This window comes from Vicugna pacos, chromosome X (assembly GCF_048564905.1).
Source record: "Vicugna pacos chromosome X, VicPac4, whole genome shotgun sequence".
Classification (NCBI taxonomy): Eukaryota; Metazoa; Chordata; class Mammalia; order Artiodactyla; family Camelidae; genus Vicugna; species Vicugna pacos.
Genome location: NC_133023.1, coordinates 49,870,933 through 50,015,111, shown reverse-complemented (window position 1 = coordinate 50,015,111; position 144,179 = coordinate 49,870,933). Strand labels below are relative to the sequence as shown.

Below are 144,179 nucleotides of genomic sequence, written 5' to 3'. Positions count from 1 at the left end.
AAATCGTACCAGCTGCCACCCAAAATGGAACTGAACAGTGATGTGTGGAGAGATGTGTGGAGAGAATGTCTGACCCAGAGAATACATTCTAGCCCCATTTCTAGTAGTTGTGCTTCTTCCTTCAAAATAAAGTGATGGGAAGTGATATGACCCAGGTAAACAGAGGCACAGCTTTATAAAGGGTTCTGGCCCAACAGGCAGAAAGGCATCAATGGAAAAAGCCCTATGTGTTTCCATTGAGAACAACAGGCAGTAGCTAAAGGAGTATTGGAGGTAAGGTGTTAGCAGCCAGTGCTTGGCCCTGGTACCTCATGAAAGGTTCTCATTGCTGCCCATGGTTGGGGCATCTGGTACTGGGGGTAAGGCAGGTTAGGGAATTCATCTTCTCACATAGGCACACATTAAGGCAAGCACAGATATCACAGGATGGGGTGTATATGTATGTCCTGAACCACTAAATCCCATGACCACTTGACCCATGTCTAATAATAGGTTTGTAAACTTGCCTAACCCTGACCTTCTCCAGGAAGTAACCCATGATAAGTCTCTGGGGACATACACATAGGTGTCAGCACTCTTTGCCAGCATCTCCAAATGCTTCTCTAATGCCTCGGCTTCTTTGGCCTTAACTCCCTGGAGAGCACCTTTTCCCAGTGACCAGAGCTATCTTGCTTCATCCCTCTGGCTGTGCTGATCCTGCTCTCTGAGTTGTGCATGTCTACCAGGCTTTTTGCCTTATCCCTGTAATACTGCCAAGCATGTCATCTGAGAGGGATCAGTGGTCACTACCATCCCTAGGACCTACCTGCCTATGAAGCTGGAACTACTTCATGAGGAAATTGAAGATGGTAGCAATGGTGACAGGGAAAAGACTACAGCAGACTAGAGAATGGTAAGCACCCAAGAATCCACTAAATAGAGGCAATTAGGAAGCTAAAGGATAACCTAGAAGGAGCTTCTATAACTAGGTCTCCTGACCAGAGCTGATTAGCCACCCCTCAAGCAAAGAAGGTCCCCAGAAAGCAGAAGAAAACTCCACTTGGATATGTCTGAAAAATGAATCCAAACTGGACTACTTGAAATGGGTATCCAAGATAAGGAAGGGATTAACCACACTTATATCACATGCTCCCTGACCCCTGAGAAAGAGAAGTTCAGGATAAAGCCCCAGACTATCTGAAAAAACAAGTGCAAACACAGCCTTAGATTCCAGGGCCAGAGCCTCTCCCACTGTACCCATACTCCTTTCTCACACCCACAACCATACTCAAGGTGAGCTCTAGGCCTTTCCCTTGAAGGCTTTCTCACTTCTGCATCTTCAGAATTCTCTTTTCCTTCTGTGCTTTAACCCTGCCCCCTGGTTCCTAGAAAGCCCTCAGGCTTCACTAGTTCATCTTAAGGAGGCCAATATTAGCTAGTGAACAGAGTATCAGCAATATCCTTGACTTTCAATGTGTCCTTAAATCTCTTCCCTATATCTGCATTAAAGTTTGCTCATATAGAGCCTGAGATTAATCATCTCTGTCCTGCCCAGCACATATGAGTAGTGAGAGTTAAGTTCAAACCAAGAAAAATTTAAGACATCTATAATGTGTCAGTTATCAGAGATTCAGAAATGAAACAAACATTTCCCCTACCCTCAGGAAGATCACGATTTAGTTGGAGAATTAAATGAAAGAGAGTCATAAAGGTAGAACACTGTAGAGTTTGGGTTGGTAAGTATTCTGAAAACTTCCGAAGAGAGAACACTTCTGGAGAGAAAGAAAGGAATAGAAGCTGCCACTAGAAAGATTTATTCTCCATATTCTGCTTCCTAAGCAGCTTGAAAGTAGGTTCCCTTGCCCTCAAGTACTCTCACAGCTAGAGGGTTGGGAGGAGGCAGCAGATACAGGTAACACCTGGGGTCCATTATTTAAGTGTTCAAGCTTTGTCCTGTTACTGAGGATCTAGAAGTTCAGGTTGTTGATAGCCTTGGTCATTTCTAGTCGACAGCTGAAGAGTGATTTGTTGATTAAAAGCAGTAGGTTTGAAGGGAGAGACCACTGAACTGAGGATATGGACACATGGATACTAAAAAACTTAGCTCTATCCCTATTATGGTGCAACTATCTCTGGGCTTCAGGGATCCCCCTTGAGTCTGAGGTGCCAAAAAGCCTCCTTCTCCAACATGAGGTGGCAGATGGAACAGGCCAGGGAACCCTCACAGGTGTTTGTTCAAGGACCTAAACACAAGAGAGCCTGAGTGCAGGGTTGGCCTTGTTCCACCCTGCTCCCCAGTGATAACCTTCTAAGCAATTAAAAATCCCAAATTACCACAAAACCCTTAGGGAGGTTCATAGTGCATTATTCCCTCAAACGAATGGGGAGAGAGATAATCTCATTATAGTCCACCTCAATTGCCTAAGAAAATTAGAAGAGGTGTCACAACTGTCTTCACTCAACTCTTCCTTGGTTCTTACTTATATTCTTCCCTCCAGACTGTCTTCCCTCCACATTGCCCGATCTAAATTCCCACTCATATTCCTAATCCACCTACCTAATCACTCTTCACCTATCAAAAGAAGGAAACTTGAGGTTATGATTCATGATTATCTAAAGCAACTTCTGACCTTTGCTGGCTACCACTGTGATCCTTAAGTGGTCAATGAAGTTCACCTTCAATGATTTGGCCAAGTTGACCCAGGGAGTGAGACTAGGAAAGAAAAAGTGCAGTCTTTCCCTCTAGGCCCCCTTTAAAGAAAACCCATCATCACACAAAGACTATTTGTAAATCCCCAGAACACCCTCTCCAAATATACAGCTGGAATTTAAAGGGGCCCATTTTGACATACATATCATTTGTGTGAATATTATTTTTATTTATGTATAATTGACATTATGTTAGTTTCAGGGGTACATCATAATGATTCAACATCTATATATTGCAAAATGATAACAATAAGACTAGACAACAACCATTATCACCCATAGTTACATTTTTGATTTATTTTTTTCTTAACATTTTTATTGAGTTATAGTTATTTTACAATGTTGTGTCAAATTCCAGTGTACAGCACAATTTTTCAGTTATACATGAGCATACATATATTCATTGTCACATATATTTTTGCTGTGAGCTACCACAAGATCTTGTGTATAGTTCCCTGGGCTATACAGCATAATTTTTGTTTATTTATTCTGCATATCTCTGTCAGTATCTACAAATTTTGAACTCCCAGTCTATCCCTTCAAATCACCTCCCTCTTTGAAAATCACAAGTTTGCATTCTAAGTCTATGAGTCTGTTTCTGTTTTGTATTTATGTTCTTTTTTAAAAATTTTTTTAGATTCCACATATGAAGGATCTCGTATGGTATTTTTCTTTATCTTTCTGGCTTACTTCACTTAGAATGACATTCTCCAGAACATCCATGTTGCTGCAAACGGTGTTATGTTGTTGGTTTATATGGCTGAATAGTATTCCATTGTATAAATATATCAATTCTTTATCCAGTCATATGTCGATGGACATTTAGGCTATTTCCATGTCTTGTCTATTGTAAATAGTGCTGCTATGAACACTGGGGTGCAGGTGTCTTTTTTAACATTTTTTATTGATTTATAATGTGTCTTTTTGAAGTATGGTTACTTCTGTATATATGCCCAGGAGCGGGAATCCTGGGTCATATGGGAAGTCTATTCCTAGTCTTTTGAGGAATCTCCACACTGGTTTCCACAGTGGCTGCACCAAACTACATTCCCACCAGCAGTGTAGGAGGGTTCCCTTTTCTCCACAGCCTCTCCAGCACTTGTCATTTGTGAATTTTTGAATTATGACCATTCTGACTGCTATGAGGTGATACTGCATTGTAGTTTTCATTTGCATTTCTCTGATAATTAGTGATATTGAGCATTTTTTCATGTGCCTATTGATCATTTGTATGTCTTCTTTGGAGAATTGCTTGTTTAAGTCTTCTGCCCATTTTTGGATTGGGTTGTTTGTTTTTTTTCCCTCAAGTCATGAATTGCTTATATATTCTGGAGATCAAGCCTTTTCGGTTTCATTTGCAAAATTTTTTTCCCATTCCGTAGGTTGTCTTTTTGTTTTACTTATGGTTTCCTTTGCTGTGTAGAAGCTTGTAAGTTTCATTAAGTCCCATTTGTTTATTCTTGCTTTTATTTCTATTGCTTGGGTAGACTGCCCTAGGAGAACTTTTTGAGATGTATGTCAGATAATGTTTTGCCTATATTTTCTTTTAGGTTTATTGTATCTTGTCTTATGTTTAAGTCTTTGATCCATTTTGAGTTTCTTTTTGTGTATGGTGTAAGGGAGTGTTCTAGCTTCAATGATTTACATGCTGCTGTCCAGTTTTCCCAACACCATTTGCTGAAGAGACTGTCTTCAATCCATAGTGGATTCTTGCCTCCTTTCTCAAAGATTAGTTAACCAAAAGTTTGTAGGTTCATTTCTGGGTTCTCTATTCTGTTCCAATGGCCCATATGTCTGTTTTTGTACCAATACAATGCTGTATTGATTACTGTAGCTCTATAGTATTGTCTGAATTCTGGGAGAGTTATTCTTCCAGCCTCTTTCTTTTTCTTCAGTAATGCTTTGGCAATTCTACGTCATTTGTGTCTCCATATAAATTTTGTTATGATTTGTTTCTAGTTCTGTGCAATATGTCCTGGGTAATTTGATAGGGATTGCATTAAATCTGTAGATTACCATGGGCAGTATGACCATTTTAACAATATCGATCCTTCCAATCCAAGAGCATGGGATATCTTTCCATTTTTTAAAATCTTCTTTAATTTCCTTAATCAGTGTTTTATATTTTTTTCATGTATAAGTCTTTCACCTCCTTGGTTAGATTTATTCCTAGGTATTTTATTACTTTGGGTGCTATTTTAAAGGAGATTGTTTCTCTGCTTTCTTTTCCTGTTGATTCATCTTTAGTGTAAGGAAGTGCAACTGATTTTTGAACATTAATCTTGTAACCTGCTACCTTGCTGAATTCTTCGATCAGCTCTAGTAGTTTTTGTGTGGACCTTTTAGGGTTTTCTATATATAGTAACATGTCATTGGCATATAGTGACACTCTTATCTCTTCTTTTCCAATTTGGATCCCTTTTATTTCTCTCTCTTGCCTGCTTGCTGTGGCTAGGTCTTCCAAGACTATGTTGAACAGGAGTGGTGATACTGGGCAGCCTTGTCTTGTCCCAGATCTTAGTGGGAACCTTTTGAGTTTTTCACCATTGAATACTATACTGGCGCTGGTTTGTCATATATAGCTTTTATGATGTTGAGATATGTTCCCTCTATACCCACTTTGGTGAGAGTTTTTATCATAAATGGGTGTTGAATTTTATCAAGTGCTTTTTCTGCATCTATTGAGATGATCATGTGGTTTTTGTCCTTTCTCTTGTTGATGTGATGTATTACATTGATTGATTTGCATATGTTGAACCACATATGTGTCCCTGGGATGAATCCCACTTGATCAAGATGTATAAGCTTTTTCATGTGCTGTTGAATTCTATTCATTAATAATTTGGTAAGGATTTTTGCATCTATGTTCATCAGTGATATTGGCCTATAATTCTCTTTTTTGGTCATATCTTTGCCTGGTTTTGGTATCAGGGTGATGGTGACTTCATAGGATGAGTTTGAGAGTATCCCTTCCTTTTCAATTTTCTGGAAGAGTTTGAGAATGACTGGTATGAGTTCTTCTTTGTATGTTTGGTAGAATTCCCAGGTGAAGCCGTCCGGTCCTGGACTTTTATTTGTAGGGAGGTTTTTTATTTCTAATTCAATTTCATTTCTAGTGATCATTTTTTTCAAGTGGTCAGTTTCTTCTTGATTCAGTCTTGGTGGACTGTATGTTCCAGAAATTTGTCCATCTCCTCCAGGTTATCCATTTTGGTTCCATATAGTTTTTCATAATATTCTCGTATGATATTCCATATTTCTATTTAATTTGTTGTAATTTCCCCATTTTCTTTTCTTATTTTGCTTATTTGAGCTCTCTCATTTTTCTTCTTTGTGAGTTTTCCCAGAGGTTTGTTGATTTTATTTACTCTTTGACAAACACAGCTTTTGGTTTGATTGATTTTTTAATCTCTTTTTTATTTCCTCCATGATCTTTATTATTTCCTTCCTTCTGCTGAATTTTGGGATTTTTTGCTCTTCTTTTTCCAATTCTTTTAGCTGATGTGTTAGATAGTTTATTTGAGAGTGTTCTTCTTTTTTGAGGAAGGCCTGTATCTCTATAAACTTCCCTTTTAGCCCTGCCTTTACTGTGTCCCATAAACTTTGTGTGATTGTGTTTTCATTTTCATTTGTCTCAAGATATTTTTTTATTTCAACTTTGATTTCATCATTGACCTATGGGTTTTTTAATAGCATGTTTTTTATCTCCATGCTTTCATTTATTTCTTTTTTGTTTCTCTGTAGTTAATATCTAGTTTCATGACATTGCTTTCAGTAAACAAGCTAGAGATAATTTCTATCTTCTTAAAATTTTTGAGGCTTCTTTTGTGCCCAAGTACATGATCAATCCTGGAAAATGTTCCATGTGCACTTGAAAAGAATGTATATCCTAATTTGGGGGGTGTAATGGTCTGAAAATATCCACCAAATCTAATTTTTCTATTGTATCATTTAATTTCTCTTTTGCCTTATTTATTTTATGTCTGGAAGATCTGTCTAGTGATGTTAATGCAGTGTTAAAATCTATGGCAATGATTATTTTCACATCAATATCCCCCTTTATCTGTTTTAGTAATTGTTTTATGTACTTAGGTGCTCCTATATTAGTTGCATATATATTAATTAGTGTAATATCCTCATCTTGTATTACTCCTTTAATCATTATAAAATGTCCTTGTTTATCTTTCTTTATGGCCTTTGTTTTAAAGTCTATTTTGTCTGAAATCAGTACTGCTACACCTGCTTTTCTAGGTTTCCATTTGCATGGAATATACTTTTCCATCCTTTCACTCTCAATCTATATGTGTCCTTCTCCCTAAAGTGGATCTCTTGTATGCAGCATATTGAAGGTTCTTGCTTCATTATCCAGTCTGCCACTCTATGTCTTTTGACTGGAGCATTTGGTACATTAACATTTACAGTAATTAATGTGTTTATTGCCATTTTGAACTTATTTTTGCAGATGAATTGATATTTCCTCTTTGTTCCTTTCTTCTTCCTTTTCTGGTTTGGTAATTTTCCTTTGTATTATCTTGGATTGTATTTAGTTTTTGTGACTCAGTTGTAAGATTTTGTCTTGTGGTTACTCTTTTTTGTAAGTTTACTAACCCATTACTATAACTGTTTGTATTAAACAGATAATAATATTAGTTCAAACCCATCCTACTGAGAAGAAAAAAACTTAAAAGAGGAAAAAATATACTGTATATTTTCTTGCTTCCCTCTCCCACTCTTAAAGATTTAGGTGTCTTCTCTTACAGTTTTGTATTTATTTTATTTGTAATTCATGATAGTTATCACCTTTCCAATTATGAGTTTTTCATTTTTGTAGCATCTTGCTTCTTTACTATTTAGATTAGAACTTTCAATATTTCTTTTAGCATGGGTTTAGTGTTGCTAAACTCTTCGAGTTTTTGCTTGTCTGTGACATTCTGTATCTCTCCTTCTATTCTAAAGGATAATCTTGCTGGATAAAATATCCTAGGCTGTATCTTTTTTTCATTCAACTCTTTGAATACCTTACCACCTCACTTCTGGCCTGTAGTGTTTGTGTAGAGAAATCAGCTGAGATCCTTATGGGGGTTCCCTTGTAACTCACTCTTTGTTTTTTTCTTGCTGCCTTTAGGAGTATTTCTTTATCCTTGACTCTGGCAATCTTGATTATGATGTTTCTTGGTAGAAGGTTATAGAAAATAGAAAAGATTTTCAAAAGGAAAAAACAATAGAGAATTTTAAAAGAAAGGAGAAAAAAGATTTGAAAACAGTGGATAATCAATAATAGAAAAGCAAGTTGAAGCAGAATAGCAATCGAGTTAAGACGTCTTTCAAAAACCTTTCAAAAATTGAGAAAAGATCAAAAAACAATATTTGAAAGCTGTTTATAATCAATAACAGGAGATCAAAACCAAGAGAAATAAAAATGAAATGAGGTGGATTTTTAAAAATATTAATGATAAAAATATTTTTAAAGAAAATTTTTAAATGGATGAAAACTGTAGACATATATGATTGTTTTAAAAGTAAAGTTTTAAAAGGTAATAGACAATAGAACATATTAAAAAATATTAAAAAAGGGTTGTGTTCTCTTAGAGATTGTGTACTCTTAATGATTTTATCAAGAGATTTCTGTCTTTTCCCTGTTCTGTGTACTCAGCCTGCTGTTTCCAGAGGCCCTCCATTGGCACCCTCATCTTTGCTGCTCCCAATGCCTGTCGGCAAGGAGATCATGTCCCCTCCCAACACTGGGTCAGGTGCAGCACTCTTACAGGTTGGGCTGGCAGATCACTCCCCCTCCCAATGCCACAGTCAAATACTGAGCTCGGGTGAGGTAGGCGATTGGATTCCGTCCCCTCCCAGCACCGCAGTCAGGTGCTGTTCTCCTGCCAGGAAGGCAGGTGGCCACCTGCCCTCTCCTGGCGCTGGTCGCTCCCCTGCTCTGTGCAGTTGCCCGCTCCACCTCGGGTCTGAGCTCCATAGGCGGGCACATGGAAGATGGCAGAACAGCCCTGCCCCTGCTCTGTGACAAAACTCAGCTCCTTGTTTGTCTTGGCAGCACAAGTTCTCTGAGGTACAAGGGCAGAAAGATCCTATCTGCCTCAGGCTGTAAACAAATCTCAGTCCTGCCTACGAGGTTGAGGAGCCCCCAGGTATGGATTCAGGTCTCAGCCCTGTCCCCACCAGGGTCCTGCCTACAGGAGGATATGGCAGCTGTGTCTGTGCCCTGCCTCCCTTCTCCTGAGAAGCACCAGTAATGGCTCCGTGGGTCTGAGGAGACAAAAGGCTACAGCACCCCTCCCCCCAAGGCACATCAGCAGTGTTGCTTTGCTTTTTTGTTTTCATAATTTATGGGTGACCCAGGTTGCTCTACTCTGTATCCGCTCCCCAGCAACGGCATGCAACACCTTGCATTCCCCTGGGGTTGCCTCAGTGCAGCTGCCACAGTCATCTGCCTGGCTTGGGCAACCTGTCCCATCCCCCAGCTGCTGGCTGGCATCTTGGGCTGGGTATCACAGGGAACCTTTGTGCCCATTTAACTTAGTTCTGTCAGTCAAGGGGTGCTCCATACAGATCTGAGCCTTGGAGGCTCCCCCTCCATCCTGCTGACCTCTCTGTTGGAGGTGGGGAGAGTCAATGAATGAGAGCTATTCTTCCTTTGCTGCTCTCTCCCCATAGGACTGGTCCCACACTGTTTTGTTTTTCTTCTTTCTTTTTTCCTTTTCTCCTACCAGATTTGTGGCATCTTTGTCTTTTGAAGAGGGCGATATTCTGTTGGCATTCAGCAGGTGCTCTGGTTGGCTGGGTGGGTCCATGGATGTGAGTTTTGGTGTATTTGTGGGAGAAAGTGAGCTATAAGCATCCTTCTACTCTGTCATCTTTGCCCTGAGTCCCATTTTTGTTTTCTTATGATGAGAACTTTTAAGATTTATTGTCTTAGAAGCATTCAGATATACAATACAGAATTAACCATATTAACCATGCTATACATTCCATCCCCAGGGTTAATTTATTCCATAACTGAAAATTTGCACCTTTTGACTACTTTTACCCATTTAGCCCATCCCCTATCCCCCACCTCTTGGAACCATTAATTTTTCTTTATCTATGGGCTCCTTTTCCTTTTTTATTTTCCTTTTTATTTTTAAGATTCTACATGTGAGATCATATGGTATTTTTATTTCTCTGTCTGACTTATTTAGTGTAATGCCCTCAAGGTCCATCCATTTTGTCACAAATGGCAAGATTTTCTTCTTTGTATGACTAAATAATATTCCATTGGAGATTTTATACATTATATACATATATATGTATTTTATATATTATATATACATATATGTGTATATATATGTGTACTATATATATATATATATATATATATATATATATGTATATATATTTTTTATCCAACTATCCATCCATGGACACAAATTGTTTCCATATTTTGGCTACTGTAAATACTGCTGCAGTGAACTTGGGGGTGTATTTGTCTTTTTGCACAAGTATTTTTGTGTCTTTTCGTTAAATGACTAGAAGTGGGCTTGCTAGATCTCATGGTAGTTCTAATGTTAATTTTTTGAGGAACCTCTATACTGTTTTCATAGTGACTAAACCAGTTTATATTCCCACCAAGAGTTCACAACGGTTACCTTTTCTCAACATCCTCACCAATACTTGGTATTTCTTGTCTTTTTGATAACAGCCATTCTAACATATGTGAGGTCAAATCTCATTGTTTTTGAGTTGCATTTCCCTGATAATGAACATTGTTGAGCATCTTTTCATATACCTGTTGGCAATCTGTATTATTCTTTGGAAAGATATATATTTAGATCCTCTGCCAATTTTTTAATTGAATATTTTGGTTTTGTGCTATCCAGTTATATGAATTCTTTATATATTTTGAATATTAACCACTTATCAGATACATGATTTGCAAATATTTTCTCCCATTCAGTAGATTACCTTTTCATTTTGTTGGTGGTTTCCTTTGCTGTGCAAAAGTGTTTTAGTTTGATATAATCCCACTTATTTTTGCTTTCATTGTCTTTGCTTTTGGAGTCAAAACCAAAAAAATCAGTCCAATGTCAAGAAGCTTACTGCCTAAGTATTCTTCTTTGAATTTTAAGATTTGAGATCTTAGGTTCAATCTTCAAGACATTTTGAATTAATTCTTGAGTGTAGTGTAAGACAGTGGTCCAGTTTCATTCTTTTCCATGTGGCTGTCCAGTATTCCCAACGTCATTTATTTAAAAGACAGTCTTTTCCACTTTATGTGTTCTTGGCTCATTTGTTGTAAATTAACTGACATTATATGCATGGGATCATTTCTGGGCTGTCTATTCTGTTCTATTGATCTAAGTATCTGTTTTTATGCCAGTACCATACTATTTTGATTACTATATCTTTGTAATATAGTTTGATATCAGGTAAAATGATGTCTCCAGCTTTGTTCTTTCTTAAGATTGCTTTGGCTATTCAGGGTCTTTTGTTGGTCCATATAAATTTTAGTATTGTTCTATTTCTGTGGATTTTTACAGAGATTGCATTGAATATTTAGATTACTTTAGATAGCATAAAAATTTTAACAATATTAATTATTCCAATTCATGAATACAGAATACCTTTCCATTTATTTGTGTCTTCTTCAAGTTCTTTTATCAATATCTTGTAGTTTTCATTGCTTAGAACTTTCACTTCCTTGGTTAAATTTATTCCTAGTTTAAAACACCTAGGAATAGGTGTTTTTGATGCAATTTTAAATGAGATTTAAGTGAGATTCTTTCATTAATTTTTCTTTCTGAAAGTTTATCATTAGTGATCTTCACTCTAAAGATGAGAATATCAGGGATGATCTTCTAGACCCATTATAGAGATAAGGAAACTGAGGCACTAGGAAGTCAAATCATTATCCCAGGAACACAAAACTTGAAAGTGCAAAGAAGGGAAATTCAGTGAGCTCAAACCTAGTAGTGTTTTTTCCATGAAACTGGAGTTGAAATCTTCACTTGTACTTGGGGAATTTTGTTGTATTGATGAAGGTTTGAGGAGCAAACTACCATTTTGTTGTCTTAAGTTAGGTTTCCACAGAGCAGACCTTGAGACAAAAAATTGAATGCAAATAATTTATTTTGGAGTGGTGATTCTAAGAATTGCTAATAGAGAAGTGTGTAAAGTGAAACAAGGAAAGGAAGAAAGCCAATAAAATTTATACTGTTGAACATGTTACTGTTCTGTGCTCCACCTAGGATTCAATTCTTCTGAGTAACTCTGAGAGACAATGCATATCATGTCTCAGAGTTATACTACCATAGTTAAATTCTTACCTATCATTGGTTGAGACTGGCTTCCAGAATTTTTAACTCTTCAATATTGCCAGCTTGCCTTCCATGTAAACCAAGTGTGTTCTCATGGGAATATAAAAATACTCATAGGGAGATAGTTCCAAGAGCTTTCAGTAAACAGTCCTTGACATGCAGAGGAGAATGCCCACAGGATATGGTGAGGGCACTGACAAAATCTGGTACTATCATACATACAGAAGAATGTATAAAACATATATGTATACACACACACATATAAACAATAATTATAAAGCTAATACATGTAATCAAGCTAAGAAACATTTTTGAACTTTACATTAGTGAAATAACCCTCAGTGTATTCTGTATCTGCTTCCATCACTCAACATTTTGCTTATGAAAGTCATCCATGCTGTGTGTAGCTATAGTTTGTTCATTTTCAATAAAGCATAGTATTCCACTGTGTGAATATATAAATTTATTTACTTATGATATTGGAGTTGGAATCATTATTTTCCTAGTACATTCAAGCTGTGAAATTCTTATACATGTCTTCTGATCAGTACATGGAAGAGTTTCTCCAAGGTATAGTAATATCATAATCATGTCATTGCTGAGTTACAGAAAATGAGCAAGTTCAACTTAACTAGAAAATGGCAAACTTTTTCCACAAAGTGGTGTTTTCACTTATATTTCTACTAACCAGCAGTACATGAGAATTATCATTGCTCCACATACTTGTCAACACTAGGTTTTGTCCACTTTCTAAATTTTTACATTTCCTTGATGACTAATTGGGTCAAGAATGTTTAGTAACAATTTATGTTTCCTCTTCAGTGACATGCCCATTTTAATAAAACATTATTTGTCTTTTTCTGATTATTGTGTAGATGTCCTTAATATGTTATGGATACTGGCTTTTTGTTGCTTATTTGTGTTGAACATATTTTCTCCCAGTATGAAGCTTGTATTTCTACCCACTTATTGGATTAGTTGATGAGTTCTTAATTTATATGTAACTGAATTTAACAATTTTCCCCTATGTGGTTGAGTCTTATTTTATCCTGTTTTAAAAGACCTTCTCTACTCTGAAGTCACAAAATATTTTTCTATAAAATATTCCAAAAAATTACTATTTTACCTTTCACACTCAAGTATTTAATCTATGCAGAATTTACGTCTATAAATGGTTTAAGGTAAAGGTCCAATTTGGTTTTTCCATAAATATACTTAAGTGCTCCAACATCATTTATTTAAAAGTGCATATCCACAGACATGCCCCAAATGTAACAACATGTCCAAAGTATTAAAAAAAAAGTATCTATACCCAGTGACAATATAATTCAAAAATGAAGTCAAAATAAAGACTTTTTCAGATATAAAAAGGCTGAAAGAATTCAACACTAGGAGGCCTACAATACAAGAAATGTTACAGGAAATATTTAGGCAGAAGAAAAATTATGACAGATGGAAATCTTATTTACACAAAAGAATAAATAGCACTGTAATGGCAAATATATAAGTAATTTTTTTTTGTATTTTGAAAATCTCTTTAATTACCATTGCCAGAGTGACATTATACAAGTTGGCAAAATAGGAATCTATAAAGGTTGGTCCTCCCACTACAACAACAGATAAGCTGAAAAGAGAATTAGTCATCAACTAATTCAGAAATATGAAACCTAATTGGACTTTTATAAGAATTACAAGAATGCTGGGTGAAAGGAGAGGCTGCTACTCTTAGGTAAGAAACAAATGCAAAAACTGCCCACCATCCTTCATTCCTCATCTTTACTGAGGCTATGTGGAAAGTAGGTTGTATTCTGGAAGCAACTGGAAGGTGTCATGGCAGGCAATGAGGAAATCTAGTCCAAAACTTTGGAGTTGTGTACTATGTGTGTCTGCCAGTGCCCTGAGAGACAGGCACAATTCCTTGCCCTGGCTACAGTCCTCTCCTAGAAAGTTTTACTCTGCGACATCTACCAGAAAATTTAAAGGGCCAATGTGCCAATGTGACTCTATGTCCCCTATTTAAGAAAATCTTCATCAGGTCATCAGGTGACCAGAAAAATAATGAAATAGAAAATTCAGTGACTACACACAGCAAGGAATACATATTTTTCAAAAATAGTTTAGAATATCACAGTGGACAGCTCAAGCCCTCAACAAGTAGAATGAAGAATTCCTGAAGAGATGAAGAATCAGATTTCTAGAAATACCATGTTCTCAACAACAACAAATTTTAAAGCATACAAAGAAACAGGAAAATATGGTCCACTTTCAGAAAAGAACAATTTGACAAAAAAAAAATCTCTGAGGAAGCTCAAACACTTGAGCTTTGATGAGTAGAACTCATCAAAGATGCTAAGCCAACTATCTCAAATATACTCAAAGAGATAACAAAAAACAGGGAGAAAGAGCTAGAATAAAACAGGAAAATGGTGTATAAACAACACAAGAGTATCAACAAAGAGATATAAATTACAAAATGAAACCAAACTGAAAGTCCAGGAATTAAAACTAGTTACTGGAAGGAAAAATATTACTGGAGGTGGTCAAAAGCAGATCTGAGCAGGCAGAAGACAGAATCAGTGAGCTTGAGGAAAAAGAAATTGAAATCATTATGTCTGAGGAACATGAAGAAAAGGAATAAGGAAAACCAGACAGCACCTGAACGACATATAGAATACCATGAGTGTACCAACATGTACACCATAAATGTACAACACCATCATGAGAGTCCCAGAAGGGTGAGAGAAAGAAAGGGGTAGGAAAAATATTTGAAGAAATAATGGCCAAAAAGTTCCTAAATCTGATGAGAGACAAGAATACACATTCAGGAGATCAGCAAAAAACAAGTAAGCCCAAAGATAGTCATACCAGGACACTTTAAGTCAAATTGTCAAGCCCCTCCCCCGAAAACGGGAGAATTTTGATAGCAGAAAGACAAGCAATTGGAAGTTTAATAACATTAACAGCTGATTTATCATCAGAACCATGGAGTCCATAAGGCACTGTAATGACATTTAAAATCCTGAAATAAAGAACTCAACCAAGAATTCTACATCTGGCAAAAATGCCCTTCAAAAATGAAGGAGAAATTAAAATGTTTCCAGATGAGCAAAAGCTGAAAGATTTCATTATCAGTAAGCTTTCCATCCAAGAAATACTAAAGAAAGTCCTTCAGGTTAAAATGAAAGGACACCACACAGTAGCATGAAGCTATAAGAATAAATAAGGAACATTAGTAAAAGTAAATATATAGGTAAATATAAAAGTTGATACTATTGTGTTTTTGTTTGTAACTCTTCTTTTTATTCTGTATGACTTAAAAGGCAAAATCATAAAACAATAATTTAAAATTTTTGTGAAAGAGCATATAATGTATAAAGATGTAATCTGTGACCCTCTGAAAAATATGGGGGGGTATGTATATGAGGGGATTATATGTATATTATTGAAACTCGGTTGGTATTCAGACGAGGTTGTTATGCATTCAAAATATTAATTGTAATTCTCAAGATAACCACTAAGAAAATAACTTAAAAATTCAAGAGATAAAAAGGAATACAAATGTGTGCTATGAAAATTCAACTAAATATAAAAAGAAGTACTAATGGAAGAAATGAACAATCAAAACCATATCGCAGATACAGAAAAAATAGCTAAAGGCAGATGTAGATCCTCTCTCATAAGTAATTACTTTAAATATAAATTGAAAAAACACTTCTATTAAAAAGCAGTAATCAGCAGATTGGATGAAAATACATAATCCATCTATATGATATCTCTAAGAGACTCACTTTAGATAAAAAGACACAAGGATTTAAAAAATATTTTTTAAATGAGAAAAGGTATGCCATGCAAATAGTAATCAAAAAAAGAGCTGGAGTGGTTACATCATTGTCAGACAAAATAATCTTTAAGTTAAAAAAATTAAAAGAGTTACATAGTTACATTAAATATGAAAATGAAAACAATACAATCAACATTGTAGAAATAAAATGGATTATAAGAGAATATTATGGACAATTACAGCCAAACAAACTGTGTAACCTAGATTAGATAGAAGAAAATCTGGGAAACATAAAAATTACCAAAAGTTACTCAAGAAGAAATAGATCTATAACAAAAAATGGGATTAAAGCAGTTATCAAAAATTCTCGGAGATGAGGCCAAGATGGCAGAGTAGTAGGATACTCGTGGCTCACCCTCTCACACAGATACACCGAGACTCACATCCATGGACCCACTCAGCCAACCAGAGCACCTGCGGAACTCTGACAGAACATCGTCCTCTTCAAAAGACAAAGATGCCAAATATCTGGTAGGAGAAAGGAAAAAAAGAAAGACAAAAAAGTAAAACAGTGAGGGACCGGTCCTCTGGGGAGGGAGCAGCAAAGGAAGACTGGCACTCATTCGCTGGGTCTCCCCCCTCCAACGGAGAGGCCAGCAGGACAGAGGGGTAGCCTCTGAGTCTTGAATCTGCATAGAGCAGCCCTTGACCGACAGTACTAAGTTAAACGGGCACAGAGGGTCCCTGCGACACCCATCCCATGACCTGAGCTGGGAGCTGGGGGCTGGGACAGGTTGCCCAAGTAGGGCAGAGGACGGGGACCACCGCACTGAGGCAACCTCAGGGGACTGCAGGGTGCTGCGCAATGTGGATGAGCGGGTGCACAGGGCAGAACAAACTGGGACCTCCATAAAACAGCACAGCTGATGTGCCCTGGGGAGAAGAGTGCATACTCCCATCTCTGAAAACCCACAAAAGGTTTTTCGTGAGGAGAGGCGGGGCTCAGGCAAGGCCGCCATATCCTCCAATGCTTGGCACCTAGCTGGAGGTGGAGGCAAAACCTGAATCCGCACCTAGGGGCTTGCAGCCTCAAAGGCCAGACAGTGACTTGTTTGCAGCCCAAGTCAGATAGGATCCTTCCACCCTGGTGACTCACAAAATTCATGCCACCAGGACAAACAAGGAGCTGAGTTTGGACACAGAGCAGGGGTGGGGCTGTTCTGCGTTCTTGGGGCCCACCAGCGGAGCGCCGACCCGGGGCAGAGTATGCAGCGACGCATTGCTGCAAAGCGACCAGTGCCAAGGGACGGCAGGTGGCCCCTTGCCTTTCCGGCAGGAACACTGTGCTGAGAGGGGGCAAGATCTGCTTGTGGACAGGCACTGGGAGCAGCACAGACGAGGGCGCCAATGGAGGGCTTCTGGAAGCAGCAAGCTGAGTTCACAAAACAGGGAGAAGACAGAAAGACTTATTAAGAGCACACAGTCTTCAGGAGAACACCCAATCCCACCCTTTTTTTAAATCTGTTTTTACCTGTTGGATTTTCAATTACCTTAATAATTTTTACTTTTTAAACAATGGTATATCCTCCCAGTTATAATCCCTTTTAAATTTTTCTTTTAAAATAATATTATTATTATTTTAAAAAATCCACGTCATGTCATTTTTATCTCTCTTTGTTTTGATCCCTTGTTATTGGTTATACACAGGTTTCAAATATATTTTTTCCTCTTTTCTCCTTTTTTTAAAGATTTTTAAGAGACGTCTCAACCAGATTGCTATTCTGCTTCAAATTGCTCTTCAATTATTCATTATACACTGTTTTCAAAACTTTTTTTCTCCTCTTTTTCAAAATTCTCTCTTTTTAATATCTTTTTTATCTGTTCTATTTTTTATTACCTTTTAAATTTCTACTTTCTAAACAATTGTGCATGCTTCTAGATTTAATTCCTTTTTAAATTATCCTTTCTAAACAATTCTACATGCTTCTAGTTTTAATTCATTTTAAATTTTTCTTTTAAAGTAGTTATATTATTATTTTTTTAAAAAACCACCTGATTTCATGTTTATTTCTTTTGAGTTTGATCACCTGTTTTAATTATAAATAGATTTCAAATATCATTTTTTGATCTTTTTTTTCTTTTTTTTAACAGTTTTTAAAAAAGAAGTCTCAACTTGAATGCTAGTCTGTTTCAAACTGCACTTCTATAATTCATTATACACTGTTTTCAAAACTTTTTTTCTCCCTTTTAAAATTATCTTTCTCTCTCTCTCCTTTTTTATTTTAAGTTTTAATTCTACATAGGCATTAGATAGATAAATAAATAAATTCCTTTAAGGACCACAATAGATAACTGATACCCCATAAGCCACAGTGCCAGAGAGATATGAGCAAGATGAAGAAGCAGAGAAACCACTCCCAATTAAAATAACAAGAGAAATCCCCTGAAAGAATGATCAATGAAATAGACAACGATAGCCTACTATATCAAGATTTCAAAACAGGAGTGATCAAAGTACTGAAGGAACTATAAGAGATAGTGTTTAGAGATATAAAATATGTCAAAAGAGAAACCAAAGCTATAAAGAAGAGCCAAATAGAATAGGTAAACAAACTGGCTGAGATGAGAATGGATCTAAAGGCTGTGCAAAGCAGACAAAATCATGCAGAGGAAAGAATTAGTGACCTAGAAGACAGGACAACAGAAAGCACCCAATCAGAACAACTGCAACATAAACAAATAAAAACAAATGAAAGCAACATAAGGGATCTATGGGATAATATAAAGCATGCCAATCTTCGGATAATAGGGGTCCCAGAAGGGGAAGAAAGATGAAGGGGGGTTGAAAAGGTTTTTGAAGAAATCATGACTGAAAACTTCCCAAACTTAAAAAAGGAATCAGATACCCAAGTACAGGAAGTTCAAAGGGTCCCAAACAAGAAGAACCCAAATAGACCCACACCAAGACATATCATAATCAAGATGGCCAGAGTCAAGGATAAAGAAATGATATTAAACGCAGCAAGAGAAAAGCAAAGAATAAGTTACAAGGGAACCCCCATAAGGCTCTCAGCTGATTTCTCTACACAAACACTACAGGCCAGAAGGGAGTGGCAAGATATATTCAAAGTCCTGAATGAAAAAAAGATGCAGCCTAGGATACTTTATCCAGCAAGGCTATCCTTTAGGATAGAAGGAGACATAAAGGATTTCACAGACAAGCAAACACTAAAAGAGTTTAGCAACACTAAAGCCACGTTAAAAGAAACATTGAAAGGTATACTCTAAATAGAAAAGTAGCAGGATACTACAAAAATGAGAAACTCATAACTGGAAAGGAGATAATTTATAAATTATGAATAAAATAAACACGAAATTCTAAAAGAAGACATGTAAATCATTAAGAATGGAAGAGGGAAGCAAGAAAATATAGAGTATTTTTTCTTTCTTTTTTAAATCTTTTGTTTTCAGTAGCATGGGTTTGAGATATAGTAATGGGCTAATAGACTTAAAGAAAAGGGTAACTACAAGCCGAAAACTTACAAGGGAGTCACAAAAACTAAATAAAACCCATGATAATACAAAGGAAACTTACCAAATCAGAAAAGGAAGAAGAAAGGAACAAAGAGGAAATAACAAATCAAAGGCAAAGAGAAGTTCAAAATATCAATAAACACACATCTATCATTAATTACTGTAAATGTTAATGGACTAAATGCTCCAATCAAAAGACATAGAGTGGCAGACTGGATAATAAAGCAAGAACCTTCAATATGTTCCATACAAGAGACCCACTTTAGGGAGAAAGACACATATAGATTGAGAGTGAAAGGATGGAAAAGGATATTCCATGCAAATGGAAAAGCCAAAAAGGCAGGTGTAGCAGTACTGATTTCAGACAAAATAGACTTTAAAACAAAGGCCATAAAGATAAAGAAGGACATTTTATACTGATTAAAGGAATAATACAAGATAAGGATATTACACACATTAATATATATGCACGCAATATAGGAGCACTGAAGTACATAGAACAATTACTAACAGAGATAAAGGGGGATATTGCTGGGAATACAATCATAGTTGGAAATTTTAACACCACATTAACATCACTAGACAGATCTTCCAGACAGAAAACAAATAAGACAGCAAGAAACTAAATAATACAGTAGAATAATTAGACTTGGTGGATATTTTCAGAGCATTACAGCCCCCAAAGTTAGGATATACATTCTTTTCAAATGCAAAAGGAATATTTTCTAGTATTGACCATTTACTTGGGCACAAAAGAAGCCTCAACAATTTTAAGAAGATAGAAATTATCTCAAGCATATTTACTGAACACAATGCCATGAAACTTGAAATCAACAACAGAGAAACAAAGGAGAAAAAAAGGAAAGCATGGAGATTAAACAATATGCTATTTAAAAACCAATAGGTCAATGAGGAAATCAAAGCTTAAATTAAAAAATACCTTGAGACAAATGACAATGAAAGCACAACCACACAAAATTTATGGGACACAGTAAAGGCAGTGCTAAGAGGGAAGTTTATAGAAATGCAGGCCTTGCTCAAAAAAAGAAGAACAATCTCAAATACACAATTTAACCCAACAAATAAAAGAACTAGAAAAAGAAGAACAAAAAACCCAAAAGGCAGCAGAAGGAAGGTAATTATAAAGATCAGGGAGGAAATGAATATAATAGAGATTTTAAAAAAGATAGAAAAAATTAATCAAAATAAAAGCTTGTTTTTTGAAAAAGTAAATAAAATCTACAAACCTCTGTGCAAACTCACAAAGAAAAAAAGGAGAGACCACAAATTAACAAAATAAGAAAGGAAAATGGAGAAATTACAACAAATAAAATACAAATACAGAATATCATATGAAAATATTATGAAAAACTATATGGAACCAAACTGTATAACCTACAGGAGATGGATAAGTTACTGGAAACATACGGTCCACCAAAACTGAATCAAGAAGAAACTGACCACTTGAAAAACCCGATCACTAGAAATGAAATTGAAATAGCAATAAAAAACCTCCCTACAAGTAAAAGTCCAGGATCGGACGGCTTCACCTTGGAATTCTACCAAACATACAAAAAAGAATTCATACCAGTCCTTCTCAAACTCTTCCAGAAGTTTGGAAAGAAGGGACTACTCCCAAACTCATTCTATGAAGCCACCAACACCCTGATACAAAAAGTAGGGAAAGACACTATCAAAAAAGAGAATTATATGCCAATATCACTGATGAAAATAAATCCCAAAATCTTCACCAAAATATTAGCAAATAGAATCCAACAACACATAAAAAAGATTATACATCATGCCCAAGTAGAGTTCATCCCAGGGACACAACGGTGGTTCAAAATACACAAATCAATCAATGTAACACATCATATCAACAAGAGAAAGGACAAAAACCACATGATCATCTCAATACATGCAGAAAAAGCATTTGATAAAATTAAACACCCACTTGTGATAAAAACTCTCACTAAAGTGGGTATAGAGGGAACACATCTCAACATAAGAAAACCTATATGTGACCAACCTACAACCAGAATAGTACTCAACAGTGAAAAACTCAAAAGCTCCCCACTAAAATCTAGGACAAGACAAGGATGCCCACTATCACCACTCCTATCATCATAGTCTTGAAAGTCTTAGCCACAGCAATCAGACAAGAGAGAGAAATAAAAGGGACCCAAATTGGAAAAGAAGAGATAAAAATGTCACTATATACCAATAACATGTTACTATATATAGAAAAACCGAAAAGGTCCACACAAAAACTATTACAGCTGATCAAAGAATTCAGCAAGGTAGCAGGTTACAAGACTAATGTTCAAAAATCAGTTGCATTTCTTTATACTAACTATGAATCAACAGAAAAATAAAGTAAAGAAACAATCCCCTTTAAAATAACACCCAAAGTAATAAAAAACCTAGGAATGAATCTAACCAAGGAGGTGAAAGAATTACACACAAAAATCTATAAACCATTGATTAAGGAAATTAAGGAACACTTTAAAAATTGGGAAGATATCTCATGCTTTTGGATTGAAAGAATCAATATTGTTTAAATGGTCACACTTCCAAAGGCAATCTGCAGATTTAATGCAATCCCTATCAAATTACCCAGGACATATTGCACAGAACTAGAATAAATCATAACAAAATTTATATGGAACCACAAAAGGCCTAGAATTGCCAAAGAATCACTGAAGAAAAGGAAAGAGGCTGGAGGAATAACTCTCCCAGGCTTCAGACAATTCTATACAGCTACAGTCATCAAAACAGCATGGTACTGGTACAAAAACAGACATATAGACCAATGGAACAGATTAGAGAGCCCAGAAGTGAACCCACAAACTTTTGGTCAACTCACCTTCGACAAAGGAGGCAAGAATATACAATGGAATAAAGACAATCTCTTCAGAAAATGGTGTTGGGATAACTGGACAGCAGCATGTAAAGCAATGAAGCTAGAACAATCCCTTACACCATACACAAAAGAAACTCAAAATGGATCAAAGATTTAAGCATAAGACAAGATACATTAAACCTCCTGGAAGAAAATATAGGCAAAACATTATCTGACATAGACCTCAAAAATGTTCTCCTAGGGCAGCCTACCCAAGCAATAGAAATAAAAGCAAGAATAAACAATAGGACCTAATGAAACTTACAAGCTTCTGCACAGCAAAGAAAACCATAAGTAAAACAAATTGACAACCTACGGAATGGGAGAAAATTTTTGCAAATTATGAAACAAACAAAGGCTTGATCTCCAGAATATATAAGCAGCTCATATGACTTAATAAGAAAAAATTAAACAACCCAATCCAAAAATGGGCAGAAGATCTAAACAAGCAATTCTCCAAGGAAGACATACAAATGTTCAAGAGGCAAATGAAATAATGTTCAATATCACTATTTATCAGAGAAATGCAAATCAAAACTACAACGAGGTATCACCTCACACCAGCAAGAATGGCCATCATATGAAAATCCACAAATGACAAATGCTGCAGAGGCTGTGGAGAAAAGGGAACCCTCCTACACTGCTGGTGGGAATGCAGTTTGGTGCAGCCACTGTGGAAAACAGTATGGAGACTCCTCAAAAGACTAGGGATAGACTTACCATGTGATCCAGGAATCCCGCTTCTGGGCACATATCCAGAAGGAACCCTACTCCAAAATGATACCTGCACCCCAATGTTCATAGCAGCAGTATTTGCAATAGCCAAGACGTGGAAGCAGCCTAAATGTCCATCAATAGGTGACTGGATAAAGAAGTGGTGATATATTTATACAATGGAATACTACTCAGCCATAAAAATCGACAACATAATGCCATTTGCAGCAACATGGATGCTCCTGGAGAATGTCATTCTAAGTGAAGTAAGCCAGAAAGAGAAAGAAAAATACCATATGAGATCGCTCATATGTGGAATATAAAAAACAAAAACAAACAAACAAACAAAAACAAAGCATAAATACAGGACAGAAATAGACTCATGGACAGAGAATACAGACTTGTGGTTACCGGGGTGGGTAGAGGGTGGGAAGGGATAGACTGGGATTTCAAAATTATAGAATAGATAAACAAGATTACACTGTATAGCACAGGGAAATATACACAAAATGTTATGATAAATCACAGAGAAAAAAATGTGACAGTGAGTGTGTATATGTCCTCGAATGACTGAAAAATTGTGCTGAACACTGGAATTTGACACAGCACTGTAAATGATTATGAATCAATAAAAAATGTAAAAAAAAATAAAATCAGTCAGTTAATCAATCAAAAAAAATACCATGATATCACTTATATGTGGAATCAAAAAAAAAAAGGACACTAGGAACTCACCTACAATACAGAAACAAACTCTCAGACTTAGTTAACAATCTTATGGTTACTGGGAAAAGGGGCTGGAAGGGGATAAACTTGGGAGCTTGATATTTACAAATATTAGATTTTTAAAATATTTCCTTTGTATAGCACAGGGAACTATGCTCAATATTTTATAAGAACCTTTAATGGAAAAAATATGAAAATGAGTATATGCATGACTGGGACATTGTGCTGTGAACCAGAAATTGATACATTGTAATTGACTATACTTCAATTTAAAGAAAAGAGAAAGCAAAAAAAAATAGGTAAAGAATGTGAATACACACTTCTTTAAAGAAAATATTCAAATGGCCATTAAGCACTTGAATGATGCTCAATGTTATTTTTTATTAGAGTATTACAAATGAAAATCAAAACTAGGTACCATTTCACAGGTCTCAGTATTTAGTACATGTAGGTTCACTTAATCCCCTTTTCAGTAAAGCACACTCATCCTCAACTGGGTCAGTCATGCTTCAACACAGAGACTCTCTGTTTTGTCCTCTCTAAAGAATCACTCTCCACATTTCCTCTTGAATAGGTTTTGGACAGTTATCCCAGGCATATGGATTTGGGGCGAGGAATCTAAGGATCTGAGTGCTTCTTAGTTTTCCCTTAATGTTTCTCATTTTTGCCCCACCCCTACTTTTAAAGACATCTGTATTCTCCAATTCCTGTTTCAGCAGTGTAAATGGGGTTGATTTTTATCTTTCCTCACTGCAGGCTTGGAATTCCTCTCTCTCAGATATTTTAGTTGCCATTCATTCATCTGGTTTCCAGCCTACCAAATCTTTTGTTTTCTACTATCCTGTTCTCCTACTCCTGGTGAGAGTATGCCTTTAAAAATCTACTTATTGTAGATACAGTGGGTTTGAGGAGGGAGGAAAGAATAGATGTATTTGTTCAATATACTGTCTTTACTTGAAAGCTGCTTCCCACTTCATTCTCATTTCCTGACTCCTCCTACTTTAAATACTCTTTAAATGAAGTTATATGGAGGTAGGTGCTAGCCCCTTTTCTCTAAATGTGAATGTTTTCTATGTTACAGATATCTCACAGTCCTGTGGCTTTATATATCTTTATATATTGATAATACCTAAATTTCTATCTATAACTCAGACCTCAAACTCAGAAGCTTATCTAATATATTAATGGATAGTGGCAGATTGTGTAAATTATTTCAGGAAACATATGTATGTTAATAAGGGATCCTTTGGGGGTAATGCCTTAATTTAAAAGGAGAATTTAATGAAGGAATGTTCAAGCACCATGGTAGTGTAATAGGGGGATATTTAAGACATAGTGAAGTCCTCTTGTACCTCTTAAGATTGGAAATTCTAGGTCTCCAGATCAATTTCATGTCTACCTGATGCCAGCTTTTGTTTTCTTTCTCCCAGATATAGTTATCAGAGTTCACACATTTTCTCAATCTGCTGGCTCACTTTTAAAAAATGTATAACTTTATTGTGGTAAATTATATATAACATAGACTCACAACTGTCTACCCACCTTCCCAATCTGCTGTCCATTCTTTTCTTCTTCTTCCAGCTTGAGATATAATTGACAGACAATACTCTATAAGTTTAAGGTGTACAACATAATGACTTGGCTTACATGTATTATGAAATGATTACTACAATTAGTTTATTGAGTATCCATCATCTCATATACACATGGAATTAAAGAAATAGACAAAATGTTTTCCTGTGATGAGAACTCTAAGGATTTACTCTCTTAACTTCCATATATAACATACACCATTGTTAATTTATTTATCCTGTTATACATTACATTCTTAGTGCTTATTTATCTTGTAACTGGAAATTTATACCTTTGACCACCTTCAACCTATTCCTCTCACCCCCCACTCACCTCTGATAACCATGAATTTGATTTATTTTTCTATAAGCTTGTTTGTTTGTTTGTTTTTGAAATATAATTGACCTACAATATTATGTTATTTCTTGTTACACAACATAGTGATTTGGTATTTCTATACATTTCAAAATGATCACCATGATAAGTTTAGTTATGATATGTCACCATACCAAAGGATTACAAAGTTATTGACTATATTCCCCACACTATATAGTTATGTTTTATACACACACACACGATTATTTTAAGTTTCTGATCTCTTAAGATCAATAACATTTTAACAACCCTGCATTTTTACTCCCACTCACCCCACAGTTACTGTTTTTAACACAGTATTTTACATTTTTTGTTTTGTGTATCCCTTAAACTTTGCAGATAGAGATAATTTTATGATTTTTGTCTTTTAAACTTCCTACTAGTTTTATAAATGGCTGATTTACTACCTTTACTGTATATTTGCCTTGTCAATAAAAATTTAATTAACTATCAAGTTAAGAAGAAAAAAAGGGAATTTTATTCAAGCTAAACTGACCCAGGAAGCAGATTCTCAGAAACCTCTGAGAAGTATTCTGCTTGTTAAAAGTTGGAGGCACAGTCATATTCATTTTGGAGACAAATGATCATACATCAAAATGACATACTAAGAGTTTGCATAAAGTTCACCAAACTTTCTTAGTCCAGGTGAGCATGTACAAAGCAAGCAGAACATCATCATGACCCACTACAGAGCTGGGAAAGAACAGTAATCTTTTAAGAAGTTACATTGCTAGCCTCAGAAGGAAGAGAAAAAAAAATCTTCACAATTGAGCAGGCACTCCCATCTTTGAAAAGCTCTGGGTAATGCAGATGCATGCTGTACATTAGGGAGGAAGGGAGGTATCTCAAATAAACACACAGAGAAAATTTTATGTTTAACTTTTTCTTGCCCGCCCTTAAAATATAAATTTTATTTCATCGGCCTGTATCAATGAAAACTTTTTTCTTTCATAACTTTTTTGTTTTCTTTCATAATCTGTTGTGGCTTTTTTTTTTTTTTTGGCTTACAGAAGTCTCTGTAACACTACTCATAAAGCTGGCTCCAGGATGCTCAACTCTTAGCTTTTGCTTGTTTGTACATTTGATCTTCTCTCAAATCTAAATGAAAGCTTTGCCAAGTAGAGTATTCTTGGCTGTAGGTTTTTCCCTTTCATCACATTAAATATATCATGCCACTCCCTTCTGGCCTACAGAGTTTCTGATGAAAAGTCAACTGACAGACTTACAGGAGTTAAACTACTTCCCTTGATGTAACTTGTTGCTTTTCCCTTGCTGCTTTTAATATTGTCTCTTTATCTTTAATTTTGGCTATTTTAATTACATTGTGTCTTGTTGTGGTCCTCTATGAGTTGGTCCTGTTTGGGACTCTTTGTGCTTCCTGGACCTGGATGTGTGTTTCCTTTCCCAGGTTAAGGAAGTTTTCAGCAATTACAATTTCAAATACGTTATCTGAACATTTATTTCCCTCTCTTCTTCTGGGACCCTTTTAATGTGAACATTAGTATGCTTTATGTTGTCCCTAAGGCCTATCAAACTATTCTCATTTCTTTCTATTGCTTGGGTAGACTGCCCTAGAACATTTTTGAGATGTATGTTAGATAATGTTTTGCCTATATTTTCTTCTAGGAGGTTTATTGTATTTGTCTTATGTTTAAGTCTTTGATCCATTTTGAGATTATTTTCGTGTATGGTGTAAGGGAGTGTTCTAGCTTCATTGATTTACATGCTGCTATACAGTTTTCTCAACACCATTTGCTGAAGAGACTGTCTTTATACTATTGTATATTCTTGCTTCCTTTGTCGAAGATTAGTTGACCAAAAGTTTGTGGGTTCATTTCTGAGCTCTCTATTCTGTTCCACTGGTCCATATGTCAGTTTTTGTACCAATAGAATGCTCTCTTGATTTCTGTAGCTCTATAGATTGTCTGAAGTCTGGGAGGGTTATTCCTCCAGTCTCTTCCTTTCTTTTCAGTAATGCTTTCACAATTCTAGGACTTTTGTGGTTCCATATAAATTTTGTTATGATTTGTTCTAGTTCTGTACAATATGTCCTGGTTAATTTGATAGGGATTGCATTAATTCTGTAGATTGCCTTGGGCAGTATGAACATTTAAACAATACTGATTCTTCCAATCCAAGGGCATGCGATATCTTCCCATTTTTTAAAGTCTTCTTTAATTTCCTTAACCAGGGTTTTATAGTTTTCCATGTATAAGTCTTTCACCTCCTTGGTTAGATTTATTCCTAGGTATTTCATTATTTTAGGTGCTATTGTAAAGGGGATTATTTCTTTAATTTCCTTGTCTGTTGATTCATTGTTAGGGTAAAGAAATGCAACAGATTTTTGTACATTAATCTTGTACCTGCTACCTTGCTAATTTCTTCAATTATTTCTAGTACTTTTTGTGTGGAACTTCTAGGATTTTCTATATATAATATCATGTCATCTGCATATAGTGAATCTTTTGCCCATTATTTTCCAATCAGATCTCTTTTACTTCTCTCTCTTTCCTGATTGCTGTGGCTAGGACTTCCAAGACTATGTTGAATAGGAGTGGTGATAGTGGGCATTCTTGTCTTGTCCCAGATTTTAGTGGGAAGCTTTTGAATTTTTCACCATTGAGTAGTATGCTGGCTGTAGGTTTTTCATATATAGCTTTTATTATGTTGAGATATGTTCCCTCTATACCCACTTTGCTAAGAATTTTTATTATAAAAGGATGTTGAATTTTATCAAATGCTTTTCTGCATCATTGAGATGATCATGTGGTTTTTGTCCTTTCTCTTGTTGATGTGATGTATTACATTGACTGATTTGCCTATGTTGAACCACCCTTGTGTCACTGGGATGAATCCCATGTGATCGTGATGTATAATTTTTTTTTATATGCTGTTGGATTCTATTTGTTAATATTTTGGTAAGGATTTTTGCATCTATTTCCATCCATGATTTTAGTCTTGGTCTGTAATTCTCTTTTATGGTGGTGTTTTTGTCTGGTTTTGGTATCACAGTGATGGTGGCTTCATAGAATGAGTTTGGGAGTATTCCCTTCTTTTCAAACTTCTGGAAGAGTTTGAGAAGGACTGGTATGAGTTATTCCTTGTATGTTTGGTAGAATTCCCAGGTGAAGCCGTCTGATCCTGGACTTTTATTTGTAGGGAGGTTTTTTATTGCTAATTCGATTTCATTTCCAGTGATTGGCTTGTTCAAGTGGTCAGTTTCTTCTTGATTCAGTTTTGGTGTACTGTATGTTTCCAGAAATTTGTCCATCTCCTCTAGGTTATCTAGTTTGGTTCCATATTGTTTCACAATATTCTCATATGATATTCTGTATTTCTATATTATTTGTTGTAATTTCTCCATTTTCCTTTCTTATTTTGTTAATTTGTGCTCTCTTTTTTTTCTTCTTTGTGAGTTTGGCCAGAGGTTTGTTTATTTTATTTACCCTTTGAAAAATGCAGTGTTTGGTTTGATTGAAATTTTCTATTCTTTTTTTAATCTCTATTTTATTTATTTCCTTCCTTCTACTGACTTTCAGGAAATTTTGCTCTTCTTTTTCTAATTCTTTTAGCTGGTGGGTTAGATTGTTTGTTTCAGATTATTCTTCTTTTCTGAGGAAGGCCTGTATCACTATTATCTTCCCTCTTAGTACAGCCTTTGCTGCATCCCGTTAATTTTGTGTGGTTGAGTTTTCATTTTCATTTGTCTCAAGATATTCTTTAATTTGAACTTTGATTTCCTCATTGACCCATTGGATTTTCAGTAGTATGTTAATATCCATGCTTGCTTTATTTTCTTCTTTGTTTCTCTGTAGTTGATTTCTTGTTTCATGGCATTGTGGTCAGTAAAGATGCTTGAGATATTCTATCTTCTTAAAATTGTTGAGGCTCCCTCTGTTCTCAAGTACATGATCAATCCTAGAAAATGTTCCATGTGCACTTGAAAATAATGTATATCATATTTTAGGGTTGTAATGCTCTGAAAATATCCACGAAGTATAATTTTTCTATCATATCATTTAATTTCTCTATTGCCTCATTTATTTTCTGTCTGGAAGATCTGTCTAGTGATATTACTATGATGTTAAATATCTCCAACAGTGATTGTATTCCCATCAGTTTCCCCCTTTATCTCTGTTAGTAACTGTTTTATGTACTTAGGTGCTCCTGTATTGAGTGCATATATATCAACAAGTGTATTATCCTCATCTTGTGTTAGTCCTTTATTCATTATAAAATGTCCTTCTTTATCTTTCTTTATGGCCTTTGTTTTAAAGTCTATTTTGTCTGAAATCAGTACTGCTACACCTGCTTTTCTGGCTTTTCCACTTGCATGGAATATTCTTTTCCATCCTTTCACTCTCAATCTATATGTGTCCTTCTCCTTAAAGTGGGTCTCTTGTATGGAGCATATTGAAGGTTCTTGCTTTATTATCCAGTCTGCCACTCTATGTCTTTTGATTGGAGCATTTAGTCCATTAGCATTTACAGTATTATAGATAGATGTGTGTTTATTGCCGTTTTTAAGTTATTTTTGCAGTTGATTTGGTATTTCCTCTTTGTTTCTTTCTTCTTCCTTTTGTGATTTGGTAAGTTTCCTTTGTATTATCTTTGACTTTATTTAGTTTTTGTGACTCACTTGTAAGTTTTTGGCTTGTGGTTAGTCTTTTTTGTAAGTCTATTAACCCATTACTATAACTGTTTGTATTAAACAGAGAGAAATATAAGCTCAAACCCATCACCAAGAACAAAAAATATTTAAAAAAAAAGAAAATACTCCAAATTTTCTTGCCTCCCTCTCCCACTCTTAATGATTTAGATGTCCTTTTTTACAATTTCATGTTTATTCTATTTGTAATTCATGATAGTTATCACCTTTCCAGTTATGAGTTTCTCATTTCTATAGCATCCTACTACTTTTCTATTTAGAGTAGATCATTTAATATTTCTTTTAGCATGGGTTTAGTGTTGCTTAACTCTTCGAGTTTTTGATCGTGAAGTTATTTATCTCTCCTTCTATTCTAAAGGATAGCCTTGCTTGATAAAGTATCCTAGGCTGCATCCTTTTTTCATTCAGGACTTTGAATATGTCTTGCCACTCCCTTGTGGCCTGAAGTGTTTGTGTAGATAAATCATCTGAGAGCCTTATGGGGATTCCCTTGTAACTCACTCTTTGCTTTTCTCTTGCTGCCTTTAGGGTCATTTCTTTATCCTTGACTCTGGCCATCTTGATTATGATATGTCTTGGTGTGGGTCTATTTGGGTTCTTCCTGTTTGGGACCCTCTGAACTTCCTGTACTTGGATATTCCTTCTTTAGTTTTGGGAAGTTTTCAGTTATGATTTTTTCAAATAACTTTTCAGTCCCCTTTGTTCTTTCTTCCCCTTCTGGAACCCTTATTATGCAGAGATTGGCATGCTTTATATTAATCCCATAAGTCCCTTATATTGTTTTCATTTTTTAATTTGTTTTTCTCTCAGGTGTTCTGATTGGGTTCTTTCTGTTGTCCTGTCTTCTAGGTCACTTATTCATTCATCTGCATTATCTAATCTGCTTTGTATAGCCTTTAGGTCATCTCTCATATCAGCAAATGAGTTTACCAGTTGTACTTGGCTCTTCTTTATAGCTTCAATTTCTTTGTTGACATATTTTATATCTCTAAACACTATCTCATTTAGTTCCTTCAGTACTTTGATCACTCCTTTTTTGAAATCTTTATCTAGTAGGCCATCAATGTCTATTTCATTGATTATTCTTTCAGGTGATTTCCCTTGCTCTTCTAATTGGTAGTGGTTCCTCTTCATTTTGCTCATATTTCTCTGGCACTGTGGCTTATGAAGTATCAGTTATTTATTATGGCCCTTAAGAAGTTTATCTATCTAAAGCCTCTTCAGGAATAAATTTTTTTTAAAAAAAATAGAGAGAATTGTAAAAGAAGGGAGAAAAAAGTTTGAAAACACTGTAGAATCAATACTAGAAGAGCAAGTTAAAGCAGAATAACAATCGAGTCGATATGTCTTTTAAAAACCTTAAAAAAAGAAGAAAAGTGCAAAAAACAATATTTGAAACCTGTGTATAATCAATAACAGGAGATAAAAACCAAGAGAAATTGTAATGAAATGAGGTGGATTTTTAATATAATAGTAATAAAAATATTTTAAAAGAAAAATTTTAAAGGGGTTAAAACTGAAGACATATACATTTGTTTAAAAAGTAAAAATTAAAAATGTAATAGAAAGTAGAACAGATAAAAAAGCATTTTTTTTAAAAGGGAAATGTGTTCTCGTGGAGACTATGTGCTCTTTTTTTTTTTTCCTTCAAGGAAACTTTGAGCCGGGGAAGGCCCCAAACGTATCTACTTACATACTTAACTTACTTACTTACTTGCTTACTTTATTTATTTATTTATTTATTTATTTATTTATTTATTTATTTATTTATGTTTGTATGTATGTTAACATTTTTATTGATTTATAGTCGTTTTACAATGTTGTGTCAAATTCTAATGTAGAGCAGAATTATTCAGTTATACATCAACATATATATTCATTGTCTCATTTTTTTTTCTCTGTGAGCTGCCGCAAGAACTTGTATATATTTCCCTGTGCTATACAGTATAATCTTGTTTATCTATTCCTCATATGCCTCTCAGTACCTACAAATTTTGACTTCCCAGTCTGTCCTTTCCCACCCCCACCCTTGGGAACCACAAGTTTGTATTCTATTCTATGTCTATGAGTCTGTTTCTGTTTTGTATTTATGTTCTTTTTTTTTTAATTTCACATATGAGCGATCTCATATGGTATTTTTCTTTCTCTTTCTGGCTTATTTCACTTAGAATGACATTCTCTAGGGACATCCATGTTGCTGTAAATGGTGTCTTTTTTATGGCTGAATAGTATTCCATTGTATAAATATACCACTTCTTCTTTATCCAGTCATTTGTTGATGGACATTTAGGCTGTTTCCATGTGTTGGCTATTGTGAATAGTGTTCTTATGAACATTGGGGTGCAGGTGTCATTTTGGAGTAGGGTTCCTTCTGGGTATATACCCAGGAGTGGGATACCTGGGCCATATGGTAAGTCTATTCCTAGTCTTTTGAGGAATCTCCATACTGTTTTCCACAGTGGCTGAATCAATCTGCTTACCCACCAGCAGTGTAGGAGTGTTCCCTTTTCTCCACAGCCTCTCCAGCATTTGTCATTTGTGGATTTTTGAATGATAGCCATTCTAACTATCATTCAAGAAAGAAAGAAGTGGAGGTGATATCTCATTGTAGTTTTGATTTGCATTTCTCTGATAATTAGTGATATTTTGCATTTTTTTATGTGCTTATTGATCATTTGTATTTCTTCCTCGGAGAATTTCTTGTATAGATCTTCTACCCATTTTTGGGTTGGGTTGTTTGTTTTTTTCTTATTAAGTCATATGAGCTGCTTATATATTCTGGAGATCAAGCCTTTGTCAGTTCCATCTTTTGCAAAAATTTTCTCCCATTCCATAGGTTGTTCTTTTGTTTTACTTATGGTTTCCTTTGCTGTGCAGAAGCTTGTACATTTCATTAGGTCACATTTGTTTATTCTTGCTTTTATTTCTATTGCTTGGGTAGACTACCCTGTAAGAACATTTTTGAGATGTATGTCAGATAATGTTTTGCCTATATTTTCTTCTAGTAGGTTTATTCTATCTTTTCTTATGTTTAGTTCTTTGATCCATTTTGAGTTTCTTTTTGTGTATAGTGTAAAGGATTATTCTAGCTTCATTGCTTACATGCTGCTGTCCAGTTTTCCCAACACCATTTTCTGAAGAGATTGTCTTTATTCCATTGTTTATTCTTCCCTCCTTTATCGAAGATGAGTTGACCTAAATTTTGTGGGTTCATTTCTGGACTCTCTAATCTGTTCCATTGGTCTATATGTCTGTTTTTGTACCAATACCATGCTGTCTTGATGACTGTAGCTCTATAATATTGTCTGAATTCTGGGAGTTATTCCTCCAGCCTCTTTCTTTTTCTTCAGTAATGCTTTGGCAATTCTGGGTCTTTTGTGATTCCATATACATTTTTTTATGATTTGTATAAAATCTTTTTGGCTCCTCCGTCTGTTTTTTTTTTTTCATCATTAGTTGCTTTGTAAACTGTTGTGATTTTGATGTACTCATGGGATGAGGTGAGCTCAGCATTTTCCTACTCCACCATCTTGGCTACTGTCTCATTCTTCTTTTAAAAAGCATTTTTTACTGTGGTAAATTATGCATCATATAAAATTTACATTGTGACCATTTTTAAGTGTTCAATTCAGTGACACTAAGTACATTCACAGTGTGTATAACCATCACTGCTCTCCATCACACTAAATAGAAACTCTGTAACAATTAAGCAATAACTCTCCATTCTCCCCTACCACCAGCCTCTAATAATCTCTATTCTAGTTTTATCAGTATAAATTTACAAATTCTATATATTTCATATAAGTGGAAACATGCAATGTGCTCCCTTTTGTGTCTAGTTTATACTGCCATATTTTCAAGATTCATCCATGTTTTAGCACCTATGAGAACTTCATTCCTTTTTGTCACTGAATAATATTCCATTATATGTATATACTACATTTTACTTATCCATTCATCTGTTGGATTCTGGCCTGTTTTCACCTTTTGAATATTGTGAATGATGTTGCTATGAACATTGGTGTACTCATCCCATTCTTAAACAAATTCCCAACCTGAACTGAAGGTGGTGGATCAATGACCTCGGATATTAGGACTATGACTTAGCATGTTATTATAGTAAATTCTGAGCAGTTTTGAAGTGTCTGAATCACAGCTATCTTCCCTCCATTTGCCCACACTGGTTTCCTATCTTATTGTCCCTGCTTGACGTGTTCAAGTTTAGGGGGTTGATGTTACAAATAATTAGAAATTGTAAACACCAAAGGCACTGATGTATCAGAAAGAAAGATGATCATCGGACTGTAGCAGGGTCTTGAAAGCCCTCCTGCTAGGCCAGATGTAGATCTTCTAGTTGCTAGGCGGTGGAAAAAGTCTAAGGAGTCCTGAAAGAGGGGCTAGAGTGGCCAGGACAATGGTAGGAAGAAAGACTAAGGACCATGGCCATTTACCTACGGACATTGAACTGTTTTAAAACTTAAATAGCTGATACGGCTGTACTAGTAAATTGTGCCTAAATATAGGTCCTGGGATTGTCCATCTGAGCCCTCAGATCGCCAGCTTGGTACCATTCACAAGTTCTTCCAAAAAGTAGAGGAGAGCACAGTCTCCAGCTATGAGGTCAGCATTACCATGAAAACAAAATGTGATAAAGACATCATGAGAAAAAAATGCTATGGATCAATGTCTTTTCTGAGCATAGATGCAAAATTTCTGAAAAAAATACCGACAAACTGAAGCATCAACATATAAAGAGAACTTATATACCACGAACAAGTGACATTTATTTCAAAAATGCGAGATTGATTCATCACATGAAAATCAATCAATATAATGCACAATATTAATAGAACAAAGAAACAAACCACATGATAATCTCAATAGACTCAGACGAAACATTTGCCAGAATCAAACACCCTTTCATGATTAAAAACATGCAACAAAGTAAGAATAGAAGGGGACTTCTTCAGGCATTTACAAAAAAAAAAAAACCACAGCTAACATCATATTTCATGGTGAAACTGAAAGCCTTCACCCTAAAATTAGTAACAAAACAAGGAAGTCAGATTTTGCTACTTCAGTTTAACATTGTGCTGGAGGTTCTAGCCAGGGAAATTATACAAGTAAAATTGATAAAGGTTATCCAGGTTAAATAGTAAAAACTAAAACTCTATCTGCAAATGACCTGTTTCTGAGGAATCCCCCTCAAAACTTAAACATAGAATTACCATATGATACAGCAATCCTTCTACAAGAAAAATAAAAACATATGTCCATACAAAACTCTGTACACACATAATGATAATAGCATTATTTATAACAGCCATCAAAACAGAAACAACAACTCAAATTTCCATCAACTAATGATTGGATAAATAAATTGTGGTATATTAATAAAATGGATTATTCAGTCAGAAAATAGTGAAATGTGGGTGGGTATAGCTCAGTGGTAGAGTGTGTGCTTAGCATGCATGAGGTCCTGGGTTTAATCCCCAGTGCCTCCATTTATAAATAAATAAATAAATAAATAAATAAATAAATAAATAAATAAGCAAACTTAATTACTCCCCCCTTCTAAAAAGAATGAAATACCAGTTATACTAAATATTAAATATGTATAATACTAAATATGTATGAGCCTTAAAAAGATTCTCCTAAGTGCATGAAACCAGATACAAAAGATCACATATTATATGATTTCATTTATGTGAAATTTCCAGGCTAGGCAAATCAATAAAGACAGAAAATAGATTAGTGGTCACAGGGAGTTGTGGGAGCAGGAGGAAAGAAGTGGAGAGTGATTGCTAATGGGCCTGAGGTTCCTTTCAGAGATGATGAAAATGTTCTGGAATTAGATAGTGATGGTGTCTGTACAACCTTGTGAATATAATAAAATCCATTGAATTATTCACTTTAAAAGGGTGAAGTTAGTAATATGTGAATTTTATTTCAATATGAAAAAGCTACAATAAAATGTAGTAAAAAAGATAATGATGACAGTCTCAACAGATAGAGAATATCAGTAAAGAGGTATAAATTATTTTTAAAATGGCAATTCTAAGTTTAAAAAATAGTAACTTGCAGCTTCTGCGAAAACTTTTGTGAAGTGATTCTTCCAGTTTCATTTCTGGGTGTGTACTCGAGTTGAAAGCAGAGACTTGAACAGATATTTATACACCTGTTTTCACAGCAACATTATTCACAATAGCCAAAAGGTGGAAATAATACAAATGTTTATCAACATGTAAATGTATAAACAAAATGTGCTGTATACATACACTGGAATATTATTCAACCTTAAGAGGAATGAAATTCTGATACATGGTACAACATGGATGAACCTTGAAGACATTGTGTTAAGAGAAATAAGCCAACACAAAGACATATTATATGATTCCACTTGTACAAGGTACCTAGAATAGTCAAACTCATAGAAATATAGAGTAGAATACTGATTACTAGGGTTGAGAGGAGGTTATAATGTATAGTTATTATTTAATGGGTACAGGGTTTCAGTTTGAGATGATGAAAAGGTTCTGAAGATAGATAGCAGTAATGGCTTTACCACAATGTGAATGTATTTAGTACAACTGTACTATATGCTTAAAAAGTCTTAAAATAGTTAAGTTTTATGTTATGCACATTTTACCAAAATTTAAAAGGTATATAACTGAAATGAAAATTTCACTAGAGATACATAACACTGGATGCAAGCTAGTAATGAAAGAGTAAGTAAACTTGAAAATAGACTGATAGATATTATGCAGTCCAAAGAACAAAGAGAAATAAAGAATGAAGAAAAACAGAGTCTGGGAAAAATTGGGGACACCATTAAGCTACCAAACTATGCATAATGAGAGGAGCAAAATGAAAGGAGAGAAAAGAGAAAGAAATGAATTTGAAGAAATATTATTGTAACTTGCCAAATTTGGTGATAAAGCATTAATCTATAAATCCAACAATCTCAACCAACTCCAGGTAGGATAAATGAAGACACACACACACACACACACACAGCACAGCACTGTACAAATGCTGAAAGGAAAAGAAAATCTTTAAAGCAGCAAAGAGAAAACTACTTGTAACATACAAGGGAAACAATACAATTAACAGCTGACTTTTCATCAGAAATAATGGATGATAGAAGGTAATAGGATGATATATTTAAAGTGTTGGAAGAAATTTAAAAACAATCTGTCAACCAAGAATCCTATATTCTGATAAGAATGTGAAGCAACAAGAACTCTCACACACTGTAGTTGGGAATGCAAAATGATACAGCCACTTTGGAAGACAGTTTGGCAGTTTCTTATAAAACTAAACATAATCTCACCATATTACACTCTTTGATATTTACCCAAAGGAGTTGAAAACTTATGTCTACATAAAAACCTGCACACAGATGTTTATAGCAGTTTTATTCATAATTGCCAAATCTTGGACATAAGCAAGATGTCCTTCAGTAAGTTAATGGGTAAACTGTGGTACATCCAGACAATGAAATATTATTCAGCACTAAAAATAAATGAGCTATCAAGCCATGAAAAGACATGGAAGAAACTTAAATGTATATTACTAAGTGAAATAAGCCAATCTGAAAAGGCTAGATATTGTATAATTCCAATTATATGACATTCTCAAAAAGGCAAAACTGTGGAGACAATAAAGAGATCAGTGGTTGCCAGAAGTGGGATATGGAAGAGACAAATAAGCACAGCACAGAGAATTTTGGAGGCAGGGAAAATACTGTATATGATATTATAAGGATGGATATAAGTTATTATACTTTACTTTTGTCCAAAACCATACAGCATACAGCACCAAGAGGAAACTTTAAGGCAAACTATGGACTTTGGGTGATTGTGCCAATGTAGTTCATCCTTGGTAAAAAAAAATGTACTATTCTGGTGACTGATGTTTATAAAGGGAAAGGCTATACATTTGTAGGGGCAGGGAGATATATGAGAAACCTTTACATATTCCTGTCAATTTTGTCATAAACCTAAAACTGCTCTAAAAATATAAGGCTTTTAGAAAAGGGAAATAAAGATATTCCCATATAAACAAAAAGAGAATTTTTGCTAGATGGGCTCATCTTACAAGACATACTAAAGAAATTTCTTCATGCTGAAAACACAGCTACTCTAGACACTAATTTGAATCCACACATAGAAAAAGAGCACTAGTAAAGTTAATTATGTAATTAAAGATAGTATAAATGCATATTTCTTCTCCTTTCTCCTCTTAATTGATTTAAAATGCATGTGTATAAAACAATATGTATAAAATTTTATTCTTGGGCCTATAATATGTAGAAATGTAATATAGTTGACAATATATTGTCAACCCAAAGGAAGTGGATAGAAGCAAAGTTGTATTAAAAAAAACAACCAAATGGTAACTTGAATGCATATAAATAAATGAACAATTTATGGAGCTGTCTAAATTTTAGATAATTTGTCACAAGCCTATTTCTATTTGGGAGAGACTGAATTCTGTCATTGTTAGCGGGTCTTCTAGCCTCCCTGCCCAACAGGAATATAGGCCTACTTTGAACAGCTTTCACTTGCCTAAGAACATCAAGTTAAGTGGCAGCTTAACCAGATTTCTGCCAGGTTTTTCTACTTACACAGACCCCCAACCCACCAAAGATACCCTTAGACCAAAGAGGGTAAGAATCTTGGGCTGACAGAAAGAGACAAGACAAGGGGTTCAAGTTAAGCTACAAGTTTCCCTGGAGTGGTCAACAGACAAGGAAAAAGAATGGGTAGAACTGACACTTTCTTAACACCTCTGACCAAACCAAGGGCTGTAAGAAAAATTAAGTTATCCTGAGATTAGAAAACTTTCTGCTATGGATGAGTAAACAACTAGGTGGGAGACAGAAAACAAAAGGTCAGAATAATGTTTCTTGACAGTAAATGCTACTGGTTTAATTTTACATGGTTATAAATGCTCTGAAGAAGTAGGTAATATATTTAGTGAAAATGAGTTGCTAATTCATACAGCAAGTGTTTATATAGAACCTATATACCAAGCTTAGTCTGGCAATGGGAGATTCCAGGATGTGAAAGACATGGCCTTCGCCTGGACGTATTATACAGTCAGGCTGAGGAGACACAACACAGATGCACATATGAACGAGGGCCACTCAGGGTAAAATCAGTCATGTCCTGGAGTCAGGGGAGGAGCAGACAATATGGTATAGAAGTTAAGAGAGGAGGGCAGGCCAGAGGCTTCTGAGTGAAAGTGAGACTGAAGCTGGTTCTTGAAGATTAGATGTTAGAATTGATGGAGTTCAAAACTTGCTACCCCAAATTATGGCACCTTGGCATGTTAAATACCTTAAACTGAAGGAACTTTTTAAAATGGCAGATAGAGAAAGGTCACTCTAAACTCTCTCTCACCCCGCTCTTTCCCCATGAAACAAGTAATAAAATTCCTATGTGAAACATACCCTCCTAGTACCAGGAGGAAAGAAGACATTCTTATTACCAGAGACAGAGAATTAGGGGCCCAGAAATCTATATAAATAAACCTTGTTAAACCATCCCTATGTTCCTGGTTAATTCTTCACCATTTACTACCCCTAGCCCAAAGCCCTTTATCTGGTCAGTTCTTCACAAATATATTGTTTCTTTAAAAGACAAAAGTTTCCTGCCTGGTCACCTCTTCAGGTCTTTGTTCTCTTGTGAAGTCTCCCTTGTACATGTAAAAATTTAATAAAGTTGGTATGCTTTTCTCCTGTCAATCTTTCAGTTTAATTTTCAGAACCAGTCAGGAAACCTAAGAGGATCAAAGAAAACTTTTTCTTCTCCTACAATATTCAGAAAGCAAAGGGGACGATCATTCCAAGTAGAGAAATCCACAAGGTCCCAGGGAGTAACCATCCACTCATTCAACAAACATCGAGTATGTATCACAGGATACAGCAGGTGAACAAGATATACTGTATAGCACAGGGAAATATACACAAGATCTCATGGTAGCTCACAGAGAAAAATGTGTGATAATGAATATATATATGTTCATGTATAACTGAAAAATTGTGCTCTACACTGGAATTTGACACAACATTGTAAAATGATTATAAAACAATAAAAAATGTAAAAAAAAGATTCTCTGCCTTAACTATATTTAATAATGTATAATGGAAAAGAATCTGAAAAGAAAAATATATATATGTGTGTGTGTGTGTGTGTGTGTGTGTAAATGTATAACTGTATAACTGAATCACTTTGCTGTACACCTGAAACTAATATTATAAATCAACTACACTTCAATAAATTTTTTCTAAGAGTCTCTGCCTTTGTGAAGCTTACATTTCAGTTAGGCAATACAAGTAATAAACTAGACATCAATAAATAGATTAGGCCATTTCAACTAGTAAGAAATGTTATGAAAAAAATTTAAAACAGGATAATGAGATAGAGAATGGATTCAAATCATGGCTCAACTTCTTATTAGCAGTGCAACTTTAGGAAAGTCATTAAACTTTTTTAATTGAAATACAGTTGGTGTACAGTATTATGTTAGTTTTAATTGTAAAACAGTAATTCAATACCTAAATACCTTCAAAATGATCACCACAATAAGTCTAGCAACCATCACCATACAAAATCAATCCAGTATTAATGACCATATTCCTTATGCTGTATATTATATCCCCTTGGCTTATTTATTTTATAACTGTAAGTTTGAACCTATTAATCCCATTCACCTATTTCACCTAAACCCTCACCCACCCCCGACCCTGGGAACCACCAGTTTGCTCTCTATAAGTCTGTTTTTGATTTGTTATGTTCATTCTTCTGTCTTGTTTTTTAGATGCCATGTATAACTGAGATCATATCGTATTTGCCTTTCTATCTTTGTTATTTCACATAGCATGATACCCTCTAGGTCTATTCATGTTGTCCCAAACAGCAAGATTTTCTTTTTATATAGTTGAGTAATATTCCATTGTATATGTATGTGTATGTGTACACACATCTTTATCCATTTGTCTATTTATGAACACTTGAAGTGTTTCCATTTCTTGGATATTGTAAATAATGTGCAACGAACATAGGGGTGCATATATCTTTCTGAATGGATGTTTTTGTGGTCTTTGGATAAATACCCAGAGTGGAGTTGCTGGATCAAATGGTAGTTCATCTTAATTTTTTTGAGGAACCTCTGTACTGTTTTCCATAGTGGTTGTACAATTCACATTCACACCAACAGTGCACGAGGGTTTCCTTATCTCCACCTCCTTGCCAGCAATTGTTATTTATTGTCTTTTTGATGATAGCCATTCTTACAGATGTGAAGTGGTATCACAACATGGTTTTAATTCGCATTTCCCTAATGGTTAGTGAAGTTGAGCATCTTTTCATATGTCTGTTGGCCATTTCTATGTCTTCTTTGGAAAAATGTCTGTTCAAGTCCTCTGCCTATTTTTCAAACAGATTGGAGTTTTTTTGTTACTGAGTTGTATGAGTTCTTTATATATTTTGAATATTAAGCCCTTATCCTACATATCATTTGAAAATATCTTCTACCATTCCATAGGTTGCCTTTTCATTTTCTTGATAGTTTCCTTAGCTGTGCAAAAGCTTTATAGCTTGATGTCGTCCCATTTTCAAATTTTTGCTTTTGTTTCCCTTGCCTGATGAGACATATCCAAAAAAAATTACTTAGACTGATGTCAAAGAGATACTGTCTATGTTTTCTTCAAGAAGTTTTGAGCTTTAAGGGCTTACATTTAAGTCTTTAATCAATTTTGAATTTATTTTTGTGTATAGTATGAGAGAGTAATGCAGACTGATTCTTTTGCATGTAGTTGTGTTCAGTTTTCCCAAAACTGTTTATTGAAGAGCCTGTCTTTTCTCCACTTACATTCTTGCTTCCTTTGTTGTACATTAACTGCCTATATAATTGTGGTCTCATTTCTGAGTTCTCTATTCATTAGTGTAGCTTTGTTAACATAGTTTGAAATCAGGGGTCTTGATACCTCCAGCTTTCTTCTTCTTTCTCAAGATCATTTTGCCTATTCAGGGCCTTTTGTGTTTCCATACAAATTTGAGATTATTTTGTTCTAGTTCTGCGAAGAATGGCATTAGTACTTTGACAGAGAATGCATTGAATCTGTTGATTGCCTTAGATAATAAGTTCGTTTTAACAATATTAAACCTTCCAATCCATAAACACAGTATATCTTTCCATCTGTTTGTGTCATCTTCAATTACTTTCATTCAGTATCTTACTGTTTTCTGAGTATTAGCCTTTTACCTCCTCAGATTTATTCCTTTTTGATGTGATTGCAGATGGAATTGTTTTCTTAATTTCTCTTTCTGAGAGTTTATTGTTAGTGCATAGAAATGCAACAGATTTCTGTATATTAATTTCATATCCTGAAACTTTACTGAATTCAGTGATGAGCTCTAGTTGTTTTTTGGTGATGCCTTTGGGGTTTTAAATGTATATTATCATGTCATCTGCAAACAGTGACAGTTTTACTTCTTCCTTTCCTACTTGGATTCCTTTTATTTCTTTTTATTGTCTGATTGCTGTGGCTAGGACTTCTAATACTATCTTTAGTAAAAGTGGTGAGAGTGAGTGAGCTTCCTTGTCTTGTTCCTGACCTTAGAGAAAAGGATTTCAGCTTTTCATCATTGAGTATGATGTTAGCTATGGGCTTGTCATATGTGGCCGTTATTATGTTGAAATATGTTCTCTCTATACGTATTTTGTTGAGTTTTTTATCAGCATGGATGTTGAATTTTGTTAAAAAATTTTTCTGCATCTGTTAGGATAATAACATGATTTTTATTTTTCAGCTTATTTGTGTGGTATATCATATTGATTGATTTGCAGATATAGAACCATCCTTGCATCCCTGGGATAAATCCCACTTAATCGTGGTGAATGATCCCTCTAATGTATTATTGAATTAATTTGGTAATATTTTGATGAGGTTTTTTATATCTATGTTCATCTTGATATTGGCCTGTAATTTTCTTTTTTTTAATAATATCTTTGTCTGGTTTTGGTATCAAGATGATACGGGCCTCCTAGAATGAGTTCAGAAGCTCTCCTTCCTTTGTAATTTTTGGAATATTTTGAGGATAGGTGTTAATTCTTCTTTAAATGTTAGATCAAATTCACCAGTGAAGCCCTCTAGTCCTAGACTGTCATTTTTGGGATTTTCTACTATGTCTAGATTGTAAAATGTTGAGGGGAAATAGGTAATGATGAATAGTGAAAGATAAGACAAGTCAAGTTGTGAAGAGCCATGAATGCTCCTTAAGCTAAGGAAGGGAATTGATGTTCTCAGAGAGAAATAGGTTCAAAGCCCTCCATTTTAACTCTAGAAAGTGATGTAGAAGTAGCATGGACTCTTTAAGATCTTGACCAAAAACTTTAAGAAACATCACCTGTGTACAGATATGTAAATGTGGGAGGAGGAGCTTTCTTTAGGAAGAGGATTGGAAGCAAAGTAGCCAAGATGGCAAGGGTGCCCCATGGTAGATATTTGTCCAGGTCTGGGGCAGATACAGGAGATAGTTCAAGGCTAAGTCCTACCATTGTGACTGTGGACAAGTGCCTTTGATTCTTGGGCCTCAGTTTCCTACTCTATACAAAGAGTAATCAAATTCAGGAATCTCTCTGGCCCCTTCCTGCTCAGACATTTTAATTAAGAGATACAGGAAGACAGGCAATAGTGCACTACTCTTGGATGGCAGAGAAGGCCTGATCCAGGTCTTGAAGTCCCATCAAAAAGGGTCAGAAAGCAAGTTCCAGACCCATATCTGCTGGACTGCTTGTGGGACCTTAGACAAGCCTCATCTCCTCATCTCTCAGAAAAGTATTGGTCTACTTTAGATTCTAGAGCAGTGGCTCTCCAGAAGTCTGGCCCCTGGAATAGCAGCATCAGCACCTGCTGAGAACTTGTTAGAAATGCAAACTCTCAGGCTCTGCTTCAGACCCACTGAACTGGAGACGTTGTGGGTAGAGTCTAGTAATCTGTTTTAAGAAGCCCACAAAGTGATTATGATATACAGTAAAATTTGAGAAACATTGTTCTAGATATGTTCAAACTTTTACAGCGATGGAGGGCCCCCTCTTTCTTTTCTTTTTTTATTGAGTTGTAATTTACATACACCTTGATGAATTTTTACATGTTTGTACCCTGTAACCACCACCCAAACCAATAATATTTCCATGATCCCAGATGGTTTTCTTGTGCCTATTTCCAGTCAGTTTTTCCTACCCCAGCTCCAGACAACCATGACTGCCCTAGAGCCTGATATAAATAGAATTATGTATGTTCTCTTTTGAGTCTTCTTTTTTTGTACAATATAACGTCTGTGAGATTCATCCATATTTTTGTATGCATCAGTAGTTTTTTTTAATTTCTATTGCTGAGTATTACATGAATATACTATAGTTTTGTCCATTCTCTAGTTGATGGATATTTGTGTTGTTTTCAGATTTGCAGCTATTGCAAATAGTACTGCTATGTCTTTTGGTGAACAAAAGCACCATTGCTATTGTATATATACACATTAGCAACACTGCCCCCTTTTTAAAAATTAATTCTTTTGAAATCCTTTGTAGATTCAAATGCAGTTATAAGAATAATACAAAGAGATCTCATGTACTGTTTACTTGATTTCTCCAATAGTAATATCTTGCAAACAACCAAAATATTGACATTGATACAGTCAAGACAGAGTATCACTGCAAGAATCCCTCATGTTGCTTTCTTATAGCCAGATCTATTTCTCACATGGCTTCCCCCTACTTCCTTAATCATTGACAACCTGTCTGTTCTCCATTTCTACAACATTGTCATTTCAAGAATGGAGGATGTTGAGAAATGGGTAACAATGTTATAATGGCTTAAAACAACGCAAATTTATTATGTTACACTTTTTGGAGGTCATACAGAAGTCCTAAATGGGTTTCACTGAGCTTAAACCAAAGTGTTAGCAGGGCTGTGTTCTGGGAAATAATATGTTTCCTTGCCTTTCCCAGTTTTTAGCAACCACCTGCATTCCTTGACTTGTGGCCTCTTTCTCCATCTTCAAAGCAGTAACACAGCATCTTCAACTCTCTGACTCTGATCTTCTTCCATCTTTTAATGACCATTGTAATTATATTGGGCTCACCTGGATTATCCAGCATCACCTCCGTATCTTAAACTCTTTAACTTAATCACATGCCCAAGTCTCTTTTGCCACATAAGGTAATATATTCACAAATTTCATGGATTAGAATATGGACATCTTTAGGGGCAGGGAGGCACCATTACCCTGTCTACCATATTCATCTTCCTAGACGCATAAGTTCACTTGTCTCCCACTTTAAAAAAAATAGTTATTTACACATATTCAGCCCAACATACAAAGCAGAGAAAAGCAAACATCCTCTGGTTGAAAGTGGAAGGGACCTAGGACTTCTTCACTTTCTAAGGCAACAACAATTGGGATTATCATTAGCAGATATTCCTAAGGCTCCTTCCTACACTGATGTTCTGAAGTCCTAGAATTCTATTTGTTACCTTAGAATTGAAGCTGTGCAAGTAGTCATCACTCGGTATCCACAGGGGATTGGTTTCAGGAACCTTGCAGATAACAAAATCCGCAAATGCTCAAGTCCCTTTTATAAAATGGTATAATATTTGCATATAATCTATGCATATCCTCCCATATATTTTAAGTCATCTCTAGATTATTTATAATACTTAATATGATGTAAATGCTATGTAAATAGTAACTGGCATGCAGAAAATTCACGTTTTGCTTTTTGGAAATTTCTGGAATTTTTTTTTACAAATATTTTCAATCCACAGTTGATTGACTCTGTGAATGTGGAATCCATGGATACAGAAGGCTGACTGCATCTTCTGTTCCCAGTACATATCTGTTTTCCCCTAGACCCCTGGTGGGAATGGTAGGGAAAAGATCTAGTGTAGTGGTTAAGAGCACAGGCTCATGAACTAGATTGCCTGTGTTCATGTCCTGGCTTTACTACTTCTAATCTCTGTGACCTTAGACAAATTAATTCATCTTGTTGGGCCTCAGTTTCTTTATCTGCAAAATGAGGTAACATAGTAAGTCCTCAGAGCAGTGGTTCCCAAGTTTGTCTACACATTGGAATCAACAAATATGCTGTGATGCTTGTGTCCCCCTGCTAGAGATTATAATTTTATCTGAGGATGTGGTCTAGGTTTTGGAATCTTTAAGATTTTAATATGCAGACAAGTTTGGGAGCCACTGCCTGCAAGGGCTATTATAAGGATTCAGAGTTCACAGAACACGCAACTTACTTTTCCTTGCAAGTATTGGCTCACCAAGAAGGAAGCTTAAATGAGAGAGTATGCCATGTCCAAGACAGCCTGGAAGGCTTATCTAGGTCTCAGTTTCCTCAACAGTAAAATCGGGATAACCAATGTAGGCTATAAAATTGACAGGAAGTACTGCCCAACAGCTTTTGTACAGATATACAATCTCTATTCTTACTTGACACTCCACTCCCCAACACCTTTTGCAACAAAGCTCAAGATAATTTCTCTGACGTTCATTTGCACTGCAATAAATGAGGGTAGTAGGAGGTGAACAAGCCTGGAGGCCTTCCTGACAAGGAGGCAGGAAAGGGTCTGACCACCCCAGGAGAAGTCCAGAGATATAAATCACCCCTCACAAGCAGCCCCAAAGCCCCAATGCCAAGCAAGCCCATAAGCACCACATGGTCAATGCAGGGCCCACCTACACTGGAAAAGTTGGCCTGGGGCTATGAAAGGGCATAGGCTATTAAGTCATACAGTCCTGTGCCCTTGGGCAGTTATTCTTTTTCAAGTCCATTCCTTCCTCTATAAAATGAAGAGAGTCAGATCTATGCCCCATACGACTGAAGTGAGAATGGAATGAGACCAGGGATGGGTAGGTGGTCCAGAGAGTGGAAATTACAGTGAAGTATCTTGCAGCCACTTGCTCATTCCACAAAGAAAGATCAAGTCACAGTGATGTCTTCCTAAATTTTATTGGCACTGAGATAGAACATGGGTTAAGCATAAACCCCTCCAAAAACAAATTTTAAACCCCCAAAAAATACACACAAAAAACCTGAATACAAAATCTAACCTTTCTCCCCAGCTTTCCTGGGAGGGATGTGGGAGGAGGGGAACTGCCCTAAAGGTAGCTAGATTGCCCCACAATTCCAGGTTTGAATTTAGCCAATGTAGGTTGTATCACCAAGAAAGTGTTAATATAATTCACAGCAATGCACATAAGACTTCCCAAGGTCAAGCAGGAGGCAAGGGGAGGGAGGGATCAAAACCATGGGCTCTGGGCTCAGGGCACTGCATGGAAGGACAGTATCGCCCTTGGGGACCAAACTCTGGGGAGATGGCAAAAAAAAGAACAATAAAACCAAATACCAAGTACTTTAAAAATTGATTGCATGACCTATAGTGACAGGTGATATCACTAATACTGAAAGCTTCTTACATTAATGTTTCTGGCAAAATATTCTCTTATAATGTAGTATAAGCTTCCCAAGTGAAGGGGTGGTAAGGGAATGAGGCCAAAATGATCCTGTCCCAAGACTAATATCTTCTTAGGGTGCATTAGCAAGAAATGCAGAAATCAATATTGAGTTAGATGCCACTAAAATATATAATACTGGTAGAAAGAAAAAGAGCACACATGAGACAGAGATGAAGAGGAGGAGAAGGCTGCTCCTGGGTTGAGAAAAAGGGGTGGGGGTGTGAAAGGGACCAGGCCAGAGCCCCTAACAGCTCTCTGGTTTACAGCTCCAAGTGACAGCTCAGCTGGTGGCAAGACCTGGGTTAGAGGTTTGTCTAACAGAAGCAGGACCCAATTACCACCTTGGAGAGAGGTGATAGGAAGGGGCTATTAGGCACCTGAAGGGGGTCAAGTAAACTGCAGGATCTGGGCCACGGGCTTCTCTCATCACACTCAGCTTCTTCCACCCTCTCATCAATTGAGCCTACTGGCATCAAGATCCAGGGCTCACCACACCAAGGCCTTGATGGCCCTGAAGCAGGAGCTATGGCCCAAGTAGCTCTGAAGGGAGAGGTGGTCTGGGATACCTAGCAGGGAAAGTACTGAAGCCAGGTGTGAATATTTTCTCCCTTCAGTAAGAGTCCTGGATGGTACTGGCTGGATTTTGGTGTCACCATTCCTACTCTTCTACCTGGAGGGGATTTGGGGATTGGAGTGATGAGGGGCAGATCCCAAAAAGGGAAGAGGAAGCCAGAATAAGTAAGAGATATCTCTGCCCATAGAGCTCACTTTTAACAAGCCTATGATCCCTTAAGGCTTTGGGACAGAACTTCTACCCAGTCTTGCCTGAACAGAAGGGCCAATGGTCTTTGAGGATGTTGGTGAAGCCTCTTGAAGGCACTGTCTCCCCCATCTCACCCTGAGGAGAACCTGAGTCCCTGAACTCAGGGACCAAGTTTATTGGGACCAAGTTTGTAACAGGCTCAATCTGGGAGGTAGAGAGTAGAATGATTGAACATCTTTTTAGCCTCCAATCATTACAAAGCCTAAATGACTTGAGAAGGAATAGACTTTGGGAGGCCTAATTCTTGGGCAGTTGACATTCTAGAGCATATAGCCAGGGTCCTGCCTCTTTTCCTAAACCCTGTGATATTCCAATTCTGCAAATCAAAGAACCATGAAGAGGAAGGCAGTGGTGGGGCAAGGGTAGGGGCTAGTTTTCAACCTACTCCACACTTGTCTTCTGCAGAACAACAGTCAATGTGGGTGTATTTCTCAAATCAAGCAGGAAGTGCCTCTGAACTGGGAAAGTGATTTCTTCTAGCAAGCTAGATCAAATGGGCCAGAGGAAAAAGAAGGTCCCATTGGCACCATAGTGGGCCATCTCTCTACCTAGGAATGTGAGTAAGGGGTGAGGGGCTAGGTTTGGTCCCATGGCTGCACCAAACGCTTGACATGACTCCAGGGCTGCTCTAGTTAGTGGCTCCAGCACAGTGTGTGTTAGGCAAGAGTGTAGGAGTGTCTGGGCAAGGAAGAAGGGAGGAGGGGTCCCTAGAGGCTGTGTGCCCATTACATGGACTCAAATTCATCAATGCGCTGCTTGGTATTGCCCTGCCGGATCTGGCGCAGGGTCTTGTATTTGTCTCGACCCAGTCGCATGTTCTCAGCATGGATCATGTCATTAGCAGTCTTCTTGGACTCATCGCGGGCATTGGCCAGCTCTGAAGTGAGAGCCTGTGAGGGGACAAGGGGATGAGGGGTTAATGGCTTTCTCTTATTTTACTCCCCTTATTAACTAGATTTATTTCCTTTCTTCCTGCCTTCCTTCTTTCCTTCGTCCCTCCCTCCCTCCCCCCACCTCTCTCTCTCTCCCTCCACCCCCTCTTTATACACACACACACACACACATTTTTAAGAGCCATTTCCAGCCCTGTTAGAACTGCAGTGAGGCAAGAATAAAATAAAAACATCACAAACTTAGCAGATCAACTGATGACAGGTATTCCCTGAGAGCAGAACAATGTACCAAAGATTCAGGTACGGATTTAGTCAACCAAGTATAAATGGAGTATGGATGGAGGATGGAGTTTAAAAAAAAGGCAAGGGAAGAGGTGGTCCATGATCTGATTAAGAAGTGAGAGGTGCCTTCCCCTAAAACACTCACTTAAGAAAGGCTCAAGCTTCCATATAGCACTGAGACAGGCTCCTCTACCTATCCCCTCATGATGATCTAGGAAGGTCATGCCCCACCGATGACCTAGTGAAGGTCATAGGCTACACACGGTCTCCATGACCCATTGCTTCTGCTTGGCTACCTTCAGGTGCTTCTGCACACGCTCATTCTTCTCTGCCTCGGTGGTACGTTCTTCCTCACTGCGGTCCTTGGCCATGGCATCAGCCCGCAGGTCGGCGCTGGCCTCTGCCCCATTCTCATCCTGCTCATCCTGCTCATTCTCAGCAGGCTCTGCCACATGAGGAGTGCTCATGGCAGTCTTCAGCTCTGCACGGGTCTTCTCCAGGTCTTCTTGTACCATCTGAGCCTGTCCAGTAACAGAAGAGCTGGCAGTCAGACCAGGCCAACTTGTGCAATCCCAACTTATGCCTAGAATAGCCTAGCAGGAAGCAGGCACCAGGTAGGCCAAGTCTCTTTGTCTGCCTGATCCTTAGTTTCCTCAGCTGTATAATAGGATTAATTGTACCAATTTCCTTGGGGTATTGGAGAATTCTGGGAAGTATTTGAGAAAGACTTGAGGCCCTTCTGCCATATTGCTCACTATCAAGAGAGGATGTAAGGGTGAAGGAAACCAAACCTAAGGAATCTAAGGAACTGGAACCTATGCATGTAGAACCCCATCCCACACTGCTTTGCCCTGGACACTGTGTCTTACCTTCTGCTGCCATTCTGCAGCCTCACTCTCCTTCTTCTTTCGGGCCATCTCCAGCTGGGAGATCCGAGCTGTCAGCTCTGCCATTTCCAAGGCCTATGGATAAATCGGAAGCTTATGAGTCTTCAGGGCCCAGGTGTCCTCAACTCCAGATTTTCTGGGAACTAACAAGGAACCTGCTGCTCCACTTGCTTGATGTTCTAGAGGCTCTTTTTACCATAACTCCTCTAGGAAGTCCAGAGGAACACTCCTATTCTCAGATTTACTACAGCACCCTATTAACTCCATTTCCTTATAAGTCAGAGTTCCCCACTTACACTATAGGCCTGAAGACAAACATGTTATATCTGTCTCTTTTTCCTCCTTTTCCTCCTCCTCCTCCACCTTCTCCCTCTTCTCTCTCTCCCCGTCTCTCACTCTCTCTCTACTTACCTCCCTCTCTCTCTCTTTTTGGCATTGCCCACCTCACAATTAGGGAAGACAAGAGAAAACTCAGGTCACATAATCTCAGCCCATTTTTTAGCTTTACCAGCTGTTCCTGGGTCTTCTTCTGGTCCCGGGAGGCCTGCAACAGGGCCTCCTTGGCCTCTTCAGCTTCTTGACGCTCTTTGGCCAGTTTTTCAGCCTCACTCTGGGCGCGCTTCCGCTCCTGTTCAAGTTCCAGAGCCCTGCGGGTCTGTTCTTCCAGTTCTGGGAAGAGAAAGGGTTAGAAAGGTGGTGAAGAGTGCAGAGATAAAGAAGGGACACTTAGCTTCCTTCCTGGAAATGCTTCACCCCAGGGCACAGCTGGCAGAAAGCTCTAGGCTCTCTTCCTCTTGCCCCATCCCACATCTATCCTATAGCCACAACTGGAACATATGGCCTGAGTCTGCAGCTCAGATAGAAGGGTTTCCAGCCCAAAGAGTCAGTCTCCAAGATGACTCCAAGCCTCACCTTGCTGAGCCTTCTTAGTCTGTTCCTCAATCTGCTTCAGCCTCTCCATCAGTTCCTCCTTTTCCCGTTCAATCTTCTCCTTCTCCTTTTCTGCCATCTCACGTTTCTTCTTCTCATTTTCCAGCAGAGCACTAGGGAAGAAAAAAGAAGGGATGGAACAGGATAGAAAGACCGCATGGAAGCCTTGGGTCCCCCAGGGCTCCCTAGCCCTGGATCTTCAGTCCCCACCTTATCTCTACACCCTTGTCTTCACATCATAGCCCCACATAGGCTGGTATGCTCAGGGCCCTGTCAGCTTGCCCCAGAATCAGGAGATCCAACCTAGACTTTCTGCTCTGCCACTAATCGGTTGGTAAGCAGTGGGTGACCTTAGCTATGTCACTTCTTTGCTCTTGTTCCCAGTACACCTATCTGTAAAATGGCCTAGTAAGTCCTTCCCTGTCTACCTCATGGAGTTATAGGGAGATAAGCTTCAGCTCTGTGCTGGTATACTGTGCTTCAAGTCTGCTGATCTCTATGGCTAGGGCATCAGCCCTCTGCCTGCCCTCTGAAGCCCAGTTCTAAGAGCCTCTTTCCCAGAATTTATTGCAAATCTAGAATAAGTATTTGCTTTTTCTTGGCCCAACACTTCCAGGAGGCCTTCTTTTCTCCCTTGACTAGATGTCCTTTATCTTTCTGAGCTCTCAGAATACTTGGCCTATCCTTTTCCACATTCCTCCTCCCTGTTATTTTTCTCTATAGTGCTTCTTATCATGTCACATACTGCATAATATGCTTATTTGTTCTGTCTCTTCCCACTAGAATGACAGTTTCATGAGTGTAGATATTTTTGTCTGGTTTTTTTTCACTGCTCAATAAATGTATATTGAGTGAATGAATGACACAATATTTGTACCCTGAACAGTTGTGTAAATACTGTTGCTCCTTTTACTCCTTCCAGACTATGAGGTCCCTCAGGGCAGGTTCCCACCAGATCCAGGTCTGTAATCTGCCCTCAATCTCATTTTTTTCGAACAAATGTGAAACTTGGGTGTCTAACCTCTCATATGTGGAGTCATTTTCCAGCCTACTAGAAGTTTCCTGAAGTTCCAAACTTTTAATGACAAAGTACCTACTAGAACAGTCCTCTCAGACCTTACCATGCACAGGAATCACCTAGGATCTTATTTTTTAATAACTTATTGAGGTGAAATTCACATAATATAAATTAAACCATTTTAAAGTGAACAATTCTGTGGCACTTAATATAGTCATAATGTTGTGCTACCACTACCTCTATTAGTTCCAAAACATTTTCATCACTCCAAAGTAAAACCCCATACCCATTATAAGTTTCTCCACATCTCCCCTCTCCACAGCCCCTGAATCAACAATCTGCCTTCTATCTCTATAGATTTATCTATTTCGGATATCTCATATAAATAGACTCATATAGGATTTGACCTGTGACCTTTTGTGTCTAGTTTATTTAACTTAGCATAATGTTTTAGAGATTCATCCACATTGAAGTATGTATCAATACCTCATGTTTTTAATGCCTGTATAATATTCCATTGTATGGCTACACAATTTGTTTATGCATTCATTCACTGATAGACATTTGGGCTATTTTCAACTTTTGGCTTTTGTAAGTTGCACCACTATGAACATGTGTGTACTGTTTTTAATTCTTTTCAGTATACACCTAGGAGTGGAATTGTAGATTTATATGGTAATTCTATGTTTAACTTTTTGATGAACCACCAAATTGTTTTCTACAGCAGCTGAACCATTTTACATTCCCACTAGCAATGAACATGAGTTTCAACTGCTCCATACTCTTGCCAAGACTGTTATTTTCTGTTTTCATTTATTATATCCATATTAGTAAGTATGAAGTAGTACCTTACTGTGGTTTTGATTTGCATTCCCCTGATGACTAAGGGTGTTTTCATGTGCCTGCTGTCCATTTGCATATCTTCTTTGGAGAAATGGTCAACTAGGATCTTAACATGCAGATTTTGATTCAGGAGGTTTGGGTAAGTCTCAGGTACTGCCTTTCTAAAAAGTTCCAAAGTTGATGCTGATGCTGCTAATCCTTGATGCACTTTGAGTAACAAGGGGCTACAGTTGCATAAAGGCTTTGTAGGGAAAATTCTGGTGGCTCTGTCCAGAAAATGTCTGGAGAACGACATTCTCCAGAACAGACCCGCAGGGCTCTGGAACTTGAACAGGAGTGGAAGCGCGCCTAGAGTGAGGCTGAAAAACTGGCCAAAGAGCATTTAAATGTCCCTTCATTTAAAACAGAGTCCAGATTTAAATGAAGGGAACCTCCTGCCACTGCTACTCTACTGCTCAGGCAGCCCACAGCAACCCAGAGTTCACCTGAAAGAGCAGCAGCATGAGGGTCATAGATAATGAGGAACTATGAAATGTCCCTCCCTCCTATAAGCCTCTGAAATCCGAGAGTACTTTTTTTAGTTGAGTTATAGTCAGTTTACAATGTTGTGTCAATCTCCAGTGTAGGGCACAATTTTTCAGTTATACATGAACATATTTTTATTCATTGCCACATTCTTTTCCCTGTGAGCTACCATAAGATCTTGTATATATTTCCCTGTGCTATATAGTAGTATAATCCTGTTTACCTATTCTGCATGTACCTGTCACTGTCTACAAATTTTGAACTCCCAGTCTGTCCCTTCCCACCCCCCTTTCTCCTTGGCAAACACAAGTTTGTATTCTATGTCTATGAGTCTGTTTCTGTTTTGTATTTATGTTCAGTTTTTTTTATATTCCACATATGAGCAATCTCATGTGGTATTTTTCTTTCTCTTTCTGGCTTACTTCACTTAGAATGACATTCTCCAGAAGCATCCATTTTGCTGCAAATGGCATTATGTTGTTGTTTTTTATGGCTGAATAGTATTCCATTGTATAAATATACCACTTCTTCTTTATCCAGTCATCTGTCAATGGACATTTAGGCTGTTTCCATGTCTTGGCTATTGTAAATAGTGCTGCTATGAACACTGGGGTGAAGGTGTCATTTTGAAGTAGGGTTCCTTCTGGATATATGCCCAGGAGCGGGATTCCTGGATCATATGGTAAGTCTATTCCTAGTCTTTTGAGGAATCTCCATACTGTTTTCCACAGTGGCTGCACCAACATTCATTCCCACCAGCAATGCAGGAGGGTTCCCTTTTCTCCACAGCCTCTCCAGCATTTATCATTTGTGGATTTTTGAATGATGGCTATTCTTGCTGGTGTGAGGTGATACCTCATTGTAGTTTCAATTTGCATTTCTCTAATAATTAGTGATATTGAGAATTCTTTCATGTGCCTATTGATCATTTGTATGTCTTCCTTGGAGAATTGCTTGTTTAGGTCTAAACAATCCCCTTTAAAATAGCACCCAAAGTAATAAAATACCTAGGAATAAATCTAACCAAGGAGGTGAAAGACTTATACATGGAGAACTACAAAGCATTCATTAAGAAAATTAAAGAAGACTTATAAAAATGGAAAGATATCCCATGCTCCTGGACTGGAAGAATCAATGTTGTTAAAATGGTCATACTGCCCAAGGCAATCTACACATTTAATGCAATCCCTATCAAATTACCCAGGACATATTGCACAGAACTAGAAAAAATCATAACAAAATTTATATGGAACCACAAAAGGCCCAGAATTACCAAAGCATTACTGAAGAAAAAGAAAGAGGCTGGAGGAATAACCCTCCCAGACTTCAGACAATACTATAGAGCTACAGTAATCAAAACAGCATGGTATTGGTACAAAAACAGACATATAGACCAATGGAACAGAATACAAAGCCTAGAAATGAACCCACAAACTTTTGGTCAATTAATCTTCAACAAAGGAGGCAAGAATATACAATGGAATAAAGACAGTCTCTTCAGCAAATGGTGTTCAGAAAACTGTATAGCAGCATGTAAATCAATGAAGCTAGAACACTCCCTTACACCATACACAAAAGAAACTCAAAATGGATCAAAGACTTAAACATAAGACAAGATACAATAAATCTCCTAGAAGAAAATATAGACAAAACATTACCTGACATATATCTCAAAAATGTTCTCCTAGGGCAGTCTACCCAAGCAATAGAAATAAAAGCAAGAGTAAACAAACGGGACTTAATTAAACTTACAAGCATCTGCACAGCAAAGAAAACCATAAGTAAAGCAAAATGACAACCTACAGAATGGGAGAAAATTTTCACAAAAGATGAAACCGACAAAGGCTTGATCTCCAGAATACATAAGCAGCTCATATGACTTAATAAGAAAAAAACAAACAACCTAATCCTGAAATCCGACAGTTCTAATGCCTGCTTCCTGGGGATAGGGATGCCTGAGACTTAGTGGAGGGAGTGTCATCCCTGTACAGCAATCTCTCTCCCCAGTGAAGGATGGTTTCACGCTCAGCCTCTAGCAGGCTTGGCACCATCGAGAAGCTTCCTTGCCCCAGCCCTCGACCCCACTTCAGTTCTCCCGCACCTACCGCTCCATCTGCTTCTGGTGCTTTTCCTCCCGGGCCTGTGCCTTCATCTGCTGCACCTCAATGGTGTCGGGCTTGCGGCGGCGCATGTATAGCTCATGGTTCCCCATGCACAGGGCCAAGATCCGCTTGTTAATCCGTAGCCGGGGAGCATAGAAGACAAAGTCCTGGTGGAAAACCAGCAATCAGAAAGTGTTTAGAGGGACAGATGAAGGTGGGCTTCTGCCTTCTGAAAAGCTAAGTCCAAAAACATGGACAGATCATGCTCCAGATGTGAAGACTATGTATCAGAGTAGTGAAGTGACTTGCCCAGTCAGACGGCAGGCTAGTGGCAGACCCAGGACTAGAACCCAGGCTTCTTGATTCTGAAACCAGTGCTCTTTCCACCAAGCCACAGTTTCTTTCAACCTTTGCTTATGAAAAGCATCCTAAAATACCCTCAATCCAATTGAAAGATAGAAACTGACTTTATCCGCTAACTAGGTATCCTGCTGGTTCTCAGGGGCTTCTCATAGAGGCCCAATAATCCCTGCATAATATCCTGGTGAGTACAGTATGGGTGGCCTGGACTGTTTCTATAATCTCCTAAAAGCATATCCTAGACTCAATTCCTTAAATCCTTTTTGGAATGAGACAGGTTGTAAATACATACATAAATATATAAATCTCCTGAACATCAATTATCCTGGTTGTTGTCTTTTAAATAAGCCCTTGATTTAGCTGGCTTTGTTACTTACCTTTTTCTGATGAAAGTTGAGCATAGCAGCAGTAAAAAAAAAAAACACACACACACACACAAGAAAATCCAGTGAGTTTGAGTTTGTTACTACAAATACCACTGGACCAAGGTCACCAGCTGATGGGCTAACCACCAGCTCCTCTGCCACTGAACCCAAACTGCTATCATCTCATATATCTTGGGGTACAGTGGAAGAAGCACAAGCTCTAGAGGTCAAATGTCCTTGGTATAAATCCCAGCTCTACTATTTTTGGCTGTGTGATCTTGGGCAAATCACTCCATCCCTCTGAAACTCAGTTTTATCACTCATAAAATGGGTATTCTACTGCTAACCTTGACAATGTCATTGAGGGTTTAAGGAGACAACATATACAAAGTCCCTAGTAGGGGATGTTCAGAGACCTCAGAGCTGGAGAAGAATAGTTGAGGCCTCATGAGAAGGGTCTGGCTCAGCATGGCCATTAGACCTTGTTGGATACAAGGTACACCAAAAGAGGAGACCCTCCTCTCAGTTTTCTACCCTATTCCCAATCACCAGTTTTCCAGTCTTGCCAGTCTCAGGCAGCTGAGTAGGTGAGAGGTGTGACTGGACCTAAGGCACTTTTTAGTTCTTGGATGGCTCTGGAAAAAAGTCTTGAGAGCACAGCAGCAAAGTTATAACAAAAAGCAAGTTTGGAGGATCATCTTTGGATCTGGACATCTTCTCACTCTGTCCTTTCTCCACAATTAAAGATAAATCAAGTATATGAACAGTTTTCACTTTCTGGGGCCTAGAGGCTTTAATAGATAAGATGTACTCTCTTTGTACCCCAGAGCCTCAGGGCAGTAAAAGACAGTGGCTAAGAGGCAGTACTTAGACTGCCTAGGCTCTCCCTCATCCATGGTTCTCCTGAGACACAGGTAACAGGATGGCACCAGTTACAGGATGCCTCCTGACCATTTCTTGGCATCAACATCCTCTTTCATCACCAATCACCTTTTGTGCTTCCTATTCCCACCCACATACACAAAAAAAGATAGAAAAGGAAGAGAAAACAGAATGACATGATTGCTCCTAGCATCTTCCAGGACTTTGGCAAGCACCTGCCTTGGCCAGTGGGAGGAGTCACTTACCGGGGCTTTTTTGTCAATGGGCTTGATGACAAATTTCTTGTCATTGAAAGAGATGTTCCTGATTTCACTCCAGGGGAAGCCTATCTTAGGAGTCAGTCTGTAGAAATGGAGACCAAGAACATCAGGTCAAAGATAAGATAAGAAGGGACAAGACATAGCAGCTTGGTGTCTTGCCCTCCCTACCACCAACTTCTCCCTTAAGGAGGTAGCTTCATTGCCAATCATCCAGTGTCATCACATGCCACCAGATCAGTTGCCAGCATTGAGGGTACTACAATCAACATATCCCTTGCCCCAAAATTTGAGATTTGTTTTACTGTATTTCTTGTTGAGGCATGGACCTTGTAACAATGTCTCATGAGAATCCCCAGCCCTACTTAACTGGAATTCTCCAACTTGAAGTTGTAAAAGTTGGGGAAAATGTAAATAATGAGTTCCAAGATTCAGAAGTTATGTGGAACAATAATCTAGTGATCCCCGTTCCCACTTATAGAAGACCAAGGGGAAAAAATAAGCAAGTGAGATAAAGTATAGTGAGAGGGATTATAGGCCAAAAAGCACTTAATCATCATATGGAAATGAGATTAATTGTAAACTCTATGAGGGGATTAATTAAGGATAATTAAGTTTCTTCATTGATTTCTGCTTGGAGGAGGTACTGGGGATTGAACCCCTGACCTCTTGGGAGCTGAACACGCGCTCTACCACTTGAGTTATACTCTTCCCCCAAGATTAACTGTAAACTCTAACAAGGTAGGTTTTAGGCCAGTGTTACTCAACAGAAATATAATGACAGCCACACATGTAATTTAAAATTTTCTAGTAGCCACATGAAAATAAGTAAAAAGAAATAGGTGGAATTAACTACAATTCCAGTTCATATAACCCAGTATATCCAAAATACTATCATTTGAACATGCAAATCAATATTTTTAAAAATATGAATGAGACATTTTACATTCTGTTTTTCACATCGTCTTCAAAGTCCAGTGTGCAGTTTACAGTTATAGCACAACTCAGTTTGGAGCAACCACATTTCAAGTGCTCAGTAGCCACATATGGCCAGAAGCCAACTTAGTGGACAGTGCAAGCCTAGTCAATGCAAGATTTAGAGGCCTGAGGGAGGTTATGCAATCATCTGGGCTGGCCTAAACTAGGTAAAAAAAAAGAAATATACAGGGTACAATCCTACTCTGTGGTGAGCCCTAGGTGTCAATGTGGCCCAAAAAAACTAAGAGAGCTCTGAACTATACCTGTCATTCTGCTCATAGATGTTGAGACCCAGGGCATCCACCCCTAGCCACAACTCTGAGCCTTTCTTGTTCTTGATGTTGAAGTAGTTCACACCATACATCTCCAGATCCTGGGCAATCTTCAGATACTCCAAGACAGCATCCTCCCTAAACAACAGAGTTGGGGGTGGTTATAAAGGGAAGCCTATGAATCAGACCCAGGGAGGTAGAAAGCCTACTAGCTCTACACTTCTGACAAGAATCTTGCCATTAGGGATGAAAAGGTGAGCAGATGATGGTGAACAAAGCACAGCATGACTTTTGCCAAAACATGCTGACAGGAGCCTGAGGTCTGAGGTTCCCAAGGGGAGTAAGGGTGGACTGACTCTTGCTGGCCTCTAGCATGTTAGCTATCATAGAAGTTTCTTTATACAGGCATGTTCTTAACAGAGCCTAGGTGAGGTGGTGATGGTGAAATGGTAAGATTTGTTCCTCAACTAGACAACGCCCAAATGATTTGCCATGGTTATAGAATTCCTTCCTCATTTCATTCTTGAGGAGGAGCCCCTGGTGGCCCAGAAGATCCCTAGGGATCCTGAGGTCCCTTCCATTTCATTATGGTCAAAACTGTCTGGGCTATCAGTTGCCATCATTCACAAAAAGTACAGCTTTATAATGGTCCTGATTTGCCTTCCATCTTTAATTTCCCCTATAAACTGCATTCCTGTCTCTCCCTCTCCAACATCCTCCAGTGTTCCTAGCTCTATGCCTCTTCTCCCCCCTAGAACCAACTCTTATTCTCCCTGTCAGGGCAGCAGACCCCACAGTTGTTAAAGCGGGCTTACCTGAGCATGCCCCGGTGCTCCTCATGCCACACCTGGATCCGCTCCTCCCACTGGTCCTTGTTAAGTTTGTGCTGCTCCAGGACCCTGGAAAGACAAATTGGTGGTGATTAGTTTAAAGCACAAAGTCCAAATGCAGTGGTAAAAAGAGGTCTACTTAGCTCTCTAGGGGGTTGATGCAAAAAGGGTGTGGGGTCATTACAGTGGAAGTGGACTGAAATTACAGCAGGAGGTATTAATTAGACATAGGGAACTGCCTGAGAGGTAGAAGAGATACAGAATGTGTGACCAAGAAGACAGTGGGAACACCTTCCTTTGTACCTTTAACCAGAAAATCCAATAATGTGCCATGGTCCCCAAGCAGAACAATAATGCATCAGGAGTCTGTGCTGACTTGTGGGGCTAAGAGTATAAATGGGCCTCACAAAGGCATGTACACTCTCTCCTACATCTTTGTGGGGCCAAGTTTGCATTTGTGACACTATTGGTCAGGGATGAGATTACAGCCTGTGACTACAGAATAAAGAACTGAACCCAAATGGCTTTGGGAGAAACTAACAGGCTCAGCTTCCCAGATCTAATAGATTGTAAGCAAGGCTTACTTTAAATATGCTATCATAGACATCATGGCAGTGACTCAGATAGAGTCCCAGGGCACAACCACTATCCCTAATTCCTTCAGGTGAGTTGTACATTTGCACAGCTCCACTGGGACTGAGGTTACCAAAATGAAGCAGAACTCTTCCTCCCAATCCAAAAGCTTATGAAGACAGCCATTGGATGCAGTAGAGGGGTGGGAATCCATGGTTAAAAAAATCAAGAGACTAGGGTTCCAGGTCTAGCTGTGCCTCAAATGAGCTGTGGGAGATGAGCAAGTCAGAGTGAGCACCTCTGTACCTCTATTTCCTTAGCCAGCAAATAAGGATAATGCCTGCCTTAATCATTTTGTGTGTTGTGATGCTAAAACAAAAATAATGAGTGTTTGAGAAAGTTCAACTTTGAAGTTTATATAAGAAGAAAGCTCTGTACACTGGTTGTTAATATTAAAAGACTGAGCTCCCCATATTCGTGGCTTGAGTATTTCTCTCTTACTCCTACAAGCCTCTGATATAAGAGGTCTAAATCAGTGAAAAGGATCTATCAAACGGAATCAGAACAAGGAGAATCAGTCCATCTCTCATTCTCTATATAAGCACCAGTTTTCAGGGTAATGAAGTTCTGTAATCAAGTAAACAGAAGAGGGAGAAAAAAAGCTTTTTATTTTATGAACCAGAGTAATAACAACAGGGTATGGTGTCATATGCAAATATGTCTCTCTGAGCAGCATAACATGGTCTTCAGACAGACTCTAGTGGAAAGGGATAGGTCTGGCAGCCACTGTGTAATAGGGATCAATCAGCTTTGGGCTGCAGCCCACTCTGGCCAGAGTAAATGGCCAGGACACCACCTCACCTCTGTGGCAGCAACTTGTCCCCAGCCAAGTAGCCAGATTTGTGGACTTCCTTATTGAAGTCACCATACTTGGACTGGACAGCATAGGAGGCCAGCAACACGGCAGTCTCAGGTGGGCAGTAAATATCATCATTGAGAATGCCTTCCTTCACTTGCAGGAAGAACAGGCGCTGTGTGATGTCCTGGATCAATTCCTCAGATACATCCTCAGGGTAGAACTTGGCCCGGAACTTGAAAAGCAAGGGGCTTTCCTTCCGCACATCCTGAGCAGTCACCTAGGAGCAACAAGGGGTTACGGACTCTTAAAAACTAGACTTTGAAAACAAAATAAGACTTTGGAGGGTAGGGGAGTGGCTGTAGGGTGGGGAGAAGACACTGAAAAGTCATCAATTTGGCTAATCCCAAAGAGTCAGGTGGCAATTCTCCTGTTAATTCAGAAAAGAGACATATTACTTTTATTGGGAACCCAATCCCACATCCATAACTGCTTTCTGTTGGGAATTTCTTCCTGAAATAACCTAACACCCACTGAAAGTTATAAGCCCTTAAACCATCATCATCTGACAATATATTCAACTGCCACCACATTCTGAGGGTAAGCTTAAGAACCTCCTCTTTTAAGACTCTCTCAACTCCGTAAATTAGCAAAGTAAAGACTGGGATATATGACTGAGGCTTGGGAATTGGCTAGGCAAGAGCACAAATCACATTGTCTTTTAAAGCCTGAAATTGGCTCCTAATGGCTCCATATTTTCCCAGCAAAAGTCACCTCCACTCTTTGGGAAAACAAGACTGCCAGCAGAAGGTGGGGCACCCATCCCCTAGACACAATCAGGAAAATAAGCCCCAGGACAGTATGGAGACTTCCAAGGACAAAGTCAGCCAGTTTGAGGATAATGAGATGGAGAATTGCCGTGCTTTTACAGAGATGCTGCTTGGAGGTGGAGAGCTTGAATGAACCTATACTTAAATCATCCCATCTGTATTTGTCATTAAAGAGGAAAGTAGTGTTTTTCTTTTTGATACTGATTTCTGTCCTTCGTTTTTTTATCAGTTTTTCACTGTACTCATTGCAATGATCCTGAAGCTCAATGAAACAAATACTGAATTTGAAGTACAATTCAGTTTCTATAAGGAGCAGCACTTTAAATCTGTTGGAGCCAAACAAAGTATGTTATAATCAGTAAACATCTTTCTGGGTAGCATTCTACAAATGCCAATATACAAATGAAATTTTAAATCCTGTGACGTACGAATTGAAAAAGCAATTTTGTGAAGAGTATAGAACCAATAAAGTGCAAAAAACAAACAAACAAACAAAAAACCAAAAACACAGAATCATCCCATTTGGAGTTCTACTGAAATAGAATATCCAGAAAGGGGGAAACATCTGTATGGGGTTCAGGTATCAGTTGACAGGCAGGGAAAGGGACAAGATAAGATTATGAGACTTTCAAGATTCTTTCCAGTTCAAGAGTCTATGACTCTGTTTAACAAATTTCATAAAGCCCTTGAGTTTTGAAAGAAAAAAAGGATACCAATCCCCTCTTGAAGAACTACTAATGGCTGTGGTCTATTAATGGGTACTCTCCTCTGTGGACACTGGCCATTCTCACTGTTAGAAATCCAAGTGGAGACAGAGCAAGAGCTCTGCCCTTATTCTAATCCAGTGGTCGAGAGACCACCCAGAGTGAAAAATACAGCCCCAGATGCCCTGGATTTACCAGCTAGCACATGTTATACCCCTGAGCAAGATCTTGTGGAGGAGCGAATTTCAAACCCAACAGTGGGGTAAGCAATTACCTTTTTTGTTCTTGTTGTTGTTTTTGACTTTTTTTTTGTTTTTTGGGGGGAGTTGTTTGTTTTTTAAACCACTTTATTGAGATATCACTGTAAATATTTAACATAATCAACTTGATGCATTTGGAAATAAGTATATATCCATGAAATCACCATCACAATCTATGCATAAATATATCCATCACTTCCAAAAGTTTCCTTCCAACCTCATTATTATTATTACTACTATTATTATTATTATTAGTGTATGAGCAATTACCTTCTTATTGAGTTTCAGCCAGGTAGAGAAACCCTTAGTGTCCTGGTACTGCAGACCAAAAAACCAAACTTCCCTCAGGCCAATAGTTTTCACCACCTAGAAGAAAAAACACAAAACCATCACTGATTGAATGACAACCCTGTGCCAGGCACAGAGGACACAAACATGGAGCCCACATGGTCTCTGACCTGAAAGGATATAAGGCACCCAGGGTCTGGCAAGAAAATACACTTGGGCAGCAGTTAAGAAGTGATGTCAACATCTCTCTGCCCAAGGTACTTCTGCTGAGGTAGGGACTGGATCTATTATTTATGAGCACTACCACACACCAATAACTTAATATTTATTATTTCCTTGACTTTTCACAATAGCCCTATTGTACAATTACAATTAGGCTCATTGTACAGATGGTAAAGTAAGGTTCAGAGAAATGAAGGTTCAGTTAGTGAGTAACAAACAGAGTCAGGTCTATTTGATTCCTAAACCATTCAAACCCAGGGTTTTCTGCCACCTCCTTCTCTCTCTTATACCATGCAGCTTCACACTCCCAGGATGGATTAAAGTCTAAAGGTAGAGACTGTTGGCTTAACTCCTGCATCTTGTTCTCCTGGATTGCTCCTTTATCTTTAGAAACTAGGAATAATGCCTATGCCCTTCAGACTGAGTCCCATTTACAATGCCCCAAGAAGGAATGTTTGAGGAGGTAAATCATGGACTGTGGTACCTACACATCCTAAAGCTGTGCTGTGCCTAGGGGCTGAGATGCTTCTTTCTAGCCCTGATTACAGGTTAGTCATGATTCCCCTTTACCACTCACACAGGTTGACAGTGGGAATGAGAGTGGAAACATGGTGAGTATCTCAGTGTAGTAACTGAGGGGCCCTCTGGTGTTCTGGGCATCTTGGCTGAGCAGTGGGCAGGAAAATGAGACAGCCAGGAGAAGACAGATGGGGTCTGTTTTCCAGTCCCTGACATTAGCATGTAAATAGTTCTGGCTGGTGGCTTAACCCCAGTATGCCCACCACTGCAGATGGTGGCAGTGAAGCTGAGCCACATCCTAATGAGGTCATCCTGGCATCTGGGAGTCTTCTTTATCTTTTCTCTTATTGAGTGGAGGGTGGTAATATATTGAGGTGGGAGAGGGGCAGTGAGGTGAAGAAATTTACCTAGAGTTAGAAACAGGTAACAAGGACCCAGTGTTGCTTATGTCCTTCCTTGTGAATAAATCGTTATCTCTTCTCAAGACACACACGCTCACATATTGCACTTTATCCACAAAGTTTCTACTATGCATCTAAAGCCAGGCCCCATGGTCACTCCCAGAGCTTACACTCTAGAGCTTCAGAGAGGCCCCGAGGAAAAAGTAGATCATGTTTATTAAGTACCTATTATGTACCAAGTACCAAATGCTGAACAACCATGAGATAGCTATTATGTCCATTTCATAAATGAGGAAAATAAGTCTTAAGGGAGGCAATCTGTCTAAAACCGTAGAGCCTAGGCTAGAATCCTAATATGTATGACTCCAAAGCCTGTACCCTTTTTTTCTCTAGTATGCTATTTCCTAATGCCAGTGGCTCATAGGATTTTAGAAGCCCTGGGGTTCTCAAGTGACTAACCAGCTTGTCTCTCTTTTGGCCCAGGTACCCCATCCAGACAATGGACTTTGACCACCTCTGCATTGAGATATAGTTCCTGGCTTTCCCACTAGGCTCAGTCGACAACAACTTTGGAGAGAAGCCATATCCCCAAGTCACTCACCTTCATTGCTCACCAGGGTATGCATGGTGGTCACCCTTCCCTTTCATAGCTTGAATCAGGTATTAGTAAACCTGACTGAAAGTCTCACTTCTGGCTTCAACTTGCTGTGTGATCTTAAGGCAGCACATTTCCCTCTCTGGGCCTCAGCTTTCTCATCTATCCAGCTTCCCCATCTACCACAGGTGGTGTGGCTTAGATGGCCTCTTTCTTCTCTCAAGTTCTATCATTTTACTAATTAGGTTATTTATAAATGACTAAGAAATATAACCCCATTTCCCACCTAAACCTTGTCAACTTGGGTAATTAGGAACATGTTTAGAAAAGGTAAATGAGGGAAGGTGTGAGGTATGAGGAAAGATCAAGAGATTTCCAGGATTCAATGGCAAGGTGTGTCCTTGATTCTAAGTTAATAGGCAGTAGGGATTGCCAGCAGGTTTTAAATGGGGCATACAAAGTAGTCATGTTAAAAAATGATACTGGCTTTTTTTGTAGAGGATAGAGGGAGAGGATGGACAGGTAAGATCTTTAAAGCACCTCTTACTCATCCTACATTTAAGATAGGGCCTAATTAATAGTTCTAATGGTTTTTCACAGGGCTGCAGAAGAACAGTGTCCAGGTACAATCGGTGGGAAGAAATAAGTTCCAAGAAGCAATTCATCCCCAAGAGAGAAAGGGACCCACTGAAGATGCTGAAAATGGACCACTGGGGCCAGGACGCTAGGTCATAGCAGGCAGACTGGGAATAGAACTTGTAGAGCAGCAACTGACTTTTGCCTGTACCAAGAGCCCAGCTGCAGAGGCCCAGAGACCACAAAACTAAAAGGGAGTAAGGCAGGTATGGACTACACAGCCAGTCCCAGAGGCCCTAGGAGTGAGATCATTGGCCTCTTTTTGCACGATGTTGTCTGTTTCACTAGTGGGATGAGTAGGAGTGTGATGAGAAGAGGATCATGGGAGCCAAAATAGTTCTAGGATCTGGAGTATCTCTGAGGAGAAGCTGGATAAAGTAATAGCTAAAATGATATAAAAAAAAAGATTTCAGGATCAGTAGGGCATTTAAATTTCTCTGACCACTGCCTCCCCTTATGAATACAGAGCCCTCAGATGCATGTAAATTTTCCACTTCCTTAGGCTGTAGAGCTTAGAGAGATGATCAATGTCTCTCAGCCTCCACTGAAGTCCCAAAGTGAGGAAGTGAGGGTATGGGGGGAAGGAAATATGGTCTGAAGTCAGAATTGAGACAGAAAAAGAACAAAGGATAAAACAGATGACTCCTGGAACCCAGGCTATAAGGAAATCTCCAATTAAGGTCCACAGGGTGCTGGGAATCATTTGATCAGGCAAGTCTTGGCCCCACTTCCAAGTCCTGAAATGTGGAAATGAGGCCAAGCTTTGCTCACTTCCAGTTGAGAAATCACTCCAGAGGAAAGAGAAATCTCATTTTCTAGTGGGAAAGAGTATCTAAGTCCTGGTTCCAGGAACAACATCTGTGGCTCCAATGACTAGGGTCCTTACCATTCCCCTCTGAGATATGGCTACATCCCTGAGAAAAAAATTCTTTCTTTTCTCCCTTTGATCCCAAACAGCCAGATCACCTGGCCTGAACTAGTATTTCTCAAAGCTGCCATAGAAGAAATTCTTAAGCAGCAGAAAATAATGAATGCAGATACCCAGGGGATAGGGGGTCAGGTGGGGGGGTGGCGGCGTGAGACACAAGGAGATGGCTCCAAGCGGAATTTCTTTGAAGCCTCCGGTCTATTTTAATCTTAATCATTTGTGTAAATTTTATTTTCTACTCCTTAAATATCTATGTTCTAATAATAAAATAATTAACATCTACAAGTAAAACTGAAGTTCCAATCCCACAGCTCTGTGTACCTCCTAGAGGGACTAGGACTTTAGTTTGTAAGACACTTGCTGTAGATTCTATTCAGCCACACAATACAAACCCCCAAAACAGACTGTGGAGCATTATAGGGTTGAAGCAGCATAAACTAGAAAACTGGGGTCCAGTAAGGGAAAGAGACTGGCCTCTGAGAAAATCCCCACTAATTATCAAGAGCATCTGGATGTAAGAAAGAACTTCCATTTGCCTCTCTTTTGCGTGTAAAGCTTGCTTATGTCTGATTTCTAGGGAGAGGAGGGGAGATTAGGTCAATTCCACAGCCCAGAGCCCTCCTCCCTGTATCCCCTATGCATTTATCTGAGTAAATAAACTAGTGACATAATCAGTCACTTCAGAAGCCCAGAGCAAGACTGGGAAGCAAGGCTTGAGCCTCAAGAGGAAAACTGCATGAGAAATTATGTGCAAAACTGCATCAATGCCCAAACACCTGAGGCCCATTGAGATCCCACTACAGGCTTGGCAGCAACTGCTTCAGCCACCCACCTGAAAGCAAATCAATGCACAACTGGAATGTTCCAGGAGGGGCTGCCACCATCGAGGCTTCTGATAACCCATAATGCCTGTGGCCACCTGCTCTGTAGCACAGAACACATTCAGCTAGGGTTCTAAGCTTAGGGACCAAACTTTGCTCTTCGAATGGAAATAGGAAAAGAAAGGGGAGGTCACAAAGGACACAGCTGACAAAAGGAACTGGGAAAATTGGAAATGCTATATGCCTTGGTTCAAGCCACTATACTACTTCCTAACTATCTGACCTTAATCAGGGCTTTTCCCCTCTCCACAGCTGAGTTCCTCATGTGTAAGATGGGGATACTATTATTATAATAATAGATGTTAGTTATTTTATAAAATAAAAATGGAAAAAAAAGAAAGGATTATTGCCTTTAATGCAGAGTCCACAAATCTAAGGCCTTCACTGAGCCAGAAAAGCTTCCTGATTTCATGGCTCCCTTATCTGAACTCCCAGAGGAATTTTCACCCACTTATTTAGCCCTTAACAAGAACAAGCAACATTAGAACGCCTGCTATGCACCAGGCACTTCACTTATTTGAGGATTAAATAAGACCACAAAATCTCTAAGATTAGTGTGATTACCATTTTACTGAGGAAAGTGAAGTCCTAAGAGGCTAAACGAGCCATCCAAGGTCACACAGCTAAATAGCAGGACATAGTTTGAACCCAAGGCTGACACTGAATCCCATGCTCTATATACCACCTCTATACACAACCCGAGCCTCAAGGGTGTTTGTTTCATTCTGTGTGAGAGGAGAGTTGTACTTTTCTCTGCTTCCACAGGTAAGTAACTCCAAGTTCCTTAAGGATAGAGATGGTATTTGAGAGATTAAGAGACTATCCTTGAGATACAGTAGAACTTCAGTCAATATTGAATCAGTCAATAAATAGAAGAATGAATGGATGCATGCTCTGAAATTTCACCTCTTTTCTAGAGCCCAAAACGTTAAGCGGAGGGGGCAGGTAGAGCTAGACTGAGAGCTAGAGCTAGAGCTCCTGGCTGAGGAGGAGCCAGGCAAAGAATTCTTAAACTGGAACTTAGAATGGTAGCACTGCCCCCTAGTGGGACCTAGGTAATCAAGAGTGCTGAGAAGAACCTCAGGCTATAGAAGTGGGGCTAAGTGACAGAATCACAGTAGCAAAATCTGTTCTCTCTCCTCCATAGCTAGCTACAAGGACACTCACAAGGAGAAACAAAGGTAGAAGGGAAGAACTATGGGCTTCACTTCCCTTTCCTACCAGATCTTGGGCCTCCTCAAGCTATGGCTTCACATTGTTGCCTGTTATTTACCGCTGGTGCCAAGGAGGGTGCTTCCTCTCCAGTCAGCTTCCTCTCTGGTCATTAGCCAGACAACTGCTGGATTCCAGGATGGCCCCAGAGCTTTGTCAATTCTTCCCAAGGAGTCCAGCTCCTTCCTTCTAGGCCCCCAATCTCCTTGAATGATGGGTCTCAAAGGCCAGACAGAATGGACTTCCTCCCTTATGCCTCACTGAGTTAGAGAGAGGGAAGAGATCAAATCCCCAAGTGGCCTGCAAACACAGACCTCTGAAGATTCCCATCCATACCTGCCTTGGCCCTGAGAGTGCCAGATGCTCAATTGTGTAAGAGTTCAAATCTTTTTTTCCTGTAGTTTTCACCTATGAGGTTTCAGTTCTGCTCCTCTGACCTCAAAGAACATAATTGCCCCCTCCTTCGTACAGCAGCCCCTCAGTGATCTCAAGACAGAGAATACATCTTCTCTTGAGTCTTCTCCAAGCCAAGCAGGCTCATTCACCCCAAATAAGGGTAGTGCGGTGGGGAAAAGTATAGTTTTATACTCTGAGTTATATCTGAAATTCCATTTTGCAATTTACTAACTACATAATCTAGAACACACTTTCATCTCTAAAAGATGGGATCACTGAGGATTAAAGTACCAGGCTAAGGCTAGTCCATAGTAGGTGCTCACTAAGTGCTATTTTTTCAAAACAACCCTGATCTCCCAGAAGGGAAATCATGAATTTCCTGGTTTTCTCCCTTTCTTCTCCCCAACCAGTATGAAAGATTCAAGTCTCTCAAGGGCTTTTTTTTAGGGAAGCAGTAGCTTTCAGAACCAGCATACCAATCTGGCCAGGGCTCCTGATCCATCATCTGGGTTTCCCTCAGAACCACACCCACAGTACGCAAAGCAAACCAACACTAACAAAGAATTATCAGGCCTTGTGGCTTTTCAAAGTTAATAAACCTCTTTGTTCAAGGATTTTTCTGCCCTAGGCTCTAAATTATGCCTTCCTCACCCTCCACAGCTACCCCCTCCAATGTAAGCGGACAAAGCCCCCAGTGTTGAAGGCAGGGAATGGTGTCATTTGGCTTGAGAGAGGTGGGGTATAGAACTAGGGCTCTGGGAAAAGGCTGAGGGAGCCTCTGGTTCCCAGCTGGACTATAAAATCCACATTGGCTAATACTCTCTCCTCTATCGTTGTTGCCCTGAATGATATTGTCTGAAGCAAAGGGCCCAACAGCCTACCTATCATACAGACACCTTCTTCCTTTTGTCCCAGAGACAGTAAGAAGCCTGTTCCTCCTGCCAGGTAGCTTTTCCCTCCCCACTTCCTGGCATATGCCAACTGCAAATCATACTCAAGTGAAGCATTTCCCTCCTTTTTACAGAAAGGGGTCATTGAAATTCAAATAGTGGGGCTAGAAATGGGAAAGAAAAAGATACGGAATACAGAAATAAATGCCACAGATAATTTTTGAGAGATAACCAGATTTGAGAGATCAGTTAGACACTGTACAGATAGGGAAATGGAGGTCCAAAGACAAGAAGGTTTGTGTAAGGTATCAGGAAACTTAATGGTAGAGCCAGCCCTAAGGCCCAAGATTTCTAACTTTCTATTCAGTGCCCTTTCAACTTCACCAGGCTGTCCCTTTAAAAGATTTCCAATATAAAACCTGCATGCAAACAGAGAATGCAAAACCTTAATGTAATCAAAATGCATTCAGTCATTCCAGATTAGCATTGTAATCACTTGTGAACTATGTGAATGTCAGCACATTACTTTAATTGTAGTAAATGTGTGTTTAAATGTTCCCCTGGTTAATTTGTACTGTTACAAATTAAACATCAATGACTACCTTTCACCATTCAATACAAAACAAACTTCAGAGAAGAAGTAAGTTCTAACTAAATCCAAACTTAGGTACTCTGAGGATCTTCAAGTTTATCTCCCAACTCAAGCTGACTTATGAGACAAGAACTATCATGACATTTGGGAGCTATCACTTATGATATTTCTACTACATGCCACATGCTTCACAAAACATTCACTTCTGTATTTGTATTTTCATATTGTCTTTCTCACCTATTTCTAATTTATATTTTTGGATTTTGTGTATCCTTATAAGGCACCACAACAAGTTTTCTGGGCAGCAAGTGAGATATAAATAGTGTACTCTTTCATAATCTCACAAAAAGTCTGTGAGGTAGGTACTAGACCCACTATTTTTTTTTTTTTGGATTAGACTACCAACTCAGAAAGGTTCAATAATTTTCCCAAAGCCTAGATGAGAAAAATGAAGATTTTGTTTTCATCTGTAAAATGAGGCCATTCATAGGACCTTGTGATAATCAAATGAAATGGTACACAAAATGCCTGCCACAGTACCTGGCATATAGTAAGCCCTGGCCAAATGTTGACTTTTATTTGTATTAGCCACCGAAAACAATTTTCCCACTCTACCACGTGACATCAGGGACTCGGAGGCAAGCCCAAGCTGTCTTCACATTTCTAGCCCTACCTTTCTTCCTTTTACATAAACAGCTGAATGGAAAACAGCCCTGTACCATCCCCATTCTCTCCCCTCACCAGTCAGGCATATTTACAGGAATAGAATGATCTTATTTGAATATAACTTCTTTCTTCCTTCCTCTTCCCATTTCTAGGGAAGTTCTCAGACAGTAGAGGTACTCTACTCAGAGGGCAAAGGAGAAAGGGAAGCAAGAAGGCCTATAAAATCTATTAAGGAGACATGTGGTCCTAACCTCCTGGACAATGTCAGACCCTGACCTCAACAGAGGCTGGTGGGGAAATGGGATAATGGCCCATTTGGAGAGATCCCAGTCTCTGGAAATGGGAGCCCCATTTTTACTCCTGGAAGTCTGGTCACAGATGGCACAATTCTTTGGCCCCTGAAGAGGTTTTGAATTCTGAAAGATTCTGTGGCCCTGACCTGGCTATTATATTACAGAGCACACCCCTTCTGATAATGGTAATTCACAGTGAAGGGATACCCCTTGGATTAGAGATGGAAATGACCACTTCATCATTATTTCCATGGCATGGTTGCAGGACATGCAGTACCCTCCTATTGCATTCATCCCCCACAATGGTGTCCTAAGTCTCAATATTCCTTTCAGGGAAATGTACAGAGATCACACTACCTCAGGGAGAATATGTTGATTTCCTTCTACTAAGAAGAAAAAAATGTGACAGAGGCCATGTTGTTCAGTGACAAGAATATGGCGTTCAAATCCCAGCCAGATACCAGTGAGTGCAATTAAGTTATTTAATTTCTGAGCCTCATCATTAAAATGGAGACAAGATCATTTACATCTTTCAGAGTTGACAGAAAAACTCTGTGTGCTGACATTTTTAAAGCATCTAGCACAGTCATATTCCACTTGCTTCTTTTTTCTTCAATGTTCAGCACCAAGGATAGGATTAATTGGGGCCATCCAAGGTGCAGGCTGCCAAACTTAAACTTTGTCTCCTTCGTTATTAAGGCTGAAAGTCAGCCTTTGTTTTGACCTAAACTGGAGAAGTGAGTCGGGGAGATTCCCAAGAAGTGGGCATTATGGTGGAAATCATTGGGAGAAGTGAAAGAGGCTAAGGAGCAACAGGTCCCTCCCTTACCTGGTCAAACAGCTGCTTGCCAGTGGTGTTGGGCTGTATGGCAAATTCCAGCTCTGCATCCATGGTGGTCACACGCACATTGATCTAGGATAAGATCAAAGGAGAAAAGTTAATTGTCTGGCTCTGTGCTCAGCAGAGCCTGGGACAAGTCTCTCTTCAATCACAGAAGAGAGAACTAAGATGCAAGAACCTAAGCAATTTAGATATTGGTAGGAAGGAAGGGAGACTATTGAAGCAAACAGTAACCCAGCCCCTGCTTCCAACTAGTTTACTGAAGAAAACAACAACAACAACAATAACAACAAAAATAACACAGCTGCAGGGCAATGCTTACCAAGGGGCAAACAAATGAATGCAAATCAATATACTATCAGGAGGGAACAAGTGTTGACTGTACTTCTTCCAAGCCTTCCCCACCTACACTAGTCAGCTCTAAGCCCACAGTTTTCTTACCCCAATTCTGATATATAGCCTGGGTTTCCTATAGCACTTGCTTTGCAGAAGCAAGTTAAGGGCAGGATAAAGAACACTGGGTTCCAAGCCTAGCACAGTAACTGGCTCAATCTATAACATTGGATAAGTTTTATCCCCTCCCTGGGCCTTAGTTCCTCTCATCTGTGCAACGGCAGGAAAGCAGGGGATGGGGGTTGTCAATTACAACACTAGGTGATCTCCAATGGCCATTTCAGTGCTGACGTCTATGGTTCTATATGCTGACTTGCATTGTTAACACATTCTGTATTCATGTCTCATTGGCCACCCTAAGAACAAGAGAGGAAAGGGGCTTCAGCAGAGGTAGATGTAGGCAGCACAGAGGTGCTACCAAAGCCAAATCAGCAGAGGGAAAAGGGACAGGGACAGGCCCAGATAAAAATAACAGGTAGCCACACACAGGATTTCATAGGCACTAAAAAAGTACCCTCTACCTTTAAGAAGATATCTCCTAGCCAAGGTCAATGATAGCTGAAATTTCATCAGTAGAGATTTGTTCCTTTGGCTGAAAATTTGGTAGTCATGGTAGTAGTATTAATAGCAACAATAAGCACCAGCTTTCATATATGAACAATTATTACTCACTAGGCACTTCATACACACTACTTCATTTAGTAAGAATCACCCTGTGAAGTAGAGAGTATTATCTCCACATTGGAGATGAAGAAATAGATATTTGTCTAAAGTCACATCATTAGTAAGTCGCGAAGACAGGGTTTGAATTCAGATCTAAGACCAAATCTCACAATTTAAACCAATATTCTAGAGCCTTCTTACATAAAAGTGCAAAATGTCTCCATTAAGAGAAGTGAAATATTAATTTTTTAGTTGTTGGACACTTTGCTTAAGTAACCTATATGGTACACTCAGAGGATGACTTGTTATATGGTCATATAAAATATTCATAAAGACTATTTCATGCCCATGGAAAATATTTCAGTAATGTTAAGGAAGAGTAACTAACAAGATTTCAAGAGCTCAATTTTGTAAAATGTATACATAGAGAGGTTACTGAAACCATACTCGAGTGTTAGTCTTGGTAGTGATCTTGTGAGTGCATTTTTTCTTCTTTAAATTAAAAAGAACTAATCTACATTTTCTAGGGTGCTCACATATTACTTATACTATTGGGAGGGACTAAAAATAGAATTATCAAAGATGAAAATCCCCATGGAGTAGGTGAGACATTAAACCTTATCAGTCTTTTGACACCTCTGGGTCTTTCCTGAGCACAGGGGTCAGCTAGCGGGGAAGAGGGAGCCAGACAGCAATTTTGCCAGCTAAACAATTCTGATGAGGACCAGGCCTGGGGAACAATTTTGTAAATAAATCTCACCAGGGAGCCAAGGAGGAAATCTATTTCAGGATTGACAATGGGACAGGAAAGGCCCGGAAGGCAGGAACAAGTAAGGCAAGTACCCCAGTGGGAGACAGTGGGCAAGGTTAGTCCAGCTGACTCAGTGTTACCTAGGCTTCCTGGCAATCCACTGACCTCCATAGAATGGGCTCTTATAAGGTAGGGAGAATGAGGTCCAATGGGCTGGAATTTGGCCTCAACCTCAGCCTTAAATCACCCTTGAGCTGAGTCAGGGGAGACCTCAAAAACACCAGTGACTTGACAGGATAGGAAAGAGTAGAAAAGGGATAGTGAACTTTTTAGTACATTGAGAGATTTCATTCTCACCTTAATTAGAGTCTTAATTAGAGTCTTAATTAGTCTTAATTAGAGTTACCTCTCTAGTATCTAAGACTCAATGGGTATTCACAAGATATTGGCTAAATGAACAGTACTAACCTAAGCAAGTCAATATAAGAGATAGATATAGCATAATATACAGACTCAGAGGTGGGAACATCTAACACCATGACTTTTTTTGTTCCATGGACCCTTCTGGGAAGTTGGATGAAGTCTATGGACCCCCTTCTCAGAATATTTGAAAATGCATGAAATAAAGTAGATACAAAGAGACAAATTATATTGAAATAGTTATCAAAATTTAATATGTACTTCTTTGTTATCATATTACATAATTACCTAACACTGGGTCTTACTAGTTATTACTACTCTAATTTCATCTTCAGCATAAATGATATTTTGAGAAATCTATAACAACTAAACCATAGTATAAAAGTATCCTAGATTTCTACTGTTTACAAAGTCACAGGCACTGCCATTACTATTGCCTTTTTTGGGGAGGGGGGCTACATTCATAATTGAAAGAGGGGCTAATTTTCAGTGAGAGGCTAGTGAAAACGAATATGTAATTTTCCTCCATCCAAATCCATAGATCCTTCCCAATTCAAATGATACCCATGGACTTCATGGAGGCCCAAGGACTCCAGGTTAAGGAGCTTCCTATGAATTTATTTCAGTTTACTCAACATTAATGGAATTCTATGTTTAAGGAACTATGGCTGCAGTACAGCTGTAGGACCAGTCTGTGACTCCAAGGTACTTACTGAATAACAGGAAAAGTATAATAGACAAGGGGGACCCTGAGAAGTACCATAGCAGAACAGAAGAAACCTTTTGTGGAAATACAGAGCCACAGTTCAAAGTGGTATTTGCACTGGTCTCTAAGGATAACCTGGATTTTGAAAAAGGGAGAATATGTGAGTCGGGGGAAGAGCACCTGACTTTCCCAGGTAGAGAAAGCAATATGTGTGATGGCCCAAAGGAGACAGAGATGTAAGCATGTAGGCCTACTACAAGGTAAATGAGGCCTGCAGACTGAATGAAGAGTCAGCAGAGTGGCCCAGACAGTAGGTGGAGAGCCTTGAAGAATATGCTACAAAGCTGGGCCCTAATCCTGTTGACACTGGCCAGCCAGCCTGAAGGTTCCAAGCAGGGTGGGGCAGAATCAGAATACGGCTTTTGGGAAGAAAGCACCCAGGGAGGAAACTGAAGAAAGGGGTGGGACTTGAGGGAAACATTCCACAGCCCAGGAGTTCTTTTTAATTCACCCTACTGGGAATCATTTTCAAAGGAAATTCAGTGTCTCTTGCAGATTGTGTTAATCATAGGTCATGTCAATCTAGCATCTTCAGGCGCTGGCCTGTGAGTCCAAATATTTAACTCAAACATTTGCTAAATAAATGTTTCTTGAATAAATAAATCAGTAGACAAGGACTCAGCTTGGTTAGGAATAAGCATGTCAGAGAGGCTAGTGCTGTCCATGCTTCCTCCCTCCTATAGATAGAGCATCATCCCAGAACAAGGGCTCCCCTAAAGGCTGAAGATGTCCAGCTGAAACCAAACTGAAACCTACTTCTTCAGAATCCCTGTTCAGGGTTTCTGCCCTTGAAGCACTGTGGCTGCTTCTCTAGGGAAAGCAGCCTGTGGTTTCCTGAACTTCACTGTTGAGACAAATAATCTTAGGTTTAAAAAAATTAGAAAAGCAAATACAAAGGTACTTCTATTCTTGCCACCACTTAACTCAGAAGAAAATGTGAGTCATGAAGACAGAGTCATGGGTCTGTGTTCTCCTTTTTTCTGTGTCGGAGGTAGGGGAGAGTAAGGGTAATGGCATAACTGGGGCTGAAAGTTATAGGTAGAGGCAGGAGTTTTGATCAAAGAAGATCCCTTGTTTTCCTTAAGAGTAATCTGGGACCCAAATGTGTGAGATGAGCTGCAGGCCCAGGCCCACTGCCACATAGGGCCCACTGCCTTCCTTTTGGGCCTGGTCTCTTTAATCTCAATGAGGAGAAGAAGGCAATGTAGGTTGGGAGGCAAGAACATAAAACTAAAGCCTCCAGAGTTAGCAGAAAGTTCCTAGGCAGCCCCTCAGCTTGGCAGGAGTGGAGGAGCTGGCCTGGGTGGGAAAGCATTTCAAGATGTGGTCCCCATCAGAGAACTAAATCCCTGTCTGAGCCTGTCCCTGAAGACTGTATCACTGAAGAATATTTAGGGTTTAAAGAACAAAAAATGTCTGGGTGTGGTGGTGGGGGGAGGGAGGCAGTATCAACCTCTCATACACACTAGCTCTCCCACCCCTAGGCCAAGAACAATAAGTCCACTGTTATTTATTGAACAAGTGAACACAGACACTTCCCACACCAAGCCCTTCACTGGACACTAATAAGCCCATCTCAGTGGTCTGCTGTGCAAAGCCCTCAACAAACTGGGATCTCTCCTGTGTCCCCAGTCGGCTTGCCCAAGAAACAAAAATAACCAGGTTAGATGCTACTTCTGCCTTGGATGCAACAGCTGGGGTGCTTTGGTCCCTGGACCTGACCAGCTTCAAATAAGGGACCTTCTCTTTCCTTAGGGCCAGGAGCTCCCAAATGAGCAGTGGCCGGGCCACAGTGAGATCAGGGCAATGTTTCCTCTCACTTGCCCTGTGTCACTGAATTACAAGATGGCTCTTTCCTGGAGAGAAATTTGGGGAAGACAAAGGAGAAAGCAGAGAGAGAGTCATAATCACAAGTAACTTGCTTGAAGCACAGAACTGTAAGCTGGAAGGAACTGGCATTACTAGCCCAACATAATGGTTGAGGAAACTGAAGAGCATAAAGGCAGGTAACAGAATGATGGAAATGAACTCTTACTTAATAGCAACTATGTGCCAAGCCCCACCACCTGCAGTCTCATTTAACATCATTGAAGCCACATTTACTCAGCCAGCAAGTGGTGAAGACGAGTCTTCTGGACATTCCCGGAGCATCACCCATGACTCCACCTACTTCTTCAGTCATCTAGTCACACTGTTTTCACTACTGACTTCAGAAACTGCCTTGGCAACTATTTTGGCCCAAACACTCTGGCATAGGAAGCCTGGGCACATCTGGGAAGCACTGCTTGGGAAGGACTCCTCGCCAGGGCAGAGCTTGTGAGTCAGCCTAGTTGAGTCTAAGCTCAATGACCTCACCCCTCACCTGCCACCTCCCCATTCTCTTCAAGGGCCCAACTCCTCTGGGCTATCAGTGGCACGGCTGGTATGGAGAAGGCAACGGTAAGCATTGGAGGGTGGCCAGAGGCAGGACAAGCCCTACCAGGGCAACCTCAGAACTTCATTCTCTTCCCTGAACAGAGAGCAGTGACCACAGTGTCACTGAAACTGCCTAGCCCCATTATTTAGGCTCTAGCACCCACCATTTCCTGCTGCCAGAAGTAGGGTGAGGGAAGGGCAGTGCAGGGTAGGGCCTGGTTTGTCCTGCCTCTTGGGATGACAGCACTGCCTCAAGCAGCTGTTTTCCATAAGGGGAAAAACAAGGGTTGCTTTGAAACTTTAGCCTAGGAGGCATTCTTCCCCTCCCCCTGCCTCCCTTCCTCCTCCACTGACTCACTCACTTCCCAGCAACTCAGCCTCTTCCCTGTTGACTTAGAAGTGGTACCTGGTACAGCTATCCATTCTGAGCTCTTCCTGACCATTTCCAGACCCTTAACACTGCTGGCAAGACCTGCTGAGGGTTAACCCTTCCTCTGCCTGTGCTTTTTCCCAGCAGTTTCTAGAAATGACAACCACACCCAATGCCACATGACCCATACCTTTAGTGAGTCAGTAGTAATTCTTCAATCACTCCAACCACTGCAAAAGGCATGGGGGATAAGGCAGGATCCCCTTTCACTTGCTTTGGCTCAATCCTGCCTTCCAAAAACTCCCTGAGAAGCATTTCAACTGGGAGACAAGGGCATATTGGAAACTGGATGTTACTCCCCCAGTTATATATTTCAGGGAGTAATCCCAAACAAAACTAACCCCTCTTAGCAATGAGAATGTAACTATATTGTCACTATGGGAGGAGAGCTCAGGACAGAGACCGAAGTTGAAAAGGTTAGAAACAGTGAGGTTACCTTAGAAAACTACAGCTTCCCCATTAATCCAGCCTTAATTGCACAGCCTTTTGCTAAACCTCAGGCTGAGACAGAGTCCCCCTCTTCCTCGCAATACATGAAGGTCAGGAAGGAAAGTAGCTCCTCACCATTTACACTTAATTCCAGGACTTATTTTCAAAATCAGCTCAACCAAACCATATTCCAGAAGCAAACAACACCCACTCCCCTACCCACCACCCAGCTCATCTCTCATTCCTAGGCACAGGGCCTCCCCCACAAGCTCCTTATCATGGCCACTCCTCCTCTTTAAATTTCCTAAAGATTTCAATCCACCCGTCCTAGGATCTCATCTGGCTACTCCAGAATAACACCCTTCTAGGACTTCCCATCCTCGTTCTCCAAGAGAATTAACAATCCAGAATCCCAAACTATCAACCTTAAAGGGACCTCAGAGATCACTTGATTCAAACTCTGCAATATACAGCTAGGGAAACTGAGATCCAGAGAAGGGGAGGCACTGGCCCAGGGTCACAGAGCTGCTGGACAGTGTAAGAGTAAGGATTAAAAACCTGTCTCTTGGGATAGAGAGATAGCTTAAGTGGTAGAGCACATGCCTAGCACACACAAGGTCCTGGGTTCAATCCCTGGTACCTCCATTAAAATAAATAAATAAGTAAAAGAAACTAATTGCCCCCCAAAAAAATAAATTAATTAAATTAAATTAAAATTAAAAAAAAAACTAGCTCTTGATCCACTGGCCCTAATAAGCCAGAGAAATACCCTAGCACTTAGAAAACAGTAGACACTTCAGGTGAACTACTATTGATCTGGAATAACTATGGAACGACTATGTGGAGGAGGTAGGACCAGTTTTGCTTCCACAAAAAACTCCAGGCTGGCACTGCTTGGGAGTCTAGCTTATGACAGAGGGCAAGTCTAACTTTCAGGCTCTGATACATTCATCACCACCTATTCTACGGAGACTAAACCTCTTATAACAACATGGAAGGAAATGCAAAGATCTCTTGTTTCTAGGATAGCATCTTTTGCAAAAACTTGGATAGCAACTGATTGGCAGCAGGCAAAGCCAAGACCCAAGCTGGAGGTTGGGATGGGGCAGGATGGGGGACTGGTGACAACACAGCAGGGAAAGAGGTAGAATTTGAGGAATGGATTTATATCTAGGTAGCCAAGAACAACAGATTTTCAATTCTTATAAAACTCTGAAGTTGCTGAAATAAAAGGAGAGGGCTCATCAGTAATAAAATAAGTCTCGCAAATGAGAGAAGCCCCCTTTCTGGGGCCACACCCAGCTAGGTTTCAGTCTCTAGCATCAGTTTCCTGCTTGACCCAGCTTCCTGCCTACAAGTTTCACAGGAAGTATTTGTAGGGTGGAAACACAGACCACTTGCAGCTGCCTGGAGATGCCAGTTCTACCCAGAGCACCAGAAGAGGGCTCTACTCTCTGCTTAGGAACACACCACAGCAACCTCCAGCATCACAGCTCTGAAGCACACTGAAGCTGACCTTAGCCTCAGCTTGGGTTCCATCCATTTTTCATGGGATTTCTGCCCTGTCTTGTGCTCCTGGGTGTTAAAATCGCTGAAGCTAGGACCAGTCAACTATGCAAGGGAAGGGGGAGGCTTTGAGGCTAAATCAAAAAGCTCTCTTTTCAACCCCACAGCTAAGCTAAGGCTGACTTCCTGCCAACCTTGCTGGTAAGCTAACAGCCAAACCTGGTGTCTGGGGAACTCACAAAATTGGAGCCATCCGCCAGAAATAATGGTCTCAGTTATTTGAGGAACGAATCATGGTATAGGAGAAAGAGGCTCTGGAGTCTCTCTGACCTTATGAAACTCAGTTTTCTAATCTGTAAAATGGGTCTAATAATATCACCCTCACAACAGGGTTATTGGGAGATTTAAGGTAAAATAACAGACATGAAAGAATCTGGCACATCAAAGTACAATGTGATGATTACTAACCCCCCCTTTTTTAGCCATATTATTACAAATATTCCACCTCTCAGGAATAATTTAAAATACAAATTTATTCAACTGCACCTGAGGGCTAGGGGCTTCCCAAGAAGACCTCCAGAGAGCCCTTCTAGCATAAAGGACTCTTTGGCATTGGGTGCAAACTCTAAAATGTAATTAGATTTCTATTTGGTTAGACAATTTGAAGCCATGCACATCAGGTAGACACACACATACCCTTGCATTATTTTAAATGTTTTCTCTCTTGGGAGGGATGGGAACTTCCCCCAAGAAGCAGAGCCCTGAGGGGAGACAGAACACAACAGAGTGCTTATGTGACCTTGTCCTTTCAAAGGCTGTCTGATCTTCTTTCCTTGTTCTGGGGTCTACCTTGCCACTTTCTCCAATCATGTCCCATCAGTATACACAAGTCTCCACCCCCTTAACACAACCCACCAAGATGGCCAAACTCTTTCAGTTGGTATCCAGAGAAATCACAAACTGGGTCTTCAAACTGGTTCATCATCATCAACTGGGAAAATTTTTAAAATACAGACTCCCTGGCCTCACCCATAGAGATCATGGTTTATTACATAAGAAGCAGGGCCTAGGTATCAGAAATTAAGAGCTTCAGGTAATTCTATGGCCCAGTCAAATTTGGGAATTTCTGGCATAGATTACAGCTCCCTGAACCAACCAGTTTCTCATGGACTGGTATTAATATAGCCAGAGGGATGTTTGATGGAAGGGAAACACAAGTTAAGCAAGTAAAGAACAGTAACTTCGGGGACATCTAGGCCACTGGCCTAGTGAAAGGCTCTCCAGAGTTGAATGCAGCCCACCTCCATGAAAGAGCAAGGATTCAATCCGTCTGGCTACTGGCCCCAAAGCCCTCTGTGACCTGGTCTCCTTATTTGTAAAGTAGGGCAGGGATTATTCTTGCTCCTCCCTACCTAGTATCATCACTTCCCACTACCACAGACACTATCGTGCACTAAAGGAATTTCTCTATTGTAGAAGGAACATAGCTTTGTACTCTAACAACCTGAGTGCAGGTTCCAGCTCTACCAATAACAAGCCATGGCTTCTTAATCTTCCCACCTGTAAAATGGGCATAATGACACTCACTTGGCAGAATGTTGTGCAGTGTTAATGCAGTGTTTCCCAAACTTAACTGTTTAGGAATAATTTGGGGCACTAGTTTAAAAATCCAGATTCCTGGACCCCACTCCAAGTTTACTGAAACAAACTCTCCAGAGGTGGTGCTTGGGAATTAGTAGTTTTGTCCCAGGTGATTCATATCCTCTGGGACATTTAAAGAAAAGTCACCTGGCACAGATGCTGTTGAGATAAGATAAGAGATTGGACCAGAGCTCCAGTTCTCCAAAATGCTTTCTGGCTCAGAGATCCTCATGGCAGGGACCTTGAGATTAGGACCCAGCAGAGCAGGCTTTGCAGGCAAGAGAGGGAGGAGAAGACTTTGGAATTCCAATTGGAAAGCTAAGTGCTTTCTAGAATGACCAAACCCTCAGGCCATTGTCCAGGGCCTTCCACTATTCTCCCATCTAGTTAAGAATTAGGCAGTGGGAGGAAACAACTGGTGCAAATACCTCAGCAGCTAAAACACATTGATCAAAATGATCTAATTAGGACCCCGGTCAAAATCTTCTTGAGTTCTCTGTCCCTTAAACAATCTCTCTTAGAATTTTCAGGCAAGGAGCAGACTTTAAATGACTCTCCCTTTCCTGGATGCTTTGGGAACTTGTGAAACAGAAAACATCGTGAGAGGATCTTGTATTTGCATACAGATGTGAACAGATTGGGGGTGGGAGGTTAAGAAAAGTGATTAATAATGGTGCACTGAAACCAGCTTGCACTAGAGCTGATGGTGAGCCTCTCTGCTCAACTCCTCCTTCAAGGACCTCATGTGGTAGTTTGAAATTAGCAATGGTGAGAGTATTTACACCATAGGGATTGGTAAACAGTACAAATCACGGCTTAACTAGAGAGTCTGTTGTTAAACACTTACCAGAACATGAAACACATATGAGGTAAGCATCCTTAGGCCCATTTTACAAATGAGGAAACTGAGACTCAGTGAAGAGAAGCAACTGCCATTTTTTAGTTGCATGACCCTGGCCAACAGCCAGGTCTGTCTAACTAGCAACAAATCCCTGGCTCTCCCTACCAGCACTCTAGGGGAGTAGGAAGCCCCTCATCAACAAAAAGGTAGCTGACCCAAAGGACTCTTCTATCAACTAATGGCCAAACAAGGGCACCTAAATGTGTCCAGTGTACCACCAAGGAAAGCAAGGGGTAAAGAGCCCAAGACTGAGTCATGAAGGCAACAAAAGATAGTCTCATTCCCACCAGAGGAAAGAGACTGGAGTAGGGCAGAGAATGGGTTGGAAAGCCCCAATGGAAACCACAGCAATTTCTTAAGGTCTCTTCACAAATATATGACAGCGTGTGGGCTCTGGAGGGCAGCCCTAGGCATCTTGAAGCATCAGTTTCCCTAGAAGTAAAATGGGAGAAATAATGTCTACCTCACAGGAATGTCATAAGGACATTATCTCCTTTACTTATAGGAAAGGACCTGGCTTGGCACCTAGCATGTATTAGATGTTTGACACATTTTAGTTCCTTTCTCCTGCAACCTCATTATCCAATCCAGGACCTCTGGCTCACCCTTATACAATAATAATCCGAACCCCATGTGCACAGTGCTTTACAATGTAAGATACTTGTCCAGATGCACCCTCTTACTGAATTCAACTCTAGGAAAGGCAGGGAGGGCAGAGACAAGCACCATTTTATAGATGGGAGAAACAGAGGTTCAGTGAGGCGAACAGTAATTTGCTCAAATGTGAAGGAGACAGTACTAGAACCTAGGTCTCCCCAACTACTAGTAGGACACTGTTCTTTGCCCTTCCAAGTTTCTCATATTTAAGGTTGCAAAAAGGTCTTTCCAAAGGCTTACTTATTATTTATTTCATCCAAGAAATCTAGTGGCCTCTGGCCTCTAGCTCTGTCTCAGGATGCTACAAGAGGGTCTCTCCTTGGAATGGGAGAAGATCAAGGTAGCATGTGGTGGGAACAGTCTTTCTTGTCATAGAGGGAGCCACACCTTTAGCTGGGAGCAACCAGCCAGGAACAGTGGGCCAGTAACCTTGAGATAGTCCCTTCTACCTCTAGATTTGAGTGTCCCCAACTGTACTGGGTAGGTCTTGTTCAGTGGTTTTCAATTTTATTATTATTTTTTAGCAGCTTTCTTCCTCTTCACTCTCCCAAACAGAAAATCATATGAAACTTCCGAGATATAAAGTATCTAAAAGTAGAACTGTTCTGGTTGAAGGAGAGCTACAGTTCCCCAGGCAGCTCAGCCAAACACAGTTTGCAAACCAGTGGACTAGCAGCTTGGGGGAAGGGAGAGAGCAGCAGTTCTAACCTTGTAAAATCCAACTCCTCTTAACTCTGCCACTAATTCCTCATAGGACTCAAAGACTCTCTAGGCCTCAGTTTCCCCATCTATACTATGAGGTGGTTGGACCAGCTGGCCTCTAATGACCCTTTTTTGCATTGTGATTCTAGGAAAAGGGAGCCTGACAATCCTTATGGTAGAGAAGTGTGAAGAGAGACCAACAAGAGCAAAGCCTCATCCCTATGACCCACAGAGCCCCTCAGTCTCTAGGTACTCTGAACTCAACTCTTCAGGCAGTTCTTCAAGCACTGGGTAAACGGCAGCTGGGCGGGTGGGCAGACAGGCAGGAAGGCGGGGCCCCACCCTCCCTTGCACAGGAAGCTAGCTACATCCTCTTTTCCCCACCCCAAGCAGCACATCTCCAAAGGTCCCCAGCAGTAGTGGGGGCAGGGAAAAGAAGAGGATGGGGCCTGAAAGGAAACTGAACATGCAAATCACCTCAGTGTGCTAGGGAGCTATCTGTGGGGAGGGGAGTAACTAGGGCCTGGGAACAAGCAACAGAGCAACCCTAGTCTCTACCTGGGCCCAGCTGCCCTGACAGAGCCTTGACAAAATGGACTATGGCTACAAGAGTCACAAGGAATGGGCTGGTACAGTGAGCCCACCCACTTCTTGCCACTGAGTTTCTCCAGCCTGAAGAGCTGGCCTCATTCACAGGTGTTTACAGTTCTTTCTTAGAGTAAAAGCACAGACATGCCGTGGGTAAGTGGGTGCACACAGGAGTTAACACTCGAGAATAGAGGGGCTTTATATGCATCTCAAAGCCAAGGAGGCAGGCATCAACCCTCATGGCCACACTACCAGCCTACTTTCCCGTGCCCACCCCCATACCCTGTGACTGGGGCCCAGCCTTCCCCACATCCTGTTCTCAGAGAACACGTGGTTGCCTGGGGAAAGATAATGTCATTACCACACTTCCCCTCTCTGGAGGAGGCGTTGGTTGAGTGGGGAAGGAGTTGGGGTTCCCTGCTTGATCAAGCCGAAAATTCTGCAGTAATCTTCTAGTTTCACAGGCAGAGACAAGAAGGGTGACCAGCTACCAATGGGAGCACCTTCCACACTTGGAGGATTCATGCCTAGAGAATGATGGTAATGGTCCAAAGTCCTTCTAGAAAATTGAATTTTCTGGGAAAACACAAACTGACAACTACTCCAACATTTGGAAACTGAAAGACAACATGCCAGTGCTCTTCCTTCCTTGATTAATGAAGCAGGAGATGCAAAAACCCAATAAACACATTTTTATAAAGGCTCCCAAACATCACTAAGTCTCACTACACATAGATTTTAGATGTCAGTATCAGCATTTCCACTAAAGCAACATGATTTGCACACAGGCTTAGTGGGCCTAGAGTAGCTTTGGCTACTGGGTAAAAGAAAACAACTTCAGACCAAAAGGAACAGCTCCCCAAAAAAGCTCAGAGGAATGGGTGGCAATGGGGTACCACAGTCTGAACCCACTCATTGTTCAATTTCCCTTCACTCCTCTTTGACCAGCTGACTCCCTGGCTCACCCTTGTCTTTCTTTCCCAGACTATAAGTAGCAAAGAATGTGGCTGAACATTCCACGTGAACATTCAGGGAGAGCCTCCTCATTTATCTAGGGTGAGAAATCAGAAGGCAGATGCCATTCCACAGCACTGCCTCACTAATTGCAGACCTTTAGTGCAGCATAATCCAGGGCTAGGCTTGTATAGGAGACCTTGGCCAACTGAACAAGATGTCCCCAGTCCCACCCAGCCTGCTGTTCTCCCACACCTAATCTTGCAGCCCAATCTAACTCTTGCTCCCATCAAGGCTTATCACATAGGACTTAAGAAAATACTGATTCTCAGCACCTGCTTCCAGTGGATATGCTGAAGGCTGAAGAGAGGCATCACACCTGCCCTAGGTATCACTGTTTGTAGCCACTAGCTCACAGTCTTCATTTTTGTCATGATTACCTTCCTGGGAGAAGAGGTTTAGAGAGCCCAAATAATGCCCTGGAGCTCTGTAGATCTGTGATTATTTTGGAAAAGTCCTGGGGCGCAGCAAGGGAGGTGGTCACTAAAACAGGGACATGATATCCAGTTTATTACTTTTGGTCCCTATGTAGATTGACCTAACTTCTCTAAAAACGCTTTGTAAAAGTTTTTTGAGTTGATAAAGCCACATCTTGCCATCCAAACCACAAGCTCAGCTACTATTTTACTGAGACTAGTAAAAACTGTTTAACCTATCCAACCAAAAATGCCAGGGTTTATAGCACCCCTACCACCAGAAACATACAGTCTTTGTCCCCCTAATGCTAAGGTGAACATGCATGAGACAACTCACCCCCAACACATACACACATCAGAGTTCTTAGGGTAGAGCAAGAAGCACCTCTACCCTAACTCTGGTCCAGTTTCTTTAGATGGCAGCAGGAAAGAGGCTCACCAGAATCTCTACAGAAATTAGGCAGCAGCCTTTCTAATGGTCCAGGCAATAGGCATTGTTCCATAATCCAAAAATGAGCCCTAAAATTTTACATACAGTCTAAGACCTAGAAAAGTAAGTATGGCCACCTTTTACCTACCTCAGGGGTTTTAGAAAAGGACCTCCACACCTGACACAGTAACATATACACACATGCTGGTTCCATATACCACCAAGTTAGACACCCAATATGGATCAGGCCTTGAGACGATTCTAATGTTTGCACATGTGTATGTGTGAAAGCGAGTGAGCAAGGGTGTGAGAGTATTTTTTTGTTGGAGAGGGGATGCAAGTAAATGGGGAATTACCTGTTGTACAGTGAGGGCAGCGGTAGAGGGAATTAGAATTGTGGAAACCTAGAGGGCCACCCAAACCATAATGAAGACAGGAGGGTAGGTTTCTAGAGAAAAAGCAGACCTGTCCTGAATGATAAATATTATTTTTGCAGAAAAAAGATGTTAAAGTAAAAGGGATGATCATGGTATTCCAGGTAGACAAATAGCTTGTTTAAGGACACAGAGGAAAGAAACACAGTGTATACCCTCCAAATGCCACAGGAATATACACAATATGTGAAAACGCTCCCAAAAGTATGAAGTTAAGGATCAAGGCCTCCTTTCCCAGCTCCCTGACCGTCTTCCGAAACTGTCAGAAGAGAATACATTAGAGATCTTTCCACCACCACAGGATTAAACATCAGCTCATCAGATCTGGGGGAGAAGTGTGCCACAGGCAGAGACAGAAGTCCCTGATGACAAAGCCAGACAAGGTAGCCTAATATACAAGATACGGTTAGGAAGCTGGCTCTGTTCCGCACAGCCCCACCAAGGTACCAGCTTAGATTGATGAGCATTCCTTACCCTAGCTCCCACAAACTTCAGGGGAATCACTCTACAGATCTTGAGGTCCAGATCTTGAGGGACCAAAGATCCCCACTGCACCCTACCACACACACACACACACACACACACACACACACACAAAGAGGAAGTGAAAGCTACCAGCACAGCAAGAGCCTGGGGTGAGCCTCAGCTGCCTGGCTTTTGCAAAGGGGCGGGGACCCACTGATTTCACAAACTGTTTTGCCCTCTTGAGTAAGGGTTCCTCTAACCATTTTCTCTTCTGCACATTCTCTATTCTTGCCATCCCATAACCCTCCTGTCTAACCTAGGTCTCATGATATCTCTTCTCCTTTACCTCACTCCTTGGGACTTTTGAGGCTCCCCAGAGCTGGGGTTCCTCTTCACAAAGCAACAGACACATCCACACAAATCCTCAGACTTTTGTGGGGGAGGTGGTAATTAGGTTTATTTATTTATTCATTTACTTTTAATGGAGGTAGTGTGGATTGAACCCAGGACCTTGTGCATACTAAGCAGGCCCTCTACTACTTGAACTATACCCTTCCCCTACTAATCCTCAGACTATTTTCCGCCAACAGGCTGCAATGGAAAGTAGCGCAGTACAGGGAGCACATTCACAAATTAGAGGCAAAGCTTAACTAGGATCCTAAAATTCTTTGACCTCAACTACTTAAAGAGGGAACAATACAATGAAAGAAATTACAAGAAATAGGGCATTTATCAAGCACCTTCAATATGCCAGGCACCCTTCTAGGTGTACCTTCACCCTTATGAGCTCTTTTCTCTCTCATAAATCCCAAGGAAGTGGGTATCATTTTTATCTCCATTTAAAAGATGGAAAACTAAGTTTCAGAAAGGTTAAATACCTTGCCCAAGGTCATGCAGCTATAAATGATGGTTGAAAATAATTCTACATAATTGGGCCACTTCACTTATCTTATGGCTACCATCCTTCTTTCTCTAAAGTCACCTTGAACAATGCTGACCAGACACCCGCCCAAAGAAGTCACAAGAAAACCTGAGGCAACTCTACTTGGAATGCTCACCATTAACTGTCACCTTAAAACCATACAAACTACCCTCACTCACTGACTATCCACATATATGCTTCAGTCCCTAAGGGTCAGAAACATCTTTGCACATTCCATAGGTCTTCTATGCTGTTGTGGGTAGAGATGCAGGGCTTTGGGGGCAGTAGGGAAGGGAACAGGAGGACCAGCCCTGGTGAGTGTTGTCCACTCCCTTGTGCCCTGGTTACCCCTGGTCAGGAAGCTCAGTAGTTGAGTCTCCCAGGCCTAGTAGCCTAGAGTTGGGTGGACAACTGCCACCCTAGGTGTGCTGGGGAAGGGTAGGCACAGCTGAGGAGAGAAGAGAAAGCATTCCAGAGAAGATCCAGTGCAACTCCTCTTAGAACCCTGGCTTTTCGAAAATGACTCAGCCTTGGCAACATACTCTATCCATTCCAGGATTCCCAGAGCCTTGGCAAGAATGGGTATGGGTGCCCAAATATGTGTGTCCCCACATAAACACAAAACAGCTAACAAAGTGCAAACCCCCAGAACACTGGGTATAAGGGCTACAGATGGAGCTGGGAAGGTCTCCATGTCTGGGTATGAGCTACACTCTAATATCACCCTCCACAACAAATGATCTCAGTGTCTTACTCCAAAAGTACCCATGATTCCTTCTGTCCAGGCATGCTATCAAAAGAACACAAAGGAGGTACCTTCTCAAAAAGCCAGGCTTGATTGCAGGACGCTCAGCAAAGCCAGGGATAAAGTATGAGAAGAAGAGCAGGAAGAGTTAACCCCAGCTCCAGAATCCCCTGTTGAATACAGCTTTGGATTTTTGTATTTTTGTTTTCAAATCTCCTTAATTACCATCAACAGGAGCTATTTACTTATCAGATTGTGGTCCATCTGGGATGAAAAGCTAAGTCTTACACAGTAACAGTGAGCTGGAGGAAAGCATCATCTACTGGGTTCGTTTCACTCCAAGAAGGATACAATTCTAACTCTCCCAGTGACTGTGACCCCAGACGTATACCAGAAGGAGACAGAGTAGTTTGATTATTTAGTAACCAACAGGGAAGGGACTGGTTATAAGCAGCCCAATCATAAACTAGGATTCAAAGGCCTACCATATGCTTGGCTCAGGAAAGAAGTGACTATTAAGGAATCATGAGTTTATAAGAAACTGGTGTATAATAAATTGGTAGTGCAAACCATAGACAACCAGGGGTTGACAAACTGTTTTTGTGGGCCATGTATGGTCTCTGTTGCACATTCCTCTTTTCTCTTTTTAACAATGCTTTTTAAAATGTGAAACTTATTCTTACAATACATACAAAATCAGTATTCATGGGCAAGTTTGCTAATTGCTAAACTAGACCAAATATTGGCTGGCTAGTAACTCCTCTCACTATTTGCAAGGCCTCAAACCTGCACTAACAGCTCTCTTCACATTCTGTCCATAGAAGATGGGCAACAAGAATCTATCTGAGAGTTAATCAAAGAAAACTGGACCAGACAATCATATACAGTAGCCTACTCCCTTCTTAAGTAAAGGCACTGGGGAAGAAAAAGGTAATAAGCTTAGACCACTAACCATCTTCCCCAAAGGCTCATTCATATACTAGAAAGGCCCTGGACCACGCTAATCCCCCTCAAGAGCAGGCCCCAGACCAGGTGCTGAGTCATGGAGTGCCTGGCCCCTAGGCCTCTGGCTCAAACTTCTGGCCTTGAAGAGAAAGAGGCATGCATGGAGAAGAAAGAAGAAGGGGACCTTCCCAGCCAGCCTATTAAGGGCTCAAGAAACAAAGGGACATATGTGGCTTGCTTCCCTCCCTATCCTCTTAGAAAACATTTGGAGAATAAAAGGACATCAAGTTGGAGACGCCAAACTCAGTGGGAGGGAGAGCTAAGAATGAAGCTAACACCAACCTCAAAGCTCCAAGGCTATAACCTCCCTTAGTAGCCAACACTGCACACAAGCCTTTCTCCTCTGGACTAGGTCTAGGATCTTCAGGGTCCAGTTAGCACTTCTCTCACCAGGAAGTGGTGAGTAGAAACAAGCATTAAGGAATGGCCACCTTCCAACCTCCCACTCCATGCCTTGGCTCCTCACACTTTCCCCTCCTGTAGGAAAAAAAAAAGAGAGAGAGGGAGAGAGGAAGAGAGAGAGAGAGGAAAGAAAGGAAAGAAAGAAAGGAAAGAAAGAAAGGAAAGAAAGAAAGGAAAGAAAGAAAGAAAGGAAAGAAAGAAAGGAAAGAAAGAAAGGAAAGAAAGAAAGGAAAGAAAGAAAGAAAGGAAAGAAAGAAAGAAAGAAAGAAAGAAAGAAAGAAAGAAAGAAAGAAAGAAAGAAAGAAAGAAAGAAAGAAAAGAAAGGAAAGAAGGAAAGAAAGAAAGAAAGAAAGAAAGAAAGAAAGAAAGAAAGAAAGAAAGAAAGAAAGAAAGAAAAAAGAAAAGAAAGGAAAGAAGGAAAGAAAGAAAGAAAGAAGAAAGAAAGAAAGAAAGAAAGAAAGAAAGAAAGAAAGAAAGAAAGAAAGAAAGAAAGAAAGAAAGGAAAGGAAAGGAAAGGAAAGGAAAGGAAAGGAAAGGAAAGGAAAGGAAAGGAAAGGAAAGGAAAGGAAAGGAAAGGAAAGGAAAGGAAAGGGAAGGGAAGGGAAGGGAAGGGAAGGGAAGGGAAGGGAAGGGAAGGGAAGGGAAGGGAAGGGAAGGGAGGGGAGGGGAAGGGAAGGGAAGGGAAGGGAGGGGAAGGGAAGGGAAGGGAAGGGAGGGGAAGGGAGGGGAAGGAAAGGAAAGAAAAACATATGTGTAAAGCATGTGTACCCTAAAAGTCAACTACTCCTAAGAACTGTAGGCTTCTGGATACAAGGAATGCCACCAATAGCCAATGCTCAGATGCAGCCCTTTCCTCCTCCTTATCCTCCAGATTTTCCCCCCAGGAGATGGGCTGCTAGGGAATCTAGCCTGGTTCAAGGGAGGGAACAAGAGAAGAAATGCCTTCAAAAGCTATCAGCAGCTATTGAGCACCTGCAAAGTACAGGGCAGGGTACTGGGCACCAAGAATACAGAGATTATGACAAGTCCTTACATCAAGGTGTTTCCCACCTAGTAGTGAAAAGATGTAATTACTGGATCCCACGGAATGCAGTGTGTGCTATATCCACCCTACAGTACCTAGTCACCTTTCTCTCCAAATAAAAAGTTCCTTTGGAGTCTGGTGGGAGAAAAGAAAACAAGATGTCTTCCTGGTGCTGCCCAGTTCTCCACATTAAGCACCTTTTTGTCCTCCTGGGAGGACTGAGAACAAAGTCCTCTTTCCTATCATGAAAGGAACTTACTCTCTAATTGTGGTGCCACATACAAAACAGTGGAAGAATCAAAGACCATACTGTGACATGGTGCCAGGGCTTATGTCAGAGTTTGGTGCACTCAGAAAGTATAGGATCAGCAGTGGCAGGAGCCTAGTCAGGTGTAAATGCCATCCAGCTGAAGCAGGAAGTGGAGAATCAGCAGCCTTTGGTTCCAAAACACCTTGCCTTGGACACAGGGCAGGGTCCCAGCCCAGCACTTCTATATGCAGCTGAGGAATAAGTCACCACCAAGTCCTTGGACTCTTACTCACCAACTCCCTGTGACGTTACCACTAACTGAATGCCATGGTGCCCACAGCATTACTCACTTTCCATCCTTTCCTATTCTTTCTCCCCCACCACTACTGGCATGCACATGCCCAGACAGTGAACTCGTGCTCTAAAGAGAGCTGCTTACCTCTCTGGGATCCAGTTAGTTACTCTGAACCTCACCCTTTCTTCTAGCACTTGGGGAGGGCAGTGTATAACTCCCACCTCATCCAGACCCAATAACCAAGTTTAGAGGCCAATTGGGCTGTCACAGCTACCTTTACCATCCAGCTACAAGTGGAATGGAAAGAGCCCTAGACAAAGTGTTGGCTCAGCTCAGTTGTATCCATGCTGTGTGGGCACGAGCAGCATAGGGCTCCTTTGCTCAGGCTCTGTTTTCTTGGATATAATATGAAGAGGCTTCAGTTAGGGATGTAGTTATCAACCCTGTCCCCAAATTAGAATATCCTAGGGGAACTCTTAAAAAATACTGATGCTCAAAGCCCTAAGCCAATATATTAATCAGAGTCTACAACATGCTTCCCCAAGCTGGCCAAGACCAACTGTACAGGCAAGCTGGACTTCCCCAGTGAATAAAAGTCAAGGAGCCTAGCTGTTCCCATGCAGAACTCAACACCTGACTATAAGAAGGGCAGCTCTAACAGTTAAACTCCACCTTCATTCTAGCCCTCAGGGCCAGTAGGGTCATGAGTTCAAATGTTCCCCTTTCATAAATTGGGAATTTGAAAATTGCACCTCTTGGGGAGTGATGGAAATGTTAGCTGTCTTGATTGTGGTGGTGGTTTTACGGGTGTATACATCTACCAAAATTCATCAAATTGTACATCTGAAATATGTGTAGTTTACTGGACAGGAACCATACCACAATAAAGATGTTAAAAAAAGTCCCCCTTTACCCAACTTTGCTTCAAATCCACAAGGATAAATGTTAAAATGTATCAGCACTAGTAAATTCAACCTCACATGCTTTGACATCAAGCAAGCATTATGACTTTTCCTTCCTCTAAAGGACGAGGTCTATCTGACATTATTGAACCGGGTTTTTCCATTTGCTGCATCTGGTCTCCATGGCCCAACTTTAAGGACCTCACACTCTACACAAAGGGATGGTGACAAGGAAGAGCTGTTCTTCCTGCTTCCATAGCCTTTGAATGCTCTTGTGTCACATTCCCTAGTGACATCGTCACATTCCTGAGGGTTTACCAACTACTTGTGACCAGGGACTATCTGGCCAGGGACTACACTAAAGTATCTACCTCATGATGTAATCCTGTTTCCTGTTTCTGGTGGGTTCCCCAGGAACTGCCTTTCCAGACACCTCTTCCCTCCTCACCTAGATTAGGCAAGGTCTAACTCTTGCCACCCTTGCCTGCCTACCCCTCCACCCACTTATGCCCCACAACATTTCCAAGGCCCTTTTATGAAGGTTCTTCCTTTAAAAGCCAGATGTAGCTGACCAATCCCAACCTCTCAGAGTTGACAGAGTTGTCTTTTGGCCCAGTTTCCCACAGAATGGGAATATTTCTGAGATGTTTGCCACCATCCCCCTACCCAAGGTGGGGCAGACCAGCCTCCATTGTTGGCAGAATGTAATATCTCTGAATAAATCATAGACTTTCAGAGCAGGAATGGGCCTCAGAGATTAGCCAAATCAAATTCTTATAGAACAGACTATGACCCCAAAAGGAGCAGTGGCCTGACCAATATTGCCTTGGGAAACTAGCAGCAGAGCTCAGACTATAAACTACAGTTCTTCAACTCCAGAAAAACACTCTTTCCACAATTGCCTGATACCCCTTCCACTCAATGACAAGTTGGACCAATGTTCATATTCCCACCAAAGTAAAAACAAGACCCTACATTAGCTAGGTCCGAGCAGTCTCCAAACAATTCTCACTTCTTAACAAGCAACATCTATGTGTCCAGGAACAAGGCAAAGCCAAGTAAGTTACTGGTCCAACCAGGTGGAAAGTTCAACTAGCCTTGAAGGCAGTGGTCTGACATAAGCAAGAAGGGTGACATAGGAAATCAGCTGCAAACCAAGAGTCAGGCCAGGCCCCAAGCAGGCAGAACACAAACAATATGACAGGTGGACATCCATACACAGACTCCAACTACTAGAATTCTCTCTAAAATTTATTCTTCACTCATGATATTTGAGAAGAGACTAAAGGGAGGTTGAGCAACTATTAGAACGGGACGGGCCTGATGTTTAAAAGCTGAAACTTCTAGCGTCAGAACTCTGGCCTAACCATGTCTAGAGCTTCAGTCCAGGCCTTTAGGAAACAACTCTTGTCTCCTATTTCCACACCCCACCCCAATGCAGAGTCTAAAACCAAAGTCTTCTGTTTTCCACCCAAGTCCAGGCTCCCTTATTCATTAGCTGAGTAATTTCTACAGAGTCACTTAACCTCTTTGAGCCTCAGTTTCCCCGTATGAAAAAGTGGGGTTAATAATTCCTAAACTGCCAAATGGAGAGAGTTAATAAATATCAAATGATATAATAATAGTGATAAGGAGGATTTTGACAACCACAATGCATATCACAAATGTAAAGAATTATCAGTATTCTGTTGGGGACTTTTTTTCTTGGTCCAGACATGGGGTGAGAAAAGCTAGGAACACTGGAAAATAATTGGAGGGTAATGCCAGCCAACCTATAAAGAAACTCCTTCAATTCACATCTGACGGGGCTGTTTCAAAAAACAGGGAACTACTTGAAAGGCAGCTAGCTACTCCCTAAACTTACAACTCCCTCCCTGCTTCCTAACCCTAGCATTCCCTTCTCTGGGCTGCTCTACAGGTAGAGATTCCAGGAGCTTGCCCAGAGAGGTCTCTAGTAGTTCTTTCAAGATTTCTTCAGTCTTGCCTCTTCCTGACAAAGGCTAAATCCCAGCAGAATGGGAGGAAGGGAGAACTGTTCAAATCCTCATTAGAATAACAGTCCCTATAGGGTAATCTCACACATGGGTCTTTCCTAGCTCCATTTTTTTGAATGGGTGCCTCTCTGCCGATTAATCCCAGGCTTATAAATTTGTCAACCCTACCTGAGTTCACAGCCTGGAGGGATGTTCACAGAGGGCACAAATGACCTGGGAAGTAGAAGCCCATCACTTTCCTTACCCAGATGCCAAAGTTCACCATTTTCCTTTCAGTTAAGGTCAGTTATTCACATTACCACAAGAATAATATCCTGTGGATAACTCAGTAGTAGCCATCTAACCACTTTACTTCAACAATTTTTTGGAAATATTTACCTAATTATGTGTTGTTTGGACTATCAGAAGAGCCAAGGGAGTTTGCATTTCCTGGGCTCACATGGCTTAGGACAGGAAGTCCACACATAGCTAGAAAAAGAATGTTTTGTTATGGATATTTGAGAGCTGATTATATGGCAATGCATCACTGGTCCCAAATGGTCTATAAATGATCCTCCACATAAGTGAAGTTATCCTGATAACTGAGGCTTACCGTTTTAAGGGTAACAACCATTCTTAATGGTGAGGTGAAAGTCTTTCATCCATTGACACACTTTACTGCCTTTGTCAACAGTGGCTGTTAAAACATGATTTAAGCTTCTCTGAGCACCTGAATCCTATATGCTTGATTTTCTACAGAAACAACAGTCAACGGCTTTCTAATGTTATCCAAGTTTCCCATCAACCCTGTGGATGATCATCCCCAACTTTACCAATGAAGAATGGGAGGCTCAGAGAGGTTAAAGGACTTCCAAAGGGTCACTTAGCCAATAAGTGCTGAAACACAGATATTCCTACAAGCCTGGCCTATAATAAATGCCTGAGGATACTTCAGATCCAAGCCTTCTCAAGTAGCCCAAGAAATTCTTTATAATGTCATTCATTTTCCCTTTTTAGAGTCTGACCTCAGAGCCTTGCTCTCCCTGCACCACAAGGATTCAGAAAGCTCCAGTCACTCAGAATCTGCAGGCAGCTTCCTGTTTGTCTAAAGGGGAAGGCAATAATGCGTGCAGTGGCCTGTAGGCCTGGCCGAGTCAAGGTCAACCTCTGGTGGCAGAGGCTCCAGGATTAAAGGCTGGGCAAGCAGAAGCTCTGCTCCACCCACTGTGAAAGTCTGGGAACCAGGAAGACAAGAGAAGGGCAGGACATGCCATGAGTGGGCAGAAGACAGCCTGCATTTCTGGTAATCCTGCTTCTCCTTGTCTGGCCTAGTTCCTTCAACATGTTCAATAATCTCAAGCTAGCAAGTTTCTAAGATCAGCAGTGATCACTGGGCTAGCTTTTTTTTCCTAAATAAACCGCATACAGTTGACTCTTGAACAACATGGGTTTGAACTGCACTGGTCTACTTATATGCAGATTTTTTTCAATAAATACCTACTACAGTACTACAAAATGTGCAGTTGGCTGAATCAGTTGTTGACTGAATCCAAGGATGTAGAACCAGGGATATGGAGGGTCAACTGTAAAGTTGTATGCAGATTTTTGACTACACAGGGGTTCACGCCCCTCACTTTCATGTTGTTCAAGGGTCAATTGTATTTATTTGCATTTCACAAATCACTATCTTCCTCAACTCTTCAACTGGATGGCTCCTATGACTGAGTGCTCTGCAAAATCCCACCTTCCTGCCACCTGGACAAGATCCCTGGTAAGTATGTGGTGAGGGGATTCAAATCCAGCTTCACTGCTCTTCTTTGGGGAAGAAAGGAAATGCAGGTGCACACCACCAACACACATACACACAGAGCTTCTTTCCTTAACCTCAGATAGCTACAGCAGCCAGAAGTCTTCTGAGGAACAGGGTTCTCAGCCAGGTACTGTTTAAAATCAAACTACCCTAAACTGGTAAAACCACAGAAAAGGGAGTGGGCGACATTAAGCACAGGAAAGTGGTTTACCCTATCACCAATCACTTCACTAAGATCACTTAGGCACAGGTGAAGTCACAGCAATCTCTACAAGTGGGGTCTACTGAGCTTGGAAATGGGGACAGCTTTCATCATCCTATCCTTCATCCCAACAGAAGGGTCCACAACTCCCACCTTCTCCAGAAAGCGTTCTCTCTCAAGTAGGCAAGCCCTTACAATGGTCTCTTTATTTTCCACTCAACGAAGAATATGGGCCCTTTTCATTTGTGTAGATTTTAAGAGTTCCACTTGTTTGATCATTTGCTTATTAATGAGCCCATAAAGATGTTAAAAATATGATTGAACATAAAAAGATAGCCACTACATAGTAAGTTAAAAAAACAAGTTGCAAAACAGTATAGATTTGTGCTATGTGTATATTTAAAGTTATAAGTGTATAAATGCATTTTAAAAAGAGTCTAAGCTCACATAACTGGTTAATGTTGGTTCTCTCTGGAGAACAGCGCTGGGGCAGAAGACAGGGGATTTTATATTTTTCAGTGCTGTTTTATTTCTTACAAATGTGTATTAGTGTCATAATGAAAAATCACAAATCAAAAATTGTAAAATAATAACTGAACCACTATGCTGTACACCAGAAGCTAACAACATTGTAAACTGACTATATGTCAATAAAAGGAAGAAATAAAAAATACAAAAAAATAAAGTCTGGTTGTATTTAAGTCTGCCCTACCAAAAAGCACAGACTGTGTCTGTCAACATTCTTTTTATGGTGTCTAGTTCAGCACTGTAAGAACAGATGGAAAAAGTCCTTTAAAGACAAGATGACCTTCAGAGGCTCTTGCTATTTTAGGGCCCCCAACCCTACCTAGTAGGCCTAAACCTGTACCTCCCAAATGCTGGCCACATCCCTCTCAGGAGTGGGTGGGAGGAAGAATACCTCCATTGCTCCCCAAATTAGCCTACCTTGATTTAAACATGCCCAAATCTGCAAAGATATGCAGCTCTGGGTCCTGAGCCAGCCTGGTGGTGGAGGTGGTGGTGACAACAGCATCAACAGCAGAACACGGCTGCTGGATGCCCCAACATGATGATTTACAGGATCTCCCTGCTGTCCTCCTTGATCTGTGTCTGGCCCTACCCATCTCTGAGCAAAGAAACCAACTCAATCCTTAAACCGCGGGAGCACAAACCTCTCAGGTTTAGATTACACAATGCAGTCCTGCCTGCTGGCCATGCCACATACAAAAAATTAAACATTTTCAAAAACTAGGTAATGCTTCAAATATGCACTGTAGGGCCAAACTCTGGGTTGCTTCACAAAGGCAGGTAGAAATGCTTGCATGGCTACCTGTTAGAATCCACTAAAACCTTTGATTTGAATATTCTCCCTTGGCGTGAACACTACTGTATTGTGTGAAGACATGGGAAAAGGGAATGGAAATTGGCTATCAACAAGCTGGTCACTCACAGGTAAACAGACTTTTCAAGGTGTACAAGAGGGACAACTCTTCCCCATTGCTTGGCAATACTCAGCTCCATTCTGCCAGGGCCCAGCTGGGTCCACGTTAGGTAATGTCCAGTGAGCCACTGAAATTGTTCTTTGGCTTTCTAGTAGACCTAGCCAAAGGAATCTGTGCAAGACAATTCCAGCTTGACAACAGTAGCTATTAATGTATCTGTTCAACAAATATTTGCTGAGTACCTCCTCTATGCCAGGCACTATGCTAGGTACTGGAGATGCAGTGGGTAGTGGGAAACTGTCCTTGTTCTCATAAACTTTACATTCTTAGTGGGCTAGGCTGATAGAATGAGAAGAATACACTCCTGAGAGTCTTGGCTTAAAGACTTGCTTCTGCCCTTGACTCCCACTACAAGACCTTGAGCAGGTCTCGTCCCCTTGTGTTTTATAGCTGACCTACAGATCTTCCATCGATTCAGGTAATTTGCTTCCTTTATAAAACATAAAATCCTGTGGTGGATTAGGGGTTTTCAAAGGGCCAGGAAAGCAGCAATAAGCTATGAGTTGTATGTGGAGAAAACAAAAATCACACTAGATGAAGGAGAACCTCTATCAAAAGACAGTGAATCAGGCTTGGATGGTTCCCCATGAGCTGTTTGCCCACGACAGGTGGGATGGGCAGGCCTTTGAAGAGCATATAGTCAGTGACAGACACAGAGCCCTGTCCTTCTAACAATACATGGCTGGCTTGCAGCCAGAAGGCCTAGAAGGTGCCCAGTTTGACTGCAGTGTCTGTAAATACTTCCACCTCCAGCTGAAGGGATATTAGAAAACCCTCTACTCTAGTACCACTCATGTGCTGCTGAAGAGCTGGGGAGAAGGTGGTACCTTCCTTCCCAGCCACTTGTGGCCATTCTTGAGTAGGGCTGTGCCAGGCTTGTTGAAGCCATGCTGCTCAGGTAAGTGGGGGAGATGGGACTCCCCTGCATACCTCGCACTAAAAGCATCAGGTAGGTGGGCACCTGTGGGAATGCTTGCTCAGGGAAACCATACCATCTGACATCTTGGTCTCAGAAGCTTGATGGGCAACACACATAGGAACAGAACTTTAAGAGGCCAACTGGAACACAAATTCTGGGGTATCCTGAGCCTACCCCACCCTGTGCCCCACACCTCACAGAGTACTTCCAGATGCAGATGTATTGACTGAATCATCACCATAAACCTGAGAAGAAGGGTGCTATTACTCTTTCCATTGTATAGATAGGAAACTGAGAGCTGGAATGGTTTGAGAAGTTTGCACTGGTGGCTCAAGGCCAGCAAGACTCTCTCTCAGGCCTCTCCTCCTTATAGGTTCCAATGCACCCTTCCCTTCTCCAAGGTGTATTTTCTCTGTTACTGGTGCCTAGTACATCCTACCAGGTGCTCATCCAACACTGTTAGAGCCTTGACCTACATTACTGCTGCTTCTCCTTTCCACATATGTCACTGACTATAAGCTCTTCAAAGGCTTGCCCATCCCCAACCATCTCCACCCAGACAACAGCCCCTTCTTGAGATGGAAGGAGTTAGAAACTTTCACATTGACAAGTTCACTAAAGGAGAAAGCATGGGAGCCCAGATGGTTGCAGTACCATGTGGTAAGGATAATAACAGAAATTCTTACATAGTAAAAGTGGGCACACAAAAGATAGTGCAACTAATACTGGGTGCATTAAAGAAAGCTTCCAGAGGAGGTGACATGGAGGGGAGGTGAAGAGAAGACACTTGACATTTCAAGTTGAAAGAAAAAAACATAGGCTCAAGTTGAAAGATGCAAGAGGTATGGCTTACTTGGGGAAACTTGACCCCACAAAGCTATAGCATAGCATACAGGTGGGGACAAGTGGGAGCTAAGTGTGGAGAGAGGGCTAGGATGGAGCCAGGTATCCAAGGTCTCTCCATATACACCATGCTAAGGGGTTTAGATTTTTCTTGTTCATATTCACTGCAGTGTTATAAATGCTGGCAAATTCTGGGACTAGTCTAAATGCCCCCCCAAAAGGGGAATGATTAGTAAATGATCACATAGTCATTGATAGAGTTTCATAAAGCCATCAAACTGTTTATTTTTCAAAAGTAAATAGCATTTACTTAAGTTTGTAGTGATATGTTAAATAGGGATAGAAAAGTAAGATTTTGTATGTATCATGCGATTACACCACAGGAAACTAAGGAACATAAATGAGATGTGATAAGAAATACACATAAATAATAATTGCTATGTTAAAATGGTGGCTTTATGGAAGATGTCTCCATTTGCTAAACTTTGTCATATGCCATGTCAAGTTTTATAAAAAGGGGAACTATAAAAATAAAGAATCACTCTTCTTACATTTGACTCCTTTTTCCTTCTCCCCTTCTCCTTCCTCCCGCTGCTTCCCTACTTTCCCTCACCAACAGTCTTTCTAATCTACCACCTGTGACTGGAATCCTTAACAACAAGGCCCCTAGGAAGGAAAGGCTGCCAGCAAGGTGGCTGCTCCCAGCAGAAGGCTCCTACATGGTCCAGAGGCCATTCCAGCTCGATGCTAGAGAAGAATCTTCCGCCCAAAAGCATCGTCCAGCTTTACTAACTAAGACCTCTCTGATTAAACTGCCCTAGGAACTTGTCCCCACAGGAAAGAAGACAGATGCCAAGAAGACTTCTATCTTGCCCTTATTCCAGGAGGCTCAGTGCAGGTGAAGTTCAAGTTGATGGCCAACTCCCAGGTGGCTGAGATACAGCCTGGGATCCTTGATTCACAAGCAAGGACTGTACAAAACGTCAGGAAGGAGGAAGAAGGGTGAAAAACAATCCAGCCAACGGCACACCATCTCCAGGAACTTGCTTATGCCCCATAACCCATCAGGCCCTCACAGGAAATTCAGAAATCCTTCCTCTTTGATCTACAGGTCTAACACCAAAGGAAGCCATATTCACAAAATGCAGGACCAGTTGAAGTCTGAACACAAGGCTTGTGGCAATCTCCCTCACTAGAAATTCCTCCCCTTCACTCCACCCAAGACCACATCACCTAGCTCTCCCATCCAAAGGCAACACAGACCATCAGTGACTCAGATGGAAGAAGGGGAAGGGGAGCTTAGCAATTTAAGACTCAGCCAAAAGCAATTTCATAACCCTAAGGAGAGGGATGTTGTGGGGCAAGGGAGTAGAGGAAGTTAAATCTCATTTGCATTTCAGTTTTGGTTTGTTTCTTGGTCTTCCCCTTCCCCGCTGGAACAATGACCAATTCAAGGGTCTTCTATTCTTCCTGGAGTCACCAATGACCCAAAAGCCAACAACTATTCTTTGCAGGCTGAACTCCAAGGCCACACACCCAAGGAACTCAGTCAACAGTTGTCTCTCCAAGCCAGGATACTCATCGCAAGCTCTGTGGTAGGTGGATCCAATAGGTCTAAGCAGAACTCACTGAAATAGAGAGGGCTACTTACATAGTGATAGCTGGGAGGTGGGGGTTGACATTCCTAATGACATTCTAAAGAAGAAAGGACAGCTTCTGCAAACAGTTACTATTCTCTATTCTGTTTACTCTTTCCAAGAACCTCTTACTATCTTCTTAAAGACTAGGCATAAATAATCAGAATGTCAAAAAAGCTAGTGTCCTCATTTTACAGATATGAAAACTAAAGTCCATAAAAATGCCTTGCCCAAAGTCGCACGGGCAGAGACTGAAAACAAGATATCCTGGTTCAGTCTGTTAGTCTTTTCACTAGACCATTTCTACTCAAAAGCATTTTTAAAAAAATCCAGACAGGTACTTCAAGCTGTAAGTTTCAAAAGCTCAGCTCTTCTAAGCTAGGGCTAGATAGCTCAGGACTAGGGATAAGAGGCAGAGGGACACTGGACCCAGCCCACTCAGGAAGGCCAAGTGAGAAGCCTAGGTGTACAAAAGGTGCACATAAAGAACTTACCTACTGGAAGGCTTTAACCTACTCCAAAGGAATAGTTTCAAATGCTGAGAGCCCCACCCACCCCACCCTACCCCAACACTCTGAGCCTTTTCAGGCCAAGTAAGACTACTCTTAGGCTATCAGAGATCTAGGTAAGAAGCTAGAGAGAGGTGACCAGGCAGGGTGAAGAGGGCAAGGAGAGATAAGAAAGCAGGGTGGAGAAATCACAGTCATTCCAGAGCTCTCCCATCTTCCTCTCCCTTTTCTCATTGCCCTCTTCACCTCATCAAAGAGCTTCACCTCCTGCTCTAAACAAGCCCTAAACAAGCAGAAAGAAAAGCCTACAGGTGGCACTATATAAACTTGAGGAAGTTATCCCCTGTACCAAAGGAGAACAAGTTGAGGTAGCAAAGGCATTTGAGGGGGGAGAAAATAGCCAAATAAGGCATACTTGCCTGGTAGGGAATCATCAGGAAAGGTTCCAGAAGCTGACGTCGTGGGGAGGAAGCCTTTAGTCACTGGTTTCCTCTGGCAACTGGCCTAAGGCCAGGAGGCAAACTCCCAACCTTAGGAAAATGCCCAAGCTGTGGCAGACAGAAAGGAAACTAAGGCTAAATTTTCCCCAGGCCCTCTTCAGGTCCCACTGGAGCACCTCTCCAAGTGCCAGCAAAGAGGTGTGGTATAACCCTGAAGCAAAGCAGCAGATGTTCTCACCACACATTTGCTAGATCCACCATGGCCCAGGTGCCAAGAAGAGTAAGGAACCTGGGAAAAGGGGCTTTACTCTACTCCAGTTACATATTTCTGGTATTGTTATTTTCAAGTTAAAAGAAAAAAAATTCAAAGACAAAAATGGTAAGTGACTTTTGTTCTCAACAAGGGAATTCCTGTGGGTTAGTCAAGCTCCCAGGAATATCTGCAAGGATGTTTGCAGAGAAGTTTTAGCTCACTTAAAACACTTGGAGATAGCAAAGATTTGTACAACTTAATTAATGACACCTAAATTGCCAATTATCTTGACCCCCACCTTCCAACTCTATACCACATAATTGTCAACCCCAGTTAAAGATTACAATACATAAGGGCCTCTTGGTATACTTCATCTAACCTACAGGCTTTCTGAAAAACACAGCGGGGTGGGAGGGGAGATGCACAGATTAGACCAAGACAGTAAGATCAGGAGCCTTATCTAAAGGTACTTCACTGGAGAAAAGCAAACCTTGATCTTTCCCAGGTATTTAAGGGAGGCCAGGACTAAAGAGAGGGAAGGAAATGCTGACCAAGCTTGACAGATAAGCCTTATTCCCCCTCCTAGGCCCTGGCCCCATCACCTCTCAGATATATATTCAGGAAAGGATTTTTCAAAATTATACTTTATTATGTATGACCAAATGCCCACATCTAAACTTTTCTCTCATTAGGCCCTGATTGATACCCTGGCCACATAAAATAGCTATCAAACTCTCACAAAGTGGAAGAGGCACCAGAGACAGGAAGATATTTCAACCTTCGAAGTCACCAACCACAGGAGCTACCTGGCAAAACCTTACTACTAAGCAAACACAGGGGTAGGTCACCATACCAATGGCCTAGGAGCTGTGTTAACCCTTACCTTATATCACAACAAGCCCACTGAAAGGAGCATCAAATCTAGTTCTATCATCAGGCACAAAGAGCTGTGCTTTTAAAGTCACCCAAAAGGCCCTTTCTCTGAGTTTAAGGCCCAGATACTGCAGCTGGGTCCTGGCCGGAAAATGCCACACTCCTCAACCTATCACAATCACACGCTAAGAAATCCTCCCCTTATTTCCATCCTTTCTCAAAGACCTATCTCATAGCAAAGCCACAGAGAGAACTGAAAACTGTTTTTAGGTTGCTGGCCTAAAGAGAGTATGTACTAAGCTCTACTCCTTGGTTTAGTTCACATGGAAACACGAAGGAAAGAGCCTCTCAGATACACACTTGGGCAACAGAGACACAAAAAATTTTGTTTTAGTTAATTCATCCATTTCTGGAAAACCCAAGGTACAGTCTACCCTAACACACCCCTTCAGAAGGGGTTTGCCAATTAAGACAGGACTGTTGGCTCCAAATGACCCTAGAAAGAGCAACTTGGTCTATGCTCGCATGTAGTCTGTGGCTCCCCTTTAAACAATCGGCACATCAAGCCTTCCTTCATTTCAGACAAACTCACTTTCAAGAGAGCGCTGGCCTAGGGCCACCTGGTTTACAACCACGCACCAAAACCACATCACTGCCTCACCCAGAATAGCCACTGCCCCCAAGTGTACACATCCTTCAAGACCCGTTTCATATCCCAATAAACTCTCTTCTTCTAAAAATCTACAGAAAATTCCACCTAAAGTATATATTTTTCTCAAACTGTTTTTAAGTGAGTTAGCCCTAAATCTCCAGCTAAATATGAGCTCTATGAAGGCAGCAATTGTATCCTCCATTAATTTATTTGTATCCCCGTCATAGTAAATAGCAACCACTCAATAAATGGTGAGAATGCAGCTGCCTGCCTTCTTTCTCACCCCCTCCTACCCAGCACGTGGTTGTGCATATAGTAGTTCCCTAAATAACTAATAATAACTAACATTTGCATAGCACTTATTGGATGTAAGGCACAGTTCTAAGCACTTTATACTAACTGCTTCATTTAATCCTTACAACAACCCAACGAGATAGGCACTACTATTATCTTCACTTTGCAGTTGAAGAAAATGAGGGACACAAGTTAAGTAACTTGCCCAAGGCTACAAAACTAGTTGGTCATAGAGCTGGGATTTGAATCCAAGCAGTTCCAGAGTCTCTGCTTTTCACCAATACTGTATGCTCCCTTTCTGTAAAGACCTGAAAAGTCCTTTTTGGCTAGCTACATTCACTGGGCTTGGCCTACAAAACCTACAGGTGAATAGTGAGAGTTAAGACCAGGTGACTCTAGCCTGGATCCAAATGGTTGCAACAGCAGCAAATATGGTCACTACAGGGGAATAAAGTACCATAATGTCCTTCTAACTCAAGGAGCAGGTCAAGCTGGGGCACTGAGTCAGAATACAAAGAAGTCAGAACTCAAAACTGTAAATGGCAAAGAGAGAGCGGGGAATTTAGGTAAGGGGCAGGCAGGAAGAGAAAAAAGTCATTCTGAGGCCCCAGAAGAACTGAGTCACCCACTGACTGAAACCTGCTATAGTAGAACCTATTTAGGGGAACTCCACTGTGGCTATATTCTTAATGTAATCACCACAGAGCCAGTTCTCTGGAAGTCTACGTCCCCTGGGTGAAAAGAGTCATCCTTCCAAGGCAGGCAAGTCCAGTGAGAGGCCACAAACTTGGGAATCGGGAAAGCAAAGTTCTCCTTTCAATACTATTACTAACTTTCTGTAGTCCTGAACAAGCTAGCTAACCTTTCTTAGTATGAATATGGAAAAGAAAGAACTTCACTCCATAAAAATTCTTATGACAACGAGGCCTCAAGCAGGAAACATGGCTAGTCTTCTCTCCTTACCTACTCAGTGCAAACATCTGCTTTCTACCACCCTTCAAAGCCAAAGCAAAATACTTAACTCCTGGGAGGTGCTATAAAGAATCCCAACAGTAAATCGAAACCATCTCCATTATCTCCATAAAAAGTAATCTCTGAGATCAGCTCTACATACTCAGGACTTGCTCTTCCCAGGACCATATTAACACTATGGTTAAGTCACCCACAGTACAGAGGGAATAAAAACACTGAGCACCCTGCAGTGAATGCCATTTAAAAAGGCAGACATTCAAAATTCTTCCTCTAATCTGGGGACCAGGCAAGCTGGATTTTACTCCCAGGCTTATCACCAGTTCATTCAAATCATTTCTCTTTCCTGAGCTTTGGTATCCCTAATCTAAAACATAAACTAAATGAACTAAAAAGTTTAAGGCCAGCTCAGTTGCTCTGTGATTCAAAACACTCCTGTGAGAAACCTAGACCATCCAGAACAATCAGCTAAATGGGAAGCTTAAGGCTGAGGAACCTCTGGGTCTACATAAATGCAGATGCGTTTGAAATGTTGCATCCCACAACAGCTAACCCTCAGCTCACTGGTGGTAAATACCTTAAGAGGTTGGTTTATGCCTACCAGCTCCTCACTGTCTACCACTGTATCTAACTACCACACTCAAGAGGTTATTTGAAGCACAACTCAGGGAGAAGGGGGTTATGCTACAGGCAGGCAGTGAGAAGAATGGGGGGCATGAGGTCTTCAATGTTTGACTGAGGCTCTCCAGCTCTTCAGTCAAACTACAGCCTTCACAACATAGTCTCAGCTGGCTTTCTTCTTATTCCACAGTAAGGAAAGACGTAGCCCTTTCTCCTCCATAAACTTAAGAAGAAATGGCCAAGAATACTCATGCCAGTGTTCTTTTCAGAACTACTAGTGAGACAAACTGACTCCCAAGCTAGAAACTCTCTATTCTGATCTCAGTACCCAGGAAGAAACAGCACTCCAGAGATATATGGGATAAGAAGACACTTCAGCAAGTGCTGTTCAGCTTTGTATTCCCAGCAGAGCCTAGCACACTGGTACATAGAAGGCATTCAAATTTAAAGGAAAAAATATCTGAAGGGATAGAAATACAAATGGGAGGCTTGAGGCTGTACCATCAAGGCTTTCAAGAACATCAGTACTGGAAGGGTCCCTAGAGCATATCCATTGCTAGTATAGTCCATGCATGACAAGCAGGAAAGACTGAGGGCCTGAAGAAAGAACTTGCCTAAAGGTCCACTTCATTTGGATCATTTTACTGAGTACAAGGAAGATGTTCTTCTTACATGGAAAGAAAAGAAGAAAAATTATCAGGTCAGTGTTACCTGTCATTTTCCAACATCCACCTTCCAAATCAATGAAGTCCTGAGCTAACCCAACAACTGATCGCTACTGTACCACAAATCAGATCCTGGAACTGAAAAGCTTTTCAGCTCTATCAAGGATGAAATAGGAGGAGGGAAGAACAGCAAAACCAGTCAGTCATGACAAGACCACCTCCTTCATTTAACCAACAGACTGCCCCAAAGGAGACCACCTTTGTAATGGCTTTTTTGGGGGTGTAAAAGAATGAAATGGGACAGCAGGGAAAAAATATTATGTCTTGGGAAAGATACACATGATAAACTCAGTTCTATCTTTGAAAGATCAGAAACAGTCTGTATCAAACCTGTAATGATGCCAATTTTCAGCAACTCTAGCTGTGAAAGCCCAGTCCTAGTAGTAATGATAGCCAGATAGCCTCCCCTCTGAGGACCTTGAGTCTTGAAATTTCAGTAAAGGGGACTCCTAGGAAGATACAAATGAACCTAGATATACTGTTGACAAGTAACACTACTAGAACAGAATTCAGAATGAATGTAGCTGACATCTCATCTTATCCAGAGAAAATTGGAATTAGAGTCAGAAAATAAACCAGATGACCTCTAAATGTCCCTTCCAGCTCCACCATTCAGTTAAGCAATCTCCTGAGAGGAAGAAGAAAGAGAAAAGTAAGAAGAACTTTAAAACAAGTTATTGTTATAGGCAGCTGGATAATAATGAAGAGTTAGTAGACTAGTGATCAGTACCATCTCTGTCACCCACACACAGAGCAACTTTTCCCTCTCCAAGTCTAATATAATAGAGTATAGATTAGTTAGTACCTTCAAGGGTCCCACAAAGGCTCTACTACGCCACTAAACCCTCTCTGCTCAGAGAACTATTCAAAGAGAAGCCTAAAGGAAATCTCCAAGATGGTTCCTGCTCTATCATCTAAACTTTTAAAAGGGCGAAGTGAACTGGAGAACCAAAGAAGTGGACAGATGCAGGATCCAAAGAGTCAATCCCTCTTACATAACCTCCATTCCTGCTCCTTTGTCCACCCTTAAAGTCTGCAGGCAGAGCTGATTCAAGGGTTAAAAGACTGAGATTCTGACTCCTATTCACCAAGTATCACTTTAGATTCTGCCTCCTATTCACCAAGTATAATTTTAGTGCCACTCGAGTGGCTCAAGCAATGCTAGGAATGGCAGGAGAATAAACAGTCCACACAGCCCCTGTTAAAATTTAGCTGGATTCAGACCCAGAAGCCTTTAGAGAGTTTAAGGAGCTGGGCTCCTTCCATCTGCTCATAAGTTTGGCCCCATCAATGACCATTTGATCACCCTTCCCCCAACCTGTTGAGCTAGGGCTAATAACCCAGCAAATTAAAGAGGTTTTACCAAGACTGATCATTTAACTAAGGCCCAGATTAAAATCCTAGCTTTGCTACTGACTTGCTGCATCATCTAGGTCAGTCTCTCTCTATATGTGGGTCTCAGTTTCCTCATCTATACAATGAGAACAACTGGACTTGACAGTTGTGAAGAGCCTTTTCAATTCTAATAAACCAAAAACTCAAGAACACCTTGAAAATTCAAAACAATCACTTTTTAGGGAATCCAAGAAGAGTCCCAAAGACTTTGTGATCTTAAAAAGAAAAAAGAGGGTTGAGAGGAGAAAGGAAGAAATCTTTTTTTTTTAACACAACTGTCTTAATCACCAGAAAGTATAGATGTCAGTTAATAAGTTTCTTCATTCTAGCTACTAAAAGAGACTCAGAAAACTGGGAACTTGAAGTAGAATCCAAGAATTGTAGTGCAGAGGGGCATGTTTTAACATATTTAAAGGGAACTGAGTAACTAAGGGAGACAATTGGCTGTAAAAGTGAAATGACACTGGAGATACTGTAGACATGTTTCATATGAATGAATGAATTTGATTTTTCCACTACCCTTCCCTGTCTGTCATACTCCAAAAATAACCTAAAGCACACTTGTGAAGAAAGAATGGAGAATAAGGAATTGCCCTCCTTCATTAAAGGTACTAGCTGGTATGCAGTGAACTAGAGTGTGCCCCTGGACACCTCAGCATTGGAATAAGAAATGAGACAAGTAACAGAAGGCACCTTCCAGCTCTTACCAGGAAGACCACACAAATGCCAACATTGGTTACTTTGCCCAAATCATCCACTTCTTTTTATCTGAGGACCAGAAACTACTGAGAACAGGAGGCAATTTGCTTTGAGCAAGAGAGGGGACTCAACTTCAAGAGTCCTTCACTGATTCAGCATAGAGGATAAATGGGTCAATGAACATAAAAAAGCATAGACCCCCCCCATCTTGGTTCTGTCACCATGTGCCCTTAGGTAATAGGTCCTATCCTGTAGGCCTAAATATTCTCATTAGTTGAGAGACAGAGAAATGTACTAGATAGATAGTGTCTGAGGTCCCTTTCAAGTTAAGATTCAATAGTCTTAATAGGCATGTTATAGTTTTTTTCCCTAAAAATTGATCAGTCCTTGAGCTAAACAGCATGGAAAATCCTCCAAAGCTTCCAGGCTATCAAAATTCAGCCCTCTCCTTCCAACTTGATTCAGTTTTCAGTCAATCTGCATAAAAATACTTCCAGTAAATATTTAGGTACTTTCAGTACCCTAGGCCTGATCTCAAACAGGTCATACTCCAGTCTCTCTTCATAGCCCGCAAAGATCACCATGCTGTCTTTTGTACTACTTCCAACTGAAGTGGGATGGTTAAAGTGACTTTGAGACGATTTCCAGGACCATCAAGTTACGTTTAAATGAGAGCTATTTCAGAATCAAGGATGAGAGATGCCACTAGAGAAGAGAGGTTGTGGGGCACAGTTTATTCCCGGAGATCTAGCCACCTAATTATACAAAGCCACATCTGAAACGGAGTCAAGGAGTCAATCACAGAGATATAAACTCAAAGAGAGGCTCCTAGAAGTATCTTAATAATCCTCTGTGATGGCAGAAATAATGGGTTTTTTGCCCTCTCTTTTCAAAACCATTCTCTTTCAGTTTGTGTGTATGTGGGGTGGAGGGAGTGTGGAAAAGCTCCATGTCATAAAACCATGAGCAGTTGAAAAGAGAGAGATGGTAGAAGTATATACTTGTTGAAAACTTGGTGTTTCTGAAGGACAGGGTGCTGGAAAGGCAAGAATGACTTAGCAGTAAGGCAGGAACACAGCAACGTGGCAACCAAAGCTCAGCACACACCCAAAGAACTGGGCTCCCCACTCCTCTCTTTCAGAAACCCTCAGCCCTCCTCACTATCTCAGATCTACAAAGCTCAGGCAGGCCTAGGGAGAAGAGTCTGGGAGAAATGCACAGCCTAGGCCAGTGCGACAAGCTGCTTGGCCTAAGGGACTCAAGCCAGGGTGGTCACCCGGCCTTCCTGAGCAAGGGAAGGGCCTCAGCAGCCATTTGGCATGACTTGCACAAAAGCAAGCAGGGCTCATTATTCAGACACACCCCTCCCCCCTCCCTCCTGGGCATCCGGCCCCCTAGGCCCCACTCCCAGGAGGTTTCTGCACTTCTCATAACAGCCAGTGGGGTGGAGACCAGATCCTAGAAGCTACCACCACTCTAGAAAGGTGTGGCCCCACAAAGAGAGAATCCACATCTCACAGAACAGTCCAGAGGGGCTAAGAGGAAATAGACAGCCAGCCTCAGTAAGTAATGGGAAAGGCAGGGAGTGGAGAGGAGGAAGAAACCAGTCTTCTCCCCTGGGAGGTAGGGCAGACGGTCTCTTTCTTTTGACTGGTGCCTAGCGAAGTGTTAGCTACCCCGGGTGAAAACAAGCAGCCTCGATGAGTTCCCTCCACAACTCTCTCCTTCCCTCCTAGAGGGAAACAGCTGAAGGCACCTGGGGTGGCTGTGGGAAAAGTAAGCGGGGGTGCGGGATCCGCCCTGAGCAGTTCCCACCCTCCGCCTTGCTTCTCGAGTCCCATGGCCCCTCCTGGACAGTGGCAGCATTGCCCCATAAAGGCGCCAACTCCTGGACTGGGCTAAGTGTTCTCCTCTGGACCAGAGTCCTCTCCCCAGCGCCGATGGCCCGTCTGGGCCAAGAGACCTTGGGCCCCCAGGAAGCCTTCCCTACTGTCGCATTCCAGCCACAAGGAACCGTAATCTGAGAATGAGGCTGGCCCCGCCCGGGCCACACTTTTACCCCCGGACCCCCTCAACTCGCGAGGGCGCGCGAGACCCGGACTCCACCCCCACCCCTCTCCACGCCAGGCCTCAGCAGAGGGCGCGGCATCGCGAGCGGGCGGGTGGCTGGCCAAGCCCCCAGCCATCAGTAAGGGGCTACGAGGGTCCACTAGAGCCCCTGGGGCCCGCAGCGCCCACCCCCTGCACTCACGGTCTTGGGCATGGTGGCGGCGGAGTTGGCGAAGTTTGGCTGGAAGCTGTCGGGCAGCGCTGAGCAAGCAGTACACACGGCTCGAACTCCGGGGACTGGGGGCTCCGATTGGGTCTCTCGCTAGCGCTGGGGCGACTGCTGCGCTTCCTGCTAACGGGCCACGACTTCACAAACCCCACCCAGGAAAGAGCCGTCCCCGTCGCGCCGCCCGCTCCTTTATGTGGCGGGGCTTCCGCGCCGCTCCCCGCCCTCGCGCCCGCCTTCTTGCCGGCCGCCGGCCTTGCCCCGCCCAGCCCAGCCCTGTCCAGCCGGGCCACACCAGCAACTTGGGCGCCAGGCTGGGCTTGGGGACCCCAATAGGGGGTCATCCCCTCACCCCGGCCCACCATGACCCACTCCCACCCCCTTCACAGCCCCTGGCCCTCCGCATCCGCGCCATCCGGCCCCACCCACAAGCAGGGCCGGGCCCTAGGCCTCACCCTGAAAAGAAGCTTACAGCCCTTGACTGCAACTTTCCACTGATGGGGAGCTCACTACCTATAAAAACTGCCCATTCCCTCTCAAGATGGCTCTGACTCTCAGAAAGTTCTTTCCGTGTGTATTTGAACTCCACTTCTCTGTGGTTTCGCCTGTGGATCTAAGTTCTGCTCCCTGAGGTCACGCGAATCCCCTGCTCTCCCTAACAACTCCTCAGAGGTTTGAAGATCCCATATCCCCGTGAAACTTCTCTTGGCTAAACAGCCTCAGCTCCTCCAACACTTCATCAATTCTCTTCCGTAGGACACTACACCCTTTCCCCACCATATTTCGTCCCCATCCTTGCTCAAGTCTCATTTTTGTCAGAATTGGACTCACTTCCCCCATATCTGTTCTCTATTCATTTTCCTTCCTTCAAATCCCGGTCTCTACCTTCTTCAAATCAACGCCCTGATCCTTTAGACCCCTCCTCCACCACATTCACAGATCTACCCGATTCACTTTCTGATTAGGCTATAATTCCTTCAGGTTGGATGCACCCCCAGTCCACTCCTTTGTGATGTGACTGCCAACCTCCTTTCTATTTCTTGTCAAGGTCACAGAATCCCAAGACAGAGGTGTTCTCGACTGTAGCAATTATGTGGTTGAGTTTTAGTTTGAAAGTGATCAACCATAGTCCTTTCTTTTCTCTCCTATCCACTGGCAATTATGCAGAGGCATGGTCTGAGTATCCTCTGTGCAGCAGGGCAACACATACCTCAGGGATGATGAGCCAGCCTGGGGCAGTGAAAAGGATATTTGAGAGAGATGGTCAGGACACCTGGCTTTTAGTCATAGCTTTGCTATTAACTCACTTTGTGACCACTACATAGCCTTGGGTAAGTCCCTTTTCCCCTTTCTGGGCTTGAGTTTCCCCTTCTGTAACAAGAAAGGGCTGGACTCCTGGGCTTCCAAGGTCCTTTCCCACTATGATATTAAAAAAGGATAAGAATGGAAGTAGACTCCCTAGGACAATAGATGAGTCTATCAGGATTCCATAAAGACTGGCCTCGCATTTGCTCTCAGGTATCAGCAGTCCTATTCTCTACTCCTCTGCTTTCCCAGCTCAACAGTGTCTGTGTGCCAATGTGCCTCAGTTTCTCTCACTGCTGCTGAGATTCATCGATGTATGCTAGGGTAGACAAAGTTCCCTGCCCAAACTATCTTCCTGAGCTGACCATTGACCGGAGGAAGAGAAGAATTCCCCATAAAGCCCCAGCAGTATGGGTAGCAATGGCATCCAATCACATTCCTTGACATTGCCATGGCCCTTTTCTCCCAGAAGTTCAAGGAACTCACTAATTCCCTCATTCATATTCTCCTAGAGCCCACAGGGGCCTGGAACTAGACTAGGTGCCTAAAGGGGGAGGGGAAGTTGATTGGAAACGCCAATTTTTGTTATCCATCCTGGAAAATGGAAACCCCCTGTGTATCTTTCCCCACATCCCATGCCAACATCCCCCGTCCTCATCAAACATACACACACAAGAAAACTGGTTAGGGAGTGTCAAGCATTTGAATACAGTATTAAAAGGGAAAGGAGACACAGGAGTCTGAGTGTGGGAAGGGAGGTCAAAGTATAGGGAAGCTAAGAAGGTTGATGGAAAAAGGGACTGAGAGAGAAGGAAGTGGTTGGCTGCCTGAGGAGGAGAAGGGTGGGAAATGAAAGGAAAGCATACTCAGAGACTGTTTAGTCTAGCCCACATTCAGGCCAAAGGAACTGAGGATCTGAAAGAGGAAAGAACCTACCCAAGTGTGGAGAATGGATTCAGGGGTAACAGAAAAGACAAAGAGCTCAATTAAGCTGTTGCCATAACACAAGCAAGAATTTCTGAAGGCTAGAATCAGGAGGGTAAGGCCGCCCCCACCCCCACTTTGCCAGACAGAAGCTGGTTATGGTGATTATGGTCAAGCAGCTGGACATGGCTTGAAGGTTAGACTTGAAACCCTCTGGCTAGGAGGAACCCATATTTGGTATCTCCTGTCTCCAAAGCAGAGTGGAGGAAGCTAAGGTGCTGTCTTGTTCTTCAAAATGGCCGGGGAAGCACACCTTTGTTTCTTACCTCTTTGTGAAATCCTTCATGCCTATATGGCCAGAACTTCGGATCTCCCTCACCCACCCCAAACCCTACATTGATCTCCTGTGAATTGAGTTACCTCAGTCTTCTTGGGATCAGATTAATCCTGACAATTAAGTTTAGATCTGATGAAATTTATGTCAGTGTTTGTGGAGGGAAGACATGGGAATAAGGGCTAAACATCCTTATGTATTTTGGCTACCCCAGGTGAAGGAAGTAAGAAGTATGAAGACACTTGGGTTTTTAGAAGAACTGAAGGGAGGAACAGGCAAGTTTTTTTATTCAAGCATGAAAGGTAGGTGAGGGCCAGTATGAAAAGAGGGTGACACAAGGACATTCTAGAGCTGGAGTCCAAGGAAGCTGGGGGGATCTGAATTAGATGGTAGGAGATACAAAAGGAAAAGATTTGACCTGAGCTTTAGGACCAGCCATGGGGTCTTAGTGGAAAGGCTCAGGATTCCTAGGGGGGCTGAGACTGTTTCAGAGCTGCAGCAAGCCTGGATCTCAGAATCAAGGAAATGCCAAGCAGGAACTGCATAAGGCTGATTTATGTGAAAGCCTATGCCAAACTCAAGAGAGAAATGAGATTGGACTTGTAATCACCTCCCACTTTAGATATAAGCTCACTGTAGTAAAGAAGCTTCTGCATTCTAAATGGCATTCCTCTTTCAGAGGACACAAGAGTACAGGAGAGGCAATATCAGAGGGGAACTGGGTAGGGAGCAGTCCTGAATCCCAGGAATACTTTGAATAAAGAAGCACTCCTCCCCAATCCATTGGATGTTGGCAGTTGAAAGGTCCCCACCACTGAGAACTTTCTGAGGTCTGCTTTTCATTTTTATCAATGTTGGAAAATCCTTCTTTACATCTAAATTAAATCTCTTCTGCTTCTCTCAACACAATTGCTCTTGGCTGATGCTTGGGTAAGGAATTAACTAAGCCTCAGATTTGCTATTCTCCATTCACAGAAAAGAAATGTGGCAGAGAGAGGAGTACAAACATAAGTGTAAGGCTACACACTCATAGTCTTTCTCTCTCTTTTCCTTTCCCTGGGTCAGTAGCTCAAGCACTAATCTAGCTGTGCCCTTTATACAAACAAGAGAATAATCAGAAGAATATATTGTTGTCTCTCCAAAAGGAAGAAGTCCTCTTGGTATAATATGGCTAAGAGCACAAACTGCAGCAGTAAAGAAATCTTGCTTTTAACCATCCTCAATATTCCACCCACTTTTGGGAAACAAAAGTTAGAGTTTGGGTAAAATGCGAGAAGATAACATTAATGAGAAACTTATCATATGCTGAGCAGTAGGGAGGCCATTTCAATATATAATAAGAAACTTTAGGGATAGAAATGAGGAAATTATTTACAAAACAGAAACAGACTCACAGACATAGAAAACAAACATATGGTTACCAGTGGACGGGAAGGGATAAATTGGGAGTTCGAGATTTGCAAATACTAACAATTATATATAAAATAGATAAACAAATTTCTACTGTATAGCACAGGGAACCATATTCAATATCTTGTAGTAACCTATGGTGAAGAAGAATATGAGAATGAATGTATGTATGTTCCTATGCGACTGAAGTATTCTGCTATGCACCAGAAACTGACACAACATTGTAAACTGACTGTACTTCAATAAAAATATATTTAAAAATAATAAAATAAAATAGATAAACAACAAGAACCTACTTATAGCACAGGGAACTATATTCAGTATCTTGTAGTAACCTATAATAAAAAAGAATATAAGAAGAGAAAACAAAAACAAAAAAGAAAAATAAAAAGGAAAAAGTATGAAAATGAATATATGTATGTATATGTATGCCTGAAACATTATATTGTATATCAGAAATTGACACAAGATTATAAACTGACTATACTTTAATAAAAACAAAATAAAAAAATTTTTAAAAAGAAATGAGGCTCTAAAAAGTTATCTGAAAGTCTGTTTGTTGATGGTGGGACAAGAATTTGGGCCCGGGTCTTGTGAGTCCACCTTCTTACCACTAGCCTGACCCGTGACCTTCTCAGTCCCAAGCTGGGACCAGACAAACCTGAGAAAGTAGGTGGCTTTTAAGATTCTTATCACTCCTGCACCTCAGTTGTCAGACTAGACAGCTCGTGATAGCCAATGGGTAAGAATAAACAGTGGTAACGTGGCATCTTGCCAATATCGAGTGCCTGGGAATATTTATTATTAATCATACTAATGGACCACGATGAGAGGGAAGAGTTTCTCTCTGGCTTTTCCTCTTATTAATAAGGCTGGAAGCTTTTTGAGAGCTTCTCCCAGCCAGCCAATATCAATTGAATTTGAGCCAGTGCCCTCTTGGAACATGAAATTAGCCCTGCAGAGAGGGTCTCCCAGTCTCTGAGTGGCGTCTCTAGCTCCTAGCCCTGTCCCCAGCAGCCAGTGACCAGCGACCACCCATTTGTGGCCAGACTGCCTCTGGGGCCCAGAGAGAAAACAGTATGGCCCTTCCATGGAGAGCCCGCAGCTCAAACTCAATACACCTAGAAAGGAACTATCCATCTGTCCTCCCTACAGGCCTCCAGCAGTGACTAGGTGCCTGCTAGGTGCCCAGTCCTACATGAGGCTCTGCACGGAGTGCTCACCCTCTTCCTCCCCAGGATCTCTCCTTCCCCACGGCTCTGTATCTGTTGGTGGTTTTGTTGTTAGTGCCATCCTTTGTGTGCATGATGTTGTCATCTATAACTTCTCTCCCTGACCCCTACCATCTGGTCACCAAGCCCTGCTCTGTCTGTCTGTCTGTCCTTCACAGCTTCTCCCCCTCTCATCTCCACTGCCAGTGCCCTAGGTCAGCCCTCATTGACTCTCCCTGGTCACCCATGCTCCAGGCTGCACCATCCAGGCCATCCTCCACGTGGGCCCCACAGTGATCTTTAGAAATGCAACCTTCACCTGAGCTCAGAAACGTCAGGTGACCCCCATCCACCCAACACACACACTTAACCTTTGCAGGCTTCTCTTCCTCCCACAGCTCCTGAGCACAGCCCTTCCCCTCGAGCCAGGCTCCTCTCACCGCATGCACACAGCATGGTGTGCTCACTCTGGGTTCTGTACGAAGCCCTCCCTTGATCTCTCCTGCCCTCCTTGTGCTCTCTGCCTCCCCCAGCTCCTGTGGTGCCCAGGTCTGCAGTGCTCATCTGGCCTCTGTCCCACATCCTGCTTTGTCTTGTCAACTGCTGCTTTTTTTTTTCTTTTCCTCCATTCCAGGCTGGGCTGTAGTTGCTCCCAGAAAGGGATCCCACTTTGTGTTCCATACAGAAGGAGCACAGCACACTTCCAGGCATATCTTTGGAGCTCAGAACAGATTACTCAGCTACAGAAGGGGATCCACTATTCTTATGTACAGTCCTGCAGGCCTATCAATTTGTATTATGTCTAGATTGTCTAAAGGCCCAAGTTCCCCCTTACATGCTTCATGTTCTCCCATTAGGAGACAAAACTAATGGAACAGAGCCTCCTATTCTTCTCATTACTTCTTCTCCCCCCATTCACAACTCTGTGTGTATCTGTGTGTTTGTGTGTGTGTGTGCGCGCGCGCGCATGCGTTAGCTCTGCTACCCGTCTATCTTAGGGAAACACTCTGTTGTGCACAAAGAGACATTTACAAGGACATTTACTGCAATACTGTAATAATTAAGGGAAACTAAATGGCCATCACTAGGGGACTGATTACATGCTTGGTATATTAGTACAACAGGATGTTATTCAACCTTTTAAAAGCATGAACTACCATGAAAGGAGGTTTTTATAAAAATCTACTATGAAATCACAGACCAATATGAATAGTATGATACCTTTTATGAATTAAAACATCTATGTGTTTATAAATATGTTTGTAAGTCCCTAGAAAAGGGGAAAATTTGTACAGCAAACTAATACCAGTTGTTGCCTCTGGAGAGAGGACTGGGATTACAGAGGAGAGTAAAGGGAGAATTTTTACTTCTTAATGTATATATTTCTATATTATTTGATTTTTTCAATGAGCCTGAATTACTTTGTAATTATTTAAAATGATTTAAAAAAAAGATGAATAGGAGGAAGAAGAAAAGGAAAAAAATATCTGGGAGAGAATGTAGGTAGGTTGAGCAACAGAGTCAGGATTCAAAAAGTTTATAACAAGCCTCAGTGATGGGAAGCTTAAAAGGAGAACAGATGTAAAGATTGTGCTTGGGTCCAAATGTCAACTTCCTGAGGAAAAGATGGAAAAGATGAGACTTAGCAGCAGTATGGTTAAAAAGACCTCTGAGGTTTTCTTGTTAATAAACTACATAAATGTTGGCAGTGAGCTGTGGCTGCCAGGAGAGTTAATTCAAACTCAGAAGGCTAATTAATGTCTAGGAGGAAGGGGACAGTCCTGCCTTTTGCTTCCCTGGTCAGACCCCATTTGAAGGACTATATCTATATCCTGCTGTGCCTCCCTCTTTAAGGGGGAGACACACACACTGGGGAATGTGTATCTATAGGAGTGTGAGCTAGATGGGGAAGGAACTGGAACTCAGAACACATGAAGAATAGTTGAAGAATCTGAGGTTGTCAGACCATAGTAAAATTCAGGGGCTTGTTCTCCAGGTTTTTGGACTGCTAAATGATCACCTTAAGAAAGAGGGAACAGATAGGCTCTATATGTCCCCAAAGGGCAGAGCTGGGAGAAAGCTATAATAGGATGTAAGGAGGAAGGTTCTTATAGGCATATATGTCTAAAACTGGAGAGTTTCACTCAATGAGTACTGAAGTCATAATTGGAGGTGTATGAGCAAAGGATAAATGATCCCATACTCTGGGGGGTTGAGGATGAGATTCCCAAACTCCGAGAGTCTATGAAACCAGTATGTTAAAAACACTCAAGTGAAAACAGGGCTACTTTCAAATCATTATCTCATTCACTCCCAAGAAAAACTTAGGTAGACAGAGTAGGTATTAATCCTTATTTGACAGATAAGGTAACTGAGGTTCAAAGAAGTTATGTCACTTGGCCATAATCACACTACAAGTAAGAACTTGAAATTAAGCCATTTGACTTTATTATTCACCCATCTATTCATTTTATTCATTCAGAAAATGTGTGTGTGTGTGTGTGTGTGTGTGTGTGCTTACTATACACAAAGCACTGTACTAGGCCCCAGGTTTATAGACATGAAAAGATGGAAGTCCCTACTCTCACAGAGCTCATTGTCTGATGGGAGAGACGGACAAGAAACACATCATGGAAATCATGTGTTCTTTCCACTACTCTCCACATCCTAGGTTTGAGGGAAGGGGATCAAAGAATTCATCTCAACAGGGCCAATTGAAATCATTGACCTGGCATAGAAACACTCATGTTCTGAAAAAGAAGCTCATAGGTAAATGGAGAAGGAACAGAAGGGAGGATGACCCAGGGTTTTGAGCAGTCTTTTCCCCCCATTACTGAGGCCTCCTTAAGAGTGCTGCTCAATACCTTCTGCTGGTGACTAGAGATGTATATGTTTCATGTATTTATATATGTGTGTGTGTGTGTGTGTGTGTGTGTGTGTGTTGTGTGTATAGACATTGACTTTATTATTCATCCATCCATTCATTTCATTCATTCAGAAAATGTGAGCACACATATATAGCATTTTAAAATGTGCGTATATGCAGCAAGACAGCAGCATGATTTTTTCTATGTGTATGGGAGAGAAAGGAAGTGCCACTTGGAATGCAGCATGAGATAGTATAAACAGCACTGAGTTTGGAACCAGAAGACCTGGTTTTAGTCTCAGTTTTGCCATTTATTAGTTCGATAAATTTAGGCACATCAATTGATTAACCCCAAGCCTCAGTTTCCTTATCTGTAAAAATGGAGGTAGTAATAATTGATACTTCCCAAGATTGTTGTCAGAAAGATACATAAAGCCGAACATGAGAAGTGTTTTTGCAAACCATAAGGTGCTTGCATGTGGAAAAAGGATGGTCATAGTTATGTGTGTGTGTGTGTGTATATATATATATATATATATATATATATGTGTATGTATACATATATAGTAGTTAGTGTCTGCAAATCTTGAACTCCCAAAATTATCCCTTCCCCTGCACGTGGTAATCATAAATTTGTTTTCTATGTCTGTGAGTCTGTTTCTGTTTCGTAAATAACTTCATTTGTGCCTTTTTTTTAGATTCCACATATAAGTGATATCATATGGTATTTTTCTTTCCCTTTCTGGCTTACTTCACTTAGAATGACAATCTTCAGGTCTATCCATGTTGCTACAAATGGTATTTTTAAATTATTTTTATGGCTGAGTAGTATTCCATTGTATAAATATACCACAGCTTCTAACTATATTTTGAGGCCTTCTTCCCTTTCTTCCCACCGCCATCCCCTTCCCCTGGTGCTTTGCTTATGTTCAACCCAGCCATGTGGGTACATGCAGATGAGAGCCCACATGCAAATATCTCTCAGTGGGGAAAATGCAGGGTCCTCCACTGGGTTGGATGTGCCTCTCAGAACCAGCCGCATATGTGTTCCCAGACCTCCCCAGTGGCTCCAGAAGATGTGCTGCTGGTGGGTGTAATGCCTCAAGGGAAAGAGAGCAGCTGTTCTCCACTTCCCCTCATGTGCATACCACTCTCCAACCCCTTCAGCCTCCCCTTCTCCAATGCTTTGGGATTGGGGGCCCGAGAAGTCTGGCTCTACTTTCCTCAGATCAACAAAGTTTCAAATATGCTACCAGATGACTGTGTCCCAAGACATTCAGACAATTATTCTGATTGTCAGAATGTTTGGGAGAAGATAGAGAGCCCTGTGTCTTAGAGCTGGCCTGGTCCTTCACCACTGCCTAATCCCTGCCCTCTCATATTCTTGTGAAAGGATGAAGACAGAAATCAGAATCCTGAAATATCAGACTTCTAACATCATTTTGGCTACATGTCCCTATTTTATATGTGAGGAAATGAAGGCCAAGAGAAGCAAATGAACTTGCTCAGGGAAAAACCTACCTCTCGTGATTCCCAGGCCTCTGGGTCTCTAGAATCAAGGGCAATAAGTATCAAACAAGTTAGTTAAAAAGAAAAAGAGGAATGGTCCTATAGCTCTGTTGCTTTGGGGACATCTGGAAATAAGAGCTGAGTGCTTCTTAGGGTGGAGAATAAAGTACAGAAGCTAACTGGTGAGTCTCTCTTCCGAAAGCAAGCCTGAACAAAGTACCTACCATGGCTCAGGGCAGTATCTGAGACCCAGGGAAAATGAGGGCTTCTCTTGTCCACTCACTGATCTGGAAATTGGGTAGGTCTTATTCCTCCTATGACATGAGTCCCAGATCTCCAGCCAAAGCTCCTGAAGTCAAGGATTGTGGCTTTTATTCTCTCCTCACCTCCCAGAAACTTGCCCAGCTCCAAGCCTCCTGATTGATGATGCTTGCCATAGAGATGAGATAATTCTGGGTTCCTGGGCAAAGGCCTCTGTCTGGATCTACCCACTGGCTGACTGTGTCCTTAAGCTGGAAGTCCACCAACCCTTTGGTGCTCCACATTCTGAGTGTCCCCATCTTCTAGGGAGCTGAATCAGCACAGTATACCCCAGGGTTCATTGGGTTGCCTGCTGATCTGGGGGGGGGTATGCTGCTTCTCATCCCTAAGGCTCTAACTTCATAGACTACATGGGTAATGGAGTTAAAGGTAATGAAACTCCATCATTTCCTAGCATTTATGCATATATCATCTCATTTACTCCCACAAGGTACTCTGCTCCTACTTCAGCTTTCCCACTTTCTAGGCAAGGCTGGACTTGGGCTCCTTCCACATACATTTTCCCACTTTAGGGTCTTTCCAGATACTGTTCCTTCTGCCTGATACACTGTTCCTGGAACGCTCTTCCTCTGTTTGCGTAGCTGACTCCTTCCCTTCCTTTAGGTCTCAGCTTAAATATAATTCTTTTCCTTGCCCATTCTTTCTAAAATACGAAGTCCCCCACCCCCACCCCCAACAAAAACCCTTTTATTCTCAATCTCAGAGGTTTGTTTCTTTCTCAGCACTTACTATAGTTTGTAATAATGTAGTTTATCTATGTATTTACTTGTTTAACATACACCTCCCTGCAGTAGGCAGAATAACAAAATAATGACCCCCTAAAGATGTTCACATTCTAATCACTAGAACCTATGAATATATTTCATGAGAAAGAGGAATAAATGTTGCAGATAGAATTAAGGTTGCTTCTCTGCTGATATTGAGATGGGGAGATTACCTTGACTATTCAACTGAGCCTAGTGTCATCACAAGGGTCCTTATAAGTGGAAGAGTGGAAGAGGAAGGCACGAGAGGAGGTCAGAGTGATGTGATGAGGACTCAACCTGCCATTGCTGGCTTTGAAGATGGAGGAAGGGATCACAAGCCAAGGAATGAAGGCAGTCTCAAAAACAGGAAAAGGCAAAGAAATGGATTCTGCCCTAGAGCCTCCAGAAGGAATGTAGTCCTGCTGAGCCATTTTAGACTTCTGACCTCCAGCCTATAAGACAATAAATTAATGTTGCTTTAAGCCACTAATCTTGTACTAATTTGTTACAGTAGCCTTAGAAAACTATTATACTCCCCATTAGAGTATAATTTTGATGACGGCAGGAACTATGCTCTGCTTATCATCATAACCGAAGCGTGCAGTAAAGTGTCTGACACACAGTAGGATCTCAGTTAATATTGGTTGGTTTAGATTAATGAATGGAGCCTGGGCATGCCTTATACACCTTCCCTCCGTAATGCTCCTTAAAGTGGGGTGGCCTTCCATCCAAGGAGCTGAGTCCAAAGGAGGCCAATACATCCCCAGCCAGTACTTGGTAGGAGAAAGAAGCTAGAAGCCTGGGAACATTTATACTTTTTATTTCTCAGAAAAGGAGGCCTGTGGACTCTATATCAGCCACCTGTCTGTCCACACAGGAATGTACAGATGTTCTTTTTTACACTTTCATATATACAAATGCTGATTTTCATACAAGAACCTTTTCTGGAGCAACTACTATGTGCCATGTGCAATGTTAAGAACTTGCTAATATAATATTTGTACATGGTGGTGGTGATGTTCTGTTTTCCCACATGTTGATCTTATTATCTCTTTTACTCCTGGTTTTGACAAGGTAAAGATTCCCAGCCCTACTATGAAAGAGCTTAGAGAAGGTATGAGCCCTGCCCAAAACCACACAGCCAGTTAGTATAAGAGCTGAAATTAGAATCCAGCTTACCAGACACCAAACCCAGTAATAATTTTATTTTTTAACTACCACCTACCTCCACCATTCCCTTGTATACAATATTCCATACACTGGACCTATATTATTTTCTCCCTTAGACCACATCCTAAACATTCTATCATCTCCCTGCCGAAGTGATACACCCTACCTTTTAGCAACCCCTTTTTCTTTATTTTCCTTCTAGTGAAAGAAAACAGTAAGTTGAGTAGAAAGGTCATAGGATATGGCATCCTGGCCTAGGTTTGAGTACTCACTTGGGGACACATTAACAGTGTGATCTTTGGCACTCTCTCCCCGTCCACAGCCAGGCCCTACCTTTCATTTCCAGACTCATCTCTTCCTTTCAAATGCAGCTGGATTTCTCTAGTCAAGCTAGTGTCTCCTTTGTCCATGTCCACTCCAATCCCCTACCACACACACACACACACATGTCCAACAAAAATAACTACAGTCAATATTTATTGAATGTTTATTATGTATCAGACATTTTGCTCAGTACTAGATATGCATTATTATCTCATTTAATCCTCATAACAATCTCATATCATAGGTATTATTATCTTTGTGCTATAGATGTGGAAGCTGAAGCTGAGAGAGATTAAGTAACTCGTTTAAGGTCACTGGTGCTGGAAGATGACACAATATGAGCCCAGATGCACTGACACAAGACCTATGCTTTTAACTATTACACTCACTTTGTTATTCTATATTCACACACACACACACACACACACACACACACATCCTGCACATTCACACCTTAGAGACTTTCTTCTAGCTACTCTTTCCTTCTGGAAAGTGGGGGTAAGGGCTAGGGAGTAAAGAAAGTGGTGCATCAGACAGAAGGAACAGGATCTATAAAGTCAAGGAAGCAAGAGAAATCACAGAAATTTAGAGATCTGCAAGCAGATTGATGAGGCTGGAACACTAGGCCATGTGGCAAAGAGGTTCCACCTCACAGATGCCTCTAACTCAACAGTTCCCAAAGTTGGATCCCTTCTGATCTTCCCTCTCAAACATGTCCTCCTCCAGAAACCTAAGAGTCATTTTTAACATCTCCTTCTTTTTCACCCCTACCACTTTAGTCCATTGCCAAGTCCTGTCAATGGGCCTCATAAATAGCTACCAAATCTACCCACTTTTTCCCATTTCCACTGTTATTACTCTGGTCCCAGCTGAGTCAAATGGACAACTGCAGCAGGTTCTAAACTGATATCCCCACATCCTTTCTGGCTCTCCTCCAATCTATTCCCCACTAAACAGCCAGAGGAATCTTTTCAACATCTAAAACTGATCCTGTCACTCTCCAGTTTAAAAGGCGTCAGTGGCTACTCCACTTAGCTCTTATGATGGAGAACACAATCTTTGTCATGGGCTTTAAAAGCCCTTTGTGGTCTGGTTCCTGCCTACCTCTCCAGCCTCTCAACCAACTCTCTGTTGCTATCTGTATCCCAGTCACACTGGCGTTCTTTCTGTTCCTAAAATGGATCATGCTTCCTCCAATCCAACCTCTACAAAGGTCTTTACATACTATTTATTCTGCAGGGGGCACATACTTCTCCACTCCTACAATTTACCTAGTTAACCCCAACACGTTACTTCTTTTAAGTCAAATACCACTTATTGTGGAACTTTCTAAAACTTAGTCAGGCCCCCTGCCATTATGTCCTCAGAGAACTAACCACCCTTCTTCCAGAGAACTTACCACAGCTTGTAAGTATACATTTATTTGAGTCTTTAGTTGATTAATGTTTGTCCCCCCAAGTAGACTGTAAGTTCTGTGAGGGCAGGAGCAGTGCATATTTTTTATCACTATTGAATGCCAGTGCCTAGCACAGTATTAGCATATAATATAGTTGGTATTCAATAAGTACAAATAAATGAGAGGTGGTAAGTTCCCAAATGGACTTGCACGTCACATAATGTGTCTTTAATATTATCCTCAGGGCAATGAAGAACTGCTAATAATTTTAAAGCAGAGGAATGACTTGATCAGGATTTGCTTTTATAAAGAATAATGTTTCAGGCCAGATTAGAAGGAATGAGATAGAGTGTGGGATATAGAACTCACTTTGGAAGCCATTGTAATAGTTCAGGTGAAAATAATGAAGATCTGAATTACTTTATCTCCTGTGGGCCAACCATCTCTCAAGTCATTCAGTTTTCAACTCATTCCATAAATGATCTGAGGTAACTCACCACAGAAATGCAATAAAGTTATAAAAATAAATAAATACAATTTGTAAATCAAGATGACAGACATTAGAATCAGGAAATCAAAACTGAGGAACCCTGTTGATGATGGTGAGACAGGAGGTTAAATTGGTAAGAATAGAGGACAGATATAGAGGCCACGAAGGCTCACACAGTTGAGCTATGAATTTGGCTCTGATCATCCTGTAATCCATATGAAAAGGGACACATGATCAGTCACATAGTTCTCTTTGCAGAAAAGGAAAAGGCATACTCATTCTTCAGTACTGGATGAGGATGGTAGTATTAGGAATGAAAGAAGAGGATAAATTACAGATAGACTAAAGAGGTAGAATTGCTAGAACTCAGTGATTAGAAGCCATAGAAGAGGACCAGTTTGTGGTGCAAGAGAATGACGAAGTTTGGGGACATGGTAAGTTTGAGATACCCATGAACCATCCAGGTGGAGAGGCCCAGGAGGCAGTTGATCAGTCTCATCTCAACATTCACTCCTCCATTCCCTGCCTGCCTTCACCCTACCATGCATTTCCTCTATGTGGGAACCACATCTAATCATCCCCAGGTAGGGTCAAAGATCTGTTTCTTTGAGCCTATTGTTCCTTCAGTTTTATAATCCTTCTCCCCTTGATCCAATCCCTACCCAGCTTCACATTCCAAACCAAATTTCATTTTCTCTAGGAAGCTGCTCCCTACCAAAAAAAAAAATCCCTTCCTTCACTATGCTTTGGACACCCAACTCTCTTACTGTTCTATAATTGCCTTCCTCATCTGACTCAGTGGATGAACATGCTTCAGAGAAACTCCATGGGAGAGAAAGAAAGAGAACTCTGGGGACCTGAGAGTTGAAAGGTAATGAATCCCCAAAGATGGATGGGGAGCATTCCCCCAATGCAGATGGGAACAAGAACCAGAGCAGAGATCTTGAAGGACTCATTGCCAGGGGGCAGTACCTGCTGGGGTTAGAGGGGCTCAGGGTCCCTGGATCCCTAGCCCCAGATCAACCTGGGAACACACTCTTTGAGGGAGAGCCTGAAGGCCAGCCATCCTGAGCCCAGAGTCTACGTGGCTCAGCCTAGACTTGGCCCAGACAGGGGAGGGTGGAGCTGAACCTTTACACAGGAGTTGGGCCTCCACCCAACCCAGTATCCCAGGTATGAGTCAGAGCTAAGCATCAGCTCCATTACTCAGCAGCTTGAGCCAGGCAAGTGAGTGTCTTGTTCTGAGATTGAGGATAACTCTAACTTTCTCATTGTTTTTGTTAATCCCTCTCTATTTGCCCTGGAGTTAAAAGTGGTTAAAGAGTGTTAGGTATCTATCTGACCCAAGTTTAAAACCCTTCAGTGGTGTTCTGACATCTATAGACTAAAGTTCAAACTCCTTACCAGGGTACATATAACCAGCCTCATCTGTCCATTTACCTGCTCTCCAGTCATACTTATCACTGGACTAGGCTAAAGAATCATGTTTTCTGGCTCCTCTGGGCCATTGGGCATGCTGTTCCCACTGCCTAAAATGCCCTTCCCCTGCTGGTGTCCTCCTTAACACTCCTGTTTACCTGAAGAACTATTACTTTTCATTCAGTCTCAGCTTATCTCATCTGCGAGGTCCTTCCGGACCATAGCCACTTTCCCAAGCTGAATTCGGTTACCCTGCCCTGAACTCCCACAGTCCTTTGAGTTTCCTTTTCTCTTTGTTCTCAGACAATGTTTATGGGAGAAATTAAATATAGTGTCCTCAGAAAGAACATATGGGTTGACAGTAGTAAGGGAGGTGGTTGAGCAATGTTATATAACTCTGGAACAAAAGGGCTGGGCATCAAGGTATGTTGAGTTTGAGTCCAGGCTCTGGCATTAATGAGCTGTATGACCTTGGATCAGTTATTTTACCCCCTAGACCTATGTCTCTCCATCTGTTCAATGGTGGGATAAGACTGAAAGGTGTCAGTAGTCCTTTCTAGCTCTGATATTCTGGGATTTTTTAAATTTAGAGGAAGAGGTAAAGGAATCCAGGGGAGAGAAGAAAAGGATAAACGAGAGCCAGCCCACCACCACAACAATGGACATTGCAGATTTAACTGGCAAGAATCCTGTGACCTTTACAGCCTGGCAGGTACAGCTTATTATTTATAACATTTCATCCAGTAGTGTGTGCAATGCTTTACAGATCACTGAGCCCTTTCACTAATATTATTCCATTTTACAGTGGCCAGTGGGAGAGGCAGAACAAGCATTGAAAGGCTAGCCCTGCTTTACAGAAGAGAAAACTGAGGGAGAAAAAGAAGTGTTTGTCCCAATCTGTGCTCCAATAAATGACTTAAGGTTTAAATACTTGGAGTCATCCTGTGCCGGGTGACCAAACTTTCCAGTTTGCTGGGGACATGGGACTTACAGTTTTAAAACTAGAAAAGTCCCAGGAAAACCAGAAAGTTTGGTCATCTACACAAGTAACTAGTCCTCCTACCTCTAATCGGCCTTGATGTAAGGGGCTGTAGCTGGGGATAGAGGGATGGTACCATCCCTTCCCCATGGTTCTGTGCTACTGAGAATGAGGAATCTGATTTAGCCCTGTTTGTTCTCTCCCAAACTGGATTATATATGACTGGGCTTCTCTTAAGTTGGTGGTTCACAGCCCTGATTGCACATTAGAATCATTTGGGAAGATTTGCAAAAATAACTATGTCTGGACCCCACCCTAGACCAAATAAGTCAGAATCTTCTGGCTTGAGTGAAGTCTAGCATCAGTTTTTTTAAAAGCTCTCTAGGTAATTCAATTGTGTAGCCAGGCCTAGGAACTACTGAGTTTAGCTGTTCTAAGCTTTAACCACGCAGTAGATTGAGCCCCTGGATAGAAAAATTCCTCCCCAGAGACCTCCTCCCCTCTCTGCCTTGCCTAGCTTCCCAGCATACATAACTTCTCTAGACACTCAGAAGAGGCCCTCTGCAGATGCAGAAGCCCTTCCCCACCCCTCCCCTTTTCCTGGCAGCTTAAGGTGATCCCCTTCCCGGAGTTATTGGCATTTTTGCAAAGGAACTTTGGAACGCATTTAAGATTCAAAGGACAAATCACTAATGCTGAAAAATCAGACATTGGGGAGGTCTCTTAAAACAAGGGGATTGGTCTAGTGCCCTTGGAATCACACCCACCTAGGTAACCACCTACCTATTCAGCCTAACAATGCAGCCAATTTAAACTCTGACCCAGAAGGAGAGGGGAGCTGTGGGAGTTCCAATCTCCTTGCTGGAAGTGCTGCAGTTCCCACAGGTCAGAGGCTATGGGAGAAGGGAGGGGCTGGTGGGGTGGAGAGACCGAGAGATGTAAGGAGAGATCTCTCTGAGGGGCTGGGAGTAGGAAGCCAGGCTGACTGTGGTCCCACCAGGCTTTATACCCAGGGGCTCCTGCCCTTGCCTTTCCCATCAACCCCAGGCAGGCAGAGCCAGTCCACAACATTTGTGGAGTTTGAGACTCTCAAAACCTAGAAGGGACTGACTTGGAGGCTGTCTGACTCCCTGATCCTCTTTTTATGTACCTCCAGTGGTGAGAAGTTCACTTCCCATTTCTTGCTAGATAGCTTACTAAATCACAATAGAGCTAGGGCATTTGAAGAGTTTCTTTTATTTAAGCCAGAATCAGCTTCCCTAGAATTTTTTTGTTTAATCTTTCCTGGCTCCAGCACATTTACCTCTTTCCCTGAGTTGGGTCCACTCCTTTTTTGCCTACTTACTTCCCTCTCCTCTGGACAGACCCCAATTTGTCATTTGTCTTTGTGCCTGTTAACACACCATGCCCAAAGCTGGACCCTGGAAGACTCTGCCCAATGTATAGATGAACTTCTTCTAGAAATGATATTTTCACTAATATAGTCCAAGATTTCTCCCTCTGTCTCTCTCTTTCTCTCCCCCTCATATAGACCCCACGCCACACACATCAATCATAATTTACACTCTCTACGTTCTGATTTATAATCTGCTTTTTTCACACAAAAGCATTTTCTGGGCATCTTTGTATGTCAACTAATCTAAGTCTATTTCACCGTTTTAAGAGGCTGCATAGTGTTTCATTGCATGGTTGTAAATAAACCATAGTTTATTTAAGCATTCTGCTATCAAAGAACACTTAGGTTGCTTTAAATTTTGTACTATCAAACATTGTAAAGAATAACCTTATGCATGTATCTCTACTCACTGGTCCACATTTGTTATTCAGTGAGTCAAAGTGTAAGCAAATTTAAAATTTTGATACATGTCACCAATCTTCAAAGAGATTGTTCTCATTTCCATTTCCATAAGCAGTGCATGCAAGCACTTTTATCTTCACACGCCCACCAGTACTGGGTATCAGTCATTTCAATCTTTGCCAATTGCTAGACAAAAAAAATTCCCTTTGTCTTTATTTCATTTATATAATTACTAGTGAGGTTGAGCATCTTTTCATGTTAAGTTAGTCATTTATATTTCTTCTTTTATAAACTGATTCATATTCTATGCTCAATTTTTCCTGAGGTGTTCTCTTTTTATTATTGATTTAGAAATTTTCTTTATATTTTAAGGACATCAGACTTCTGTATGTCAAATATCTTGCAAATATATCACCAGTTTGTCCTTTGTCTTTTGACTTTAACTTTCTCAACACAATTTTTTAAATTTTTCTGTTGTTAACCTTATCAATATTTGTTTTGTTATTTCTGACTTGTTCTGCCAAGGTTATAATATTAATCCATATTTACTTTTAATACTTTTAGGCCCTCATTCTGGATACTGTACATTTCCTATTTCCTCCTCTGCCTCCCATCAGAAATCTGCAACTGACACCCACTTTCTTCTGCTTCCTGCTAGGTGACTGCTAAATTAAAATTCATTAACTGAGATATGCTAATAGCTGCCTATATGTTCTCAGGTTCCCAGGTATGCTGTCCTGACATATTGATAGGGAATTCTTGGAAGTAATTGCTATCCCTGGAAAGCTAGGACTACTTTTCTAATGGAGTAATTTGGAGAGCTAAGACAGGTAGGTGAAAGAAATGATTTGGAGGCAGCAGGTTCAGGGAGGTAGGAATGGAAACAGTGGAAACAGTACCAGGTTTAAAGTTAAACAAATCTTTATTGGGGATCTCAGCACTAGCTGTGTGTTGTAGCCTATTCATTTTCCCTCTTTGAGATCCAATTTCCTCATCCATAAAATGAGAAGACTACCATGTGTCCTTTATGTTTATCACCTGTTGGCCATCTGTGTCCTCTCCCCCTGGTCTCCTTCATTGATGCACTCTCAGCATCCAGTACAGCACCTGACAGATAGTAGGTGCTCAGTAAGCTGTTTGAATTTCTACCTGTGGGCATGTGTTAACTTTTTTTTTTGAGGGAGGGTTTTAGAGGAAGGAAAAGAGAATATCAGGTTAGGAGAATGTGGAGAGTGGCAGGGAGTTTTGAAAGTTCCAAAGGGAAATGTTGCAAAAAAAATTAAAGAGAGAGTATAGCTCAGTGGTAAAGCACATGCATAACATGCATGAGGTCCTGGGTTCAATCTTGGGTACCTCCGTTAAATAAATAAATAAATAAATAAGTAAATAAATAAATAAATAAATAAACCAAATCTCCTCCACCCCCCAAAAGAAAAGAATTTAGAAAGGTAAGTGGGGGCTAATAAACAGGCTTAGGCTTGTATGTCAAGTTGAGGGTTTTTGAATTTTATCCGATAGGTACTAGAGAGCTAGTAAAGATTTTAAGCAGGTGTGACACACTCCTATACACCAACCCCAAAATATGATAGGTTTCTCTGGCCAGTATGGGGGTTAGATTGCCCAGAGAGAGTCTAGAAGCAGAAAACCCAAGCTATTGCAACAATCCATGACAGAGATAGTAAACTAGGGCAGAAGTGAAGGAGATGGATCTAAGAGATTTTTCTCCCTTTCTTTTTGAGAAATATTAATAGTGACCTCTCTAGTATTCCAGTCTTCCTCATATATACATATTGAAGGAGAAAGACCAGCTGACCCCTTCCAAATGGGACACTTTGTAGTCTTGAGATTTGAAGTGCTTTATTCAACTCCATCGTGCTCTCTGGTTGTCTCATTTTGTGTTGCCACTACTCCCTTCTGCCTCCATGATGCCCTACTCTGGGACAATGCTGTTATCATTTCCTCAGGGCTGGTGAGATTTGAGGAAGAATAGAGAGCAGGCCTTAGTTCTTCTATCTTCATTGAATCTGCTGAAAACCCAGGCTGAATGGAGGGGGTAGGAGCCTTCTGGGATATTTTGAAAGCTTCCAAAAATAGCCTCAAGGCCTCAATCAGAGAGCTCAGGGCCAGGACACTGACTGAACATTGGAACTCACAGTCTTTGCCAAGTTCCCACCCCAGCCTCCATCTTATTACTGAATAAGCCAATTTTCCCTCCTTCTTTAGTTTTCTCCTTGAAAGGCCCCACCCAAGCCTGAAAAGTTCAAATTTAGCCCTAAGTCTCCGTCCTTAACTTCTCTGGAGAGAAAGCCTAAGATATTGCAACTTATCCTCTCTGAAAGTCCCTGTAGGCTCTGGGATGGGAAAGAAAATAAGATAAAGACAGGGAGCTGTTGAGACCAAGACACACATCCACAGAGGTCAAGAAGCAAAGGAAGAAGCACTGGGATATGATGAAAATAGAGAAAGAAATCCAGAATGACAAGGAGAGAAACAGAAATAAGAAGATAAAAGGAGAAACAGAGTGAGAGACTGGAACAAAGGAGGAGAAAGACTCAGAGATAAAAATAAATAGAGAGGGCAAGAAAAAAGCAAAGAGAAAGAGGGAACAAGATACATAGAGTCAGAGACAGGCAGAAGAAAAGGGAGAGTGGAAGCCAGAGAAAAGAAGGAGCTTCAGTTCCTTGTCCTATCTCAAGCCAACTCCTGCATCAAGCCAACAACTTGTGGCTAGAGGCCTGAGAGGTAATTCTTACAGAACGCAACTCCTCAGCAGTGGAAGCTGACAGGGCCCCCAAGAGGCCGTGACAGACAGGGAGACCAAGGCCAGTGTGGCAGTCAGCCCACAGAGTCACACAAGTCTGTCATCATTTACTCACACCCACCATGTACTGCATATGGGCCGATAGTCACCTTCAAAGCCAGTGCACAAAATAAACTGACCTCTAAAATGAGAACACTTTCCTATTTGGTATTTAAAAACACTTCAAATTAGTCATCATATAAGAGATATTGGGAATATTAATGAACTTCTTTACACTGATTTCAATGGCTTACTGTTTTTAATTTGTTTTTTTTTAGTAAGTTTTTTTTTATTGAAGTGTAGTTGACTTACAATGTTAGTTTCAGGTGTACAGCAAAGTGATTCAGTTATACATATATGTACATATGTATATATTTTCTCTTCAGATTCTTTTCCATTATATGTTATTACAAGAAATCAAATATAGTTCCCTTTGCTATATTACTGTTTTTACTTTGAATTACATATTGGCAGGGGCACCACAATCTGATCATCATTTTGGGCCTTTAAAAGTTTTCACCTGCTGTGCCACCATGGTTCTAGGTATTAGTGTAGGGTGATGGAAGGACATGTTTCCTTTCTGGATCTGTTTGCATGCCTCTCTGACTTCCCCTCCTCAGTCATCTTTGTCAGGGTACCTGGACAAGAAATAGAAACTTTCAAACTGAAACCTGTTCTTTGGAGGGGGGTTTGTGGGGACCAGTGGGGAGAAAGCAAACAGATTTAACTGATAAGGTAAAGAAGGAATATCTGGTCTACTAGTAAGACATTGGACCACACAGGTTTATGGCTCAATTCTGCCTCAGAAATACTATGTGACCTGGGCATATGACTTCATCCTTCTGAAATTCAGCCTCCTTCTTAATAAAATAGAACCCATCATGTCAGAGTTTTCACAAGGTTTACAGAAGAATAAGCTATTAGAAACTAGAAGTGTGAGAAGAGTTCCATTTATTATAAATAGCTTTAGGGAATGTCAGATCATTAAGGCAAACACACCTCCTGGTACATATGAGGCAATCAAAGCTTTCTGAATTTCTCTAGGGCAGGAATAGGAGGAGAAAGCAAGAAACCTGAAAGAGGCCTGGGGAAAAACAGGGGAAACTGGAGAAGAGTGTTAAAAAATGGAAATCTGAGTTTAATGTCTTAATAAGAACTGAGATGTGATTAATTGTTTATGGCCATGTGTTTGGCCTTTGTTTAGTGATGGGTTAGGGAGGAATTATAAATATGTCTAGTATTTAAAGAGTTTTTTTATAACATAAACCCTTGAAAAGGGAGCATGGCCAGCCCACTGGAGACCCAGGCAGTAGCCAACTCCTTGACAGCAGGAAACTGGGCAGGAGGCCCCAGGAGACGAGGTGCTCCATGTAATTCTCCAAGCTGGCCAAGTGTCATTCCTAAAGATTCCACGGCTCCCCAGTACTTATGAGGTTAATTCTAAATTCTTTTTCGTAGTCTCTGCTTGATCCTTCACTCAGCCTCATTTCATCATCCCTCCTCAGCCTCATCATCACTCAGCCTCATCATCATTCTTCCCCAGCCTTATCTCTGGCTCTTCTCCACCCCTCTCCCTGACTTACAGCCATATTAAACTTCTGGCCACCATACCCTATATGTACTCTCTGCTTGAAATGCATCCTTGCCTCTCCTCCCTTTGCTTAGCTAAACTAACTTATTCTTCAAAGCTTAACTAAAAATCACCTTTCTTATGAAATCTTCCCTAATCATCCTCCATCTCCAGTCTGGGATCCCATAATTTCTGGTTCAGACCTCCTCCACTTACCAATCTGGATTAGCATTATTTGTTTCCATGTCTTTGTCCTCCATAAGATAATGACTATTTTGAGGGTGGGGACCACATCCTTGACATCTTTGTAATAATAATTATAGTTAACATGTATCTATCTATGCCAGACACTTTACAAACATGAACCCCATTGCGGTGGATACTATGAAATAGCTCAGGTCATACAATGAGATATCACTATATGCCCATCAGAATGTCTAAAGTTAAAAAAAAGGTGACAACACCAAATGCTGATGATATGAAGAAACTGAATCACTCATATATTGCTGGTGGGAATGGCAAAATGACATACCTCTGAAAGACAGTTTGACAGTTTCTTATAAAACTAATAAACGCAACTACCAGATGACCCAGCAATTGCACTCTTGGGCATTTATCCCAGATAAGTGAAAATTTCTGTTCACACAAAAACCTGTACATGAATGTTCATAACAGCTTTATTCATACTAGCCAAAAAATTGGAAACTACCCAAATGTCTTTCAGTGGGTGAATGGTTAAACAAACTCTAGTGCATCCATACCATGGACTGCCAGTCAGCAATAAAGGGGAATAAATCATTAAGACACAGAACAATTTTTGTATGGACCTCAAAAGAATTATGCTGAGTGAAAAAAGTCAATCATCAAAGCTACATGTTGTAAAATTACATTCACATAACACTCTTGAAATGGCAAAATTATATATATGGAAAACAGATTATAGGTTACCACGGATTAAGAAGGAGTGGAGGTGGGATAGTGGTGAGTGTGGCTATAATAGAACATGAAGGATCCTTGTAGTAATGGAAATGTTCTGTATTTTGACCATAGCAATGTCAATACTCTGTGATATTGTTCTATAGCTATAGGTAACTGGGAAAAATTGCAGAGGATCCGCCCTGTCTTATTTCCTATAACTGCATGTGAATCTACCATTATCTCAAATTAAGACCTCATTTAAAATAAAAAGGAATAAAGTCCTGATACATGTTATGACATGGATGAACCATGTAAAAATTATACAAGTGAAAGAACTCAGTAACAAGAGACCACATAATCCATGGTTCTATTCATATGAAATATTTAGAAAAGACAAATCCATAGAGACAGAAATTAAACTAGTGGTTGCCTAGGGCTAGGGTGGGGGCAAATGGGAAGTAACTGACAAAGTGTACAGGGTTTCTGCTTACGGTGATGAAAGTGTTCAAAATTAAGATAATTGTGATGTTTGCAAAGTTCTGTGATATACTAAAACCCACTGAATTGTATACTTTAAAAGGGTGAAGTTTATAGTATGTGAATTATATCTCTATAAAGCTATTGTTTTTAAAATGATAGATCATGTAGAAAAATGGCAGAGTAGGCAATTCCAAGCTCTCATCCCTCCACAGAAAGATCAAAAAGCAAACAGAAACTGTCAGAACCAACGCTTTCAGAACTTTGCAAAGCAGTCAAATGTTTCCAGCATCAAGTGGACACTAAATCAAGAAAGAAGGCAATTGGAAATAGTAGGAGAGCTTTGTAGTGCATTTACATGCCCTTGCTCCACCTCTTCCTGGGTATTGTAGCAGTCTTAAAGTGGTAAAATCCCATGTTTCCCGTGTGGGACTTTGATCCCTGGTCCCAGAGGGAAAAGAGAAGACCTTATTTGCAAAGTATTGTGTATGTCTGTTTTAAGTTCTCTGAGGTATACCTGAAAAACTTGTCCCTATCATGCCTAACTTAGAACTCAGACCTCACTAACTTGTACTTCAGGCTCAGGGCAAGCCTGACTAAATGTTGGATTGCCCTAGCACAGAGCCAGTCTTCAAAGGCTGGGAGATGTGTTGGGTGGTTTGTGGGGGCAGATGCTTTTCTTTTATTGTTGTTGTTTGTTTTCGTTTCTTAGCTCCTGGCATTCAAGGAAATCTCTGTCCAAACACTAGCCAAACATGAGCTAAAGAAATAGAGACTTCAGAGGCCATTCATGATAAGGAATACATTCTCTGGAAAAATAGTTTGGAATACTCACTAAACATACAGACTACACCAGTATTCAACAATTAAAAAAAACAGAAAACCATGGGGAAGGAGGAGAATCTGATTTCCAGAGTTACCACATTATAATATTCAAACATCCGATTTTCAACAACAACAAAAAAATCACAAGATATACAAAGAAATGGTAAAGTATGGCTCATTCAAAGGAATAAAATTAATGGAGATGAACCATCCCTGATGAAGTTCAAACATGAGACTTACTAGGCAATGACTTCAAAACAACTATAATAACTATGCCTAAAGTGCTGAATGAAAACATGGAGGGAAAAACTAAAGAAAATCATAAAGAATATGTATCAAAAAGTTTTAAATTATCAATAAAGACAGAATTTATTTAAAAAACAAAATGGAAATTCTAGAGGTAAAAAATATAACTGAAAAAAATCAACAGGGATTTAACAACACATTTAATCAAAGAGAAATAAGAATCAGTGAACTTGAAGATAGGCCAATTGAAATTATCAAGCGTAAGAAGCAGAAGGAACAAAGGATAATGTAAAGTGAACAGGTCCTAAGGGAACTGAGGTAAATCATCAAGTTGACCAACATAGACATTATGGGAATCTCAGAGGGAGAAAAGAGAGACAAGGGAGAAGACAGAATATTGGAAGAAATAATGATCAGAAACTTCTCAAATCTAATAAAAGAAGTGAATTTACAAATTCAAGAACCTCAACAAATTCCAACTAGAGTAAATTCAAAGATATCCACACAGAGTCACATGATCAAAGTGTCAAAGGACAAAGAATCTTGAAACAGCAAGAGAGAAAAGTGATTCATCTCATACAAGGGATTCAGAAGAAGATTAACAGCCAATTTGTCATCAGAAACCACTGAAGCCAGAAGAAAGTGCTGAAAGAAGAAAACTGTTAACCAAGAATTCTGTATACAGCAAAACTCTTCTTCAAAAATAAGGGAGAAATTGAAGCATTCCCAGATAAACAGTAGCTGAGGTTATTTGTTAACACTAGGCCTGCCTCACAAGAAATGTTAAAGCAAGTCTTTTAGGCTGAAATGAAAGGACAGTAACTAGAAACCATGTGAAGAAATAAAGATCTCTAAGAAAGATCCATAGATGGGTAAACATACAAGCCAATATTAATGTATTTTTGTTTTTTAACTTCAGTTTTTATTTTATACATTATTTTCAAAACATGTGCATGAAAGTAATTATAAATCTATGTTATTGGGCACACAACATATAAAGTTGTAATTTCTGAAAACAATAGCACAAAGGGACTGAGCTGTATAGTAGAAGAATCTTTGTATGCTATTGAAGTTAAGTTCGTAATAATTAAACTTTATTGTTATAAATTTAGGATATTAAACATAATCCGTATGGTAACCACAAAACAATCTAAAGAATATACCCATAAGGAAAAGAGAAGACACTAAAAATGGTTCCTTCTTGAGAAAAAACTAAACATAAAAGTAGGCAGTAATTCAGGAAAAAATTAGGGACAAAAAAAGAATACAAAAAAAAAGTGGAAGGGTAAAGTAAGTCCTTACTTATCAGTAATTTTTTTAAAATGTTAAGTGAATTAAACAATAAAAAGGCAAGACTGATGAAGTGGTTAAGAAACAGGGTCTAACTACATACTGTCTACAAGACACTCACTTTATATCCAAAAACACAAATAGATTGAAAGTGAAAGGATAGGAAAAATTATCCAAGTAGATAGTAACCAAAAGTAGCAGGAGGTTGTATAAATATCGGGTAAAATAAACTTTCAGTCAAAATATTACAAGAGACAAAATAGGAAATTATATACTGGAAAAGAGTCAATGCAACAAGAATATACTATAATTATAAACATAACTTCACTAAACAATTGAGTCTCCAAAACATGCGGCAAGCATGAACAAAATTGAAGGAAGAAATGGATAACTGTATAACGTACTAAACACTCCAATCAAAAGACTTGGAGTGGCAGACTATACTACAGCAAAAACCTTCAATATGCTCTATACAGGAGACTCATTTAGGGAGAAGGACACATATAAATTGACAGTGAAAGGATGGAAAAGGATATTCCATGCAAATGGAAAAGCCAAAAAGAAGGCGTAGCAATACTGGTTTCAGGCAAAATAGACTTTAAAACAAAGGCCATAAAGAAAGATGAAGAAGGACATTTTATAATGATTAAAGCAGTAATACAAGATAAGGATATTACACTTGTAATATATATGCACCCAATATAGGAGCACCTAAGTACATAAAACAATTATTAACAGAAATACAGGAGGAAATTGATGGGAATACAATCATTGTTGGAGATTTTAACACTGCATTAACATCAGTAGACAGATCTTCCAGATAGAAAATAAATAAGGCAACAGAGAAATTAAATGATACAATAGAAAAATTAGATTTGCTGGATATTTTCAGAGCATTACACCAGCCAAAAATAGGATATACATTATTTTCAAGTGCACGTGGAACTTTTGTAGGATTGATCATGTACTTGGACACAAAAGAAACCTCAACAATTTTAAGAACATAAAAATTATCTCAAGTATCTTTACTGACCACAATGCCATGAAACTAGAAATCAATTACAGAAAAACAAAGGAGAAAAAAACGAAAGCATGGAAATTAAACAACATGCTACTAAAAAAAAACAATGTGTCAATGAGGAAACCAAAGTTGAAATTAAAAAATACCTTGAGACAAATGAAAATGAAAACACAACCACACAAAATTTATGGGACACAGCAAAGGCAGTGCTAAGAGAGAAGTTTATAGCGATACAGGCCTTCCTCAAAAAAGAAGAACAATCTCAAATAAACAATCTAACCCACCAGCTAAAAGAGTTAGAAAAAGAATAGCAAAAAACCCGAAAGGCAGCAGAAGGAAGGAAATAGTAAAAAGCAGGGAGGAAATAAATAAAATAGAGATTAAAAAAATAGAAAAAAATCAATCAAATCAAAAGCTGGTGTTTTGAAAAAGTAAATAAAATCAACAGCCTCTGGCCAAACTCACGAAGAAGATAAGAGAGCACAAATAAGCAAAATAAGAAAGGAAAATGGAAAAATTACAGCAAATAACACAGAAATATGGAATATCATATAAGAATATTATGAAAAACTATATGGAGCCAAAATGGATAACCGAGAGGAGATGGACAAGTTTCTGGAAACATACAGTCCACCAAGACTGAACCAAGAAGAAACTGACCACTTGAACAAACCTATTACTAGAAATGAAGTCAAATAACAATAAAAATCCTCCCTACAAATCAAAGTCCAGGACTGGAGGGCTTCACTGGGGATTTCTACCAGACATACAAGGAAGATCTCATACCAGTCCTTCTCAAACTCTTCCAGAAAATTGAAAAGGAGGGAATACTTCCAAACTCGTTCTATGAATCCACCATCACCCTGATACCAAAACCAGGAAAAGGCACCACCATAAAAGAGAATTACAGACCAATAACACTGATGAACATAGATGCCAAAATCCTCACCAAAATATTAGCAAATAGAATCCAACAGCACATAAAAAAGATTATACGTCATGACCAAGTGGGGTTCATCCCAGGAACACAAGGGTGGTTCAACATACGCAATTCAAACAATGTAATTCATCACATCAACAAGAGAAAGGACAAAAACCACATGATCATCCCAATAGAGGCAGAAAAGGCATTTGATAAAGTTCAACATCCATTTATGATAAAAACTCTCACCAAAGTGGGTATAGAGGGAACATATCAACATAATAAAATCTATATATGACAAACCTACATCCAGCATAGTACTCAATGGTGAAAAACTCAAAAGCTTCCCACTAAAATCTAGGGCAAGACAAGGCTGCCCACTATCACTACTCCTATTCAACATAGTCTTGGAAGTCCTAGCCACAGCAATCAGGCAAGAGAGAGGAATAAAAGGGATCCAAATTTGAAAAGAAGAAGTAAAAGTGTCACTATATGCTGACAAAATGTTACTATATATAGAAAACCCTAAAAGGTCCACACCAAAGCTACTAGAGCTGATCTAAGAATTCAGCAAGGTAGCAGGTGTGTCAAAATGGATCAGAGACTTAAACATAAGACAAGATACAATAAACCTCCTAGAAGAAAAATATAGGCAAAACATTATCTGTCATACCTCTCAAAAATATTCTCCTAGGAATTTGACACAACACTGTAAAATGATTATGAATCAATAAAAATGTTAAAAAAATAAAAAAAAGAAAAAAAAAGAAAAAAAAGTATTCTCCTAGGGCAGTCTACTCAAGCAATAGAAATAAAAGCAATAGTAAACAAATGGGACCTAATGAAATTTATAAGCTTCTGTACAGCAACAGAAACCACAAGTAAAACAAAAAGATGACCTATGGAATGGGACAAAATTTTTGCCAATGAAACCAACAAAGGCTTGATCTCCAGAATATATAAGCAGCTCATATGGCTTAATAAGAAAAAAACAAATAGCCCAATCCATAAATGGGTAGAAGACCTAAACAAGCAATTCTCCAAGGAAGAAATGCAAATGATCAATAGGCACATGAAAAAAATGTTCAATATCACTAATTATCAGAGAAATGCAAATAAAAACTATGATGAGATGTCACCTCACACCAGTCAGAATGGCCATCATTCAAAAGTTCACAAATGACAAATGCTGGAGAGGCTGTGGAGAAAGGGGAACCCTCCTACAGTGCCGGTGGGAATGCAGTTTGGTGCAGCCACTGTGGAAAACTGTATTGAAATTCTTCAAAAGACTAAGAATAGATTTCCCATATGACCCAGTAATCATGCTCCTAGGCCTATATCCAGAAGTAACCCTGCTTCAAAAAAACACCTGCACCCCAATGTTCATAGCAGCGCTATTCACAATAGCCAAGACATGGAAACAGCCTAAATGTCCATTGACAGATGACTGGATAAAGAAGAAGTGGTATAATTATACAATGGAATACAATTCAGCCATAAAAACTGACAACATAATGCCATTTGCAGCAACATGTATGTCCCTGGAGAATGTCATTCTAAGTGAAGTAAGCCAGAAAGAGAAAGAAAAATACCATATGAGATCTCTCATATGTGGAATCTGAAAAAAAAATAAATACAAAACAGAAACAGACTCACAGACATAGAATACAAACTTTTGGTTGCCAAGAGGGAGTGTGGTGGGAAGGGACAGAATGCGAGTTCAAAATTTGTAGATACTGACAGGCATATGCAGAATAGATAAACAAGATTATATTGTATAGCAAAGGGAAATATATACAGGGTCTTTTGGTAGCTCACAGCGAAAAAAAATTTGACAATGAATATATGTATGTTCATATTTGGCTGAACGATTGTGCTCTACACTGGAATTTGACACAACATTGTAAAATGACTATAACTCAATAAAAAATGTTAAAAAAATACCCCAGAAAGAAAAAGTGATAATAAGAGTTACAAGTACTACTCTTACCTGCTGTGATCTAGGGTAACCATTTATAAAGTATCTACTCTATGCCAAGTACTATTTTAAGTACTGAAGAAACAGTCGTGAAGAACATTCTAGTGAGAGGAGACAGATAATATATAAATAAGTAAGGATCAGGAAACTTCATGTATAACCTCAGTACTGTTGTGGCTCTGACACTATGTGGCTTCTGTTCTTCATGACCACTTGATGAGCTCCTGCCTTGAGCCAGACCCTAGAGACCAAGGTTGCAGAACTATGCTTTACATATGGTCAAGTTCATGGCAAAGAGTAACTATTCTGAGAGCAGTTTTGGCGCCTCCCTTCCCTCTGTTCTCTAGGAGGCCAATTTTGTCTTGTTCTAGATAGGCTTGAGCCTCAAACCCAAGAGCTGCCTTGGAATAACAGAGCCCAGGCCAAGCATGAAGCATTTAGAGGTTTCTCATCCATCACAATATTCCCTCAAGTCTTGACACCTCACTACCTTCACTTCTCTTTGACTCAGTTCTTTGAGTGCCTGGAGAGTTCCTGGCACTGTCCTTCCCCTACTTTTTGTCTAGGTCTAGCAGATTACCTTTCCAACCTTATCCTCCTTTCCCCACCTCACCTTCCCCCCAACCCTGGACTTTGAAAGTCCAGGGCTCCAGCTCCAGCGTTCTCAACATAGACAAAATAATGGGCCAATCCATTCCTCAATTTGGCAAACATTAAAAGAGCCCTTGCTCTGACCCAGTTGTCAGCAACTTCAGTTTGCAGCCAGAATAATGGTAATAAGCATTCCTTGAGTGCCTATTATGTGCAGGACACTTTCCATGGATTAATTCACTGACTTTTCATACAACCCTTTGTACGAGTGGGGTTTATCCCCATATTTCAATAAAGAAGCTGAAGTTCAGCCAGACATGGCTAGGTTCACTGAGGGCCTGATGCACCTAGACCATTCCACAACTTTTTGTATACTCCACACAGCCAGTGTACCATGCACTTCTGCCAACATCTAACTTCAGTGTACCCCCTACAATCCATAGCACACACTGCCGGATTCACCCATGTTTCTCTTGCATATCTTACATATAACATATCTCTTAGACATACTGTCTATATCTAGTGTTCCTTGAAGACCACACAGAAACTGACCTGCACATCCATACAGACAGACTTTACAAAGACATTGGCACAACTCCTCCTCCCTTGGCACTTCACACATATACACATATGCTTGTTCATGCCATGCATATGATAAGCTATGCCTCCCACCCACCCACCCAAATATGAAAATGCCTCTCAGAAATACAGTCACACTGTGTGCTGGCAACAAAACTAGGCGTAGAGATTCTTTACTTACTCTGCCACATCTCCATTTGAATCTCCTCCCTTACCAGACCTGCCCTGTCTCCATGCCAAGCTGTCATAATTTTACCCACATACAGACCCCATGTACTGGCTCATACTTACTGACAGGCCCATCCCAAGCTACTGCCCAGGATCTGCCAACTCATTCCCCCTTTCTTTGTCTGTCTTCCTGACACTGTGGGTTTGGAGTCACTTAGCAGAAGGTTACTATGCAGACAGAATCTTTCCTGGACCTCAGGGAAGACCAGTCTGGTAGGGCTATGCTCCCTTTCACCTGTCCTTGCAACTTGCCTCCTTTTCAGTGTTGGAGTCTTTTCCTTATGTCCATCTTTATAGTGGGAGGTGAACCACTGAACAATTTCTTCTGCCTCCTATCTTCCAGATACTTAGCTCAGGGTAGGGAGGAACTGGAGGTGAGTGTTCACATAAAAGCACAGAAGTAGGGTCTTCCCTAGGAGCTCAGGCATTAGAATGACAATCAAGTACTTGTTCTATATCTGCCACTGCCTTCCCCCTTCCTGGAATTAATCCTTAAGTTCCTTATTTATTCTATGGTCCCTGAATACAAGGGCACCAGGATCTTTCTTCACTGCCAATATGCCTTTAGATAACTCCTTCCCTGGCTCTATGTCTCTATTTCCCCTGTCTCTCAAATAGAAAGCAATTCTGAGGTCTACTCTATCACTATGAGAGATGGAGAATGCAAGGGGAACCAGATCAGGCCTGGTCTACACAGGAAGTTTTCTGCGTGGCTGTATTTTATTAAGGTCTCCCTCTG

The 144,179-nt window shown here is 40.6% G+C and overlaps 1 protein-coding gene across 1 annotated transcript; it reads right to left on the bottom strand.

Annotated features, from left to right (window-relative positions):
- Positions 1 to 47,281: 47,281 nt before the first annotated feature.
- Positions 47,282 to 111,991, bottom strand: MSN (moesin). Its single transcript, XM_006218965.4, has 13 exons — positions 111,770 to 111,991; positions 72,625 to 72,708; positions 63,547 to 63,642; positions 61,488 to 61,762; positions 60,039 to 60,122; positions 59,215 to 59,361; positions 57,962 to 58,058; positions 56,113 to 56,276; positions 51,604 to 51,734; positions 51,200 to 51,360; positions 50,674 to 50,766; positions 50,101 to 50,325; positions 47,282 to 49,519 (listed from the first exon to the last, which is right to left on the bottom strand). Exons 1-13 carry the CDS (start codon positions 111,779 to 111,781, stop codon positions 49,355 to 49,357), a joined length of 1,734 nt encoding a protein of 577 aa, XP_006219027.1. The 5' UTR covers positions 111,782 to 111,991; the 3' UTR covers positions 47,282 to 49,354.
- Positions 111,992 to 144,179: the final 32,188 nt, after the last annotated feature.

Bases quoted from the DNA above. Each gene is read 5' to 3' on its own strand.
- MSN (XM_006218965.4), bottom strand. The intron at 61,763-63,546 runs GTAATTGCTCAT...TGTTGCTCCTAG, and splicing joins GGCTGAAACTCAATAAGAAG to GTGACTGCTCAGGATGTGCG. The intron at 51,735-56,112 runs GTAGGTGCGGGA...TTTCTTCCCTAG, and splicing joins CACCAGAAGCAGATGGAGCG to TGCTCTGCTGGAAAATGAGA.